Source organism: Eschscholzia californica, unplaced genomic scaffold, assembly GCF_041429995.1.
Source record: "Eschscholzia californica isolate CP2 unplaced genomic scaffold, dmEscCali1.0.p SCAF_6, whole genome shotgun sequence".
In the NCBI taxonomy this organism is placed as follows: Eukaryota; Viridiplantae; Streptophyta; class Magnoliopsida; order Ranunculales; family Papaveraceae; genus Eschscholzia; species Eschscholzia californica.
In genome coordinates this window covers 28,795,928-28,940,106 of record NW_028238483.1, presented here as the reverse complement: position 1 = coordinate 28,940,106, position 144,179 = coordinate 28,795,928, and the positions used below count along the sequence as shown (strand labels likewise).

Below are 144,179 nucleotides of genomic sequence, written 5' to 3'. Positions count from 1 at the left end.
CATCAAAGAGAGATTAATGTTAATCTACACATGCTTGACTTCTAGAAATTTATTATATTGTGTTTGTGGATGTGATGGGTCACATTTTAAGTTATAAAATTTGACTTGACTGGATATGGATACTTGGTAAACAAATTTGTCGTTAGACCTAAATATGTGATTAAATTTAAATTACCACATATTTTATTTGTGGAAAAGTCTAAATGGTTGACTCAATTTAAGCTAGAATTATAGATAATCAAATGTAATACAAGTATATTTAAGAAAGGAAGTTGGGACGAAGACCAAATTTTAAACTTTTATTAGTTAAAAGGAGTTATACTTTCTTTTTTGTTAAAATTCGAAATTTATTTTATTTTTGTTAAAAATTTAAATAATTTACATATTGTTTGGTTAAAAACCCAATATTTTTTTCAAATATGTTGCAAGGTGTTGCAAAGCTGTTGCAAGGCGGTTGCAAAGTTGTTGCAAGGCGTTACAAAGTTGTCGCAAGTATTTACAAATTAAAAAAGTACTTTCTTGTCAGATAAACTGCATTGCTGATGCAGAGTTTGTTGATTCAAGTTTGAGCTCTAAGATGATAGGAGTCCTGAAAAGCTTTCAGGGAGCTGAAGACTAAAAAAAATTGACTAATCTCTTTTCACCAAATCAAAATATTTATAGGGAGTTTTGCCAAATTTCCTGTCTAAAACTTGTTTCGAATAAATACTTTGAACAGTTTTCTTGTCGTAACAAAAGTATATTAAGACAAAATGATGTTATAAATCATTGTTGATGAATGTCTTTTTTTTGCTGCCACACTCATTTTGTTCCTTCCCTATAATCTCCAAATGGACAAAAATGTGCATTCTTGATGAATGTACAAAATTGTAACTTCAAATAGATCCAAGTGATAGTTTTTTTTTTTTTTGATGAAAGAAGTGATAGTTGTAGTGGAAAGAAAATTTAACTTTGTCTTACTTATAAGTTTGTAGTAAGTAAGAAATGAAAATGGTAGTACAAGTTTCCTAGGTCGGTTAAACAAGTTGAATATTATTATATGATGAGGGAGAGAAAAAGGAAGACAGTTGGGTTGGGTGGGTAACTACTGTATATTCTTTTGAGAATTTAGTTACTTGTCTCCTTGTTTCTTTTTTTTTATCTCTCTACTGTTTGAACTTGGCGCGTGCGTGGGTGGAAAAGATAAGAGAGTGAGAGAATCTTTCTACTTTTTCAGGTAAAAATTTGCACGCCTGATTAACCAACACCACCACCCCTCTTCTTCCCAACACGTGATACGATCATTTTACCCTTTTTCCCCAAGGGTCTATTGGTTCTAACCCAAAATCTAGTTGGAATGAGAAGAACAAACCAACCCGAAATCCGGGATATAAACTGTCGGATTTCACTCAATTTTTCTCGATCGAGTGGCAAAACTAGACGACCGTGTAGGATCGTGGTACAGTGGTGGACTATTGGCCTATAGCCCTATAGGTTTAACTTCTCCCAAAGGACACTCTCACGAGGCATTTTTTGAAGGTGTACGGGGAAAACGGGAGAGCGGCCCATCCGGTCCAGCCCTACCTATATATTTCAATTGAATCTTCCCCTGCTGGTTCGATGGCGTCGTGTGGGATCGAGGTGCAGTTGTTTATGTGATGGGTACAGTGGACTCTCTTGTAGTGGTGGCGGAAAGAGAACAGAAGTGGAATTAGAGGCGGTGGCGGTGATTGTGATGGACGGTGGACCTGAAGGCATTGGTAGTGGATTTGAAAACTGTATTGGTGGAAGGTGGTGTTGATGATGCGGTATTTGGGCAGTAATGACACTTCGGGTAGGGCTAGGAAAAAAATCTGATACCCGAAAACCGTCATAGACATTTATGTTCCTTAGAGTCTATAGAAACTCAAAACTCAGAGACAGAGTTGAACCCAGCCTGCCCAATGAAATAAACGAATTGAGGTGAAGACGAGTCCACCTAAACCACCCCGATAAAATAAACGTGCCGGGCATAGATTTGAAGTGCTATTCAGTATTCCTCACAAACCCAAATCGTCAATATTTGCCAGACATAACACGCTTAATAATGACTTTCATTTGCCCGATAATACTTATGTATATTGTATGTAAGTATGTATAACATATAAAAATTATTCGTATATAATACATAATAGTACACTTATTACATATAGGTGTGGTGGTGGTAGATTGTAGATGTGATGATGGTCGTACAATGACGAGTGACGGTATTCAACTTGTATGTGCCATTTGACTCCAATGTGGTTTATTGATATATTTTGTGCTACTATTTGGTGAAGTTTCATGGGTTACTATAGTCTTCCTATGAGGTCAATTTTGCAGCTCCTGCAAGACTACCATGATTTCATCAGATTTTGAAATGGTACCCGGCAGCTTGGTTCTGACCCATTAGTCTCGACCCCCACACACACACACCGACCCTTTCCTTCGCTCGACTTTCCTTGTTGTTGTCAATTTGAGAAGTTAAAAACTCTCTTTCACTCTTTCTCTGAAAAATGATATTGGATGGATGGAAAGATCGATGTAGAGAACATTTTTTAGGACTTTCATCTGTTGTAACGGTCATGTCAAAAAAAGCCGTTACACAGACATACATGTAACGGCAAGTCGGTCGTTATAAGTGCAACAGGTGTTGTTACGGCTTCTACTTCACAAAGGCTTTACAAAAACTCAAATGTAGGCGTCAAAAGCGGCAGGAAGCTGTTTGTGGGTTATTTATAACAGCTTTTGTATGAAAGACTGCTACAAATAGTTTGTTTGTAACGGTCTTCTGACAACCGTTACAAATAGACCATTAAAAAAAGCTCCCCATTTTTCTAGTTACCCCTACTTTAAAGGGGTGGAAATATAGGGTAATCCAATTGTCTTTCTTGTGTTCGGTTCTTTGTTATGTTGTTATATTGATCTACTGGGACCTTAGATATTTTGAAATCTATCAGTTGGATTTCGACCCCACTTACTAATTTTAGGTGAGAGAACGAGTGTTGCCACATGTTTGATCTTCGTCGTCAGTTGAGAGTTTCGTTCGTAGCATTAACTTTCCAGATATTTAGTTAGTTTGAGTTTCGTTTCCTTGATTGGTAGTAATTACGTCAAGTTTCTTCACTAAATGATTAAATTAGATACCTCAAAATTAATTGAAATTAATTCATTGTTAGTTTGATTTATTATTTTATATGAGTTCCATGATGTATTTATGTGCATGTCTTTGACTTTCATTTCTATTGTGTATGATTCAGTGGCAGAATGCTCTTATTCTCTCATCATTCTAATAATTCAATTAAAGATCCATAAAGTAACGTAATCATTTTAGAATTTCATGATTTTCCAACCAGATGATACAATAATTTTTCTTGACAAGGAAAATCATGTGCTAATCAAAACATTTTCTCAAATCATGTCATCAATAAATGTTGGATTCCTTACCAATCAGTCACAGAAAAACATTTTACCTGACCCTTTAAATAATAAGTTCAATCAATGACTTTTCAAATAAGTTGTTGTCTGTTGTTAGTATCATTTTCTCTTTTCTTTTATAAGTGATATAAAATAAAGAGTTGATAGTACAACAAAAACTTATCTATAACTTCAATAATATCATCTTTGCATTTATTCTTGCTTTCTATAAAGTCAAAAAAGAAAAACAAACAAATATAAGAAACACAGAGACAAGTTCATTCACTACAAGTAAATTAACAATCCTAAAAAGACAAATAAAAAAAAAAATTCAAGATTTGATAACCTACCCATTACTGACTTTTCATTTTCTTTAGCACCAACTCTTTTGTATTCTTTATAGACTAAACCTAATGGATGAGACACTAAGCCAGTGAAGAATACAATTATAAGAGAATAACAATTTTAAGTTTTTCTTTCAATGAAAATAGTGTTATTCCTGTAAACAATTTTTTTCATAAAGGTACCTATCGGAGGTACCCGTCCGACAAATCGCGTTATTAAACGACACGTAGTTATTGATATGTAATGCAACATATCGGTTTTATCTTCCCGAGAAAACTTCAAGTGGTTTGACTTCTTATTTGAAGTTAAACAAATGAGTTTAAGATCATCTTCTTTTAGAGTGACGCTTACATAATGGGCACTCATGGGCACAAATTCAAATAGAAAACATAATGGGCCCAATAATTGTTAATCGACCCAATGATCCAATAGATTCACTTTATGAAAGTATTTATGGGTTGTAGAAAGATCCAAACTGAGAAGTTAGGCAGCAGTCCAATACTTCACACTCTCAAACAAGCCCTGATTACTGTAAGGGCCGCCCGCCTTACCTTCTAATGGGCCTAGAGTGAACTTCGAAAGAGGCCCTTTTATTACTGTAAAAAAGGTCACCTGATACTGTTATTTAGCAATCACTAATCAATTCATATTTTTAAGGTTAATTTTATCGGAAATGGCTGAAAAAACAATGCCAATGGAAAACTCTGCCTACAAATCTCTTCTTCACCCATAATTTGGGGAAGTATTGTTCAACGAACTCCTTGTTGAAGGCATTTAACATCTCTCTTCTTATTTTCTTTATACTTGATGGTGCATAAAATGTTCAACCGTTGACTGACGTCAAGAAGTCAAGAAAAGACCCAGAAGTTCAACGGGTCAACTCGTCTCAAGATAACAGAACCGCTAGGCCCGAATAGATCGCCACCTAAGCCCATAACTGGGAGGTCGGTCAAACTCGTAAAGAGCTCCAGCTCTGTTTTACCCTAAGCACAACCAGGTCTTCCCTAGGATTCTCAAGAAGTATAGGGGGTCCACGTAAGCTAAGCCGATGTCTTACACCCTAAACATGGGAAGGCACAAGCGCGTCGTATGCTTACCGACTTAATTCCGAATCTTCCTAAAGATCTCAATCGGCTAAAGATCTTAAGTGTTCAAGTAACTTGGACTTCAAGAGTCTCAAAGGAGGAAACATCTCCTTGAAGATTTATCAACTCGGCAGAATATCTACGAAGAATTCTTGAACATAGGAACTTCTAATTATCCTAGATACGAGATAAACTCAAAATGAAAACCCTAAACGGTGGATTACAACCGCCTCATCTACACCGCCCATCACAGTCGGTCTAATTCAGCCTATAAAAGGTAATCACATCACCTTCATCAAGGAAAGCTAAGTAAGTTGAATAAACTTAATCGTTCTACAAGGATCACTTAATACTCAATAGTTTAACTGCAAAGAGCAATCTGACTGTTTTGAGGGTTGGAGAGGTTTCCGAACCCTTTGCAGCCCCCAAGTTGCTAGGAGCAAGGAGCAGTAATCGAAGGAAGGAGTATCGATCACCCAGACGAAATAGCCATCATAACAAACGCTGTCATGCATCAAGTCTCGATTCTTTGACTGATAAACGGAAAACCATTTTTTGACATCAACAAAACTCATTTTGCTTTCTTTTCTTTTTTACTTTTGCTTGTGTAGAACAATATTTTCACGTCCATATGTACAGGGTGTGACCAGTGGTACTAATAGGACTAGGCCGGGACGGTTCGGGCCGAGAAAAAACGGATTGGATCGGGCAGGCCGAGCCCAACCACCCTGGCTTGGAATAACCTTGGGTCAGACTTAGCCAAGTCACGAGATTTGATTCGGACTGGACCAGGTCAGTTCGTACATAATTTATATCAAACTTACCTAAAAAATGACAATATAAAGAAAAAGATCTTATAGAATATTATTTATAGGGTTATTTCCCTAATGGCCCCCTACTTTGTGACCAGCTTCCTGCCTAGCCCCCTACTTTACGAGAAATGCCCATATGGCCCCCTCCCGTTATAACACCGTTACTATCTCTCTTCCATTTCTTTTCTCTCTCCTCCAACATGTTTTCTCTCTCTGCCACCTCGTTAAAACCTGCCAACTCATCATCTTCTCCGGGAAGGTCGCCGGCCGACCAATTTTCCGGCCGGCGACCTTTAAACCTAAAAAAAAAAAAAAAAAAAAAAAATTCATCTCTCCTCTCTCTCTCTCTCTAAAGAAAAATAAAAAATATTTTTTTTTCACCTCCCTCTCTCTCTCTAAACTCCGGCGAAGGGGGTTACCCTTCGCCGGAGGACCTTTAAGGTCTGTTCCGGCAGACCTTCCAGGTCTGTTCCGGCAGACCTTCCAGGTCTGTTCCGGCAGACCTTCCAGGTCTGTTCCGGCAGACCTTCCAGGTCTGTTCCGGCAGACCTTCCAGGTCTGCTCGAGCAGATCAAGGTCTGTTCCGGCAGACCTTCATGGTCTGTTCCGGCAGACCTTCATGGTCTGTTCCGGCAGACCTTCATGGTCTGTTCCGGCAGACCTTCATGGTCTGTTCCGGCAGAACTTCATGGTCTGTTCCGGCAGACCTTCATGGTCTGTTCCGGCGAAGGGTAACCCCCTTCGCCGGAGTTTAGAGAGAGAGAGAGAGGGAGGTGAAAAAAAATTTTTTTTTTTTTTTTTTTAAGGTTTAAAGGTCGTCGGCCGGCGACCTTCCCGGAGAAGATGATGAGTTGGCAGGTTTTAACGATGTGGCAGAGAGAGAAAACATGTTGGAGGAGAGAGAAAAGAAATGGAAGAGAGAGAGTAACGGTGTTATAACGGGAGGGGGCCATATGGGCATTTCTCGTAAAGTAGGGGGCCAGGCAAGAAGCTGGTCACAAAGTAGGGGGCCATTAGGGAAATAACCCTTATTTATACCATATCAAACTTACTTAAAAGTAAAAGATAGCAAATATAAAAAAAAAGATGTTATGATATACTATTTATGTCATATCGAACTTATCTGAAAAATTAAAAGTAAAACATAAAAAATATAAAAGAAAGATTTTATAAAATATGATTTATATTGTATGAAGCTTAACTAAAAGGTGAGAAATATAAAGGAAAAGATTTTATGGAATATTGTTTATACCATATGGAACTTACCTCAAAGTAATAGATAACAAATATAAAGAAAAAGAACTCATGAAGTATTTAGTTATATTCTTTGGAACTTATCTAAAAGTAAAAGATAACAAACATAAATGAAAAGGTCTAAAGGAATATTATTTATATTATATAGAATAGTATAATTTATGGGATATAAATCTTTAATAGGAATTTCTATAAAAAGTAAAAAAAAAAAAAGGTTGGGACGTGCCCACTCCACGGAGTTGAAAATAAAGGTCTGACATGAGAATAAAACTCGAGTCGACCTAACCCATTTTTGGGCCGAGTCTGTACAGAACTGGCCGGACCCGGACCGAACCTAGATCGGATCAGACTTATAAGCACCAATAGGTGTGACTCTACAAGTCCTATAATAAACTACAGGAAATTGGGTCGGAGGCTCAATTTGTTGTTTCTTTTTTGTAAAAAGGACAAACTATCTTTTTCTCCGACCCAACTTCTTGTTTTTTTTTTGTAAAAAAGACAAATTATCTTTTTCTTCTTCTAGGCACCTTGAAAACTTTAGAAAAAGGCTTCAAGGACAATTTTAAAAGCCCCTTCATTTTTTATACCTTAAATAACCTTTGTATCTAGGGCAATTTTCAAAAATCCTAAGATTTAGAATTCCAAACTTTCTAAACTCAGGAAAAAAAAAAACGAGTGAAAGTGGTAGCTAGCCTATTTCTGTATCTAGGGTTTCTCTTGATTTTTGTCTATCAAATCATCAATTTAGTTTAGGTTTAGATTTTTGAATCTCTTTCTTTGTGTTTGAAGTTGATTTTTATGATTTTCAATTAGTTTTTGGGAAAGAATTCTAAGAGAGAAATTACAAATTGATCAATTATGGGTCGATTTTGCTAGGATTTATATATTATTTTCTCCATGATTGGACTCATAGCTTTGCAAACTGGTTTGTACTGCTTTGCAATCTTGTTTGTCTTGCAAAACTTTGCAATGACTTTACAATATGATTTGCAGAGCTTTGCAATCTGGTTTGTAGAACTTTGCAATCCCGTTTGCACTGCTTTGCAATCTGGTTTACCTGGCAATGATTTTGCGAAGCTTTGCACACACTTTGCACCCTGGTTTGCACTGCTTTGCAATCTGGTTTGCACTACTTTGCAATAAGGTCAGTTTTGTCTTTTCCCTATATTAGATAATTTACAAAAATGTCATAGAGATCTGAAACCTATAAAAAGTTAATAAATCTTTTTTAATTAAAGGTCAAATTTTTTTTTTCAGAGAGTTTTGGTCAAATTTCTCAATTAACTAACTCAAGAGACTTTACATAATTCATCCACTTAATTAGGACTCTTGAGCATCTAATAAAGCATAACTCTCTAACTTACCACTAAAACATAACCTTTGAAATTACACAATATATTGATATATTTAACAAGTGATAATTGAGTGGAATTCTACAACTTGGGTAGATTTAACAAATCCTTATAAGAACAAGAAGTAAAACCCAAATTACCTTCTGGGTTTCTTTTTAGGGTTGTTGGGTAAACAAAAGCCTTTCTCTTTCCCTTGTTTGAATTTAGGGTTGATCATGGTTGGCCTTCAAATTTGATCAATTGGCCATTTTTGCCAACCAAAGTTGGTTGATTCGTCCTCCAATTAGTGTAACAAAATGACCAATAAACCATTTGACCCTCTCTCACGAAGAAAAGCTTCGCTAAATTTCTTTCATTTTTAGTTTCTCTTTTCCTTTCCCTTTTTCATCTCCACCTTCCTAATATGCCTTCGTGTCTACGAACTAGTGTCTTTTTTTGCTTTGGAGATGTGGGCTACATGTGGTTGTTGAGTGCCTACTAAGCCGGCCTAAATTTGTTACCATATTAAGACGGTGAGGTGAACTTCCAACTCGAGGGGGAACATGGGAATCCAACTGGTAGGCCAGTCCATTTACGTCATCGGATTGAGGAGACATGACACTTAGCCTCTTGATCATTAGGGTAGTTTGGTAGACTCTAGTATGCACTTCACAAATTGCAAGTGTGTTCATTCAAATCTGTCTAAAACGCCCGGCGCTCCGCGTGCTGGGTCACTCAGACTCACAAAACAAGAATTTTTCTTGTACGAGAGCCCACAAGAAATTAATTGGGGGTATTCCGCAGATGTGCTGCAAGGAAGCCCACGTCTAAGACCCAACATGAGTATTTTCATTATTTATGTTACTGGTTTGACTATAGTTCCGTTAACTCTTTTATAGAAAGTTTCAGCCTTTTCTCTTTCACTGATGACGTGGAACTAAAACGGGAGAATAAAGTTATTTTTGTTACAGTGCTATAGTCCAACATTGGACAATGATGAAAGAGATCCAACGCTTTATCAATACGGTTATTTTCCAATTGTGAGCAACTTCTCGCGTGGTCCCCCTAAGTTAGGAGAAATGCCAAGGTTGGCAGTCTCCATTCTCTAGAGATGAACATAAATTCGGTAACCGAGTTTTTTAGTCTATCTATAGTCGGGTCCAAAGGGTTCGGGTATTGTAAATTTGAATATGAACCAATCCGTTCATGGTTTGGATCTTTAACCGAACCAAACTAATAATTAACGTTTCAGTTTGGTTTAGTTTGGTTGGATAACCGAGCCAAAAGTTAAATTTGATCAAGAACCAAATTCCGAGTTTTCGACTCTAAAATCTGCTACAATTATACTTAGAACCTACTGAAAATTAGTATTGTCTCATAAACCATTATTAAGTCTACATGTACATAATTAATCCGACATAGTTTATCAACATTCGAGGAAGGTAAAAAGACGAAACAATTGAATTTCCACTATCCATCATGCCAAATCATGTATTTTTATATATATATAATATAATATATAAAAGATAATAATAAATGGTTTCGTTTGGTTAGATTTTTTAGTTATCCGTCGAGCAAATCCATGGACCGAACCAAACCCCTTGTTTTGACCTTCTAGTACCCAGATAAATCATTGGGTCGGTTCCCAAACCGCCCAAATCCTTTTGGATTCGATTGGTTTGGTCGGTTTAAATGCTAAATGTACACCCTTACCAATTTTCGCTCAAAAATCAAAATAAATCTTTACGAAATCGCCGCTTAGTCTTTTTATTCCTTTATTTATGCTTTAGTCTCTTATATTTGCATGTCACCTTTGGTTCTTTCATCTCCCTTTCTCATTACCTCCATCAAAGATCTTCAAAAAGAAATCTCAATTGATTTGAACAAAGGTATTTTATTAATCACAACAATAAGTAGCCCAATTGGCAGTGCATTTACTCTGCAATGCGGATGTCTCAGGTTCGATCCTATAAAAGTGCAAATCCATGATTATTAAATCTGGGAATAAGTAAACGGCCTAAAACCCGACGAATTAAATGACCTAAAGTCCACCAAAACTACTTTATTTATACCCAAATTCAATATTCCTAGATTTGCACTTCTATGGAATCGAACTTGGGGTCTCCGCATTGCGAAGTAGATGCACTCGCCAACTGCACTACCAATTGTTGGTTTTTAATCTTTTTGAAGTTCCTCATCACTACATGGGAGAAACTTTTAGCAATATTTGGAGGCGCCTAACAATTTCCAGTACATGGATATGGATGGTAGCCCAACCTCTGCAGGCATGGCAAAATGTAAAGGATTTTTTAATAGGCACATCCTAATTAGCTACCACTAGTTCGCGCCAACAACCTCTCCCTTCATTTTCACTCTTTATACATTTTCTTTCAAACCGTAATAAGTGTAGTAGTTGTTCTTTGTTTTTTAAGAAAATCAAATAAAGAATTCGTTGCGTTATTCGGGTGATGACACGATGTAGTCAAGAGAAATATTCAGTAAAAGTAACAAACCATCTTAGTCTTTCATGTCATGTATTGACGGTTATATCTATGCGTCTTGAAATTCTGTAGACATCTCATTTGGTTACAGGCACCCTCAGTTTCCTTGTAATCGGATTAAAGGAACCCATGAATGTCATCGTCCTCGGCAGATGTTCTTCGAAAGAGAAAAAACTGTAACTTCTATCTGAACTTTTACTTGAAGAAAATTACACTCACTACAAAAAAAAGGCTTATTTGGGACGGTCAGAAACCGTCCCTAAATGTCCTCAAACCGTCCCGAATAAGTATCAGGGACGGTCCTGCGCGTGTGGTTATTACTGTCGTCACAGATAGTTTTAGGGACGAATCATGGGACGGTTTTTATCCGTCCCAAGTTCTTTTTCGGGACAGAGAGTGTCTGTCCCAATTAATTATTAGGGACACCTTGTGGGGGACATATTAGCTGTCATTAAAAGTCATTGGGGACGAATGGGACCTGTCCCTATTAGTTGTTTTGGGACGAAAATTGTATTGTGACACTTCGAAAAACCGTCGCTAAAATTTTTTACTTACGACTGATAAACCGTCACTAATAAATTTTAAAATTTTGAAAATATGCTTCCCATTTGTTTGGTCCAGGCAGTTCTGCCTATTACTATTTCCTGCTAGATAGAAACAAATAACTCATCCATTCCGCATAAACTCTAAAAACAATAAAAAAAACTTGTATTTTACTAAAATCAATCAATCAAACAATGTTTGAACTAAAATCCAACTTCCTAATATACTAAATAGAAAAGTACTCCCACCACTTCAAGTTTTCATATGCTTAACCATAATATTACTTAGCAAACCATATACTATACACCAATACTAGGTTCGTAGTCGTTTTCGCTTAAAATCTTCATATCCAAATGACAGTTTTTGACATTCTCTTTATACAGCAGCTTGATTCCGCACTGAAAACATAACAACACAATAAATAAAAATGTATGAAAGATTGTATATGAATATTTGTTTAACATATTAATACACTCAACATTAAAGTCAACCAAAAGGTTTAGAGTTTCAAAGTGTATAATATAACCTAACATGCCAGAACCTAACCAACACAAGTATGTACTACGAAGAATTCAAGCAAGAATAACCGAACTTAATTAAGTACTAGTTATCAGGTGAAGTTAAACAAGAAATCAATACCTTATAGAGAAGAGTGTGCGCTAACTACCTAATGAATATTCAATGTATTAGATAACAAACATTCAGTAATCGAAATCGATGAAGTACTAGTTATCAGGTGTAGCTAAACAAGAAATTGATACGTTATAGGGAAGAATGTGGCTAACTCCCTAATGAGCATTCGATGTATAAGATAACAAACGTTTTGTACCTTAACTTACTACAATTGATAAATCATACAAAATAGTAAGAGGTGTTGGTGAATAAGGGAAAAAGTACAACACTAGAATATGTCTTAGTTATCATTCGAGCTCTAAGTTCAAATGCTTATTCGGTGAAACTTGTGAAAAATCATACATAATGCAGCATGTGGAAATAAACTATAACTACATTCAGGGAAAAAGTACAACACTAGGTCTATTGGTTACTATTTTCTTACATATATACTTCATCGAGTCCAACGAAGTACTAGTTGATCAATTCTAACTCAACAAGAAACCAATACGTTATAGCAAAGAAGATCACCTCATATTAATCGCAATGAGTGGTTGAATTTGGACTAGTAGGAGAACTTCCAAACGAGAAGTTAGGTGTAGAAGTGTGTACCTGCAAAAGATGTATATGAATTTTTTACTATGGCATCTTGTAACACTAAATTAAATAAAATAATAAATTTTAAGATAATACCTCTTGGTTGCCAAATCGCCTGAAATAAGCCTTCATTTCTGCAACTTCATTTTCCATTTGTTCGACTTTCCTCTTTAAATTCAAAACCTCTTCGTCGTTCGCATTGGATTTAGTTTTTGGTGATTCACCCCAAATAGATTTTGGAGTTCCTTTTCCATAACAACGGACAAAGCCTCTACTTTCAGGTCCCATGACCTTGGAAAATATGGGATCTGGTTCCGCGGAAAAGCTCGGAAAAACCTCATCAAAGTGTTTCCATGCCTTCCCGTCTGCTGGGTGTCTAAGCACGCCATCTTTTGTGCGACCTTCATCGTGCCATTTCATATCTACAGCAACTTTAGATGACATATACAATCGTTGTAATCTTGGTTTCAGTGGAAAATGACGAAGAATCTTTGCTGGAGTTTTTTTATTTGTAATGCCACTTTGCTTTATATATCTTGAAGCCTTACATACTGTGCAGTTTTGCAATTCAGAATTTTCTTTCCAAAACAACATACAGTCGTTAGGACAAGCGTCAATCTTTTTGTAGTCCAAACCCAAGTCCGTAATAATTTTCTTACTTTGATTAAAATTCTCCGGCAACGTACACCCATCAGGAAATGCTTTTCTTAGCAAAACTAGTATATCGGTGAATATCTTATTGCTAATTCCACCAAGGCATTTAAGTTGCCATATTCTAAGAAGAAACGACAACTTGGTGAAATTTTTACAACCAGGATACAACTCAACTTTAGATTCTTCTAACAGTTTATAGAAGTGTGAAGCATCACTATCAGGAGGTATATAATTGTCTTCTTCAGAGCCAATACCCATATCATTGCTTACATTTGGTATTCCACATGCATCATGCAACATGCCTTCTATGTCATCACCTTCCCCATTATTAGTAGTAAACACTTCATTTTCAACTACAGGTCTCTCGATAAAATCTTCACCATGAAAACACCACACTTTATAATTGGGCATCATTCCACGACAAATCAAATGCTCATAGAGTACACTTCTATTAGCATACTCTACATTAACACAGTCTATGCACGGACACTTCACAATTTCTCTATCATAAACTCTTCCATGAGTGAAGGCGTATTCGATGAACGCCTTTACTCCATCTTGGTACTCTTTACTAGTCCTATTTTTGTGGATCCAACTTTTATCCATTCGAACAAATATCACTGGATATTACTGCGATCATGATAAAACTCAAAAACTACACTATTAAAAATCATTTGAAAAACAATGAAAGTGAGTGCAAGATCAACAAACAGCTACCATGGATATAATAACATAACTTCATAAACAATAGTCGAAAGAAGAGATGTACTAGTCTAATTTTGTCATTTCTGAAACAAATCACTAGATACTACTCGTCAAGAAATTCATAAAATTATAATATTAAATACCATATAAACAATTATCAAGTGGTGCAAGTCCAGCATACGAATAATATGATCAATTTAATAAGATAACTTCACGAACAATAACTAAGTTGAAAGTAAAACTGAATACAATAAAAACTATGAAGAAATTCTGAATAACACATGTTCTGGCTCTAAAAGTCAGTCTGCATAATATATCAAACTTTTCCTTCTCTCCAAAAACATTTTTACCTTACATTTGCTTAAACAACACATGTTTTGGCCTCGAAATGTAGGTGAAGGCTTTTATTTCGTTCAATCCAAACATTGTAAAAGAATGCATATATCCATAATCAGAGTTGATTTCAATTTTAATTGAAAATGGTACTTTGTTTAATAGAGTTGATACTGATTAGTGTATTCATATATTAAACAAAATCAAACTATCTACCTAAACAAATAAAGATCAGTTTAAATATAGAACATAACAAGTAATTCAAATGAGGAAATAAGACGATTTCACTTAAACAAATAACTAAAATATAACTGACCTTTGAGTTTGAAGTTGAAATTTCGGACTCAAGGAAAGATTTCGATGCTTTCCAATCGTCTCTATCTCCCGCTGTTATCAGTGTTCAGGGTTTTGATCCCTAAATATTTCTGCCCCTGTTTTTCCAAAAGATGAAATCAAATAAACAAGATGATTTCAAATATCCAACCCAAGAATAGCAGTTGGGGGGGCTTAGTACTGTTCCAGAATAATATAAAACAACAAGGCTCTAGCGCATCCAGTTATGCTAAACACTTAGCAGAAACCTTCATGAATTGTTTGAGAACCTAACAACCCATTGCAATATACGATAACCGATTTGGTCCATGATTAGTACTATGATTATATGAGTTCACCGAACTACTGCCCTAATGTAAGTAAACGAGTTAAAGTCGTTGCTTCTTTGTCTATCAAAATCTAATTCATTCAGTATAATCCGGAAATTGGAAATATAAAAAGAGAAAGAACATATATTGATCTATCAAAGAGAAAATACTATTTCTTTCTTTTGTTTCAAGATCTAATTGGACAAAAACCCTATTACATCATTAGCATCTATCTTTCTAATAAACACAAAATTTTCAATAAGAAGAAGAATTCCAGCAGTACAAGACCACCTCCCAGAACATAATGAAGATCTATATGGTAAATTTAACAATAAATTCATAAACCAATTTGACTAAGTAAGAACTCCTTATAAAATCAAACAAACAGTTGATGATTTCATATAAACAAAGTGATTTCAAATAAACAAGATGATTTCAAATAAACAAAAACCTAAAATATTACTCACCTTCTATGGTTTTGAAGTTGAAATTTCTGATTGAAGCTATCTCTAGCTCTTATCAATTTTTTAGGGCTTTAATCCCTAAAATTCTTCTCCTTGTTTGAGCAGAACAATGATTCTTTCTCTTCCAAGAAAACTTAGGGTTTTAATACCTAAAAACTTCCTCTCTATTAAGCATTTAATCTCCCTCGTTCCCTCTCGCCTTCCCTCTTCCAGAAAGATAGCAAGAAGTGGCAACTTTCCCTCCCTCTCGGTTTCTCTCTCTCTCTAACGATTTCTCTCTCTAACAGTGGAGGGAATGTTTGGACGTGGGGTACTAGGGTTCTTTGTGGGACATGGATGTAATTTTCACAAATTTTTTTGGCGCAAAACTTTTGCCGCACATCTTCCCGGGTTTTTGTAAAATTATTAACCAATTATCCCTTATATTACTACACTAGGGACTAACAATTCAAAAGAGTCCCTATTGAAGACTTATTAGGGACATACGGAAAAAATTGTGTGTCCCGGATAAGCCTATTTTTTGTAGTGACTCTAGATACCTCACTTTCCAATCTCAACTTTCAAATATTGCTGCCAGAGCAAACCAACTTTATTTGCAATTTGTTCTTCTTATTGTCCGGATTAGATACTATTATATTTAGGCAGATGTGACTATTGACAATGAGGTGGTTTTGTCACGCAACACCACACGACAATGACCATGGTGATAGAGATGGTGGTAGACCTAGCATATATTGTTGAGAGTCGAATAAGAAAGAAAATGGAAAACATAGTGGAAGTTTATAAATAATGCATCACAAGTGTTTTTCAAACAACAAGACAAACTCTTCCACTTATTCTTCGTATGGGAAACACTAGCTTTAATGTTTTCTCTATTCAAACGGGATAATGCATTTCCACCCCTTCAACTATTTTATACTCCATCTTCTTAGCTAAAATAATACTTTGGTCTCTCCATCAGACTATTTTCAGCCATCTCAGCCGAAATTTATTACTATTTTCAGCGGGACCGGTCGAAATTTGTGATCTTTTTCAATCAACCCAACCGAAATTTGTCGTCTTTTTCAGCGTTACGACCGAAATTTGTTGTCTTTTTCAGTCGATCCTACCGAAATTTGTTGTCTTTTTTAGTCGATCCTACCGAAAATTCTTTACGAAAAAAAACAACTAAAACCCTAAAATGTTTGTTCAACCATAGAAGAAGACAAGAAAATAATATTTTTTTACCTGAGACATATTATCTTAATTATAAATGTCTTTGTTTAAGTCGATAACTTCGTTTAAGTCGATGTCCTTGTTTAAGTCGATGGTTTCGTTTAAGTCGATGTCTACGTTTAAGTCAAAGGAATCTTCTTTCTTGATGTAGGTTGTCTCCTTCATTAACGGTGGTTCCTCATCCATGAGATCTTGAGACATCATTAAAAGCTCGAAACTAAGACTATAGTGATAGTAAACTTTGCAAGTTTTTTAATACTAATGGTGATGTTGATAGTAGTGACGATATTAGGGTTTTGGTTGCTATGTCAGAGAAACAACAAGTGAAGAAAATATTAGATTTATTACTAATTTTTATCTAAGTCCTTCTATTTTGGCACTATTTATTAAATGATCCTTATAACGCCCTCCTTACACTAATTTGGTAAAGGAAGAGCAAATACATAAATTGACATTTCTAACGCACTGCCTTTACTAAATAGTGCTCTTCCTATACCAAAAGCCTTTTCATTATATAGATCATTATATCAAAAGATTAACAAGTTCAAAAGTTTACATCACTTCAACCCAATTTATAAATAGGAAACTACCTTAGTTGAGTTTTTTTTATAAGGCTAACCAAGTATCTTAAAATGAGTTAATTTTTAGATAATCTATCTCAATAACAAATAGTTTATTCTCGATGATTCTCAACTCCTCACGTCAAGAACAACTTTGGTATACCTATTTTACTTTGCTGAGCGACTTACTTACCTAAGGGTAAAATGCATTCTTGATAGAATGCTAGTTATTTGATTAGTGCGAGTACAGGAAGATACCAGCCAAAGTGCTATAGAGTTATCTAGGTAACTGTCCTCCAATTAAGAGTCGACTATGGGTGGCCAGATAAGTCTGTTATTGTATGTTAGTCCAGGATTAATATATTTATGTTTGCATAATTAACTATCGAAAAAAATTTACTGTCATTTTATACTTTTAGACCAGTATAACTCGTCCAAATGAGTTACTCGCCCCCTACCAGTTAATAGCACGCAGGTGCCTAATTAGAGGTTCATCTGAAGTGGCAGGTTGGGGATTCAAGACGTTGTGGCGCGGTGCCACTTGGTTGTTATTCTTTATTTTATTTTATTTTTGATTATCTTATCTTTTGTTTACTTTGGTTTACCTTTAAAGTTATGTTTTTATACCCTGAAAATCATATTATATTATATCACATAGGTTGTATGAGGATGCATGGACGTGTGCTGACTGGTTAACAGGGTACTGGTAGTTTGGTTTGGAACTAGACTTTATTAGTTGGTTTACCTTCCGCTTTTAGAATAGAAGTGTATTTGGCTTGCACAATAGGTTTTAAGGGTTGATCGATTCAATTAATATAGGAGATTATGTCTGATTTTGTCTCTTCTATGAATTGTTGGGACGTGCTTAAACATATTCCTTTGGACATGAGGCGATACAAGTGCTATATAAGCAATTAGTTATGTAGACCGTAGAGTCTTGTGTAGTTTACAGTATTGATTGCTCTATACTTAAGGAATGGATAAAAATGACAGACTAGGTGTCTAAACGATTCGATACTTAGAAAACTATCGAGATTAAAAAAAAATTATATGCATATATATATATATATATATATATATATATATATATATATATTTTATTTTCCTTTGTTTTCGTGTTTTATAGAAGACGCGAGGGACAGTTACAGTGATTGTTTGTGTTTAATAGTTACTTTTTCTTTTGATGAAGAAATGTTTAATAGTTACTTAAGAAGACTTAGTGTAACATTTACATTTCTAGAAGACATCACCTATATACGTGTGTGTGTGTGTGTGTGACTAATTGTGTGTGTGTGTGTGTGTGTGACTAATTGTGTGTGTGTGTGTGTGTGTGACTAATTGTGTGTGTGTGTGTGTGTGTGTGACTAATTGTGTGATTTTCATTTAATATGTCCATGGGGTTGGCGGGTACAACAAATATCTCGTGGTGAATCTTTTGTGATCACCAAATTTAACACAAATGTTAGTATTTTGCTTAAATTAATGTTGAATATCTTACTTCTAACTGTGTGCAGAAGATTTATCCATCTATTTGAAACTATTCTTGGTGAAGTTAAATAGTTAGACCTGTGTAACACTTAAATTTCTAGAGGACATTAACTGTAATCTTATATATATGTCCACGGGTTTAGCGCAGAAAAATAATGTCTTATGGTGAATATATATTTTGTTCTAAAGGCCAAGAAAATTGAACTCAAATGTTAATATTCTACGTAAATTGAAGTTAAACACCTTACCTTTAACTGTATATATGAGATTTATTTATCTGTCTGAGACTCTTCTCGACAAACATAAAGAGTTCATTGGAAGAAAACTAGCATAGACAAAAGGTATAAAGGTAATAGACTTGTCCCAAGTAGAAATAAAATGAAAAGAAAATGTTGAGGAGAAAATTCAAGAAATCTTTAACAAATTCTATAGTGCCATCACTTCAATATGATTGTATTTTTAGATAAATAAACTAATACTACTACTGTCATCCACTATAACCAAACATATTAAAAACCCTTTTACCTGCACACTTTGTGACCACTTTTCCCTTACAAGACAAGACAATTTATTCACCACGCGTGTTTACTCCCGTGACCTATTTAATTGTCTTAATGTTTTTAATTTCAAACAAATCAACCAAATTCTCCTTAATCATCCAAAAGTTAACTAGACCCTCTAAACAATAAACCAAAAAAAGTAAAAAAGGAGAAAGGAAATCTTCTTAAGAAGAATATAAATGTCAATGATGTTACAAACACATCACTAGCTAACTTTATTTACTTTCCATAAATTAAGCCATCTCTAACATTTTTCAACTTTAAAATATCCTTCTCCACCCAATTTCCCAAGTATAAAAGAAGGAAAAAAAAAAACAAAGAAAATACTTTACCTATTCCCAAGTTGAAAAGTTACCCATTGACAAATTTTTAAGACAAAATAATAAATTGAGTAAAATACAATGACACTAATTTTGTTGGAGAGCTATGGAGATGGTCTAAAATACAAAATCATTGGAGGCTCTTAAGTGGGGGCTTATTGCATAAAATTAGTTGTGCATGGTTTAGAATGATAGTTGGAGTCAGTTTACGTATTAGAATAACTAGTATAAACTGGTGATGCGTTATAGAAAATTTTTGTTGTTGTTCTAAATAATTTAGTTAATTATCAGTGAAGATGTTTTTCCTATCATACAGATTTAACAATACCAAGTTTAGATAAATTTATTAAAGAAGGATTACATGTATAAGAATAATGTATAATGTATATGATTAGATTATAGTACATCCCTGTCATCTATTTTGTGATTCTTACCCTAATTCATCCCTTGTGGATTACAATTAATAAAATGAAATTTTATGTTGCACTGATAATGACCAAAAAGTCAATGATATATCATATATTTCATAACGTCGATGTTATACTCGATAAAAGCATTTTAGCTTTCTACATGGCAATAGTTTATACTTTATATGCAAGTAAAGTACGTGTATACTCTTAGCCCACGACAATCAGACGTCATAGAGCAAATACAACTTCATGTATTTTTAATACACACGAAGGGAAACTATAAAGTGAAAGAGCATTAAAATATTAAATCATATTTGTATAATTATTTTCTTCACAAAAGAAGAGAATGAAAGTGTAGTGCATGCAAATCAGATACATCTTTCTTTTTTCAATAATTTTTATTTATTTCTCTAATCTCTTTCTCTAAATGAAATCTCCCCAAATCTGTCCCAAGTATAAAACTAGATATAAAAGAATGGGTATATAAGAATATGAAAAGTGAAACAATACTAGATATGATATGAGCTACCTCTAGGGTTGTTTTCTATTATCCAAAAAAGAAAAGAACGACACAGTTTGTTTGGTTGCTTTAGTGTTTCATGAATCTACTTTTGTTGTTTGTTGATTGGGATTTCTACTTTATTTATTTTTTCTCTTTGTCTTTTAAGAAGTTGTGTGGTGCATAAACATGTGCAAATGATGACATTGTCTTCTTCATTCTAATGATGGTTTCCCACCGTTTCTTCCACTGTCTGGGTTCCACCAATTTTTATACCTCTTCCATTATCTCCTTCTCCTCTTTATCTTTGACCCACAAATTAATTTCAATTTTATATACCTTTCAACTGTTTATATAGTTAATTAGATTCTTAATCAATAGACTTTTCATGATCAACTAATGAACTATAACTTATTATATTTGGATCCCAACTCAACTCATTCTAATATCAAATGCTTGGAAGAATAGTAGGTTTATTTTTACCCTTGTATTTATCAAAAACTTTATCTGATAGAAATTGTCGGTTGTATTCATATTTAAAGCGGTAGTAATAAAAATGAGCTTTAGATATCCGTTAGATGAGGTCCTCTCAATTTTACCGACCTATATTAAAGAGAGCTTGATCTTAATGGTTAATCTTGTAGGACCTATTAAGAAAGTTTCACCAGATATATTAAGTCTTTTTCTACATATAATTTGGTCGTATAACATTTGTTAGTACTGTAATAGTATGAATTTTGACAAAACGTCACGTAGTAATTATACGATAACTACTGAACCACATAATCATGTCCCATCAACTGAGCTATTAATTTTTTTTATTTTTTTCTATTTAGGGAACTGAGCTATTAGTTGTTCTTATAATAGTTACAAGTATCAAACTTAATAGTAATCTACACAACTATTCACTTTTAATAAAACAATTTTAGCTTTAAAAATATTTGCAAGTTAAGGTTTGCAGAGAAATAAGATGCACCAAAGAAAATGATTGAAATGGGCAACAAGGCAAATAGGGAAATGATGAATTCAGATAGATGGATAGGGGGAATTGCTTTTTTTTTTTTCTGTGATTGTGAAGATTGAAATTTGATCTTTGTGGGGAACAAGAAGATTGTGTTCATAATCAAGAGTGGTACGTGCGGCAGTCAACATTTTGGTCTGATTAATTTCCTATTTGTTCATGCCCTTTCCCTAACAGAAATGCACAGATCTTGTGTTGGTCTGATTAATTTCCTATTTTAGTGTGATGAAGAGTGTACGTGCAGCAGTCAACATTTTGGAATGATTAATTTCCTCCTAATAAGTTTTGCAGGCCAGACCATTCCTATAGTGAGTTACATTTTTGTCTAAGTTGCTGTTTTTTTTTTTTTTATCTTTTCAGATCTGAAATTTGGATGCGGTTTCAATTCAGATTTCGGATCTGAAAATTTGGTTGAATTGGATCAAGGTCTGAATTGGCTGAAAAATATCTCACATATTTCAAACTTCTAAACAAGTCTGAAAAATTGGTCCAATTAGTGAAATTCGATAAATGATATATTTTGTCCTTGTACTTCAGAATTTTTTGTCCCAACAGTGAACACCACCACCGGCAAAACAATCAGCACCACCACAACAAAACCATACCACCACCACCGATAAAACCACCACAAACCACCGACAAAACCACCACACTGTCATGACAACCCAGACCACAAGACCAACACAACATCGACACCACCACACACCAGGCCACCACCGTGCACTACGTCCACCACCGCACACTACGACCACCACCGCACACTACGATCACCACCACACAACACACACAACCAACATCAAGAGATCTGTGAATCCTTGCCGGATCTGGCAAGTGTTATCTTGTTTGAACCCTCGTCAGATATGACGAGGATCATTTACCCGTTTTCTTCGAAACCCTCGTCGGATCTGGCAAGGGTTAAGCTTTCAAACCTTCATTTAAAGAGATAGTGAGAGTGAAAGAGATCCGGTGACAGTTCACCTTCGTTTAGAGAGAGACAGCCTACCACAACTTTCGATCAGTTAGAGAAAGAGAGAGAGAGCCGACGAGACTTACCCATCAGTTACATTAGTCTTTTACCCCTATAATGATAGGGTAAAAGACTAATGTAATTGTAGGTCCAATTTTATATCAGCTTCTATATTCCTAATCTTTAATTGGAAAAAAATTTCAATCATAAGCCAAATACTTGAAAGATCACTGATTTGAAAGAACCTACAATTCCATCCTCTTTAGCCTTAAATTCAAAAAATTGAATATTTAATTAAATGATTCTTCTTTTAAGTTGATCTTATTTTGAAAATGATATAATAGATTCGAAATCAAACTGTAATGCTTTGATTCCGAATTAATAAATATACATCTTCACATGATATGATTGTCATGCCATTGTAAATCTGCAATCGAATTCCTTTTGTACTTGTCGATTTAGATTTTTGTTTCTGAACAATCCCTTGGTTGCCCATAGGCTCTAATAAAGGTGGGAATCGGTCCGGGCTGGTCGGCTTCATGTCATTCATCGGATTGGGCCGGTCGGGATTTGAAACTCTCTATCCATTCGGACTTTCGGGTTTAATCGGGTGGGTTATTTAAAAAATTCGAGTGTCCAAAACCCGTCAAATTTTTCGGGTTTCTCGGGTATCAGGTGGTCGAGTATCGGGTTTCCACCAAAGTTTCAAAATATTTCGGCCGAAATGACTGAAATATTTCTATTCCGATGGTATCAAAATTTCTATTGAAACTAAAATTTAATTTAGTTTCTCTTAACAATGTTGTGTCAAAGACACTCCGCACTTGGACAACAATATATGTATGTATGTATTATGCACTTCAATACTTTAAAAATATTCTATATATATGTTATACATGCATACATAAATACATACAAGCAAGCATACATATAATGTGCATAGGTATTACCGTATAAATGGATGACATTATTAAGCGGGTTATGTCGGGTAAAGAATATCGGGTGGGTTCGGGCGGGATGCCGGGTAGCAGTTCAAAACCCGTACCCGACCCGTTGATTTCATCAGATCAGTCGGGCTAAACTCGCCTTGGAATTTTGGGTACTCGCGGGCTGTAACAGACTCGAATATCCGTGACGGGTTTTGGATTGGCGGATTTTTTTCCCCAGCCCTAAGCTCCATCTCTAACTCTCTTCTCTTATTACTTCTTGTGAGAAGTTGTCGTTTCTGTCGAACCATTTTGAGTGGGATATACCTAATAAATTTATAACAATATATAAAAGCACAAAGTCGTGAATGGATATTTTATGTAATCATGACCTCCTATTCACAACATAATCATTCTCTCATTAGAAAATATGAAAAATCGGACTACACACCTACGTGCATGTATGAACACGGGCAATTTTTTTAGAATTTTTTTAACTTCCCTTGATATAAAAAAAGGTGTGGAAGAAATAAGAGAGAAATTATGTATTTCAGAAATCTTATATAAAACTACAAGATCTTGAATACTGGATATTTTAGTGAATGCTTGGGTTAAAGCACAAATACCTTATTCAATTTACGGAGTCCACTCTTCATAAAAAAAAAAAAAAAATTTACCGAGTCCACAAATACTATGTATATATTTTTGGAAAAATGACTTTTTAGGTTGGAAAAAATATCATAATAACAAAAAAAGCCAAGATCTTTTTCTATTAGTTGGAAGTTACCAAAATATTATGTATTATAATGGGTAAAGTTTATAATAATATTGATAATTAACAATCAGGTCATTTCTTTCTTTTTTCATTCCCAGAATACCCCTACCCACTAAAACACTCTCTTCTCTCTCAAACGACACCAATACTTTTAGGTTTTGGTTCTTCTTCTTCCTGATTCTCCTTCTTCGAAATTTCTTCACGAAATCTTCCATTCTTCTTCTGATCTTCCATTTCTAATTCGTTGCAGAATCTGGTTTTGTTGTTATTTTCAGTCTGTATGAACTTGATTTTATCATTTCTTTGAGCCTCTGGTATGCAGTCAATGAACACCATATTAGGGTTTCTGGCGACGGTGTGAGAGTGAGGTAGAGAGGGTCGTAGTTTCTTCTTCTTCGTCGTTGGTAGAGGTAATATCTATCTATTTTGCTGTTTTTTTCATTCAATTCATAGTTCTTACTCAAATATATTGAAGCATGGATCTTGTTCTTTCTGTTGATTTTTGTTACTTTGACTGTTGATTTTTGTTACTTTGATCAAATATGATGGTGGTTATTATACATTATTGATTGATAGGGTATTTGATCTTTTTTCCCATGTTACAATTGCAATTTAAGTTTTTGCACATAATCTGTTTGTGAAAATGTCTGAGAGGATTTCCTTGACAAAATGTTGATTTCCTTCTCTGTTATGTACTTCCTAATATGTTGATTGGCCAACAACCCAATGTTTTCACTTGAAGTATGAGTTTGAAGCTAACAATTGAGAATGATGTATCCCATGTAGATGGATATGATACTTTTTTTTCTTCTTCTTATCCTTCTTCTTTCATAAATGAATGAATCGAGTTCAGATCCCCTAGAGATGTCGACGATTATGGAACTCATACAACTTCAAACATTGATGGTCGATACACATTCAAAGCGAGTATTGCTGGTTCAGTATGTAGGAAATTATTCATTTGAATTACATTTAACTATATATCTCAAATTGAAATTAATAGTTTATTGTTGGTTGTGGTGGCAGGGAACCCTGTATGCAGCAAGGAGGAATAAGATTCACCATTAATGGCCACTCTTACTTCAAATTGGTATTGGTAATAAACGTTGCAGGTGCCGGAGACGTTCATTCTGTGTCGATCAAAGTGTCTATTATAGGATGGCAAGCCTAGGGTCAAGAATTGACAGAGTAGCTCTTACCTTAATGGGAAGAGCCTCTCTTTCCAAGTTATCACCAGTGATGGCAGAACTACTGTTAGCTACGATGCTGCTCCTGTGGGTTGGCAGTTAGGTCAAACATTCGAAGGGAGCCAGTTTTAGACCTACTACTTCAGATCTATCAACACATTGATGTTCCACTACTGCTAAAAAGATCGAACATATTACTTGTATACTACCTATTAAGGAATTTATTCTTATTTTTCAAAACGTGATGTTTGCCCGGTTGTATCTGTTGCACCCATAGATAGTGAATGAGGTGTCTAATTTGCACCAGCAAAATACATATGGCCATATGGGTTAATTATGCGATCGTATCTCAAAGTGTTATGTGAAATTTTGAAGTGGGGATGAATAAGATTTAGTATTTACAAGTAGAGAAATGATCTTTTATTTTTGCATTGACATGATCAAGATAGGAATACAGCAACAAAGATGTGACTGAAGTAGCACTTGGGTTTGATCATTGAATATATGTAGAACAATTATGAGGGGGGAACTTGATATTGTTATTTGACCCTTGTACCTTGTAAATGTATATATGAGTGGGTTAGTTGATGAAAAGTTGATCATTGTTGTAGGCAAGCCTAAGAGAATCATGCCCAACAAAGGCGAGTCTTGCAAACTCGCAAATCATGCTCTACAAAGGCGAGTCTTGCAAATCGAGTTTGCAAGATACGCAACTCAAGATTGTATTTTGCAAACACAGTTTGCAGTTTACATTATGCAAACACACGTTTGCATAACAGATTGTTGCAAACACGTTTGCAGAACAGGTTCTTGCAAACACGTTTGCATAACAGATATTTGCAAACACGTTTGCATAACAGATATTTGCAAACACGTTTGCATAACAGATTTTTGCAAACACGTTTGCATAACAGATTTTTGCAAACACGTTTGCATAAAAACGTAAAGGAAAAAAAACGTCGTTATTTTTCTGGGTTTTTTTTTTGAAAAAAAGGTATTGAAAGTGGATCTTGTTAGAAAGCTAATGAAAAATCATTTCTAAATATATAATTTTTATAGAAATCCGACATCTCAAACAAAAGTTATATCGATTTAAAGTTTAAAGAAAAATAAAAGAAATTAGTTACACAAAATGACAAAAGGGGTATTTTAGTATTTGCACACTTTTTGACCTGAATAATAATTTTCAAATGTTTTGTGCTTTTCTACTCATTTTCAATATTATTTTGACCTTTTTAGAAATTACCTCTATATTTTTCAATAGTTAAAAATGAATTAATCTAGCAGAAGTCTTTTTTTTTTTTTTTGAGAACCGATTACATTATCGTTACAATTGGTATTGAATACATCAAAGATGTGATAAGCCTGCTACCCACCCACTCAAACTCTAACATGACTGGCCTATAGCCCGCTCAAACTTCAACATAACCTGGCCTATAGCCTAACTAGATAATGGCCTAAAGCCCAACTACACTACATTATTTATACCCTAATAATCCTAATTCAAATAACCAAAGATGTCTCCTTCTCTGAGATTTGAACCTGGAACCTCCAAGGATTTATGGAGTTTATGTCAACACCTTGGAACTACTTGGGCTACCAACTGTTGACTATCTAGTATAAGTTAACGTGACATCGGTCAACAGTTGGTAGCCCAAGTGGTTCCAAGGTGTTGACATAAACTCCAGAAATTCCTGGAAGTCCCAAGTTCGAATCCCAGAGAAAGTAGAATCTTTGGTTATTTGAATTGGGGTTATTAGGGTGTAAATAATATTGTTGGGCTTTAGGCCATGCCTTGTTGAGCTATAGGTCCGGTTCTGTAAGTGTTTGAGTGGGCGGTGGGCTTTAGGCCATGTCTTGTTGGGCTATAGGCCCGGTTCTGTAAGTGTTTGAGTGGGCGGTTATCGAGCTTATCACATCTATGATGTATCAAGTGCCAAATGTAACGACATACGTAGATCGTAGTCGACTTCCAAAAAAAAAAAAAAAAAAAGTTAGTCTGACATCATTCAGACACTGTGGCACTAATGCTTGTGTTGCTCATGAATCGTGATGATCTGATGTAATTCAATTATACATTTTGCTAGCAATTATTATAGTCGTTGATTACCTGAAACAAAAGATTGTTATTTAATATCAAAAGGGATTTTAAAGAGAAGTTGTTTTCCAGGATGAATGATTAAGTCACAATAGCTTTTTATAAATTTCTTTAGATGAACTTCATAGTCAATATGTATTTTGGTAGATGCTAAGTGGTAAACACAAAATGGTCGAGAGATAATAGAGAAAGATAATAGAGAGAGAGGTATATATATATATATATATATATATATATATATATATAGAATCATAGATTGATTATGTTTGAGATAGGTAGAAGGTGTTTGTGTGTTTGTATAGATGGATGGTATTCCAACATTCTCTGCCACTAAAGACGGCATTCATCATCATCCGTATCTTGAAAAGCAAAGGCTGTTCCATTTTCATGTTTTGGGATTGGAGGAATTTGGAATCTATCTATCACTGCTTTTTCATTTTTTTTCCCCCCAAATTCAATTCAGTACTCTCTCTACTCTTACTTCTCTCTCTCTCTCTCTCTCTCTCTCTCTCTCTCTCTCTCTTATTTAGTCCTCCTTCCACTCATTACTTTTATAACCTTTACCAAAAAAGTGAAGATGAGAGCCATTAAGAGGCCACCGAAAAGCAACTACACCTTATCATCAACACCCACCCGATCATTCGATATGACAGGCCAACTATCTCCCACAATTACTTCACAGGTGCGTCTTTAGGCGCCATTTCATTTTATTCTTGGGCCTTCTTCTATCTTCGCCACCCACAGACTAGACAGTCTGACGACACTTAGCCTGGGTCTAATCTAGTTACACTTGAATAACACGGATTACGCACAATCCAAGTGTCTTCGAACTGCTCTGGTCCGTGGGTCGCAAACTACTCAGTTCGAGACCCAGGAGAAGTGCTAAGAGATGGATGGATTAATTTGGGAATGATCTTACCAAGATTACTTGGGATATTTGTGGATGAATCATTCATCTGCATATTAAGTTATTAGGGTTTTAGTACTTGTTACATATCAGTTTGTGTAGTTCTTATCATTTTGTTCGGTACAGATTTCTTTAACTAGCCAATTTTTTTTTTCAAAAATAAAGAAAAAATAACTACAACTATAATGATAATATACGCAATATTTTCAAACCTACTTTGTTAGAAAGAAATGTCTAGTGGTCTACAGCTATATCCGTACTATTGCGTTAACCATGTCTATAGATAAGTATATTTTGGGGAAAAAAAATGTCTACTCATTTTTCAACACATTTGTCTATTTAACTGTCGAACAATATTGTAAAAGATGATTTTGCCAACTTCAAATTGGCAACCCACTCAAATTTCTCATCACATCTTTAGGGTTTGTCTTCCTTCTATTTCTTTCTTTTCCTTTTTCCATTCAAACAACACATTTCTCCTCATCAAGGACCCCAACTCTCTATAAGTCAACCTCCCCTAATCATTTGGTCTTTGCTTTCTCCTTCAATAAACTCCACCTCATTTCCCACACCCCACCCATTAATTCTCTCTCACTTTCTCAAACTCTCCCTATCTCTCTCTCTCTCTCTCTCTCTCTCTAGATATCTCTATCTCCATCTCCCTTTCTATATATATTCATCTAAAACCATCCCAATCAAAGAGGTATCTTGATCATCTAACCCCATATGGGAAGCAGCAGCATGAAGGTTCATCAATTCACACGTGGTTTATGGGAGCATGAACCATCACTCTCTTTGAATGGTTGCAAGAGACTTCGACCCCTTGCTCCTAAACTACAACTTAGTCAGACCACCACCACTACTACTACTAATACTAGTAATGAAACTAGTAGTGTCACTTCTTCTCTTGATCTTAAGAGCTTCATTAGAGCTGATAGTGGCCCTAGAAAGCCTATTACTTCTCTTGATCAAGATCCCAAAAGACAATCCCTTCAGGTATATATATATATATAATCACCTTCTTTTTCTTTTTCTTTTTCTCTTCGAATGGTATACGTATGACACAAATGGGTTTGAAGCTTACTTTAGTTGAGTAGTAACATATATGTCTTTTTAACTGAGGAGACCAGGGTTTGAATTTTACCGTTTCTAGGAAACATAGACGGAGATTGAACCAATCACGTCCCAACTCCAATTAATATTAAGTTCATTATGTTTAGATCTAAATTATTTAAGTTCTAGTCGCCCCAACTAGAGTGTTCCATATACAAACCAGTTCTCGGTATAGAAATTCCTCGTACCACCGTCTGTTTACCAAGTTGGTATTGACCTAGCTACCTACTCTAGTCTGCGGTTGTATGTAAATCTAGTTCTATGAAAAAAAATTACAATGAGTGTTTGTAATATATCAATCATAATGCCAATTATTAACTCACAATTGACTTATTAATAATTAGAATTATGCATTATTAATGATATTTAACTCAAGCTCCTTCTAATACCTAGGAAAAATTATGTTAATTATTTGATTAATCTTACTTATCATGCATGTCTCAGGTGGAAGCTCAATCAGGTGGGACAAGGTGGAATCCAACTCAAGAACAAATAGGGATACTAGAAATGCTTTACAAAGGTGGAATGAGAACTCCAAATGCCAACCAAATAGAACAAATTACTGCTCAACTTAGCAAGTATGGAAAGATTGAAGGCAAGAATGTATTCTATTGGTTTCAAAACCATAAGGCTAGAGAGAGACAAAAGCAGAAGAGAAGTAGCCTTGGTCTTTCCCATTCTCCAAGAACTCCACCACCTTTCACCCCTATAACTCTTGATGCTAATGTAAGTACTAAATATTCAGATCTACTATCTGAATTTTTCAAATATCTGACTTAGGTACTAGTGCATTGGTTTTTGTTATGTTCCCGTCTAACTCGTCAGAATGTTTGAATAATCAAACTGTGATTAATTTTAGAATATTTATTTTCCCCTGAGTGTCTGAATGACTGATTCAGGTTGATTTTGTGTCCATTTAAGTCTATTATCTGAAATAACAAAAGTAACCCTGGTCAAATAAATCAAACTTAGACGTGTGAAATTCAGACAAATAGAAACACGGGAGATGCTAGAGTGCCCACGGTGCCCAAAAGGGTACACAGATGACGTGGAATTCACTAAAAGACAAGGTTTTTTCAAAGTTTGACTACGGTGGGGACCGCCTCACTTAGATTACTTTTTAAGTCTGAGTTTTGTGATAAACATCAAGCTATGTTATTCTGAATAGACGAGTCAGATTCAAACACGAAGAAAAAAAAACACTACTATAGTGATATTAGTAAATTAATTATTTAAATGTATGAATCAGGTGGGAAGAACAGAAAGAGAAATTCATGAACAAGACGACAATGAACAGTATTACAAGCGAAAGAATCGAAGTTGGCGAGCGAACGAGTATTACAATAATTTCGAACCCTCTAACGACAAAAACATCTTGTGCAGATTAACAGAAATGGAGGAGGAAGAATCTAATAAAACTCTAGAACTCTTCCCTTTACATCCTGAAAGAAGATGAATAATGGGTTTGATATCTAATATTAATAATATTTCTTTTTCTCTCTGTATCTCTCTCTCTCTTTAGATAAAACTCTGTTGTTTCTGTCTCTAGATGATCAATTGAACTCTTTTGTTTTCTGTCTTTTAGAGATCGATCTTTGCTTTTTAATATGCTTTTCTTTACTTTCTTGTCTTTGGTTTCGGGAAAGAAGAAAGCTTAAGTTGTTCTTTGTACCTTCTGGTCTGGTCTGGTGTAATATTATTCCCGACTACTACTTGGAAATTAAAAAATATTAATTAAAAAGCATCCATCTATCTATAATTTCAATACCATTTATATTATATTAGGTCATCTTTATTCGATTTTGTCACTATGGTGGATTTGGATCAGATCCTTTTTGACTAAAAATTAACCTTTTCTTTTGTATAGGTCTATTCATTGTTAAGATCTTTATGTATTAATCACTCAAGTCCACCCACTAACTTTGGATCATGATCTTCTTTTGTTTCCTACTTAGAGGAATGTTTGTATATAATAAAGGCTAAGGGTGGGTGATCCAACTTCATTTTTGTTTGAAAAGAAAAATGTTTTTTAATGGAAAGATTGATATTGATCTCTCCTGTTAGGGGAGGGGATTGGGCCAGGTCGAGTGACCGCGGGTGTTACTCTCACTCATTAGATCAAGCCCGTCAGGCTCTCGATTAGGGTAAGTAAGATTATCGAGGGGATTCGAACGGGTAATTTATCAAAAGTGGTGTTCAAACCCCGTCCAATTACTCTTTTGGGTTTTTTGGGATTCTGAGTCTCTAACGGTGATGTAATGCTAAAACACTACATTTTCGTCGTTCAGGATACGTGAGTTAGTCCATTTTTATGTTTGTTTCATAATAAAATGCGTAAGTCATCACTATTGGTGACACACGAAGTCATGCAAGTATTGCAGAATACAACGGAGTGTAATGTCATTTTCTATATTGTTGCATATCGGGCCGGACTTCGAGCTGGCTCCAACCAACCCGGGTTGAATAGTGTCGTCGCGCTAGACTCTAATTTAGAAAAAGAAAAAATAATTTAAAAGATACAAATAACCAACATAAAAGACAGCAAATAAATTACAAACATACCTAGTGAAATAAATTAGAAATTTACCTACTACCGAAAAATATATTAAGAACCTACCCAAATAATTTGTGGGTATAAATTATAATTTACCCGAAAAAAAATTACAAACTTACTAAAAAGTTAAGGGATATAAATTAAAAACTTATTTTAAAAATAAATTACAAACTTACCAAAAGATTAATGGTTTACAAATTACTAACTTGACCAATAAATTACATTCTTTAATCCCTTAGAATTTTATGGGAGAGAAAAGATTTCACGGGATATAATTTAAAATTTAAATCATACAAGTTGTATTACTTAGAGCATCTCCAATGCAAAACTTAAAAAAAACTCTATTTGGCTTATGTGTTGAGTCTTGCATTGGAGATGCTCTTAGTCCTTAACAGGAATCAAGGAAAAACAGGCCGGCCTTTGTCCAACCCAGGCCCGTGTTTGACCCAGTGCGGGCGCCCCATAAAATTTTATGGGAGAGAAAAGATATAATTTTATGGGCGCCCCAGTCCTTAACAGGGATAAAAAAACACACAGGTCGGACTTTGTCCAACCCAGGCCCGTGTTTGATCCAGTGCGAGTTGGGCGCCCACACTGACCCCCACATCAAGGGGCCTACTTCATACAGAGGTCTGGGTTTGCGTTAATAATGTATGTCAACTTAATTATGTCACATAACATGCAGCAGATTAACTGGTTAGGGACGTGAGTTTCCATCCAAGAGATATAAGTTCGATTTCTGTAGTCAACATAGTTTTTATTGTTTTTGGGTTTATTGTTCTCGGGAGGGATCTATAGGCGCCACTAACTATTGTTTCTGGCGGGCCTCTTTAACTTCAAAGTGTTAGACATAAACTCAAAAAACCTAGAGGTCTTAAGTTCGATTCCATGTGGAATACATGTTATTGAATTTGAGTTATTAAAGGGCCCCCAAATTCTCAGCCACGGTTGGACTCCAACCCAAGCTCATTTCTGGGTCGGGCCCGATAACATATGAAACAATCGATACATTTTCTTAGGTGTTGTTTGACAAAACTAGAATAAACTACTTTTTTTGCTTATTTAAGTAGGAAAGTAAAAAAAAATTAGTTCGGTAACCCAAAAATTACTAACTTCACTTAAGTTAAAATTTGACTTTCTTTTAAAGTTAAGATTTTTAACTTTTGACATTAAAGTAAAGTAACTTATGTTCAACATGTGCATGAACTTTACTTGACGACTTTTTTTCTTTGGTCTATCACGACAACCATTTTAATTCTACCACCACCATACCTCAATTACCACCACCACACCTTAATCACCACCTTCGTGCCTCCACCACCATCACTAACACCACCACCACTACCGTACCTTCACGATTTCACCACCACCATACCTCCATCACTACCACCCTTATACCTTATCCTGGTCCACAACCACTATACCACCGCCACCACTATACCACCGCCACCACTATACCACTATATCACCGCCACCACCACCACTATACCATCGCCATCATACCTCTACCACCACCCACATACCTTATCCACCACCACCACTATACCACCACCATACTTCTATTACTACCACTCACGTACCTTATCCACCATCACCACCATTACCGTATCTCAACCACCACCAATGTACTTCCACCAACACCACCACCATCATCACACCTCTACCACCACCATCTCCATACCCCCACCACTACTGCCACCATCATACAACCACAACCAACAAACCCCATAATTATACCTTCAAGGCACCGCCACAACCACCAATATCACCACCACTCCTTACACAAGTGTAATCATAGAAGTCATAAATAAATTCAATTGAAAACAAGTATCTCTGGGTAAAGAAAAAAAAGTAAATTAGATTACCAAATTATTTTTTTGACGTTTTTTTACTTATAAGTAACATTTTTGCCAAACATACTTATGATGTTTTTTTTTTTGAAGCAAAAGAACTTCTACTACAAGCAAAATTACTTATACTTTTGGTTGCCAAACGAGACCTTAATAGGAGTTAAGATTTTCGTTGGGCTCATGTCGAAACCCCGACCCGGGACGATAAAAATCAAAACATTTCCTTCTTAACTCGGGTTGGGTCAGGTTAGTCTGTCACTCTAGACTCTAATTTTATAAAAGAAAAATAAATTTTCAAAAGATACAAATTACAAACATAAGACAAAAAATAAATTACAAACTTACCAAATAATTTATGTAAATTATAATTTACATATAACTAAATTACACACTCAGCATTTCAACAAAAAAAAAAAAAAAAAATTACACACTCAGCAAAAATTTTATGGGATACAATTAGAAATTTATTCAAAATTAATTACAAACTTACCCAAAAAAATTAATGTCATATTTTTACAAACTTTCCCAAATATAAATAAAATATTTACCTAAAATATTTATGGGTTATAAATTACAAGTTTGTCCAATAAATTAAATTCCTTAATCCCTTATAATTTATGGGAGAAAAAAGATTGTATGGAGTATAATTTGAATCATATAAATTATATTACTTAATCTTTAATAGGAATTAAAAAAATACAGGTCGGACTTTGTCTAACCCGAGCTCACTGCTAGGTCAAACCAGACGAGCCACCAAGCTCAAATCGAATCTCTGCCCAGACCCGGACCGATAAGCAACACTACATTTCCCTCTTAACTCGGGTCTGACCAGGCCAATTTATTTCGAGGTCTTGTTCAACAGATCCGAACCAGATCTCGAAGGTCTGGTTCTCTGTTGGACCACACCTTCAAGGTGAACCAAAACTCCGGCAAAGGGGAATTCCTTCTCTGGAGTGTTTAGAGAGAGAGAGAGAAATTTTTTTTTAAAAGGTCGCACGTCGGAGAAGAGAGAGGTGGGGTGGAGAGATGTTTTTATTTTATTTTTTATTTTGAAAATATGTTTAGTGGAAGGGTAGTTATGGTATTTACCTTAAACAAGGGAGTCATATTTGAATTTATGAAAAATAGGAGGCCAAGAAGGAAGCTAGTCACAAAGTAGGGGCAAAATAGGAAATAACTCTTTGTTATATGGCACAGATTGGATTTTTATTTTTTAGAGAGAAAGATAGGTTTTAGAGAAAAAGGATAAAGAGAAGAAAACAAAAATTGTATAATTTGAATTTTTTCTAAAAGATCTCCATTAATAAAGGTTTCTCTTAGAGAGAGAGAGAGACGGGAAAAAGATGATAAAAATATATAGTGAAGAGAGATAAGTATCAGGGACTAAAACAGTTTTTAAGTGAACAAAAAGACAATCTTGAAAAGTACAAATCTAACTTTTTAGTCAATGCATAGAAAAACATAAAAGCGGGTCATCTCGAGCATTTCTCATAAGTTCGGGAGCCACGCGAAAATCTAATCTAACTTTAGGGGGCCAATTAGCAAATAACCCATTTTTAGAATAACTAGATATTTTTTTTTACAAAAATTATCATGCCACGTAACTAAACAAAACAATTTTAATGACTTGCATTGGAGACACACAAGAATTGGAAGATCTCTGTTTTACCACATAAGATTGCAAATCTCAATTGAGACTTGACACATATGACTGAATGAGTTTTTTTTGCATTGGAAATTTTGTTTAGTTAGTAAAGTTCTTTAAGAGAATTTATATCAAAACCCTAAATCCAACCGCTACTATACATGTCTAAGGGCTTTTATGAACCGAACCACGCAAGAAAGGATTACATATGGCCCTTACCTTTTGGGTATGATTTTTCTATAGGCAGCCCAAACCGCCCCACTAAAAACAACCAGGCTGGACAGGTAGTGAACACCTCGGGCATCGGGCATTATCCCATCGGAGTCGGGCGCCCCGAGTTGAATTACAGACTCCGATGCTCAATTCCCACCCTTGTACGACCTCATGTCGAGAGGGAACACCTATAGTAAAGATTGGTCTGCTTAATATCTCTATTATTGGACTTTTTAGGCACTAGAGGGTGGGAAGAACTTGAGGTTTAAAGGCAGACAAATAGATTTACTCAGTTCATTAGTGATCTTTATTTGCTTTCAATTAATATTCAATAGATTCCATATTATAACAAGAGGGGAGGGAAGCAGAAAACCCTAACAAAAAAATCAATCAAGTTCTTTTTTAAAAGAAAATCGACTACGATCTACGTTAGTCGTTACAAGGCATTGGTACATCATGAAGATGTGATAAACACGGTAACCGCCTAAATTAAACTTATAATGAAAGAAGCCTAAAAATATGAAAGAGGCCTACAACCAGACATACTTATTACATTATTTATACCATTTAATAACCCGAATTCAATAACTAAGGATTCTAATATTGGGCTTTTTAGGTACAAGAGGGTGTGGAGTACTTGAGGTTTAAAGGCAGGCAAATAGATTTACTCAGTTCATTAGGACCTCTAAGTCTTTAGAGTTTATGTCAACACTTTCAACAACTTCCACAACTGTGTTAACAAAATCAAAAGTTTGAAGAGAAGGAAAAAGAGGAAAATGCGGCTATATGAGTATTTTCATTAAACAAGTGCCCGGGCAGAAATCTGGTCTCATTTGAGAAATAACCCTTATGATTTCAAGTGATATTCAATAACAAGGGTTTGATTGGATAATATAACAAGAGGGGGGCAGGGAAGCAAAAACAGCCTCAAGAACAAAATTAGAGTAAAAGGGAAGGTTTTTGGTTGATTTATTTAGTGTTCTACAAAAAGGTATTTGTGAGATGGGCGAGTTCAAGTTCAGCAAATCCAAACCTCCACTGTTGGAAACAAGTTTTAATCTTTTGGGTTCGAATTTGGAAGGATTTGGGGTACCAGACGATCCCTTGAAACTGGCTAGATGCTGATTATATAGTAATTTACAAGATGGTCAGTTAGCTTAACTTTAGTTTCTTCATTCTTTACTTGATACATATTTCAATTCACAATCACTATATAATTACACCTTTTTTAGTTAATGAATAAATGCTAGTTTTGACAAAGATTGAGTTACTACTTTTTGAATGGAGTCTAAGTTTATTTGTGAGTTTTTTCTTTTCTTTTTTGATTATAGGTTAGTTGATGTATGTAGAAATTTTGATTTTCTAGTAAGGGTAAGTAATGTACTTGATCATAACATAGCCTAATTTTTGTAACTTGGTGTTGTTGTTTTCATATTTACATGATTGAATCTGTAGTTTAGCAAATTAAGTATGGATTGTAATTTTAGTGGCAGGGTATTTTCGATGTGTTTGTCTTTTATCAATGTTATCAGATACTCCACCCATGCTTATCGCGCACTAGTTCTTGTCACCGTTTTTGGGTGGGTTTCACCATCTAATATCCCAATTTGGTGTAGTGAAATCTGCAGTCTAAATTAACCCAATTTTTTTTTTCGTTTTTGTGAAATCTGGAATCTCAGTTGGTAGTAGTTAATCACTAGAGGCTCGATTACAATCAAAACAGGATTATACAGGAAATGCGGCAAATATTTGAGAACTAGTTATACGAATAAGTTTAGTAAAATATGGCGTGCTCAAGATTGACCTATTGCAACTCCCCGCCACATCAACAGACCTGCATCTTATTTTTCGAGAAATGAGTAACTTATTAGCCTAGTGTCGAGGAGACACCAAGAGAGCAATAAGAAACAAGGCAAAGAAAAGAAAATAAAGAGGAACAAATACAACGAAAAACGAGGAAAATGACATTTCACAGCAATAGGTACTCAATTACAAATTAAAGAAGCAACATTCTGATGGTTGAAAACATTAGTGGTTGCCACTCGATGAGGTTAGTATCCGAAGAAGTGGAACTGCTGATATAGTTGTAAAGGTTCTATTGCAATGTACCTTCTAGCTTCTATTGTGGCTTCAGTGAATGTAAAGGTTGTCGTGGCACCGGGTTTTAAGTTTTGCATAATATCAATGATGCAATCAACAAAAAAACCCCACATGAAACGTTTTATAAATTCCAAAGTCCTTTCTTGTAAGATAGCTGTTGATGCTTCTGGAATGTCAAGAAGTTGTGGATTTTTTAAACAATGAAAATGTGCAAAATGCAAACGATAAGCTGAATGCTAATGATCGCCCTCTTACTAGATGAGAAACAAGCTTTTTGGACCTTTCCTTCGATTCAGCTATTGATGAAGAGCTGAAAAACATTCTGGTGAATATGGAACAAGTTGCACTGATGAAGGACGGGAAAGAAAAAAAAACCAAATGCTTTGGATTTGTTAATATTGATAATCCATAGCATGCTGGTGAACATGTTGAGGTCCGTACTCGGGGAAAAGTTAATGATAAGAAGTGTTTTGTTGGGAAAGCACAGAATAAAGCTGAAAGGGATAAGAAACTGAAAGACCATTTCAGAGCGTTAAGGACGCAACAGTTAAGTTCCAAGGACTGTAACTTGAACGTGAAGAATTTATATAATAGTTTCCTCTAATGATAAAGCTGATCGATTTATTCTTGGGAGATTGGAAATATTACTTCATGCAAGGTGTGTGATTTATCGGTAAGCAGTTCTAGTTTATATGTAGTCGGGGCCTCAGGGGTTCTCTAATATATCTTTGATATTGAACACGTTATGAGATCAAAGAGTGTCAGGATTTGTGGTTTTTCGACACTTGTTAATTTGCTCTTGTACGGTTTTACAGTTTATGCTTGAAGTAAAGTGCTTCGTCCTTAATCCAGTTTTTGCTTCTCTTTCCTTTGTATCCCACAGAGATAAACGGAAAAAATTGTCAGCAAACCGCTTTATGTTGCAGTTGCACAGCAGAAAGAAGATAGAAGAACAAGACTACCGGTAAGGCTTTTAATGTGATTTACTTGAACTGAAATTTCTGCGTGTTTGACACAATGTGATTTATCCATGACTTATAGGTATATATGCATAAATCTTTTGTCTATTCCCCTTTAGCAGGTAGCTTGTGCTTACTTTAACACTATTTTTCGTTATTAGGTGTCTTTCATATAAATTTGCCAAAACACCCTAAACCAATTTTTTTTTTTTGTTAAAAAGGATCCGTTAATTGTTGATAGGCTTCGGCTCCCTATGTAAGGTTTGCACCGAGTAAGGTTTGCACCGAGTTCGCAAATGCTATTGAAGATCTGCACATAGTTGGACAGGTTGCATAAGTTTGCACAGGGAGCCGTAGCCTAAAGGTATTGACATGTTTTTTTAACCAAAACCAACAGGAAACTTAGTTTTTGTCCCAATTTCATGTTCATAAATTATGTTAAAGCACCATATTGGTTATGACTTCCATGTTCCTATTAATATTAATTAATTAGTATACATGGGAAGTCGGAGTATGATTTCTATGTCTTAAATGCCTAGATTTCTTCGGTCTTCAACTTTACATCCCATATTTGTGCTAGTTTCTGCTAAGAGAAATAAAGATGGAAAATAAAGAAACACATGTGGAAAGAGAGAATATGTAATTGTTAAGAATGTGGCAGTCCCAATAGAGCATTTTCTATGATTCCATGTAAGCAAAAGATTCGTCTACGTTACACATACGACATATAAAAGAATCTAAAACTTTTAGTTGGCCCGGGATAGGCCTGGAAGCCGGGAAAACTGGATGGGTCAGGCATAAATTCTCACGCCCTCTTTGATATTCCCGGTAGTATATACATTGGTTTTCTCACTCTTCATTGCTGAACTATCTCATATCTTGCTCGTACTCCTCTTCCTTTGTCAGCCTTCTCAGTATCCCACTCTTGGTTGTTTCAGTGATGGAGTCACTTGCCCTTGCGTTCTTTTCTCTCTCTTTGCTACTACTCCTTTTGATTGTCTTGCTTCTCTTGCTAATACTTATCAAGGGACAATCGTCGCCAAGATCTGAACCCAATCACTCTATGAGCGAAGATGGGTATCATGAACAGGACATTGAGGTATTGGAAATCTTGAATCAAGACCTTATTTATCCTGCACAAAAATGACACTTTACCCTTCCATTTTTTTCATAGATTATTTATTTCTTCCCAATCTGTAAATGGTTTGATTTAAACAGTATCTTGTTTCCATCAATTTGCCGATTTCAACCTCTGATTTTGTATTAGTGATACTCTAATAAATGGAATGACGGTGCTTTCTCTTTTGGTTGCTGGTTCTTAAACTAGGATCCGATTCGGCATTCGAGATATTTATTCTTCACTCTTTGTCAAGATTTCCCTTTCTAATGGTTAGGGGTTTCCTTGAACGTACCTTGGATAGACTCGCTTTCGACTCTGCTAGGGCCAAGGATCGAGTTAGCCCTAGTCTTGAGTAAATTGCTGAGCAAAATCTTTGGTTCTATCCTTAAATGCTATTCTTTGAGACTTTGTTTCTAGACTTTGAGATATCAGTACTTAGTTCATAATTTATTGAGATTTTGTGATGCTTATGTAGGAACAATATCCCAGTGAGGAACCAGTTGAGATGGCAACTTATGCTGATCTACACGATCAGGTGTATCAACTTCGTGATCCTGGTTTTGGTACACATCCAACTATCCCCCAGGTATAATCTGCTTTTCTACTACTTCATTTGCATGACTTTTTTCTGTTATTAACAGTTTGTACTTTTATTCTTAGTATTGTAGGAATTTTCGTTTTATTCTTCAGTGTCCCTCGTTTTCATGTTACCTCATGAATAGGATTTTCGATATTCCTTCATGTGCCATAAGCACCTCTTAATTTGATTGACGGATAACTTTAAACCCTCTTCCTTTGACTTCTCTATGGTATATTTTTTTTTCTATTTTGTCGTATTACTAAACAATGAATTTGACTCTGAAATGAAAAAAATATTTGTTTACATTTACGATGCCTTAATGTACTTTGTTTCTCTTGATACAGCTGGGATATGGATACCAGCAGCGGTTGGTCCCACCGAGGATACCTGCCGAGGTTCAGATGGGTGAGGCATATGGGATCCCTCCTTATAGCACAATCCTAGAGGTTTCTAGACACAGACCAATTCCTGAAGATGGTAGACCCGACCCATTTCCCGACCTATATCCCGCCCCATATCCAACTCCTGAAGCGGCCAGATCCCGCCCAATTGCTGGAGTGGCTAGATCCCGCCCAATTGCTGAAGTGGCTAGATCCTGGCCAATTCCTGAAGTGGCTAGATCCTGGCCAGTTCCTGAAGTTGATGGAACCGTTCATTCTGTTTCCAGTGACCATTTCGTTGCCGACGACCATTCTGTTTCCGATGACCATTTTGTTTCCGATGACCATTCTGTTTCCGGTGACATGTCCATCCCATCAATAGATAGTTCCGCACCCACCCCTGCCAGACATATCGTCCGTGCTCTTGCACAATCATCACTGGAGGAGCACAGAAATGTATGTCCTAACCTGCATTTTAACTCCCCCTCATGATACATATAAATGAAAGTTAAAACATTAATCGACGTCAATTTTTGTGTTTATTTTGGTTATGTAGTTGTTGGGCGAGTATCTCTATCCGCTGGTTTATGCCCTCGTGGGTGAGACAGCAGGAAAAATTACAGGAATGTTAGTTGAACTAGGACTTGATGTAGTTTTGGATTTGCTGAGCTCTCCAGTAGCTTTGAAAGAGATGGTATCAGAAAGAATTGAAACACTCAGAAAGCTTGCTCTTGACCTGGAGAGGAACCCGAACGAACTCGCTTCTCTTTCAACAGATGAAAATGCTCTATCTCGACCTGGCGAGGTCATTCACAATCAATTAGAGGGGGAGTCCAAAGAAATTGAGGCTTAGAGAGAGTGAGAGCGAGAGAGTAATAATAACGGAACTTCATTTTCTCCCTGGTACTGTTTGAATTTTGTTTATCATCATATTTGGCATTGATTGAGGTATGAAAGTTCTATGAAATCTGTAGCTACCCATGATTCCATGAAATCTCCTAAGGCCCATCTATTGGGAAACTTAGGAAAGTTTATGGCCACACAAGGCTTTTCTGCTTGGCCTAAATTTAGAGAAGTGTTAAACACCTCAATAAATTTAGACTTTTACAAAAATCCACACAATCTTCCATCTGCAACTAGGGGTGGCAATTTGGCCCGAACCAGCGGTTTTTTTCCCAAACCCGCCCCTAATGGGACGGGTTTTACCGCCCCGTTAATTAAACGGTTCGGGTTTTGTATGAAATTAAAAAAACTAATCGGGTTCGGGGCGGGTTTGGTATTAGATAGTAAACTCCGCCCCGAACCGATTAGTATGTTATATTTTAAATATTTGTTTTATTTAAGGTTATGTTTCTAAAACTTTAATCTTATATTATCAATTTAATTATTTTATGTTTTATATTATTAAGTAGTTGTAGTGTTTATGATTGATAAACTCAAAGTCTTACAAAGTTGTGTTAACAATTGTTATGTTACTTCAAACTAAAATAACTTTTGTGAAACAAAATACATTGAACCCGACCCGACTCGTTTTATTTTAAACGGGGCGGGGCGGGTCGGTAATGGTTTAGCAATTTTTAATTGGGACGGTTATGGTAATTGAATATCCACCCCGATTAATTATTGGGACGGTAATGGTAAAACTCGTTTACTCACGGGACGGAATTGGGAAGGGGTCCCAAACCCGCCCCGTTGACATCCCTATCTGCAACACAGATTAAGGCGTGATACGGAAAAAAAAAAAAAAAAAATTTAAATGCCGAACTTTTTTTTCTCTCAATTGTTGTTCTCTATCTGGCGGTGAAGATCGTTCCAAAAAGAGTGAAAAAAGAAAGTACACAGAGTAAGAAATGTAGATTGGAAAAAAAAAAGTTTGAAGGAAATTGTAGAGAAAAAGTGTCATTTTCAAAAATGAAAATCACAAGCTTTTAAATGGATGTGTCTAAGACAACCCTGAAAACCAAAACGTGTCAGTGTCTACTGTTATTGTATAATCGTTGCAATATAGTCCTATAGGAGTAGTTGTCTTTTAGGGAAGATGGAATCTCCATAAAATTACCAAGAGTAACCAGCCAAAATTATATTATTGTTGATAGTATTTTGGACTAAATCTTCACATGATGAGCTTTTAGTGATACTTTTCGTTAGGGTGATCAACGGTCGTTTGCCGATTATTTAAGGTCAAGCTGAAGCCGAATCAATGAATAACGGTTTAGTTAAATCATCGAACGAAGCCGAACAGATCAAATTATCAACTGACTTCTTTTAACTCGGTTCGGTTCGACCCGACTGAGTTCGGTTGATCGGTATGACCGAACTCACATAACCAAATAAACACATGAAGAAAAAAAGTGAGCTTAAGCAGTAAGCACGAAGAATGAAAGTTCAAACTCAGTGTCACTCTTTAAACTATTAACAATTTGAATACCTGAAAATCTATTTCTTAGTTTACGATCCACATTAAATAATGGTAATTCTCTTACAGTTGTATTATACAATGCATATATAATAAATCATATATACATGTATATGTTTTAGCGGTTTTCAACAATTCAAGTCGAAGTCTAACCATATAATAATGATCGGTTGATCGTTTTTTCAGCCAAGTATTGTTCGCTTCGACCTAAGAATCATTCGGTTGGGTTCGGTTGAATTCGGTACGGTCGGTTTGGCTGAAAGACAATTTCCCTTTTACTTTGAGTTCATGTCTTCCTTATGAAGTGATTTGGGTGATATTATCCATTCTTTGAGATGTTATATTTGTAAGGATTCGATGTTTAAATAAAACCACATATTTGTGGGGAAATATAATGCATGTTCTATCATATTTCAATTCCTTATTATTACAGATTTGGCATAGTATGATGTATCTTTCCTTCCTCATAGACCTCAATTTTTCCCCACCAAAAATCATCCCCAAAAAAAAGGTTGAAGAAAATTTCCAAAAGAGGCCAAACACAGAGATTTTACCAGTGATTTCTCTTCGATTTAAATTTATCAATTGGTTAGACCCAGTTCTTCTGTGTGATTTGATATCTATGGAACAAGAAGAGAGGGATGCAAAAAAAAAAACACAAGAAAAATCAATTAGGTTAGAACTTACAAGAGAAGGAAAATTACAACTGAAAGGAAGGTTTTTTGATAAATTTAAAGATCTAAATTAGGTTAGAAAACGAGGGAATACGTTTTGGGGGCGGCCAAGGAGAGCAGCAGAGGCCTGATATTGGTCAGCACTCTGCGTAAAGAGCAACTCTTATCTCCTAATATTTGGTTGTTCCTCTTGATCCAAGTAACCCACCAAGTGGCGGAAAGGAAGTCAAAAACGAAGAGATAGATCTGTCAAAGGTCCCTTTTTTTTTTTTTTTTTTTTTTTAATTCTTTCTCAAAACATATATTTTTTTTTCGGTTTGAATCTTATTTTGTTTAATATATATCATATGATATGATGTTCTATATCTAAGTAGATCTGGTATTTTATGGTTTTCAAGTTTTTCTTTTTTTGACTTTTGTAAAGATATAGGTTTTGAACTTTGATTAGTTTTTTTTTTTTCTTTCATACAAATTTTTTTTTGGCTTAGATCCTCGATGTAAATGATGTCTTATTTCTTGTTTCAGGTTAGATCTTCTATGCCCAACGTTTTCTATTTTTAATAAAATCGTAGTTTGATTCAAAACACATGTGTTTTAATGTTTTGATTGGTAAAACCCTTTAATATTTAATCTAATGGATGTTTAGATCTGTATTTCCTGACCAAGTTATTCTTCACTGTAATGGATGTTTACATCTGTAATTGCGGGGGTTCCTAACCATGATGTTCTTGTAAATTTTTTGAAAATACATATTCTTTTTGCTAAAAAGATCTATTTGTTGGGTTTACCTTTTCTGTTTGTTAACGATCTTTTGTATTTTGTAAGTTGTCAGCTCTTAGGTTCTGATTTATCGAACCTTTGAACTTTTACTCCCCTTTTGTGTTGAATTTTTAATTTTAATGGCTTGAAATTTTTTACCACTTACTCTATGTTACTAGATTTGCTTTTTGAAGAAAATTTGTCTTCCTTTTCTATGGTTTTTTTTTGAATAAACACTTTCAATGACTTTTCAAAGTTATCTCAAGAGCAAGTTCGTGGTTTTACTTCTGTGCTGAGCAAGTTCACGGTTGTTCTGCTTTCATAGACATAAGTGAGTTGTTGTTGTTGTTGTTGTTATATTAAGAAAGATGCTGGAACTGATCTTCTTTCTAGACGGCAGCTTCAGCTTCTTATATTATATCAGGTTATGCCATGGTGTTATGCCACCCAACTGAATACTGTCCAAGTAAGTGTCCTTTAAATCTTCGTAGTCATTACTAGTTGTTAGATAATACACTGAAAATTATGTTTTAGTTGGTTTGTATGACACAATTATTGATATTCTTACACAGGAAAGATATCCATTACAATGAGAAAGATTCTGCAGTATTAGTGCGGCAGATTCTCAGAGTTGCAGCTGAGTGCCATTTACATGGTTTAGTACATCTTGACATGAAACCGGAGGTCATGCCTGACCTATCTTATACCTAGGATATCTTTAGGTCGTTCTGCTTAAAGTAATGTGGTTTTACACTATCGTTTCTTATTGGGCTGTATTGTTGGTTTGCAGAATTTTCTTTTCGAGTCAGCTGAATCAGATTCGTCTCTGAAGCCAACATATTTTGGGTTATCAGACTTCATAAAGCCAGGTGAGTGGATTTTCTTGTAAACGATGAATCTTTATGATTTACTGAAAAATTAGGATTAAGCAAAATATTTTGTTTAAGAAAGAGTTCTTGGGATTAGATTTATTACCATGAGTTTTCTCATATTTTATCTCGTTCTTGATGGTAAACAGCAGAGGTGTTAAATGTAGGTCCAGACGTGAATCTGATGCATGGAGTATCGGCCTGCTTACCTGTACTCTGTTGGAGGCGGCCATTTTGGGTTAGGACAGAAGATGGTATATGCGAAGAGGTAGGAATTAACTTTGAACTTATCAGTGAGGTAATTGCTTGGGCACTAAAAAAAAGTACATAAATAGATGCAATATGTCTTTTCTTATCAATCTGTGTTACTGGAGATTCCACTTGCCGACTGCTTCCATGATCTTGCATACATTTTGTTGATAGTAGCAATTTTATACTCGAATTTTAAATTTGACATTTACTCGGCATTATTCCTCGGTATATCATGGAATGTGTCAACCTCTATACGAACGATGAGGCAAAGAATTTAAAGTCTAATTTACTGTCTAATCTGCTTGTACTTGTGATATTTTTCTGCTTGAAAGCATAGTTTGTCTGGAGTGCTGCCCAAGGTTTTAAAAAACTACCGTATCATACGCCTCGAGGCGCGCATCGAGGCGAGGCGGTACCGAGGCGCCTCAAGGCGTACGTTTTTTAGGTCAGAAAAAAAAATTATTTTTAGTCGTCTTCTTCTACTTCTCTTGTTGGTTGATGGCTTCCTGCTACAAGTCAGACTCTCTCTACTTCTTTAGTCTATCTCTTCTACTTTTTGGCAAATGTTTCTCTCTACAATTTTGAGTCCCTGACTTCTACTGCTGGCTGCTGCTAGCCTGCTACTCCTGCTAGCCTGCTACTAGCATGCTACTCCTGCTAGCCTGCTACATGTACTGATAAATTGCATGACACAATTGTTTTGAAATGGGCCCGATTATGTTAAATTCTGGTTGGTTGTTTTGTTGGTCTTTTTACTGCTTCGGAGTGTCATTACGTACGTTAAAAGTATTGCACCATGACAACCATGATCACAGGTCCTTGAGAATAAGCCTGACTTTTCGTAGCAATCCATGGCCAAGCATTAGTAACAGTGCTAAATATTTCATTACTAAGTTACTGGTGAAGTATCCTTGTGCGAGGTTAACTACAGCTCAAGCCCTGTATATGTATATCTTCTTCTTTTTTTCTCTTGAAAGGATTACATATTATGGACACCACTAATGAATATTAGGTTGTATAAGTATTTGTTGATGCTGAATTTAAACTGGGTGTGGTTCCTCTAGATAAGGAGGAAGTGCCGCAGTGGTTCCTCTTGATATAAGTAAAGTCGTCTAAAGCAGTTTTCGCTAGGGTACGAAGTTTTCTTCACCAACGAGTCTGTAACTTGAGTTATTGTTTCTTTCTGTTTCACTGCTTCTCGTGGGTTATAATTTTGAACTTTCATTATCTTTTGTAGGCATTCACAAGCATGCTTATTGAAGATGAACTAGCTGATTTGCGTGACCAGTTTGATGCCATTGTCTAGTCTTTGAAGAACTGAGACATGTATGCCTCTATCTCATTTTCTTTAGAATTTATCAATTATAATTGACTTTTAACATTGAAATCTGCATTTCGTATCAGTAGCTTAAGCTTAATGCGAGAACAAAGTACAAAGAAAAAAAAGTCCCACATCTATTGAATAGTCAAATGGATAGTCAAATGTATAGTCAATTTACTTAAGGCCAGCACAGAGTAAAAAATAAAGTCCCACATAGCTTGGGTATATTAGGTGAAGTCTTTTTTTACTGGTATAAATGTTGTTCCCTTGTTTTAATTGGCTTTAAGCTCTCTTTTCCTAGTTTTTAAGGTACGAATGTCTCACTTTTTTTTTGTTAAATTTAGGGTTAACTTTCTTAAATTATGTCATAAATTGATTATCCTGAATTGTTTAGGTTAATTTCATGTTTTAGGGTTAACTAGATCAAATTATGATTATCGATTCAGGATGAATTCATGAGTATTTGTATTAGATCGATTATCCAACACTCAATTTTGTAGAATGATTTCTTGAGTATCTAAATCAAATTATGATTATCGATTCAGGATGATTTAATGAGTATTTGTGTTAGATCGAGTATCCACCACTACATTCTGTATAATGATTTCTTGAGTATCTAGATCAAATTATGATTATCCATTCAGGATGATTTATCTAAATCAAATTATGATTATCCATTCAGGATGATTTATCTAAATCAAATTATGATTATCGATTCAGGATGATTTAATGAGTATTTGTGTTAGATCGAGTATCCACCACTACATTCTGTAGAATGATTTCTTGAGTATCTAGATCAAATTATGATTATCCATTCAGGATGATTTCATGAGTATTTGTGTTAGATCGATTATCCACCACTAAATTCTGTAGAACGATTTCTTGAGTATGTTTTTAATTTTAGTGTTAATTCATGAGTATATGTGTTAGATCGCCTAAGCACTAAATTGTGTAGGATGATTTCATGAGTATGTGTTAGATCGACTAAGCACTAAGTTGTGTAGGATGATTTCATGAGTATATGTGTTAGATCGACTATGCACTAAGTTGTGTAGGATGATTTCATGAGTATGTATTTAAATTTAAGGGTTAACTAGTGTAAATTATGTGGTAGATTGATTTTCAACTGAATTTTAGGGTTAACTAGTGTAAATGCTAGGGTTAATTTGTTTAAGTTATGTGATATATTGATTATCTCCACTGAATTGGGTAGGATTTCAGAAGTATGGATACTGACCATGCTGTGCCGAATATTGACCATGTTGTGCCGAATACTGACCATGCTGTGCCGATTACTGTTCATGCTGCACCCACTGCTGTTCATGCTGCGCCCACTGCTGTTCATGCTCTCCCCATTGCCTGAAATTCTACAAAGCCAGCAAGATGCAGTAGATCATTCTCCAGTCTGGCGAGATAGACCTCTCTTTCATCTGTTTCCCCGTTCTGGATAAAATACACATCTGAGAAAACCTACAAGAAACAAGAACGGTTAGTCTTGCTGCTGCGGCTAGCCAGTGGGATGATATTGACTGCAACCATATTATAAAGAAGAAAAAAAGGCACAAAAAATAATACCTGGTCTTCGGCTTCAATGCACAAAAGCAGATTGTAGTTTTTAACCATTTGTCTCCGGATATCTCTAACATCTTCGAGGTTAAGTCCCACCATAGGTATCCAGAGACAAATGGTTAAGAACTACAATCTGCTTTTGTGCATTGAAGTCGAAGACCAAGTATTATTTTTTTGTGTCTTTTTTCTTTTTTATAATATGGTTGCAGTCAATATCATCCCACTGGCTAGCCGTAGCAGCAAGACTAACCGTTCTTGTTTCTTGCAGGTTTTCTTAGATGTGTATTTTATCTAGAACTGGGAAGCAGATGAAAGAGAGGCCTATCTCGCGGAGAATGATCTACTGCATCTTGCTGGCTTTGTAGAATTTCAGAGGGCGACTCACATGAAGTACACAAATAAGAGGGTCATCGCTGAAGTTCTTGAAGAGATTTCTCAACTGGGAATTAGGTATAATAACATCACGAATTCTGTTTTAGCAATTGTTTCTTTGAACTTTTAACTTCCTTTCATGTGTTTGGTTTTATGCTTAACTGTTTTGGAAATTTGGGGTGTTTAGTTAGGCCTTCTTTGGAAAGGACAAAGAAATACTCTTTTTAAGGGTCTCACAAACAGACTTCCCACTTTTTTTTTTTTTTTTTTTTTTTTTTTTTTTTTTTTTTTTTTTTTTTTTTTTTGTTGAGGGTACAGACTTCCCCACTTGAACAGCTTTCCTCCCTCTTTGGTTTACTTTTCCCTTTTTTTTCCTATTCTAAAAGCTTCATTACCCTAACTTTTTCAAAATTTCTTCTCTCTATATTTGGACCTATTGAGACAAATGTTCTTTTTAAGAATTAACTTGAATCATTCTTGGTTGTTTTCTTACTATAGAGTCTGTAGTATGAACCTATTATTTCGACAGATACTCCCCAAGTCTTGTAATAAAGATTCAGTGTCTTCACTATGGCACTAGTTATACACTTCATTATATAAATTTGTAATATCTAATATTATTTGTGTCACAAAAATATGTAATATTACTAAAGAAAATCGTGGACGTTTTATACCAAACGGAGTTGCATAATTGCTGAAGAAAATCACAACACTTTCTACTTTCTTTTTATTTGTTGAAGGGGGAATTACTGAAACCCCCACCTTTTCCATATGCACATTACTGAAACCCCCACCTTTCAATTATAATTACAAAAACCCCCACCTTTTTTGAATTTTCCGTCAATTGAACGGCACCACGCCGTTAGTAATGTGCATTGACCAAAATGGCCATTGTTTAAACAAGCCCCCACCTTTCTGAAATAAAAAAAACTGGGCGCCTTCGAACAAAAAAGGCGGGCGCAAATAACCCACCTATCTTCTCCATCCCACCCAGCAAAAAACGAGTTTCAAAGGTGGGAGTTCCAGGGTTTAGGAATAGGAGATCACCGAGCAACTATCCTCTTCAATCACCGACTATCACCGACGGAAACTCCTCTTCAATCACCGACGCCAATCGACGGTAACTCTCCTCTTCAACTATCACCTTGGTAAGTTCATTCCTGAGAATTGTTTTGCTTATCTTCCCAAATAAACTGAAACCCTAAGTCTTCCCAAATAAATTGAAACCCTAAGTCCAATAGTTAGAATATGAATTGGTTTCAATTCAGAATAACGACGTGAAACCCTAGTTTAATCAATGAACATTTGGATTTGGTATTAATTCATATATGAGGATGTGAAACCCTAGTTACGTACTTAAGTAGTTCAATTTTCAGACTTGTCAAGCTTGAATGTGAAACCCTAGTTAATTACTTAAGTAGTTCAATTTTGAAACCCAAGATGCATTAAAATGCTTGTTCACAAAGTATACTACCAGTGACAATGCAGATACTAATACAATAATGAATCGTGCTAGTTGTGAATATAGGACTACAACACATACTTCGTTCAGACTCCAATGATCGTTCGAGCTTTAAGTATTTCCATGATTACATTAGTTTTGAATTTAATAAGAAAGGCATCTATTGAAAAGGAAAATAGTCAAACTATTAATTAACGTTAATGGAGTAAAGTTCATTGATGAAGTAGTACCTTTGCTGCTCGAGTACTCCATTCTCGTAATATAGCTCTGAGTCTCTCATTTTCTTCAACATATTGTTACACATTTTAACATAAAGATTAGTAACTTAATTGGTGTAGTACCCAAACTGGTTAACATAAAGATCAGTATCTTCTTTCAGGAAATCAGGATAGTATGTATATAGGGTCATAAAGTCAGACATAAAATGGATATGCACATAATTAATTACCATAGCTTAGATGTGATGAATAGATCCTTCCTGATTATTACTACCTGATTATTACTACCAACACATTTAGATATACTAATATTATCAAGGGACGAGAGATGGATGTTTCATACTTATGAGCTATGCAGATTTTGTCTTTTGGATTTTCTCTCTTTTCAGAATACTGATTTTTTCTTTCATATGTTGATTGGATTTTCTCTCTTTTCAGAATACTGATTTTTTCTGTTAGCTTCTTCACATGGATCCACTAATGTACGAATGATATGTTAATTCATTGAATGCCATGAAGTTGTTGAATCTTGAGACTGGTAGTTCTTACCAATTATCTCTATTAAGCTGTTTGACTTCCATTTATCTGCTATGGTGTTCTTTTATTATCTCGTAGAGGGTCTATTAGCAGAACATGTTAATGAATAGGATTTTGGAAGAATGAGTTATATGTGCTAGTTATATGTGCTAGTTACATGTTATTGTTTATTTTAAATGACATTGATAGTACGGTACTATCTCTGACAAAGTTCACTTGTCCAGGAACATATTGTCTACCGTCAACTTAGATTGCAAGTTGGATTAAATTTTGGGAGCAAAAACCGAGCAGAGGTAAGACTTCTTGTGCTTGATCAAGTTTTGAAGTACAACAAAAACTACGAAGTCGTGGGGCTCTGTATATGTAATCTGAAGAGATGTTATTATTATGTTTACAGGTAGCACCATACAAGAGAGTTAGAAGAGTGGCATTTGTTTCTGCAATCCCCAAAAATCCATCAGGAAAGATACTAAGGAAGGATCTCATTAAACTTGCAACTTCTAAGCTCTAAACAAACTTCGTCTTATAAAGATCTGAGGATGTTAAATCTTATCAGCTTTTGGCAGTTCAATCTAAGGTTTCTTTGTATTGGAATATTTAAGTTATAATGTAAATGAAGATGTTGAATAATGTTTGCGGTAATATAATGCTATAAAATATATATGATTTTATATGTATAGCTCTAGCTAAATGTAACTACTTTTCGTTGCTACTCCATAATCAGCTTTGTATATCTCCCTGCTTTTGTCATCCCGAGTCCAATCGTTACATTTTTTTTGTGTCAGACAATCGGGTAGACCAAAGACATAAAATGAAAAGGTGGGGGTTTCAGTAAGAGGCCAAGTCTGTTTAGAAAAGGTGGGGGTTTCAGTAAGTGTATTAGAAAAGGTGGGGGTTTTAGTAAGTTTATTATGAAAAGGTGGGGGTTTTAGTAAGAGGGGTAACAAAGTAATATTTAAAATTATAAAGTTAAATCTAACAGAATTTTCAAAAAGGTGGGGGTTTTTGTAATTATAAATGAAAGGTGGGGGTTTCAGTAATCTGCATTATGAAAAGGTGGGGGTTTCAGTAATTGCCCCTTTGTTGAAATGAACACTTTCTACTTTTGATGAAAAAGTTCGAAAACTCACTTGACACTTCACTTTCGAAATCCTATTTTTGCAATGCCGACCCTTGGATACAAATCACTCTATTTGTCAAAAATAGAACTTGAGATGAGAAAAAATTCGTCTTACTTAGGGAATGTCGAAAACATATAATTTCTTCTTTACAACGTTTTACATTTTTATATTTTGGTGTTTCTTTATAAGTGTTGTTTTGCAATTTAGGAAATATTCTAGTTAGTTATTTTGATCCTGTAATTTTCTCGCAATAAAAATGAAGTCTTCTGCAGTAACAACTTAATATTTTGCCATGGGGTACATGCCTTCTGCAATTTATTGTTTTTTGAAATTTAATACAGGTAGAAACATTATATCGAAAAAGATACACAGTTAAACCTTTTTAAAACGTCGACAAAATTTTCAGTGCAGATTCACATAGATACGACTGAAATTGAGTAATCGAACGTGGAAAATCACCAATTTCGATTGATTGTGTTCAAATTCAAATGACTTCGCACTTTTTTTTGAAGTATCGTGGAAAATCGCCAATCACATAGATATATGCTCATAAAGGTAATTGACCATTTTGACCATACTTAAATGCTATGCAAACAAAAAAAACGTCTACCCTCTCTCTTTCCATAACCGCTTTGTAGAGTAAATCTTCGAGAGATCTTCGTTGTTTCTTTGGCGAAGGGTCTTCCCTTCGCCGGATTCCTTTTTTTTATTCTAATAAAAGGTTATTACCTATCCGTTAGCAAGTTTCTAGAGTTTCACATATCCAGTTTCTGTTGTGTATGGTGGTAGCGGTTTGACTTGCTGTGTATGGTGGCGACGATGGTGGGCCGTGTTCGTGGTTTTGGTGGTTCTCTAGTGGTTTTCAATGGTGACGGTGGTGGTCTGTTTCATGGCCTGAGATGGTTGTAGCTTCGTGGTTGGCCATTGTGGCTTCCGGGTAATGACGATGGCTCATAATGGCAGAGGTCTTTCAGGGGTGGTGGGGATCTTTCAGTGATGGCTGCAGTGGAACACTGGTTTGGTGGGATTTATATTCTAGTATAATAAATTTGTTAATTTTTGTATTGACAGTCTTTAGAGGCTTTTTATTCTCGATCTTAAGGATCTCTGTTTTTGCCCATTAGGGCATTTTTTTTGAGTCAGTGTCTTGTCCATTTTTTTCCCTTCATGAGGCACTTTAAATAAGACAACAAATAAATTACTAACTTATCTAAAATAAATTAAAAATTTACCAATTAATTAAGGTAAAGTATAATTTACCCAAAAATAAATATCACACTAAATTTTTATAGGATACAATAAGATTATTGTCATATTTTACAAACATACCCCAAAAAAATTAATGTAATATTTTTACAGACTTAGGCAAATAAAATTAAATATTTACCTGAAAAAGTGTATGGGTTATAAGTTCTAAACTTGCCGGATGTTGCTTCTTTCTTTTCTGATTTCTAGTCTGGCTTGTAGACGCTTTTATTAATGTTATGTCTGTTCATCGAAAAAAAAAAAAAAAAAGTTCTAAACTTGCCCCATAAATTAAATTCCTCCATCCCTTTAAATTTTGTGGGTAAAAAAAAAAAAGATCTTTTGAGATATAATTTAAACCATATAAATTATATCACTTGATCTTTAACAAAATTAGAAAAAATAAAGGTCGGTCTTTGTCCAACACGTGCTCACTGTCAGGTCAGATCATACTCGGCCCGATAAGCGACACTAGGTTTCCCTCTCAACTCGGGTCTGGCCAGGTCAACTTGTCACGCTGCACTCTAATTTTGAAAAAAAAATTATTTAAAATAATACATATAACAAATTAAAAGACAAGAAATAAATTACAAACTTGCGTACTATCCAAAAATAAATTAACAACTTAAAATATCCTTAATGCGAAACTCAAAATAATTTTTACTCGTCATATGTGTCAAGTTCTAATTGATGTTCTTTCCTAAGTGACGAAAATAGAGATCCTCGGTATTTTTTGTGTCTCTAATACAAAACTTTAAACTTATCTTATTTACTTATGTGCCGTTTTTTTTTTGTGTAAATAAATAATTAGTTATTTAGAAAATAAAGAAGATTCGATTTCTATTAGTGATGGGTGCTTCTAAAGACATCGGGGCAAAAGGCTGTTAGCATCCATCTCTATTAGCACCAAGCCCAACTGCTCCTTTCTCTATTAGCACCATACAACTATGTAGGCACCGGTAGCCAACTTAACCCTAACCCCTCCATCAAATTCTCACAAACTCTGAACCAAATTGGAAATTTCAAACTTTCGGATGGGATTCATGAATTGTGAATATTAGGGTTTCAAACTTCGTTTTAAAATCTCTCATTTCTTAAAGATTGGGTTGCTCTTAAATGCTTTTTGAGGGGGTTTCCAAATTCAGTAGATGATCCATGGAGTTAATAGCATAATCTCCGATTTCAATATTTGGATTCAAATATTCAAAATTTAATTTTGAGGTTTGAACAAAGGAGATTTGTTTTGGTAGATTTGAAGGGATTTCAGCAATTGGAAAAGATTCAGAACTAAACAAAAGAGGATTAATGGGGTTTAGAGATCCAAATTAAAGGGTAGGTTGTGATTGCAAAGAATTCTGAAGAAGTAAAGAAGTAATGTTTTACAGGGCAATTCTTAATGTACATTGTTTCTCTTGATACAGCTGGGATATGGATACCAGCAGCGGTTGGTCCCACTGAGGATACCTGTCGAGGTTCAGACGGGTCAGGCATATGGGACCCCTCCTTATAGCACAATTGTAGAGGTTTCTAGACCTAGACCAATTCCTGAAGATGGTAGACCCGACCCATTTCCCGACCTATATCCCGCCCCATATCCAATTCCTGAAGTGGCTAGATCCCGCACAATTGCTGAAGTGGCTAGACTAGGGTGGGAATCGGTTCGGACGGACGGGAAAAGGACACTAAGTCAACCGGTCCGGGCGGAACGGGCATAAGTCTTAAGTGTCCATTCGGACAAAACGGACGGGCATTTCGGATGTTTGGCCAGGGGCTAGACTATTAGTTATTATTTTATTGACTGTCAGTTCACTTAAGTAATGGTAATTCATTTATAGAGATTTTTATCAGTTATTATTTTTTTGTATTATTTTTTTTTGTTTCTTTTCTCTTAAATTAGTTATTATTTTATTGAGAGAGAGATTTTAATTTCTTTTTTTTAACTCTTGAAATTTATTTTGTTTCTTTTTTCTTAAATTAATTATTTTATTTCTAAGAAGGAAATGATTATTGTTTTTTAAATAAGTAACTTTATTTCTACGAAGGACTATATTTTTAATTTTGAGAAGGGCTTTTAGACAATATGCTTTATTAAAAAAGGATGTTTGTCCCAGTCATCGTTTTCCCTTCTGTTTTATTATATAGATATTTTATTGAGAGAGAAAACTTTTTAATAGTTATTATATTTTTGTATTATCTTTTTTGTTTTTTTCTCTTAAATTAGTTATTATTTTATTGAAAGAGAGAGAGAGAGATTTTTAGGGGTGTGCAAAAATAGACCGAACCAATCAAACCAAACCAATCCAAACCGGTCCAGTCGGTTTTCAAACCAAACAAAAAAACGAGTGGTTTGGTACGGTTGTAGATTTCCAAAAACCAACTGGTTTGGTTCGGTAAGTGGATGCATTTTTTAGAAACCATTAAAACCAGACCAAACCAGTCAAGTTCAATTAATATATATAATTATATATTTACATATGTTTTTCTAAAATACATCTATCATATCTCTATAATTTCATACAAATAGATATCTTTCATCAAGTTGCTCTAAATAAGAATAATTACTACCCATACAAATCAACAACACAACTGCAATATAACGTTACTAGCTAGTATTAGATTAAAACAATTCATGTATCATCAATGTTACTAGCTACTATATAATATATCGGCGGGGAACCTGCATATGTCTTTCATGTTTCAAATGTTTTTTCGATGCATTATGTTAGTTTGATTGTTTCTCCAGGTTTTTCAGGAGTGTTGTCTTGATTTTATACGTCAATGTATGAAGAAAGTAACTCGATTCGCCGATTTTCATGAAGAACAAATTGCGTTTTATGGATGGTTTGGTATCCAGTAGTATCCAAACCGTTTATGATGGTTTGGTTAGTAACCGAACCAAACTCTGACCGGTTTGGTAACGATTTGAAAAATCACTAACCAAACCGTGAGTGGTTTGGTAACGGATGACACCAAAATACCGGATACCGAACCAACGAATACCCCTAGAGATTTTTTTTTAATTAGTTGTTTTATTTCTAAGAAGGAAACGATTATTGTTTTTTAAATAGGTAATTTTATTTCTACGAAAGACTATATTTTAAATTTGAAAAGGGCTTCTAGACAATATCCTTTATTAAAAAAGGATGTTTGTCCCAATCATCATTTTCCCTTCTGTTTTATTATATAGATTATATAATGTACATATAATATATCAATTATATATATAAATGTATAGTTTGATCGGTTTGATTTAGCGTTTTTTTAAAAATTCAAGCCGAAGTAACAATGATCGGTTGATCGTTTTTCCAGTCGAAATATTGTTCGGTTCAGTCTATAAATCATTCGCTTCGGGTTCGGTCGAATTGGGTATGGTCGGTTTGGTTGAAGGACAATTTCCCTTTACTTTTATTGGTTCATGTCTTCCTTCTGAAGTGATTTGGGTGATATTATCCATTCTTTCAGATGTTATATTTCTAAGGACTCAATGCATGTTCTATCATTTCAATTTCCTTATTATTACAGATTTGGCATGTATGATGTAACTATCCTTCCTCATATCTCCTCAAATACCCCACCAAAAATTATCCCCAAGTTGAAGAAAATTTCCAAAAGAGTCCAAACACAGGAAATTTACTAGTGATTTCTAAAAAAGATCAATTAGGTTAGAACTTACAAGAGAAGGAAAATTACAACTGAAAGGAAGGTTTATTGATAGATTTAAAGATCTAAAAAGGGTATCTATGAGATGGGGAAGCAAGTTCAGATTCAACCTCAATTTTCCGGGACAAATACAGGCAGAAAACAAGTTTCAAACATCTTTTTTAGGTCGGTGACCTGAATATTGCTGATTATGGCACCAGATGATCCTTTAGATATGGTTATGTTGATAGTATATAATAGCCCCCAAAATGGTTAGTTAGTTCAACTTTGTTTTCTTGATTCTTTACTTTAACAAATACTTTAATTCATCACTATATAACTACACATTCTTGACTGAATCAAGAAATGTTAGTGATTGACAAGCATGTACTAATTTAATAAAAAGGGCTCTATCCTATTTGTGTGAAATTCATGTTTTGTGTATATTGATTAGTTGATATATGTACAAGTTTCTTTCCATAAGGATAAATAATGTAATTGATCATCGCTTAGCTTTACTATAAGTAAGTTTGTTTGTGTTAGTAATTTTGATACTTGTATCTTTGAATTGGTAAATTTATAAGCAATATATGTAAGAAATGATATAGTTTTAGTGAAGTGTGAAGGGTAGTTTTCGAAGTGTTTGGTCTCGGTATACACTAGAAGGTTTGGTCCTTTTGTCACCTCTATTAGTATCCGATAATAATGTGAACACGATTATACAGGAACTGGGGTAAATACCGGAGTAGTAGTTTGATGACTAAGTTATTATCATGTGGTGTGCTCAAGACTGATCTATAGCAACTGCTGACCACATAAAAAGATCAGTCCTTTTAAAAGGGTTATTGCAAAGAATAGACGAGAGAAAACGAGGGAATACATTTTGGGGCGGCCAAGGAGAGCAGCAGAGCCCTGATATTGGTCAGCACTCTGCGTAAACAGCAACTCTTATCTCTTAGTATTTGGTTGTTCCTCTTGATCCAAGTAACCCACCAAGTGGCGAAAGGAAGACACTGAGATAGGAAGCCCTCCGATGTATTTGCCTCATCGAATAGTCCACAAGTTGCAGAAATCTTGCAAGCGTCTTGGCTTTCTGGTTGTGCCATAGCCGATGAGCCATTATAGTTATATCCTAAAAGTTTGTTGAGAAGCTACACGATAGCAGTATTTGATCGAGTAATTCTTTCATCTGTTCTCAAAAGGGCACTTGAAACACCGTCACTGAATCATGTTGGAGGTTGGGATTTAATTCAGCATGGCACCTAAACAAAGAATGCTACTTTGGTGGAATTATCCCGTTCCAAATCTTCTCGTGAGGAAGTGTATTGTGGCCTCGCTCTGGTTCAATTGAATGCTATCATGCAACCTTTCACTTTTGAATCCTCCTACTCTCTAATGCCTGGTCCGTCATCCACAGAGAGTGGCGACTGATCGGATCAAATAAACTCTACGCCATATATGCCTCCGAATTGGTGATTTCCATTTCGAAAAGAACTTCTCTTCTGGCCCTGATCAACCCTCGGACTAATCAACCATTGCAGACGCCGTAGCCTTCTTGTTTTCCAAGGGCTTCTAGAAGATAGGTAAGATGCTTTTAGGCTAACTGATCACGTCAAATATCATTTCAAAAGGAAATACCAGATGTAACTTTTATGTCAATCTAGGTTTTGTTCTTGCAGATGGAGAGGTTGGAAATAATGCTTCTTCAGCCTCCACACCATATGTCTGTTTTATATCTACAGGGAATAGGTAAGCGCTTATTCCACCGAGTATATGACTGATGTCACTCCAAGTTATGAGATCTTCATCCTTATAGTGCCTCAGCCATTTGGTCACTAAAGCTTGATTCCTTCTCTTGCTATGCCTAATGTCAGCCACCCCTGTTTTTAGATATGGTTGCAGAACACCTTTAAACATCTGGTGACCGTGAAAAACAAGATTATTCAGCATGCTTATATCCGATGCATACTTTGTTCATTTATCTTTCTTATTGGCTTTCCTTCTTATTAGCCAGAGCATTAGACATGCTAAACTTTAACATACTGATGGCAGGTCGATTAGGATAATGTATTCTAATAATGACCCTAGCACCAGGAGAAATAGGAGGACTGCTAATATATTGTCAAGGAATTCTTCTAATATCCCTTATAGCTTCTATATTTCTTGGGAAAGTTATTAGTTCTGTTGACAATAGTTGTTATGCCACTGATTATAATATTCTTACAGAATCTTGACAAAGCAAGTGACAAGGAAGTCTAACATGAGAAATTTCTGCATTTTTAAACATGCTTGTAAGATAGCTGTTGCTGCTTCTGGCCTCTCAAAAGGTTATGGATTTGTTTTATGACAATGAAGAATCTACTAAATGCAATAAGCTGAACGGTAAGTTATTAGACTACAAACCAGTATTTGTTGGACTTTCCTCCATAAGCTGGATTGAGACATTGCTGCAAACAACTTGAAGTTCAGTGATGTATTTCTAAAATCTCTCTGAGACGACAACTAATGAAGAGTTGAAGAAAAGTTTTGGTGGATATGCAACTATTACAAGTGGTATTGATAAAGGACGGGAAAGGAAAATTTTAATGCTTTGAATTTGTTAGTTTTGAGAGTCCAGATGATGTTGGTGAAGCTGTCAGGCCTTTAACGGGAAGAAAGTTAGCGACAAGAACTGGTATGTTGGAAAAGCACGGAAAAACACTGAAAGCCCAATTTCAGAGTATGAACGAGACATCATATAAATTTGAAGTGAGCTTGTGCATGAGAACATCGGTAATAGTTTAGCTGATGATAAGCTGAGTGATCAGCTCTCAGACATTTGGAACAATTTCTTCGTTCAAGGTGTGTGTATGTGTAAGCTGTTCTAAGTTTAAAATATTCAGGGGTTCCCTAATATATTTTTTATGTTGAACAGGTGATGCGATCCTAGTGGAGCTAGCAGGATTTGTTGCCTTCATGACACTTGAAGACCAATCTTAACATTCTCAAGTTGTAAGTTAAAATTGCTTTTGTACCACCCTAGAAGTTTGTGCATTATGTGAGAATGCTTAGTTTTTTTTTTTTTAATCTTTTTGTGGCTTTTCCACTTCTCCTATAGCATGCGGAGACAAATAGCAAAATGATTGCTAACAAACCGCTTTATGTTGCACTTGCACAGCGGTAAACGAAGAAGGAAGAGCGAGGTTGCAGGTAAGGATTTTAAAATAATGTAGTTGATATATGTATATATATATTTATATATATATGTATAGAAGGGAAGTTGGAAATGGTTTCTATTCCTTAAATGTCTAATTCTTTTTGGTCTTCAAGTTTAATGCCATATTCGTGCAAGTGTCTGCGAAGAGCCGTCTAATAGAAATGGAAATATTTAGAAATACATGTGAAAAGAAGGAAACTGTAATTGTTGATAGCGGGGCACTCAGGAAGTCCTTTCTATGATATTAGTAAGATTTGTCTATCGTTACATATCCGTCATACAAGACAATCTCAACGTATAGACGGAGATGCGTAGAAAACCTAAATTTTTATGTTGACTCTCGAACATAACGCTCTCTTTGATAGGGCTAATTGGTTTTCTCCCTATATATATATTGCTGAACTATCTCAATCTCTTGCTCATTCTCTTCTCCCTCTCTCTGCCTTCTCAGTAGCTCACTCTTGATTTCCTAATTCTATTGGATCTAATGGAATCTGCAATTCTGTTCTTTTATCTGTCTCTCGTTCTTCTGCTACTGCTCGTCTTGCTTCTGTTGCTGATATTTATCAAGACACAGTCGTCTGTATCCAAATCTTTATGTCATCTATCTACGGTTGAAGTTAGAAATGGATCTCTTGAACAGGAAGTTGAGGTATTGGAAATCTCGATTTAAAACCTTATTTATCCCTATATGAGTTATGATTACCCGTCCGTTTTTTTCTTATTAAGCATTTACTCTATCCCACTTGATTACTAAAGGTTATTTGTTCCCGATCTGTCAATATTTTAATTTCTACAGTATCTTGTTTGCCCCAATTTGCCGATTTCAGTGTCGATGTGATTTTGTTGATAAATGGTCTGATGGTGTTTTCTTTTTTCTGTTACTGGTTTACAACATGGATCGGATTAGACATGCGAGATATTCTTTCTCCTTTGTTTGTCAAGATTCTCTGCTGTAATAATTGGGAGTTTCTTTGCCCCGTACCTTGGGATTGAGACTCGCTTTTGACTTGGCTAGGGCTGAGGACCAAGTTAGCCTTACTCTTGAGTAAATTGGCAGAGCAAAGCCTTACAGATGATTCATTTTTATTATATACATAATACTACGTATATCATCCTATATAGAATATTTATATACCGAAAAGAACAAATCTTGTTGTTTTGCTGGCCTACTTTTGTATTTAATTCTTATCCTTGAGCGTTTTTATTTTTGCCGCGTTGCTTCCTATGCCTCGAGATATTAGTTCATGGTTTATTTAGATCTTGCAATGCTTATGTAGGCACAATCTCGGCGTTCGCAACGTGTTGTGGTGGCCCCTTACCTTGATCAACGGGTGCAGACGTATTATGCTCCTCGAGATCCTGGTTTTGGTCAAGGCCCCCAGGCGATTATCCCACAGGTATAATCTTCTTTTCTACTAATTTATTTGCATTATTTCTTCCGTTGTTAAAACTTTGTACTTCTCATTTCACACTTGAATTTCATTATTTTTCTTCACTTCCCCTCTTATTCATTTTACAACATTTATATCTTTCAAGGAATTGAAAATAGATAATACTGTGAAAAATATTTTGGTATTTGCTTTGAGGTAAGATATGGTATTAGTTACATTTCTTTTTTTTTGTTGTTAAGAATTAGTTACATTTCAGTCTCATGAGTATGTTACATAGGCTTTCTTGATTTATGTCGGGAGGCTGATACTAGATGATTGTGTTGCTTCGTTTGCCATAAGCACTTCATGACATTCGTTTAAATCTAAAATGTCCTAATGTGCTCTGTTTCTCCTTGACATGTAATTCTCAGCCGCAACACGGTTTGTTCCTAGTGAGGAGACGTGCCAGGGGTGCAAACCCAAGCTCCTCTGGCGCTACAGTTCACCAGGCCCGGCCAGGTGGAAACCCTGTTAGCAGACGGTGTGGACAAGGACCTGTGCCATCTGCGCAGCAACAAGTACATCATTTCTATAGCCTTCCCATATTTTTATTTATTCTCTAAACTTATGTTGTCTCTTACCGATCTTCAAAATGACAGACGAATTCAACCAGTTGGGTAAACCGTTACTTCCCTGGCCGTAACATGACAAATGGCTCATTTTCCGGAGTTGGTGGACCTATGAGTGCTGGTCCCACTTTAACGGTTGGCCCATTGAGAATTGGTGGAACGGGTCAGTTATACAATTTTTTCCCTGGCTACACACAGAATGGCCCAGCTTCTGGAGTTGCTGGACCTATGCGTTCTGTTCCCAATAATATGGCTCACCTGTCAAGAGATGGTGCAACGGGTCAGTTAAACCATAACCTCCCTGGCTACACACAGAATGGCCCAGCTTCTGGAGTTGCTGGACCTATGCGTTCTGTTCCCAATAATATGGCTCACCCGTCAAGAGATGGTGCAACGGGTCAGTTAAACCATAACCTCCCTGGCAGTAACATTTCGAGTGTCCCAACTCCTGAAGTTGCTGCACCTATGTCTTCTGTTCCCAATGACATTGCTGCTCCAGCAAGAGATGGTGGTGCTAATTCTCAGCCAAACCCAGTGAACGAACTTGTAGCTGCTCTTGCAAACTCGACACCAGATCAGCGGAGAAATGTATGTGCTAACTTGCATTTTAGATTTCTCTTGATACTTACAAAATGAAAGTTAAAACCCTAACCAACGCCAATTTTTTGTTTCTTTTGGTTATTTAGATGTTACGTAATAATCTATTTCCGCTGGTTTATGAGATGGAGGGCGAGCTGGCGGGTCAGATTACGGCCATGCTCCTTAACCTGGATCACAATGAAGTTCTACATCTGCTGGAATCCCCTGAAGCTTTGAAAGTCAAAGTATTGGAAGCTCTGATGATACTTAAGAGCGTTCCTCAGAACCAGGTGGCTGGTAACCCGGGAGCTTCAGAAGCCCTTTTCTATTAAGACAATTGGCATTATTGGCAACTAGATTTTTCACATGTTCACTTGATTTTAATAAGCAGATGTTGAAATGATTTTGTGTTTTGGTTGCTCTAATTCTTAGCTTCTCAATTTCTTGGAGATTGTATTGACTGATATTGGTTAATCTTATGGCTGGTTTGGTTATGGTTTATGAATTGTTGGAGTCTGCTACTTAATTCTATTTTATTTGTCCAACTTCTGGTCTAGAGTTGTTACTGTCTTTTAATGGTGCATGTCCCTGTTTCTTAGTGGTTATCCTGTTTTTCCTGCACAAGTGAGATATCTTTAAGAACTAACCACAACCATGGTAGTAAAAGTGGTCACGAGTATGGTGCTTTCGAAAAATCCCCGAGAATAAAGACTTGGCCAATTAGATTTGACATAGGTGCAACTTTGTTTTAAGTGTAAAAATCGACTTGTTTGTTTTTTGCCTCCTAATCTTCATCTTCTACCTTACTTGTGACTACTATTACTAGTTCCACCACCACTTCCTACCACCATTACCACTTCTTTTTTCTTTCTCTATATGTTCTGATGAAGGAGAGCCTTTGCCAAAAGCAATCTTGTTTAAGGATACCCCATTAGGGGTAATCCCTCAAGCCAGGGTGTGTAACCTGGTTTAAGTGATTATCCCCAAAACAAGCGGCAACTTAGGGTCAACCGATTTGGTTGGGGTTTTCCCCAACGAGATTGATTGTTCCAGCGAAGGCACTCCTTTGCTGGAACAGTGAGAGTGGACGTAGAGGGAGAGAAGGTGGGAGAGATAAAGGGAGAGGGAAAGAGAGGAGGGGAGAAGGAAAGAGAAAGGAGAGAGAAATAGATAGAGAGAGAGAGAGAGGATAAGGAGAGATAAATGGTTGTGGTGGTGGTGGTCGAAAATGGTGGTGATCAGAAGTGGTGGTTAGAAATAGGCGATAAAGATTGGGGCCAAAAAGCAAACCAACTGTTTTTTAGACTCAAAAGAAAATTGTCTCTCAAGTCAAATCTAATTGACCAGAATAATTCTCAAGGATTTTTCTGGATGGAAAATTTAGAAGATTAATGAACGGGGCCATGGAAGAAAATATGAAGTAAATCAAGTAGGATCTGAGATTGATTGGAATATTGAAATTTAGTAATCATCTGTATAATAAAACAAAAGGAAAAATGCTCACTGGAACAAACATCTTTTTTTAATAAGAGACTAGGGTATATCCCGTGCCCCAAGGCACGGACACAAATATGACGAAATTTTTACCCTAATTTCACCTTACTTTCCATATTTTATGTGGCTATATATTCTGGATATCCTAACTTTTTTGTATTATTTTCTTTTATTTACTTTTCTTAAATTAGTAACAATTTTATTGAGAGAGATTTTAGTTTCTTTTTTAACCCTTGAAATATCTTTTGTTTCCTTTTCTCTTAAATGAATGATTTTTTTTTCTAAGGACACGGTTAGTTTTTTATTCAAATTGATTATTTTATTTCTAAGAAAGACTATATTTTAAATTTATTTCTAAAAAAAACTATATTTTAAATTTTGAGAAGGGATTTTAGACAACTTATTTAAAGAAAAAAAATCATGTCCTTCTTAGAAATAAAGCAACTTATTTAAAGAAAAAAAAATCATGTCCTTCTTAGAAATAACATAACTAATTTAAGAAAAAAAAGTGAAACAAAATAAATTGTAAAGGTTAAAAAAAGAAATAAAATAATCAACTTATTCCAAAGATTTTTCGGATATGATCTTAGGAATGATTTTTCTGGAATACTTAATAATGATTAACTTAAATAAATTTAGGAATTTTCTTGAAAAGAAATCTTAATATAACTGATTTCTACACATATTTGGATTTTTAAGAATTTCTTAAATCAATTTTCCTAAACTACAAGATTTTTTTTAAGTGATTCAAATTTTAAACTTAAATGAATGATTTCTTTTGGAAAGAAACCTTTGTCGTGTCTCGCCCGTAGGGCTCAAAAAAGAAGTCTTGTCTGCAACTGTGAAGGAACCCTGGTCAACGTAGCTCGTTTTTCGTACGGACCAGACCGAGTCGATCCCGAGCCCAACCTGAACCGACCCAGCCTTTTAAACCCCACTATAACCAAGCAAGTCCGAGGTATATAATATCAAAAGACACCTAAACAATATGATTTTGGTTTTTTGAAAAGAAAAGGTAGAGATAGAAATTGTGGAGTCAAGTGAAGTGGGTTAACCAATAGCCGCGACTTTGCGGAATAAAGAAAAATCTCCGAGGCAAAAAGAATTAGTGAATAAAAATTGATTTAGAGGACATATTCTTCTCCTTGGCGTTCTCACTCTAGATTTATCTCTCATTCATTATAGATCACTTTCATCTCTCTCGTTGTAGGCATATCTCTCTGTAAATTAGTTTCTTTTTTCTCTCTCGCAGTCTTTATCTCTCTTTCTCTCACTCTCTCTTGTGGTATGTATGTATCTCTGTGGAGATCACAGAGTTCGTGGCCGCGAAACTTTTTGTGGCCACGAATGGTCAGGGTCACAAAATGGTTTGTGACCACGAAATCCTCGAAGGGTTTCACCAAGAACCATCCTCGAGGTTCAGTTTTGGCTAAGGGAATGTTTCCCTTTGTCGGAACAGTGTCTGTGTGTGAGAGAGAGAGGAAAAAAACAATGAGAGGTCGATCAAGAAACAATGAAAGCTTGAGAAAGAAACAGTGAGAGATCAAGAGACATAGATAGTGAGAGCAATAATGAGAGAGAGAGAGAGAGAGAGAGAGAGAGAGAGAGAGAGAGAGAGAGAGAGGGTAATAGTAAGTGAAAGAGGAAAAGAGAGAAGAGGAGGCAATGGTAGTGGTAGAAAGTTGTGGTGGTAATGGTGATAGTGAAGATGGAGGGCAATGTTTGATCAAGTTAATATTTAGATTAAAAATAATATTCTTCGGAGAATGTACAGAAAAAACATTAATTCCCTTGAGAATTTATTCTACGGATATTATTTTTTATGCTCCCAAGCCGCGACCTAACTAATTTGGTTCACAATTTGTGGTTAATTTGATAATTTGACATCCTAATTTGTCTAACATTCTAATTTGACCTCTGATTAAACTCAGATGGATTCTTATCCAAACCAACGCTAGACAAACAAGAATCAAACTTATTTTACCACTGGGGTTTTTGATGAATTCACAATCTTTAGATGATTACTAATTTTTAGATAACTGCTAATGATGTATTTAATTAAAATAAAAGAAGCTAGAAGTAGTTCAATTGTATCATGCGTCCACCAGTTTCTGGTGCAGTGGCTGGGCACTCCTCTTAAGTTCATGAGGTCATGAGATCGAGTCTCGGTGGAAGCAGTTTGCCATCAAGATTTATTCCATGTAATTTAGGCTATAAATAATGTAATAATTTTATCGGACTTTAGGCCTCTTTGTTGTTCGGCTTTTAAACTTCTTTGTTGTTGGCTTTAGGCCTCTTTCACTCTTGGTTTAAATTAAGCAGTTATCGTGTTTATTCCATCTTCACGATGTATAAATGTCTTGTAAAGACTAAACGTAGTCGAATTTTCCGAAAAAAGAAATTGTATCATGTTATATCTTTGGTAGTTTGATCTCAACCTATCATGGATATTCCGGCCCCACCAAAGTCTGACTGAGATTCATTTTTTTATCACTCTTCTCTTTGACCAGATTCATGCCCTCACGGATCATACCTAAAGTTGCAAATTTATGTTGCATCTATTTTTTTTTTGGTGCAATCTACTTCAACAATAGGTAATTGTTTCTGAATAAGTATACCCTACCAAAGTGCCCTTTCTAAATAAGTAAATATGATACATGATATACTGGGTTAATCTTTGTCTCGGCCGACATTTGTAACTGATAGGCCACCTTACCGACTCAATTTATTACCTGATAAGGTCCAAAGTACTAAAAATTAATTTTTATTTTCCCTTTGAACAGTGGACATTTGCCTGTAAGGTTGTAACCTGGGATAAACAAGATCATCCTCTCCCTCAAACCGCGTTGTGTGTTGCAAAACTTCATCAATTGATGTCACCCTTATTTTGTACTCCTTGCTTATATTTTAGGTACGCCCTCCACTTTGTAATGACGTGGACGATCGCTAATAAGAAATCCTCACATGTCGATGGTTTATGCTCCTCGGAATCTGAAGATTGAGAAAGAAAGAGAAATGGTGGTGGCGGAGGGAGAAAAAGAGGCATTAGAAAACAAAATCAGTAGCTAGCAGATAGTTGGTCATCTCATTTGCAAATGATTTTTTTGGGGAAGACGAAAGAGAGAACACATGGAGTAAAACCTTTTCCAATGAAGGGTAAAAGGAATGATTTATTGATAGCTAAATTTGACCAACAGAACCATGGTATTGGATGCAAAAATAGAATGATGACAATTATTGATAGTGTAGGTGATTTGTGGTGATTCACACATGTACGATAATCACTACAGTGATATTGATATATCAAAGATGTGATAAGCATGATAACTGTTTAATCCAAACTCTTACAAAAACGGGCATACAATCCTTCTAAACTATGGTTAAAGTCCAACAACATTATTTATAGCTTAATAACTCAACTTCAATAAACTATGGAATTCACATCCTGTGAGAATCGAAACCTCGGACCTCCAGAGATTTTGTAATTTATGTCAAAATTATCCACCCTCAGGCTACTAAATGTTGACATTCACCCATGTTACTAGACCCCTAACAATGTGACAAAAATGAATGGCTCTCTGTAATGTGAAAGATCAAAAGGAAAGAAAGAGCCAATATTGGGGACGCCAAAATGGTGATCAGTCAACTCAATCAACTGGAATATCTGACTGTTAGATACTTGGAGCAGTTGGCTTGTCCTGAGTTGGAAATAATTCTAGGGCTATTTGACTCAATGGTTCCGGAATCTTTGTGTTTATCTATGAACTTGTTAATATGTGAAGTTCCTCTTACAGTCTTACTAGGCCTCAAAAAACATGATTGATAGATTACCCAAAAAAAACTAAAATTGAGACTGTTTTATTATTTGTATGGCTTGTATGAGTAATAAGACCATGTATATATATGGCTTGACAAACCATAGAGAAGAGAGAGTAGAAACCAAATTTTGAACTAATCTCTAGTTTAGGATGATAAGCCATTCAGGTAAAGTTGATTTTTGTCTAGATAAGACAATTTTTGTTTATGTAATCTTAATGAAAGGAATTTGTAGCTTTTGATGGTCAGGCACGTAGTAGAATCAGATTCCGTACTTCATACTTCGGTATTTGTATCTTGTAGAATAGTCGGTCTTATTTGAGACTAACCATTGTAAGAGTTTGTTGAACTTTGAAATGATTTATCACTTTAATTGGCCAGAATTATAATACTTATGGCCTACGCACATTATTATTCAGAAAAAAAATCTTTATTTAGATATAATTGTTATCATTTTCTTCCCAACCAACTTATATCAATCAAATCAGAATTTTGTTGTTGATGAAGACATATGAGCATTTCTTTTCCTAACAAAAATTATAACTTAACAAATGGGGCCAAATCATTTCATTCCCCATCACACATTGTTGTTTAGATCTTCCATTCCTACCCACACAAACAAATTCACTCATTAGTTTATGCACCCATCAATTTATATGTTGTCTGAGTATATATATATATATATATATATATATATGTATATGAGGTGTTGTCTCTCTCCTTTTTCTCTCTCTACCTAATACTAAGCAAAACTATTAGGTATCAAATTATAAGTTATGTGATTGATATTCATTATGGAAAAGCAAATAGAAACTTTTCTCCACAAACCCATGACCGTCATAAAGAGACCCATCGGATCCTTTTACTGTTTTCTTATTTAAAACGTTTCAAAGAATTTTGTTCCCACCCTACAACCACTATTTTTAGGAGGGACACATGAATATATTACAAATAATTATCCCTTATTAAGTTTATCTATTCACAATACCTTATTGCACACCTAACTCATGGTATCTCCCTTTTCTCAATTTCATTTCCTGACCTAGGATTCACTTAACATCTGTATAAATGACATTGAAAAAAAAAAATGTATTTGTTTAGTGATACTCAAAGAACATACAAAAACTACATGTTACTGTCAACGGAGACCGACTACTCCCGACAACCTAATACAAAGTTGTCTGATGGCCCGTGCGGTGGGAGGGGCAGGGCCAGTGCCCACGTAGGGCCCCACCACAAGGGGCCTTCTTTATCCGTCACGAATCTCCCTAATTAATCTTTATCTCTATCTAAGTTGTCACAGTTTTTTTTTTTGACAAAGAAACTTTAATTTCATTAATGATGGAGTACATCCAAACATTTTACATGGCTTTGATAACATCATGTGTTTACAAATGCAAATTACAACATGATGATTAGAGAGAGCACTATTACTGCCAAAATTACACATACAAAGACCTCTAAAAGGCCATTACTAAACCCTAAAAGGCTATTCTAAGACCCTTAAAGGCCATTACAAGATCAAGATCTTTACATTATTTATACCATATAATCACAAATTTTTTACATATGGGTTATGAAGACCACCCATATGAATCGAATCCACGATCTCTTGGATTTCAGAGTACTATACCTCTAACACAGTGATTAGTGGAGAACTTTGAGATTTGAAGAGTATGTGGAATAAGATTGTTGATCAAATACAACATTTCTTCTTGATTCTTCTCTTTATAGTTTGTTGCCGATTCATCTCTCCTTGATGTCGATTTTGCTTTTATTTATGTCGTAACCCTAGAAGAGATACAGGAAAACAAATACTACCTTCATGAGAGAATAAACCTTGTATTCCTCCCAACATCATCTTTCATATTTTCTTCAACCTTTTGTTACTCCAAAACTATGGTTAGATCTAACAAAAAGAAAACAATAAACTTCAACATAAAAAGTAAAGAGATCTCACCCGGTGAAGGGATAACCCTTCACCGGTAAAGAGATCTCACCCGGTGAAGGGATAACCCTTCACCGAGAAAGCTTTGATTTTTTTTGGGATTCTCTGGGATGCAGTTATGGAGAGGAAACGACTTTCTTGAGTGGGGTAATTACAAATTTATCCTCCCAACAACTTCTAAGTTGTCACAGTTAAATCATAATTTAAAATGGAGAGAGAAAGCTAAAGTAAAAAGCATAATTTTAGATATTGCACAGGGAGTGTGAGAGAGTTTAATGTTCTGACTGTCTACAGACATTTAGTTTATCTCATAAAATATTTTCTTCTTTTTTCACAGAAACATAGTTATTTTTTCATGTGTGTCTGCGCAGATGTGACCGATATTACATGACTTCTCTGTTTTACTATCTCAATGTCAAAAGAAATAAGAGGAACATGTATGCAAGTAATTCAGGCAATGCATTGTTGTAATTGGTCAGAAATGGTGGTGGTGGTGAAGACAAAGTCGTGGCTGACAATTTGAGGGCCCTGGACAAAATTTGATTTTGGGGTTTTTGTACAATAAAAAATTACGAGCAAAGTGATAAAAATAATATATAATTTCTTTATAGAACGTGTATTGTAGAGTCTAAGTGATTTTTTGAATGCGGTATCTTTTGCATCATGATTTTCACATATTTATTTATGTATTGTTGATTTTTCTTTTTAAACACTTAGATTTCTTAAAAACACCTCAAAAGATGAAAGAAATGCACCCGAAATAACAAAATTGTTGAGAAAAAGTACAATGAGCAGAAATAAATTAGATTCATTTAGCAATTAACATCTCATTTTAAAGAAAGAGGGAAAAATAAAACCAGTAGAGCTAACTGGCTTTTCACATCATTTCTTATGTTGTTACCTATATATTACTTAAAAATATTTAGAGAAAATGGGCCTCTTGGAGGTGGGGGCCCATGGCGGATGTCCTGCCCACCCCCTCAGCCACGGTTCTGGGTGAAGATGACGAGAAAACAACAAATATTTTGACTTTTGATCTTGAAAATTGCAGTTTTTGTTGATTTGAACAAATTATATTTGAAATGGACCCAATAAACATTTAACCAAATTTCTTAGAAGTTTTGGAACATTAAAATTTTAGAACTCCAAAATTCTAGGACTTTAAAGTTTAAGAAGTTCGAAGTTCTAGGACTTTAAAGTTCTAGAACTTATAAAATCTTTTTGAAAGTTCAAATTTCTAGTAAAAAAGTTTGTACCCAATAGCATGTCCTTTTTTTCTTCTATTGATTATGGGGAAAATGGTTAGTGAGATTTAGTTCATATAGAACCTACTTAGATGTTGTATGCAAAATAACATATCAATTTAGGCATAATTGGGTCGATTATGAGTGAGCTAACAGTCGAAGCTTGGTATTGGATATAATGATAGACTTAGAATTGAATTGCGATCTTCTTCATTTTGGATCTTCTTCAGTAAAAGCGACCTCCAGCAGGGACATATCTAGCTAAGAGCAAGTCCTACGATGGGCAGTCTCAGGCCCTAAAAATCACTTTTCACCCAAATTTTAGGGCTTCAGTTCAGTCCCTGAAATTCAGCTTCAACCACAACCTCTCTTGGGCCCTAAATATGTGCATGTGGGAAACGCGTGTGTGAGTTTTTTGTGAGTGTGCGAAGAACTTGTGTATGTACGAAACACTTGTTCTAACTATTCTCGAAATAGTCTCAACAAAAAAAAAATTTATTTTCGAAAAAATATTTTTTTTCGAAGGTTGAAAAATTATTCGGGAACCGACACATTAGATTTTAAAAAATGTGTAGGTTTTTATTAAATTTAAAAAAAAATAATAATGGGTGAGTTTTTGTTAGATTTAAAAAAAAGTTAATCAACATAACTATTTTTTAATTTTATTTTATTTTAGAAAAAAATGACCATTGATCCAACATATGACCGTTGGGAACCTCCCCAACAGTCATATGGGGTTGTTCAGCCGGCCCTTAATAAGAGTCGGTTGTGGTTGGACCGGTGGGGGGGCCTTAATTTGAATTAAGGGCTCCGCCCCCACCGGTTGGACTTGCTCTAAGGGTCAGGAAGGGTCATGGACCTTAACCTTTCTCCACTTCTTCCTTATTAAAAGATTAAAATTTTCTCTTTCAATCTTTATTGGCACACCCTAACCCAACCCAAAATTTAACTCAAATCCATTTAAATTCCTACTCCACAGAGACCTAATCTATTTCACCAGCTTCTACCGGCTGAAATTTTTACATAACACTGACTTAAAGTTGAATGATCTTAATTTCCACCACCCATTTATTTCTAGTTGTAAGTTCCTCTTATTTCAAGTTTCTATTGTTAACCTACTTCAACTTCTTTTCTATTTGTTAATTTATATCGATTCGAATTGTAAAGAGAAATCAATTCGAGTCATCTTAATTTTGATCTCTTATTAACCAAAATCAACGGATAAATTTATTGGAAAAAGAGTTTCTTGTTGTGAAAAATAAAGGAGGGAAGAAGAAAGACAATGGAAATATATTAACCAAGAGATTGGAGACAAGAAGAACTAGATTTATATTCATATGTTTGTAGAGAATTTCTCTACTTTGGTACATTGGTATATTGAGTACTATGATACATTGGTTTGATCCATCTTTTTCATTAGCAAGTAACCTCTTTATATAAGCATTTAACTAGATGAGTTACACATCCAATAGGCACACAATAACGAAGCTTAAATACAAAGTAATGGTGGAAAACCTATGGTGGTGGGAGTTACAATTGGTGGTGGTCATCCACCATAAATCTAATATTTATAACACTCCTCCTGGATGTCCACCACATCAGAAATTGTCTCATTAAAACCTTACTAGGAAAACCCAATGGGACAAAACCATAGTGAAGGAAAAAGAGTACAAATTCTTTGTTCATGTGCATCTTTTATGTACACATAATCTGCCTCATTAAAACCTTGTTAAGAAAAACCCCGTGGGAAAAAAAATCTTAACGAAGGAAAAAAAAAGTACAGTATGAAAATATAGTATGCAGTGTCTTCATAAACTTGTTTCCCCTCATGAAAGTTGAGGACATTGTTCAACTTGTTATGGTCAGCTTCCTTTTGGTATATAAACACATAAATATAATAAGTAGCATTTGACGTTTCAAGTTGCATTCATATAATGCTTTAAAGTTTAAGCATACTTCACATTGAAGCTTGTTAAATCCTCCAGGGATTTCAGTTGAACTCACTTTCTAGTGATTCATATTTGTCATATACATCGATAAGATAATTATAATATTTTGTGAAATCAATGTACTAATCACATTTCAATGTGCATTATAAATTTTATGCACAATCCACCTCACACACATAATAGGTGTTAAACTCATCATTCGATGACTAGTTGTCTCGCCAAAACCTTGTCAGGAAAATCCAACGGGACAAAACCTGAACAAAGGAAAAAAGACTACAACTTTTAAACAAATTATAACGATTTTCAATACGCATAATTGCCTCGTTAAAACCTTGACAAGGAAAACCCGATGGGACAAAACCTTGACGAAGGAAAAAGAGTACAACGCGATTGACATTTTATATATGAATGATGGTTGTTTTCTAAAACTACATTACAACACACATAATGTATTGTCTGTAATATATTAGGTACTTCAAGACCTGAATTTCCATGACATATGATAAGTTAAAGACAATATGAATTGCTTTGAAGCTTATAGCCTTTTAGTATTTCAAAATATGTTCATTTTCAAGATTTCTTTACTCGAATAATCTTTTTCAATACTCTACTGTCAAACTTTGATAAACTCTTCAAGAGTCACAATAGGATTTATAAATACTTCATAATATAATTTGGAGATTTGTAATTCATATTGAAAGTTTTTTTTTTTTTGCATAAACTTTCATATTGAAAGTTTATAAGTGGACGTCAAATCCTTTTTAGACTAAAGGACATTTCTTACACATGTCTACTTTATTACCTTCGGGGTAATTCTTAATTGGTGCTTCGACTTCATGTCTGCAGACTTAATTATTTTGTAAGAAAATCCACAAGTAATGAAGTATCTCGTCAAAAGTTGACCAATATTACTTAGAGTAATTCCGGATCAATATGTTCCCAGTAGCTACTATATTCAGAAATACATCATCTGAGATGATTTATTTGATTTTTCAAATTTTCACAGCATACATAGTTCAGTGATCTCATATATGTGCCTTTGTAAAAGGTCGGTGCCTCTTTTTACACATATCCTCTTCAGGGAATTTTATTAGGAATATGAATCACATTCATTTCTAATTTGATAGCCTCTTCAGAAGGAAAAATTATTCCTTCAGTGTCAAGGAGTATATGTCACTTTGATAAACTCTGGTCATTTTTCATGACCTTTATCCGTATACGAGCATATTACGCTCCAAAAGATATTGATATTTGGAGGTAATAAATTCTCCGTTTATCGATTCTAAATGAGGGAAACTGGACAATTTTCAAGTATTTTATGACATTAAATATAGGACTTCCTCCCCCTAATGTCGATAGATTTTCATCTTATTTGATAATAAAAATCATACGTCATGTGCGCACATACTTCAAGGTTGTGACAAAGATGGAAAGAGAGTCAATTGCTTCAGGCAAATTTTGATTTCTATTTTCATATCATATGATCTGTTGGACCAAAATTGTTATCTGATCACAACTTCAGGTGTGAGCAATTTGTTTTAATAACAACTTCAGGTGTGTTTGATTACATTTGAGATGTCATCTTCATGCGATTTTTTCTATTAAAATCCATCGTCACTTTCCTTGTGTATTACAACTTCAGGTGTAATATGAAATCAAATATTCAACCATTTTTATTTTCCAAGAATTTAGAACTCATCGTCGTCCAAAGACGCGGAAGAAAATATTATCACCACTTGATGAAAATTTTATTGAAATACAAGTACAACCAAAATTGTGATATTATATTCTCGTTAAAAGAATTTCACAAAAAGTGGTTGTCTTTCACCATGAAGAACTTTTTCAAATTTAATCAGAGTATATGTTGGTATAGTAAAATGATATTCTCAATTTTGTCACTCTATTTCCAATATGAACTCGGTGTAGGATTTTTCTTACCACCGTTTAGTTATAATCCTTTAATAATCAATGGAAAATAATTTCAATACTGAAATATCAATTCTTTTCATTATTCAGGAATGAGTAAACAAATTTTGTTTTGCAAGGATTCACCGTTTTGGTGATAATTAACTTACTCATATTGCTTACCAAACTTCAGGTTTGGTAATATCATATAGAAATAGATGATTCAATTTCATTGTAACAAAAATCAGATGGTTAAATTTTCTCCTGAAAGAATCTTTATTAATAAATCTAATAAGATGGGAGAATTGAAGTATTTATATGAGATAATTTTATCATCCTTAAGATATATCTAAAAAATTATTGATTGTCATATATCTGTAATTTTTGTTTTTTATCAAATATGCACTTAGAATATATTCATAAAACACCAAATATTAGTTATGAGAGTAATACTAATTTATTTTTGAAGATATAACTTACATTAACCTTACCATGGAATGAATTGCATTAACATTCATATTAGATTGGAATCACTACAAAAAAAAGGGCTATCAGGGACGGCAAAAAACTGTCCCAAAACTGGCAAAACCGTCCCCAATAGAGTATTGGGGACGGCTGATGTCTGTCCCCAAAAGAGGCGTCCCAAATAGTATTTGGGACAGATATAGGGACAGATAGCAACTGTCCCAATACTGTTTTTGGGACGGTAAGTAACTGTCCCTATATCAACGATGATTAGGGACAATATATATTTGTCCCTAAAAATTTGGCGGGAATTTCTTCTCGTTAGCATTTGGGACAATTAATTTATGTCCCTAAAAGTGGCAAGAATTTCTATAGCTTCTTTTCGGGACAGTTAATTGTCGTCCCTACAAGATCAACAGTGATTTCTATTGGTTGTATCTGATATAGTTAAAATTTTTGTCCCTACAATTTGGTTGGGGGTTTTGTAATCATTAATTAGTGTTATACAAAAGATAAAATTTTACTTCAAACAATTTAAAACGCATAAATTCTTATTAACATTTTTAGAGAGGTCTCTTGACAAAATTCACAAGCCTGGACAAATAAAGTTCAACCAAGAAAGGATTATAGACTAATAAATCTTCGAAGATGAAATTCAATTAAAACTAAACGACTGTAACTTCACCCTCCCATCTTCTTTCATGTTGTAGTGGAAAACGTAGAAACACCATTAGCATATCATCATATCAGCAGAATATATCCCTGTGTCAAGGAAACAAAACACAGAAGACAACGAAAGCTGTTAGTTTATTATCTTTTTCGAAATTTAGGACACAACAAATATACAAACATGTCAAAACTTGTATAAAATTGTTAAAAAAACAAACATTCACATATAAAATCTTCTTAAAAGTTGTAGCTTCATAATAAGTTTGTGTGTACTGCTTTAGTAATCTAACGAGCATACCCTCACCGGTCCTTGTTTTGCATTTAGAAGAGAGTTCTTATACATAATAACGGTAACTTATTCAACTATAAACAATTCATCGTTGAGCTCCAGGAACATGATAGTCAAAAACATAAGTTACATTGATGTCCTATATATCGCCTACAGATATGATTATGGCCTCTAGATGACGCGATAGTTCTTCTGAGATCAACTACTTAGACAGGTTCAACAATTTTAAATCACATAAGAATTTTTTAGAAGACTAGATCAAATAATATAACATAGTAAAAGAATGGTATTATATAGTAGCAAATTTGTACTGATGCTTGCAGAAGGCAAAGGAGACACAAACAGGAATTTAGAGTTAGCAAAAGCACAGGAAAAATGAAGGGTAAAATCCTCGTACAATCATAATTTATATAGACAAAATAAACAGAAAATAAAAAAGAGATTCTCATTTAGAGCATGAAATGAGAAATTATGATCATTTTCCTTTCTAACCTTGTGCTGTATCAACAACATTGGGCTTTCTAACCTTGTGCTCTGTCAACTTCCTTGCAGCTGCTTCAGGTTTTTTTGATCTTGCAAGAGACAAATGTTCAACCATCAAAAATCAAAACAATGGTGCTATATAAGTAGCAAATCAGCACTAATGCTTGCAGAAGGCAAAGGAGACACAAACGGGAATTTAGACTTAGCAAAAGCACAAGAAAAAAGAAGGGTAAAAGCCTCCTACAATCATAATTTATATAGACAAACTAAACAGAAAATAAAAAAAGAAATTCCCACTTAGAGCATGAAATGAGAACTTATGATCATTTCCTTTCTAACCTTGTGTTGTATCAACAACATTCGACTTCTCGTTATGGAACTTCACCACAATGCAGGTTATGTTACAGACACTTCCACGAGAAAATGCAGTCTCTGCTAACTTCCTTGCAGCCTCTTCAGGTTCTTCTTCTGATCTTGCAAGAGGAAAATGTTCAACCATAAAAAATGAAACCATGTTATTCGGTAACAAAAAGATATTGTTCGGTGCACTTGTAACATTCATTAAGAAATGGGTAATCATATTAAGTTCTTGAAAGTTAAGAAATGTGTCTTTAGATAAGCAATAGATGAGAACTTAAAGTAACCTCATCTGGTACTACATCCAAAGACCATTATTAGGTAGCACCAGGACTTCAAAAACATCATCAATCTCTGTTTGCTGAAATATACAAAGGGAAATTAAACACTTGTGAATTTTCCGTTACTAGACAAAGCTTAAGTTATTGTTGTCCGGAATACGGACAAGAAGTCCCCAAATTTCCTTGGTATCTGCTGCTAGCTTGAGTTATGAATCCAAGCACCTGAATGTCAGGGTCCGCCCAACAAACTGTTTAAGCAAACTATTACCTGCCCACATAACGACTCCTCCAACATTCTCGATTCTCCTTCGCTCAACACTTTTATTTGGCTTATGATCTTCAGACAGAGGTATGCATGCCTGTCAATACTAGAAGCGTAAAGGATTTTAGTTGCAGGTTGTGAGCACATTTTTAGGTGTATTCCAACAACTAATTTGTATTAGATTAATAACCAACATCTTTGCAAAATAAAGTAATAGAACGGTTCTTGTAATTGCACATAATAATATAGAGAGATACTTTATCTGGTGATTCTTTTTTATTGAGGATCGTGTCTATATAGTAGATACCAACACCTGAACACAGACACGAAAATAAAAGGTGTTACGTGCTCGTAAAAACCTACACGTGAAGATTCTCGATCTGGTGTGAGGCTCACTTTGGTTGCGTGGTAACAAGTGTATCTCTCCACTTGGGAGACCAGGATTCGAATCTTACTATCCAAAACAAAAAGATCCTCTATCTTGTGGTCTTTTATAAATCGTATATAATATATATAAGCATGCAAACACTTCAAGCAAAAGATAGGGGAAAAATTTAATTTTCTCGAGTTCCATCTACAATACGGAGAAAGTCTCTGCATTTAGACCACGCATCACGTTTTATCTTTACGAAATTACCTAACAATTAGACAAACCGATAGAGAGAATGGAATGAGGAACTACCTTTGCCTGCCTTTGAGGTTACTGCTTTTGAATCTCTGACATTAGCTACATATAGATGGGTTCCAACTAAAACTGCTGCGGAGGCGATAGATCCATTGTCCGGGTAAGTATTGCTTTCAGAATCTAAGAGATCCATATCAATCTATTTATATTGTACAACCCGGACACAACTCAGTTTTATGTTTTCTAACTCCAACATTAATTCGGCTTCTTACGTTTTCACTAACCCTCATTTTTCAATTCTAGAATGAGTTTACTTTGGTGCTTGTTTCATAAAAATGAATCCAAATATTTTCCTAAACTTGATCTTCGAATCCCTAACCCCTCAATAACTAAATCAAACATATGCTCAAATCTTTCTTAAATCTTCACAACGACCTCATCAACTAAGTCAAAAACTTTCTGATTTCGGTTCTATTAAACAAGCAAGTCCTATTTTTTCGTCGTTTCCTGAACCTGAACATTTCCTTTTCAATGTATTAATTCGTAGTTACTCTCACAACAACTCACATTCTTCTTCGTTCTCTCACTAGATAACTTTGCCTATGCCTTTGCTATCTAAACTCTTCTAAAATTTGTCTTCTTCTTCATCATCACTCTATCATTGATGGTTTCAATCAGATCCCTTTGTGGGTTCTGTGTTGTTGATTTTTATCTCAAATTTTCACAAGTTCATAATGCTTGAAGAGCATTTGATAAAATTTCCAATCCATATACTGTTTCTTGGAAAACTATGATGTCTGGGCTGGTTAGTAATAGGTGTTCTATCAAATCAATTCGATTTTTGAAGATATGGTTTTGAGTGGAACTCAATTTGATTGGACTACTCCGACTTTTGTTCTTCCAGCAACAACTTAACTATAAGAATTGAATATTGGGATGAAATTACATTGTTTAGCACAAAATACTTGAATTGATTTTCATGTTCAATTCAAATACCCCAAGAATTGAATATTGGGATTTTATTTCATTCTAATGTTCTTAAAATAACACAAAATACCCAAGAATGGAACAGTTGTTCAATTAAAATAACACAAAATACTTTTATATCACCCAACGATCTCTTAATTTGAAGAATAAGAAGTGGAAGAAGAACAACCAACCTGGATGTGAAGCCTCTTCGCAGCAGAAACCCTAGAAGATACTCCACGCAAAGCCTAGACTCAACAGAAACCTTAAGCCTGCAACAGGAAAGAAGAAGATCACCAACAAAACCCTCGAATGACTAACCCTAAAACGAAAACAAGATCAATCGTGCTTACGAAGAGAATATCGTGAGAAAAATTCGTAGAGGAGAGTCGTGGAGAGAGAAATAAAAGGGGAAGAACAGAAAATAAAAATAAAAGTGGAGGGAAGAAAAGATTTTGGTTTTGACTTAGCGCGTCTTTTTTTGGGTCGGAAATTTCCCAATTTTTTTTTTCAATTGCTTTAAAAATAACAAGCCCGTCATTTATTTGTCCCTATTGTTATTCTAGTAGGGACAGATGTAATAAAATTGTCCCAATTACTGATTTATTAGGGACAGACGTAAAAACGTGCGTCCCTATTGAGCGTTTTTTTTTTAGTGAATGTTAATCCTTTCATCTATGCACTTCTCATATCTTTCTGATATGATTTAATATGTCTCAACAACAATAAAATAAATTGTTAGCAATAAATAAGAATAATAAGTTTGTTTCAACAAAGAAAGGTCCAAATACCTTTTAACTTACCAATAACAATTGACCAAACTTACCTATCCTTCATGTGCTTATATCTTGATCAAGGAGTTGATCATTTCTTCTTCTCTTTAATCATAGAGCAATTCGTGTTGATAACGTGTTGATAACGTGTTGTGAAAAATAAAGGAGGAAAAAAGAAAGACAATGGAAATATATTAACCAAGAGATTGGAGACAAGAAGAACTAGATTTATATTCATATGTTTGTAGAGAATTTCTCTACTTTGGTACATTGGTATATTGAGTACTATGATACATTGGTTTGATCCATCTTCTTCATTAGCAAGTAACCTCTTTATATAGGCATTTAACTAGATGAGTTACACATCCAATAGGCACACAATAATGAAGCTTGAATACAAAGTAATGGTGGAAAACCTATGGTGGTGGGAGTTACAATTGGTGGTGGTCATCCACCATAAATCTAATATTTATGACATTTCTCTCTTTCTTTCTCACTCTCTTTCTCTTTATCTAACTCGCTCTCCGTTTTTATCTTTCTCTCTTTCTGCAGTTACAAGTTAATTACGTAATTTTATATATATTTTTGTAAGTAGACATTTAATTAATTTTAATAAAACGTATTTAAAGTAGGTACTATTCGAAACTATTAGGCGTAGCAGTAAATTTTTTTTTTTCCTTATTTGTATTCAATTTTATGACATAATTGATATTTTAAGTGGTAATTTTGAATGGAATTGCTAGAATCAATTTCGTTAAGACAAGAATGGTTTGGCCCCCCTCTAACAAAATTCTTGGTTCCTTCCCTGACTTCTAGCAACGAACCTAAATCACCAGAGTCTATGCCTTCAGATGTATGTATTTGAAGGTATTAGCTTTTTGACTTTACGGCCCAAGCCCATTCGTACATGGTCACACAATTGTTGTCTCGGCAATAGATGTGGTCGTTCTCCGATATCAAAAGCAATATTTTGCAAATCCAAAAGGCGTACGCAAAAGCATTGAGACTTCTCAGAGGTATTTTCAGTGGGGTAAATTCGAAGGTTAGATACCAAAGCTTGGGTCCAAATTTGTCTGCCCAAAAAGCAAGGAGGTATAAAAATTTGAAACCCATAACAACCAAGCTTTCCTGAGTAAATTGGTTTGGCGCCTAAAAATGAAACCAAATGCCATTTGGGAGAAACTACTCAAAGACAAAGACATCTATAATACCAGCGGCTTAGAACTTGTGAAACAAGTACACTCGTAGACCTGGAAATCCATTGGTAAACATATGAATAAATTAAAGACTTCACCATTTAGGAAATTTACAGAGGGAGTAATATCAACTTACAGAACGACTACTAGATTCCTGATCATCCTCTACCTCTTGTCAATTAGTACAACTCTGACTTAACTTTGGTCTCACAAGATGGAGCAAATTTTCTTGTCGGTTCTATGTACCATCAAGTGGCTATTAACCTTAACCATACTGAATATGTTGAAGCCGGGTCGAATTTCATTTGGAACCATCCTCTTATTAGTCCATTCCCATGGAAATGTTGTTAGAACAATTTCAACATATTCTCCATTGTGCTTTCAACAAACAATAGTCTCGCCAAAACAAATCATGTCTTTAATTATGGCCTTACCTACGTTTGAAGACACGAACAACGACCCTCGTAAAATAACCAATAAACTTACATGGTCACCTCCAATGGTTCCCAATGTCGAATAAATGTGGATGCTTTCTTTATGAATATTAATGAGATTATTGGCACTAGTTGTATAGTTTATGATCATTATGAGACACTTTATTGCAGCAAAACAACCACATTCAGAGCTAGAAAGGCCGAAGAGAACGAAGCAAAAGTAATTCCAAATAGCATTCAATGCAGGACCAAAACTAATTATAAGTACATCCAATTAGAAAGTGTCAATAAAACTCTAATAAAACCATCTTCAAGATACAAGAATGACAATTCAGTGGCAGTCTACAATACTATCAGAAGAAATATGAAACTAATGCATCAATTTCTCAACATCAAATTTTCTCACATTTCAAGATAAAACAATGTTCTAGCAGACACACTAGCAAAACAGACACGAAATAACAATAACTAGCACTATGATATTTAAATTCAGTGTTCATATTTTATTACATATGTATTGTAATAATACTCTTATTTATTACTATATTAATACTTTGCAACAAACAAAAATAGTAGCCCAAGTGGTTCCAAGGTGTTGACATAAACTCCAGAAAACCCTGGAGGTCTCTGGTTCTCACCCAGAGAAGGTGGAATCTTTGGTTATTTGAATTGGGATTATTAGGGTGTAAATAATGTTGTTGGGCTTTAGGCCATGTCTTGTTGGGCTATAGGCCCGGTTCTGTTAGTGTTTAAGTGGGCGGTTATCGAGCTTATCACATCTATGATGTATCAAGTGCCAAATGTAACGACATACGTATATCGTAGTCGACTTCCAAAAAAAAAAAAAAATAGTACCTATACCCAATATTAATCTTTAATCCATACAAGCCCTATTTACTCTTTAATCAATATGATAACCTTAAGCTACCCTGATTGATGAGATCTCTCATATATTCCAGACAACTTTAGGCCTAGGATAACCATACCAAGCATCCACCATTCTTGTCAGCCATATGATGTGGTCTACCTAAATTCCAACCTTTACCAAATATTTTAGTCTAATTAAAAGTATTTTACCACTTGGGGAATAGTAGATCATGAGAAATCACATCTTGTCCTCCTATAATTGGAATATATAAATTTCTTCATCTTTTTTTATGCGTCTTTGTGGCAACACTCATATGAGGATTCCCACGGTCCAAGTGCGGTATGACGTGGTGGGTTTTGTTTAAATACCACTTGGTGGGTCCCACTCCCTTATTGTGATAGGTTGCTTTGGCTTGTCTGTCTCCCTCTTCTCCAATTGTTACACTTTCCCAATCCTTAATTCTGGTAGGTCCCACCACAATTTTCCCGAAAATTAGGTCAACTTTACTCCTTGAGATGTGAAAATCAAATGAACTTCGTTATGATCAAACGGTTGACATCCAGTTGGAGAGCTTTTTCTTGAGGATAACATAATATAATTTTCTATTTGATTTAAGGTGGTTAGATTCTTGTCTAGAGAGAGAGAGAGAGAGAGAGAGAGAGAGAGAGAGAGTTGATTTTGGTTGATGGAGGACTCAAAGAGGCAACTTGCCCATGCCTCCTGTACTCTCGGATTGGACATTTTTGGAAGTAAATTCCTTTTATTTCATTATCTTGAATTCCTATTTTGACACTTTCTTCCTATTGACATTTAAATTTCTTGTTTATTCAAATACCATTTGATTTCTTTCATATTAGTTCATTTTTCAATTGACAATGTTATAGTAACTGATAAAAAAATGGAACCAAGTTAGCCACATTTACTTATCAAAAGAAACTACGTCGGCATCTAATTGAGAACTTGTTTCTTAGCTGGCCTTTTGCAATAAAATAACCGGAAATTAATAGCTATTAAAGTGAAAAGGTGACTACAAAGATTCTTCGGTTGTTTGGCTACCTAATGAGTAATGTAAATGTTTTATAAAATTAAGTTACAGCTTTAACGTTTGTACAAAATGACTACCTGATGTAAATGTTTTATAAAACTATTGGCCCAAAAACAATAAGACTATTGGATTGAATTTTGGTGCACTTGAGTCACTAAACAATGTCCAAACTATCGTTGTGTTCACTACTATTTTATTCGGCTCCATTGGAAGACTTTTTATTAATAAGTCAACCATTGTCCAGAAGTATTGAACGCAGTGCCGCTATTATTTTGAACTAGAAATTATGGATGTTGATCAAAAACCTAATTTTCATGAGCGATGGAAATTAACACAATTATGACATCGAAAACAACAATTTCTCCACTTCTAGTCGTGTCTTTCTCCATTTCTCTTTGCGGGAGAAACTTTTTTAGTCATTTTTTTTGTTGTAATGACTTGTGTTCGTTGAGCTAAGATTAGGTCTTGATGAATGAATTAGCTTAAGAGAGTCCATTCAATCAAGAGAGTGGCTTCGGCCTTCTTTACTCCAAAAGCTAACTCAAGTAGTAAGATCATCACAATGCAATCTTTCTTTTATTGTTGTTTGTCATCATGTAAAATTGTATTATTGGTTTTACTAATGATATTTAGGCTAGATCACATCCCCAGATCTTCAACAATATAAAAGTTATTCTTAATAAAGTCATTGCTTAATGAAAACAAAACGTTCCAATGATGATTTTTCATACCGAAAAATAGGGCACATAAGTGACCCAACCTCTGGCCCCTTGAGGGATTGTCTTCTTCTGTTTCCTGCTTGAGATTTCTCCTACAAACACCCATTCTCATTATTTAATGCTCTCTTTATATCTCTGGAATTATTAATATGGATACCAAACCCAAAAAGTATGCTCCAATCGTTATTAGATCCAAATAATTTAATTAACCAAATAGTAGTTTGCCTAGTAAAATCCCTCCTCTCGAATGTTCTCTCTCATCTTCTTCAACATTTGATCATGGTAAGCCAAGTTTTGCTCTTTCCTTCTTCTGGTTTGGTTACAGTTTTTTTATCAAAATCAATCAACCAATAGTAAGCCGTTTTTAATATGGTTTCGTTCTACCATTAATAATTTTGATATTCAATCTGTTAGAAGATGTTTAATTTTGGTTCCATGTGAGTTTTGTTCCACCAATTGCTAAAGCGGTTTCATGAACTACTTTTTTTGGGTTTGTGTTAGTTTAAAGGTCGGTAACTTTTTATTTTAAAGATCTAATTAATTAGATTTGTGAAGAGGCTTAAACCTCTTTGTTTATGGTTGAGTAACCGAGAGAGATGAACGAGAGGGAGAGGGAGAAACCGAAAGCTTTAAGCAATATAGAGTTTACAAATTAACACTTTCAGTTGTATTGATAATTGTTACATGGGTTGCCTATTTATAATAGTACATGAAGTTTGATAAATACAAAACTAACTAATGCTTATCTGATAGATATAAGATCTCCTAATATATTGAAATACAATCGGATCCACTCGGTCCATGTGGTATGACCGAGTGGTGGTGGGACCGTGTCCTCTAACACTCCCCCTCAAGTTAGAGCGGGAATGGAAATAACGCCTAACTTGCCAATGATGTTGTTGAACGGCTCTGCTCCAAGGGGCTTTGTAAAAATGTCCGCCAACTGATTGTCTGTAGAAGTGAAGCGTGTAGCAATAACGTTGTCTTTGATCTTTTCACGGACGATATGGCAATCAATCTCTATGTGTTTAGTACGTTCGTGGAAGACAGGATTTTCGGCGATGTGAAGCGCTGCCCGATTGTCACAGTATACTGTCATCGGGTTCTTGTGATCTATACCAAAATCGAGTAGAAGGTATTTGAGCCACTGAAGCTCACATGTAAGAATAGCAAGAGCCCGATATTCTGCCTCTGCTGATGATTTAGCATACTGTAGGTTGCTTTTTTGATTTCCAGGATAGTGGGCTTGAACCCAACATTGTGAAATATCCGGTTGTAGACCGACGAGTGGAAGGGCACCCAGCCCAGTCCGAGTCACAGTAACCTGTGATTTCGAGTGAGCTGTGTGCTGATAGAAATATTCCCTTATCTAGGGATCCTTTTAGATATCGAAGGACTCGATGTGCTGCTTCTAAGTGAAGCGAACTGGGTGTTTGCATAAACTGACTCAAATTGTTTACTGCAAATGTGATATCTGGTCGTGTGACAGTTAAGTAAAGGAGACGACCGATTAGACGACGATAGACGGATGGGTCAGCTAAAGGCTCTCCATCAGTTGGACTTAGGCGAAGTTTCTGCTCCATTGGGAAGTCAGAGGGTCGAGAAGCTGTGAGGCCCGAGTCTTTGAGAATGTCAAGGGCGTACTTGCGTTGGCACAAAAATATTCCTTGTTTTGAACGGGAGACTTCTATGCCGAGAAAATATTGTAGGCGGCCTAGGTCCTTGAGAGAAAAGGTGTTGTCGAGGAATATTTTTAGTTTAGAAATTGCAATCTCATTGTTACCTGTGATTACAATGTCATCAACGTATACTAGGACAAAAATTTGAGTAGACTGTGAATTGTAAGTGAAGAGGGAGTAATCACTTTTAGATTGAGTGAAGCCTTTAGTGAGAAGGACAGATGAGAATTTTGAAAACCATTGTCTAGATGCCTGTTTAAGGCCATATAGCGATTTTTGGAGACGACAGACTTTTGACTCCCCCTCAGGTGAAAAACCGGGTGGAAGTTTCATATATACTTCCTCATTAAGGTCGCCTTGAAGAAAGGCGTTGTTGACGTCAAGTTGATGAAGTGACCAATTCTTAATGGCTGCAATGGAAAGAAGAACTCTTACAGTAACCAACTTGGCTACCGGAGCGAATGTATCGGTGTAATCCAATCCCTCAATTTGAGTGTAGCCTTTAGCTACTAGACGGGCTTTGTAACTCTCAACAGACCCGTCAGATTTGAATTTCACTTTATATACCCATTTGCATCCAATTGGGCGTTTTCCCGGTGGGAGTGGAGTGATAGACCAAGTGTTATTGGTTTCCAAAGCCAAGATCTCTTGTTTCATTGCCTCCCTTCAGTGGGGGGATTTCATAGCTTGTTTAAAAGATGTGGGTTCGGTTGTTGTGAGAACCGAAGAAAGGAAGGATTGATGAGAGGAAGAGAATGAATTAATTGAAAAATATCTCTCAAGAGGGTAAGCAACCGGTTTGGTTGTGGAACAGACATAGTCTTTTAAATGGGCCGGGGGTTTTCGATCCCTAGTGGGACGGCCTTGTACAGGACTGGTGGGAACAACCAGAGGGTCAGACGAAGATGATTCGGGTTCTGGGTGTTCTAAAGGCACCCCAGCAGAGTCTGTGACTAAGGGGGTTGCTGGAAGCGCGCCCGAGGAATGGTCGGAAGACGAAGTGGGTTCTGTAATGGGATTTTCTGAAGGCACCCCAGACGGATTTGCACCTGAACAGTTTGCTGGAGGCGCCCCCGGTATAGGCCCACTAGTGGACTGGGTCGTAAGACCATTATCTGGAGGCGCTCCCTCTGTCGGAACCAACAGTGGAGTATCGCGACCAGCCGAGCCGGGATCAGTCGATCGGGACTGATGAGAAGACAATGGGTAATCGAAAGTCGGATTATCCGAGATAGAAAGGAATGGTCGTGGGACGTCACTTGGTAACGACTGTACCGAGCTTTTCGTCGCCATTGGAAAACGATCCTCATGAAAGGTCACGTCTCGTGAAGTGAATATACGTCGAGTGGTGAGATCATAAATACGGTAACCTTTTTGATCTTTAGGATAACCGACGAAGATACCAGCCGAAGCTCGTGGGTCCATCTTGGTTTTGACTAGAGGTATTCTAGCATAGCATAGGCAACCGAAAACCCGAAGATGAGAGAGATCCGGAGGAGATCCTAACAATACTTCATGGGGAGATAAGCCGCGGAGAATTGGCGTAGGCAATTTATTAATAAGATAAATTGCAGTCAAAACACACTCTCCCCAAAAAGAGAGTGGAAGGTGAGCTTGTAAACGTAAGGAACGTGCTACTTCGAGGATATGGCGATGCTTACGTTCAACTACACCGTTTTGTTGCGGTGTATACGTACAACTACGTTGATGAAGGATACCTTTTTCGTTGAACCATTGTTGTAGTTTGTGATTTGTGAATTCCAATCCATTGTCAGAACGAATGGTTTGGATTGTCGATTGAAAGTGATTAGAGACGTAATGAAAAAAATTTATAATTAATTGAGGTGCTTCTGATTTAGAACTCATAAGGTATAACCATGTACAACGAGAGAAATCGTCAACTATGGTTAGAAAAAAACGACATCCAGATTTGGAAGGAACGGGAAAAGGTCCCCATATGTCCATATGAACTAATTCAAATAATTTAGAAGAAGTAGAAATACGAGAAGGAAATGGCAAACGACATTGTTTAGATAAAGGGCAAATATCGCACGGTACTTTATTCAAAATAAAATTAAAATTCATACAAGAAAGTTTGGAATTGAAATACTTAAAACGAGACAGAGAAGGGTGACCAAGACGCCAATGCCAAATCTCATAAGAATTACTACTAGGACTCTTTGTAACTAGACTAGAAACGGAAAAAATAGGACGCTCCGTGCGAAGGAAGTAGAGATCTTCGTGAAGACTACCATGCCCAATCTTCTTCTTCGTTGCTTTGTCCTGAAAAAGACACAAATCAAGATCAAACAAGATTGTACAACTAAGAGATTTTGAGATTTGAGAAATAGAAAGAAGATTAAATTTGAAGGATGGTATATGAAGGACATCATGTAAATAAAAGGTGTCGGAAAAATATACGGAACCAATGTGAAGTACGCGAACCCGAGTACCATCGGGGAGTCGAACATAATAATCCGGCGGAGCAACCGAGTAATTAGAGAAACGGGAGAGAGATGAACATATGTGTTTCGCGGCTCCCGAATCTATAACCCAAGGGGTAGGACCGAAAGATAGAAAGGGCTTACCTGTAAGGTTAATGTGGTGAGTGGTGGTGCCTGTAGAAGCCGACTTAGAAGATTGCTTGGACTGGTCCAATAGAGCTAAAACAGATTGGTACTGTTCAGCTGTAAGTGATGTCGCTGTAGGCACTCCTTGTGGGTTTGAATCACCAACCGAGGCTGCCATGGGATCCGAACGAGTACGTGGTCGACTTCGTTGATTGTAATGAGGAGGAAAGCCATGGATTTGATAGCATGTTGATATATGATGACCATGTGTTTTGCAATTCTCACAGAATGGTCGAGGTCGTTTAGAACGAGAACGATCGGGTCGATCAAAACGGTTGGATTGATTCTCGGTTGAACCAATAGCTAGGGCAGCAGCTTCGTTCATTGTTTGCACAGGATTGAGAAGGTTTTGCTGAACCTCCTCTTGCTTAATGAGTGAGTGAATGCGAAGGAGTGATGGAAGCGGTTCCATGAGTAAAATTTGGCTACGAATAGCCGAAAACCGGTCATGAAGACCTTGAAGGAATTCCATCACTCTATCTTGATTGGTACGATCAATCAAAGAGCGTCCATGTCCACAAATACATGGTTCAGTAATCATCAAGGAGTTGAGTTCGTCCTGGAGTGCTTTAAGATCAGTGAAGTAGGTTGAAACATCACAACCTTCTTGTTTGAGATTCGAAATTGCTCTCTTAAGTTGAAACACTTTTGGAGCGTTGGTTTGATGAAACCTATCATAAAGGTTCTTCCATACATCCGAAGCATTGTCATCGTAAAGGATAGAAGAACGTAAAGATGGGTCAACTGAATTGACAAGCCAACTAGAAACCAAGTCATTACATCGTTCCCAAAGATGTAATTCGTTAGGATCGGTGGGTTTAGAAATCGTCCCATTAACGAATCCTAACTTATCTTTAGCTCGTAGAGCTTTGATCATTCCTCGAGACCATGAGGAGTAATTATCGCCTGTGAGGAGAGGCGTGATAACAATGGTGGTAGGTGAATCCGAGTGATGAACATTAAACGGGCCACCAGAGATATGAGTAGAAGTTTGAACTGTTTCAGAAGTTTCAGCGGAAGTCATTGTTCTTAAAAAAAAACGGCTCTTATACCATGTGAAGAGGCTTGAACCTCTTTGTTTATGGTTGAGTAACCGAGAGAGATGAACGAGAGGGAGAGGGAGAAACCGAAAGCTTTAAGCAATATAGAGTTTACAAATTAACACTTTCAGTTGTATTGATAATTGTTACATGGGTTGCCTATTTATAATAGTACATGAAGTTTGATAAATACAAAACTAACTAATGCTTATGTGATAGATATAAGAACTCCTAATATATTGAAATACAATCGGATCCACTCGGTCCATGTGGTATGACCGAGTGGTGGTGGGACCGTGTCCTCTAACAAGATTTTTGAAGAAACGATACTATGATTGTTTCTCTCTAGATATTCTTTGGATCTGACAAGTTTTTGATTGAAGATTTTGTTGGAATTGGTCCTCCTCAGCTGGGAATGTTTTCTCACATTTGAGTGGGTTCCACTCATCAAAATCACTCGAAAAGCATATGGTTGTGTTTATGTCATCGAGGGCTTAAATTTCAAGCTAAAGGTCGCATAAATTCGATTTCATATGAATGAGATATTAACCTTCAAAGATTGGGTTATATAGTGAGAAATATTTGATCTAGCAATAGCCCCACATCTAATATAAAAAAGAATACGTAAGGGCTTATATTAATTAATTCTTACATACTTATGTATTAAGTAATAAATGATAGTGTCTTGTGTGGTGCAAACCACGCGCGGTCGTGAGTGAATGGGCATTTAGGGCGCACTGAGCTCTCTATAGGCGCTCACATGCACGAGATTACATCAAATCTGGTCTTTCGAAAAATAATTTAGAAATTATCAAATTTTTTCAGAGAGAATCGGAAGGGTAAAACTGTTACATCTTAAGAGACACTTCACCTACATTTGTATACTAACAGATAATAGTGCAAATTGAATCTTTTGTGTTTGTTTCAAAACCAATTCTTCCATTTAGAGCATAACAAAAAAAAGTCCACCGTCTGTGTTGTTACGAAATTTTTTACAAAACTGTCAAAAATGAGTTCGTCTCATACTCTTCAATGGGGAATAAATTGTCTTTTAAAAGAAAAAACCGAAATGCTCAGTGAAATATATTATGTACATTAGAAAAATAGAGATGCGTAACACAATTATGTAAATTCTCTTAGAAAAACAATAAAACATTACTTAAATTACAAAAATTGGGACGTGCATCACACTCTTTATTGGAAGGATTGGTTATTAGCTGCTTCCCCTATCAGTTTATGATGTGCCCATCACACTCCTCATTCATCATTAGCAAATCGATTTCTATCAGTTTATGTTGTACATATACGTGATTACACAAGACAGTTCAAGTAAAGCTCTAGCAAATACAGGTTCGCGTTACAAATTACGTGACTGTTTTAACTAATTACCTCAATAACTTGAAGGTTTTACCAAATAAACAGAAATACAAAAAAGAAAATTTACTTTCCATCTCCTTCTTTACAAAAGTAAAATGCTGGAAGTTCTTCCGAAGTCATGGAACCTTTAAACAACAAAAGGGTTTGTGTACCATTCATGCCGATCAAAACAAAGAAATATCATAAATTTATTCGGAAGTGTTAGAGTCACAAAAAAAATTGACAAAAGAAGTTACCTTACTGATGTGGCGATTGTGATATTTATCTTTTAATGGGCTAGATTTAGTCTTTACAAAATGTTCGATTTCTAGAGGAAATAGAATAGGGTTTGGTACATGTTTTTCGGCTAGGACTGGACGCGAAACGTCGGATCCGGAGAGAGAGGAAGAGCTAAGAATACTTTCTTGAAAACCTTTTTGTGGAAAATGTTTTGGCAGTTTACAGAGAGATGGAGCGGTTTACAAATAGAGGGACGAAAACTATCTTTTGCCGATAGAGGTAAGGGAATGTAGGGGCGTTATACGGTTTGGTGTAACTGAAGAGAAACAATGTCGGTCAACCTTAATAAGAAATGTGAGGACTGGTAGTAGTTTGAAATTGATATCTTCTTAAAAGTTGTAGGACCGACATCTGATTTGGGGACTACATAACTATTTCGAAATTGCAATGACTTTTTTCTGTCATTTCTAAAATGCTTTTGGACTAAATTGTAATCTACCCATCACTAAATCATATGTCAAAGTAAGCCAAAAAAGCCTTATTATTAGAGGGGTTGGGCAAAAGGCCCAAAATCAGCCCAACAATATGTATCAGGCCCACTGCAGATAAAGAATGAGGGGAAGGTCCAAAAAAGTCAGGCTAGGGGTGGAATTTCCGAAACACCCTTCTTCTTTTCGAAATTTACGAAACAACCATCGAAAAATTCCCGGGAAACTCGAAAATTTCTGACAAGTAATCTGACACGCCTCCCATCAGACTGTGTACTTTCCATAAATTCACAAAATTGCCATCGAAAAATTCCCGGGAAATTCGAATTTTTTTGGAAAATAGTCTGACGCACCTGACATTAAACCTTGTACTTTCCATGAATTTACAGAATTGCCATTACAAAATTTACCAACTTGCCATTTTCGTTCTTTTTTCCAGATTTATTTGTTATTTCTTTTTTATTTTCTCCCACACATATTTCTCTCTCCAATCTCAACAAATTTCGTTCTTTTTTTCCAGATTTATTTCTGATCTCTTTCCAATCTCAACAAATTTCTTCATTTTTGGTAGTATTTCATTGATTTGTATAAAGAAATTTTCTTGTGTACCGGGAACTATTTAGTGTACTGGTCATTTTTTAGATATGTACTACACATTTTTGTACTGGGAATTTTCTTGTGTACCGGGAATTGTTCTGTGTACAAGCCATTTGGTTATGTACTAGAAATTTTTGTAGTGGGAATTTTCTTGTGTACCGTGAATTGTTCTGTGTACTCGTCATTTGGTTATGCACTAGACATTTTTGTACTGGGGAATTTTCTTGTGCACCGGGAATTGTTCTATGTACTGGTCATTTGGTTTAGTACTGGACACTTTTGAACTGGGAATTTTCTCCTATACCGGAAATGGTTCTGTGCACTGGACATTTGGTTATGTACTTTGATGTTTTTAGAGATGAAGAAGATAAAATGTGAAACAAATAAGAGTGATGAAGAAGAAAAATAAGAACATAAAACTTTTAGAGAGAGAGACAGAAAACTTTGATGTTTATAGAGATTGAAAGAGATGAAGAAGATAAAATGTGAAACAAAATAAGAATGATGAACACCCAAAAATGAGAACATAAAACTTTTAGAGAGAGTAAGAACAGAAAATTGATGTTTTTAGAGATTGAAAGAGATGAAGAAAATAAAATGTGAAACAAAAAAGAATGATGGACATCCAAAAATAAGAAAATAAAACTTTTAGAGAGAGAAAGAAAAGAAAATTTATGTTTTTAGAGATTGAAAGAGATGAAGAAGATAAAATGTGAAAAACAAAATAAGAATGATGAAAAGAAGATTTTTGGATGTATAAATAAGAAGAAAGAAGGAGTTGAAACAAAATATAATGGGAGGGATCCAAAAAAATTGGCTGAAATTTCGTCAAAAAATGGCGCCATTTTTGAATTTTCAGAAAATCTGAATGTTTCTCTGACATGACGTCATGTACGGGGAATTAATTGATTCGCTGTCGTCCGTCAGATTGTCAGAAAACACAGAAATTTCCCGTGGAGGGGTAAAAGAGGGATAAATAAAATAAAAACCAGGAAACTGTGAGCTGTCCTGACAATTTGGACTGGGTTCTAATTTTTTTTTTGGGCTGGGGGTAATGCTTATTTACCCTCCATTTTTTGGGCCTCTCCCTCAAAAATCCTTATTATTATTGTGTGGAAGAGTAAGATGAAGTTGAAGTGGGGAAGAAAAAGGTAAAAATGGGAAATTAGACTAGATAGTAAGTAATTAAGCTTTCCTGATTTGGATAAGAGGGAATGGATGAAAGGCCCAAAGTTAAGCCCAAAATAAGGGCCCGATCCAAAGTTGGGAAAAAAAATGTAAAAGAGGTCCTCTGTGTCAGATCTGAATTTGGAGAAACCAAATACCCTTACTTTATTAACAAAATTACGATTCGTGCCACTCAAAAATTACGATTCGTGCCACTCAATATTTACGATACTTGCCACTCAAATTGCTCGGGAAACGCGAAAAAATCTGAAAAATTCGGCCCGATGTGACAGTTGCAGGTGGAGGCGTCCCATCTCCATCACTCTCTCTCTCCCACGCCTTTACTCCAGCAAAACGTTCACTCTTCTTCTATTAACTTCTCCATCACTCAGAAACCGTTCCCTCTCTCAAAAACCACCAGCCATTAAAGAACCAGAAGCCATAAAATCCCTCTAAAATCAGACCTCTTTCACCTGATTTCAGTTCATAAACAGAAGCCAAGAAGGAACGGTTTTCTCTCTCTCGTCTCAACCCTCTTTCACCCGATTTAAGTTCAGCCCTCTTTCACCTGATTTTATTTCAAAGGTAAGTTTTCTCTCTCTCTCTCTCTCTCTCTCTCTGTCTCTCTCACTCTATATCATGAACATACGTTATTGTTATTTTCTCTGGTAATTTTTCATTCAAAAAAGCCCTAATGTTCTCTCTCTCTATCTATCTATCTCTATATCATGAACAACTAAGAGATTTCGTTACTGTGTGATATTACTTTGTTTTGGACAGATGGTAAAGCCTACTTCATCAAAACAATCAAGTAAGAAAGTATCCATTGATGAACCTCGGTCTAGCAGATCGAAGACAGTTATTGAAGAACAAGTAAGTAGAAGAATGAGCCTTAGAAAAAAGGTATGTAACTGAAAACTTTAACAATTTTCTGTTTCATAAACTTATTCCGAGTACATAATAATGTTTCCTGTAGATTGATCTGTTTCATAAAGTTGTGTACTGGTACAACCAAATAGTTCCAGTAAACCAGTTGATTTCTTGTACACTGGATAGTTTCAAAAAAATTCAACTCTTTCTTACGTAACTATGTAAGACACAGATAAATTTTTCAAAAAATTCAACTCTTTCTTATGTGAGTGGTTTGTAGTTTTCTTTTTTATAAAGCTGTATATTTTACATAGAGGAATTCGCAAAAAATTTTACTACGTACTAGTACAACAAAATAGTTGCAGTAAACCAGTTGATTTCTGGTAGAACAAAATAGTTGCAGTAAACCAGTTGATTTCCTGTACACTGAATGGTTACCATAGTTAAGTTTTATTTATGAAACACACAGATGATTGCCCGAAATTTAATTCTTTCTAATGTCAATGGTTTGTAATTTTATCAGGTCTCACAAGATGATACCTTAACAGTGGTGCCACAAACAAAAGGAAAGAGAAAAATGGCAAATGTAAAACCTGAAGGTAACTGAAGATGATACCTTAACAGTGGTGCCACAAACAAATATGAAACACACAGATGATTGCCCGAAATTCAATTCTTTCTAATGTCAATGGTTTGTAAAACCTGAAACTGTTTGGTTTACTGGAAATTTATTGGTTTACTGCTATGGTTATTACTGAAATGTTTTTCATTTTCTTTCAGGTAACTGAAGATTTTGTTTTCCCCCTCAACGAAGAAGAAACCAAGTTGGTGCAAACAATAGAGACCAAGTCCAACGTAAGTGACTTGATTCTTGAGATTGACCAACTTAAGCTAAGAAATGACCAGCTGGAGAAAGAGAATGAAAAGCTTAGGAAAGAAAATGAAGAACTTCAGGCAGAACTGGCAGAAGCTATTGAAGAGAGGGACGATGCATTCAAAGGTTATTCAGATCTACTGGCAGAGGGAATGATTCCAGTAGCCACTTATGTTCGATCAACGGATGGCATTTTAGTGCCGGTAATGGAAATGAATACAGAGAATGCACCAGAACAACAACAGGAGGCTCAGGAGAAAGAGGAAAAAGAGGAAAAAGTAAAGGAAAAGGGTAAAGAGAGAAAAGAAGTAAAGGAAGTAAAGGAAAAGGAAAAAAAGGAGAAAGTAAAGGAAGATAAGGGAAAAGGTAAAGAAGTTGCAGGAAAAGGTAAGGAAGAAGGTAAAGAAGTTGCAGGAAAAGGTAAGGAGAAAGCAAAAGGTAAAGAAGTTGAAGGAAAGGAAGATAAGGGAAAAGGTAAAGAAGTTGCAGGAAAGGAAGTAAAGAAAATTGCAGGAAAGGAAGATAAGAAAAAAGGTAAAGTGAGTAAGGAGGAAGATTCCGAAAGTGGAGAAGAAGATACGGATGATGAAGAAGGTGAGGAAGAAGGTGAGGAAGAAGAAGCTGAAGAAGATGATGCTGAAGAAGATGATGGTGAAGAAGATGATGATGAGAACAGTGAGGAAGATGATTCAGAAGGCAGTAAAGAAGAAAAAGAAGAAGATGAAGCGAGTGAGGAAGAACAGGATGAAGATGAGGAGACAAAGGATGAAAAAAAGGAAAAAAGCAAGGGTGCAACCAAAGCTGCGAAAAAAGGCAAACTCTAATTTCAGATTAAGAATTTATTTTGGTTTAATCTAATATTGTTCTCTACATTTCGTATTCAGTTAGTTTCAAGTGTTTTTATTCTTATTCCAAAAATAGTAAACATCTGGCTGGTTTTAAGTATTGAAATTCTAATTACGCTCATTAGATCCTCTATAGGAAACTTTTTGATTCACAGTAAATTATTATATGTCTCGGAAATGACTTAGTGTTGTTTTCACTGAACTTATATCAGACAATAGCGAGGAAAGCGATGAAAGCAAGGAAAGAGATGCTGAGAGTAAACAAGGCAAACAATTATCATAACCCACAATTTTGTACGTAACTTTACTAAATGGTCCTCAAAATCAAGTTTAAAATTCTTCTTTTATATCCATTTATAACAGAAATAAGTAACGAGGATTCTGATGAAGAGGAGATCCAAATTAATTTGTCAAGTGAGGAGGGGGGCTGGGTTAAAGATACAATGGAAAAGGAGTTACCAAAAGAAAGAGGTAACGTTCTGATATTAAGTTGTCCCCACCATTAAGTTTTGTTCGGAATTTAGAAATTTAATACTCCACATGTAATTTATTTACAGATTATAATGTAAAGAGGATGGTGGATCCGAACAATGATTATCCTAGTTTTGATCTCAACATGGAACTCCAGACTCAACTAATTGAGTGGACTCCACCAAAAAAGTCTCCCGTGCAGATTGAAGAAGATGAAGAGTGTACACCAAAGGCCCAAAATTTCGACTATATCGCTGAAATGGGAAGACAATCAGTGGAAGAAGTGTCCGCAAACATGAGACAATTTCAATCACCCCATGTAAGCCCTCCCAAAAGAGTAGCATCCAAAAAAGGGAAAGGGTCTTCGCCAGTACCAACATCACTTGTGAAGAGGATTAAGAATAATCCAAGGGTGAGGAGGAGAACGGAAAAAGGGACAAGTGAAGTCCCGGTTATTGATTTGGAGATGATTAAACTGAAGAAAGAACCCCGTGTGAAATTGAGTAACTGGAGAATAGGGGGATATGGCCATATGTGAAAGAGAATGAAAAACCATTGATGGAAGAGTTCATGAAAAGTGGATGGACAAGGTATTATCTATTCCTTCATAATTTTTTTGGTTCATAATTTTTTTTTCAGACAGAAAATTAGTGTGTGTCTGGTACACAGGAAGGTTCCGGGTAAACTGGTTTGTGGTTAGTAAACAAGCCAGTTTCTAGTTAATTATTCTGAGTGACTAATGAATTGTACTTTGTCTTGTACAGCCTCGATGTCTGGAGCAAGGAACAGCATCACTGCCTAACAGCAAAAGATTTAGACGAGCTGATGATGAATAGAGGCTGTGAAATTCCGGGATAGATCATTCTTAAGGAATTTATAATTGTATCCATGTTTTATGGAATATCGACTAAGAGCTTGTCGAAACGCAGGAGCACCCCCGGGAAATTCCTGCCCAATGGATGTAAAAATTTCTGGCCAACTATCTGATCGTAGAGGTTCACTCCTAACGAGCGCAGTAGATGCCTCAGCATGAGTTGTTGAAGAGGGAGATATAAAATCTTGTGGGAAACTGCATGAAACATAACAATTGTCAATAGCCAGAAAATCTAGTTCACATAAAATCTTTCTGGTTTCCAGAAACCTGTTAGTGCACCGGAAACCAATGAGTTTATTGTAAACAAGACTACGAACATATATGAATAGGGTAATTCTTATTTTACAGGAAACTGAGTTTATTGTAAAAAACCATTAGGTGTCCAGTGAAAAGTGGATAAGTTCTAATCTAATGGGAAATAATATGAATAGAAACTATCAAGTTTACTAGAAACCAGGTAGTTTACTCGAAACAGACTAGTTTTACGGGAAACATCGACTTTACTAAAACAAAAACAGCTTACACAGGTATATGGTTAGAGAACTATGTAGTTGACAGAAAATCATCTTGTTTACTAGAAACCAGTTGGTTTACTGAAAATGAAAGAGTTAACTGTAAATAAGACAATTTACGCACTTATCTAAATAGGGTAATTACTACTTTATTGGAAACCAAATTGTACAATGGAAATCAATGAGTTTACTATGAATTATTATGAAATATGAGGAGTATTAAAGTAGACTACTGCTGTCGTTCCTGTTGAGCATATCCAGCGTGTGCTACAGCTACAGGAGGAGGGGTAGAACAAAAAAAGTCGCGCTCCACCCTGAGTAGTTCAAGTAAACATTCATTCAAGTAATCGACGTAAAAGCAAAAGAGAAGTATTAAAGAAAGTAACATAAACATCCATTCACCAGAGAGGACCGGTTGATCCAACGTTCAAAAGCATTTGACTGAAAGGAAAACAGAAAAGAAAATGAGAATACGAATCTTGTTATCGACAAGGATTCAGTTTTTACATAACAATATCAATTTACTTCCATACGTGAATGAAACTTTGTTTGACAGGTTGGTTATTTCTTCAAGGCCATCCATTATGTAACGCCAACAAATTAACCTGGAATATAAGAAAGTTTGAAAAAAAATCAGAAACATTCAGGGTGAAACCTTGAAGGTAATGGTTTAGGAGAGCATTAAAGTTTAGTTAAGAAAGTCAGAAATATTCAGGTGAAATATTTAGGATAGCATTGAAGACAAAGAAGATAATGGTCTCATGGTTTCGGGTAAGCATTGAAGACAAAGGAATAACAAATCAGAAAGTTTCACCTGAAAGAAGAAAACAAAGTCAGAGGAAGATCAGAGGTTGGGAAGATAATGACCAATGTAGTTAACTTCCCAAAATCTCGGTATAAATAAGCTTCTCAGACTCAATCTTTCTAACTTATGGGCGGGCTTTCAAATTTTAGCTGAAAATTTGAACTTTGAATGAAATAGAGAGAGATGAAACTGTTTTGAGAAGGATTTAGAGAGAGAAAGAAGCAGAAAATAAGGAGATTTGGAGATATTTAGGTGTGATTGCCAGAGTTTAGAGAGATTTTTGGAGAAATTAACGTCAAATCTCCATCCCTCATTAAATGGTATTAATTGCTCCCTCTCCATCAGCTGACAAAGGCGTCAGGAAGTAAGAGTGTTTTCAATGGAAGGGTAAAAGAGAGATTTTTAAAAATCTGTCACAAAAAAGTGTGAGCTGTCACAGAAAAGTGTGAGTTGTCTTCCCTCTTTGGACTGGCAATGCATATTTGGGTGAGAAGGGACAAAACGCCAATTTCCCCCCAAAAATTTGGACCAAACGCTCATTTTTTGTTTGGATAATTTATTACGTTTAAAAGATGCAATTTTAGTACGGACATGAAAACAATTGGGAGTTAGCTGTCGCACAGAAACATCACATGATGTTGTCGCAAAGGGCAAAATAAGGAGTCTGCCTTGCGGGTACTTTAGGTGGGACTTTGTAAAATACTCATACCAAAAGAGTATAGATGCAACTTCCATTATTGTTATGTACTTTCTTATCATGACCCATTTGAGCTTTTTTGTTAGGGGTTTTAACTAAATAGGTCGAAAGAAAACACATATTTATGGTCCTCGGACAATTAGATCAAAAGAGAAGTTCAAAGCTTTAGAAATTGTTCATTTATATTCGGCCCGAGAACGACAAACCAGGTCGCTCACTCTATTTTTTGTTGATAGGATCAGGTCGCTCACTTGTTAACAAAACATGTTTATAATTTGAACTTAATTAAAACTGAGGAGATCACTACGACTCCTAACTGCATTTTAAGCTAATTGGCGGCAGATTTAGCCAATATTCCTTTGAGCTCTAATGGTGAATAAATAAAGGCAATTGCCTACTTTCATTAAAAAAAACTTAATAGGTCGAAATATTTGTAAATAAGTAAAAAGACAACAAACATTTCATAATTATTATTCAAGTCGGAAAATATACAAAGACTAAAATATTATTTTGTGTAACTAATTTCTTAATTTTTTTTTCTTCAAACTTTAACTACATATAACTTTTTTTTATTAAATGTCGAACTTCAATAAAATTTATATATTTAGAAATGATTTTTCATTAGGTTTTGCTTGGGCTATTTAGGCTTACGTTTGGTTTATTGCGGGTTATAGTTTGGGCTACCCAGGCTTACGTTTGTTGTCGAGTTACTGTTTGGGCTATCGGGGCTTATATTTGATTATTGTCGGGCTATCTGGACTTATGCTTGATTTATTGTCGGGCTATAGCTTGGGACTTTATTTGAGCTTTTGAGTTAGGGGTGTTAACTGAATATGTCAAAATAATATTGAAAATAAGTAAAAAGATAACAAACATTTCACAATTATTGTCGGGTTATCATTTGGGTTATCCAGGCTTACTTTTGATTTATTGCATGTCCAACAAAACTTAACAAATCATCTGGTTTACCAGCACTTGCATCGTTGAATTTGCATTTCATGCTTTGAGGCAACTTCATATTTTGCTTGATCATTACATCGATGATGGTTAATGTGGAAAATGAATGTACAAGAGGTGTAAAGATACTTTTGTTGCTCAAACATGAGGTGGCGATATTAGGGGATAAGGTGGCATCATATGGGTGTGGTAGGGGTGGGAATCCGTCCGGACAGACGGTCCATGGACGACTACCCATCCGGTCCAGGCAGAACGGAAGCAACTTAAATTTGTCTGTTCGGACAACCGGACAAAACAGACGAGCATTTCGGTTTTTCTCTGAAAAAATGTTTGTCTGTATCCGTTTTTGTAGCCAGACACCGTCGACCGGGCACTAAGAATACACTGTAATTTGTCACAACGAAATAGTCACCAAGTTTAACTTAGTGAACAATTAAAACAAAATTAAAAACACCGAGATAAAAAATCGACAATTACAAAGAAGCTTCTCAGAGAACAATCAAAAGAGAGGGAAGTATCAATTATGATTAAGGGTTAGGATTTCGCCGTTGAGAATTGGGAGAGACGTGGGTGCAAGAGAGTTGAAGAGAAGAGGAGAGAATAGGAAAGAAATGGTTGGCCTTTTCTCATTTCGAGGATTATATGTCATTAAATGGTTCATATTTATTATGGGTGGGGGTATTACGGGCGGGTAAAGAGACAACCTAAACGGACGAATTTGGGTGGTACACCGGTTAGGCCCTTTGCCCGCGTTCGTCCGCCAAACATCTATCGGGCGGGCGGGTTTTGACTGACGTGGTCACCGAGAGTCCACAAACCCTTCAGGCGCAGGCGGACGTGGACGGGTACCAGGCCACGGGCCAAAATCCTATCCCTCCGGTGTGGTGACATCCATATAGGTATAGGTGGCAACATATGAGAGCAATAAGTTTGAGGTAGCTTCCTCTCATGTGAGTACTCATTTGAATGAGACGCCTCATCATGTTGGGGTGTCCATTTCATTTGAGGTGTCCTCTATTTGACAGAATGCCAATCCCATAAAGAGACATCCTAAATGTACAATGACACCTCAATGGTAAGTTATCAATATAATCTTCATTTTTTACACTATAAAATGAGAGAAATGGTGATGTTCAAACTATCTCATCACATTCCATCTTCATAAACTAACAAGAGAAAGTGAGTTAGTATTAGAGAAAATATAGTTTTACCTAAATTTTATGTCTTTCCTTTTGTAAGAGAGAGTTCATAAAATTTCTCCTAGTATAAGAGAGAGGTTGTTAATAATTGTTCTCTCCTTATTTAGAGAGAAAAGTTGTAACTAGTTCATCTCTTAAGTTTAAATTATCTACAGAGTTGTTTATCTTCGTGTAGTTTGATATTTGGGTTTAGTTGCAATTGAGTGTCTAAGGCTCACAACCTATTCTGGCAATTGATACAATGACTTTGGTAAATAACTAGTTTATTTGTGACTTAGAATACACTAATGGTGCGTTTGGATGTAGGATTTTCAAGTAGGATTCTTACCAAAAATGAGATTTGGTAGAAATCAAGATTCTACGAACTGTTTGGCTACCAAGAATCCTAGGACTCTTGAATCCTAAGTCCAAAATTTGTATTAGACCAAAATCTCACCCTACCCTCTAAGATTTGATACAATTTTACATTATTAAGCCCAAATTTCAAATTAAAAATCAAACAACAGAAATACTTCTTTAAAAACAAAATTTCTTTCTCCGAAAAAAGTTTATTTTCGAAAAAAAAAAATTCACGAAAACCATTTTTTTGAACGCGTTTGTTTCAGAAACCTTTTCCTTTTTCTCTCAAATCGTATTTTTTTTCGAGGAATAGTTTTACTTTGGAAACCTTTTCTTTTCAGAATTCTTTTTTTCGAAAAGTCATTTTGCCCCAAAACTGTTTTTCCTTATTTTTCAGAAACCATTTTTTCACGGAAACTATATTTTTCGGAAGCCGTTTATTTTTTTTCGAGTAAAACGTTTTTTTAGAAACCATTTTTTTCAGAAACTGTTTTCAAGAACCGCTTTTTCAGAAATAATTTTGCAGGAAAAACAGCTATCGTGAAAAAATAGTTTCCTTGGGAAAAAATTATGTGAAAAAAAATTGTTTTCGTGATAAAAAAAAGGTCCGAGAAAAACCGTCGCTGGAAAAAGTTTTCGGAAAAACGGGTTTAAAAAAAATTAAAGATGCGTTTAAAAGTAAATAAATCATATAATTGTAAATCCTAGGTTTCTTACTAGTTGCCAAACAAACCAAAAGAATAATTTGGATTCATGAGTCCTTATCCAAACAAACCATAAAATGATCTTTTTAAAATATATGAAACCTTCAAAAAAATGTCAATGGTAAAGTGTTTGGCATATGTACGTATGTCGTGCCCCTCCCTTTTGTTTTGAAAAAGAAATCGTAAGTGTACGGATTACCTTACGCTGCTTTCTTCAGGTCTTTTAGTGAACGCTATTTTGAGGTACTCTGCATTTCATCGTCGTGGTAAGAAAAATGCCAAGAGGATGAATGAATGTTCTTGGGCACATGACTTTTATTATCTTATTGGAGTCTTCTCACGTCGGGAAGAGTTCGGCCCCTGAAGGTTCTTGATGAATTTGGAGTTTCTCCAAACTGTATCTCCCAGCTTGAATTTTCTTTTTCTGATATGAGTTTGGTGTTGTTTCACCGTAATATCTTTAATTAAAGGCTAAATTCCTTGCCTCGGTCTGATGTATTACTTCATCGATGGGGTCCAGATGTTCTCTAATGAGTTCTTCGTTATTCTCAAGATCAAAGTATTTTATCCTTAAAATGAGTTTTCCTATTTCTACTGGCGGCACTGGCTCAGTTCCGCACTCCAATTTATAAGGTGTTTCTCTAATGTCTATTCGGGGTAGATGTGATATGCCCGAAGCATGTTAGGGAGTTCGTCTACCCAATTTTTCATGTTCACTGCACATTTAGTTTTGACGTCATGAAGAAGGGCTTTGTTAGTTAGTTGTACATGTCCATTGTTCCTGGGGTGATTGGCGTTGACATACGCAGGTTAGACTGCGTATTCTGCCACGAGCTCTTTTATTTCATTGTTATTGAACGGTGACCCCTTGTCCGTTACAAGGATTCTTGGGGTTCTGAACCAAGCCAGATTTTCTTTCCAAAGTTACCCTTCTTTTAATTCTCTGATATAATCAATTCTCTTTCCCCCACTCTCATTATTTCTTTTTCTTTCTAAAAACTTCCTCTCTGTAAAATCTTTTCACGGAGAGAAGAAAAGAAAAAATTATATAAAAAAGATAACTACTTGGATGATGACGATGTTTTTGCTGTTGATGAAATGAATTAACCTAACAAGATTTGAAAAAATAAAAAGAAAGTAAAACTGAAAATTACCAAATTGATCTGGAGAGAAAGATAGATTCAGTGAGTGAGAAAGTAAACGAACCTTTTAGATATGGAGTTGTTAGGCCAATTCATGAATGGTCATTCTTTTGGTGTTCTCTACTTTCTCGGAGAAGTATTGCATGAAGGAAGTCCTAGAGAGAAAGAGAGAGGGTGAAATTATATAGAGAGAAAGTTGCATAATAATTACGTGAGATTTCTTACTTTTTGGTTGCATTATAAAGCCATGTGTGAAACTAAGGTTCAGTAGAAGAAGAGAATGAGGAATTAGGGCAACTTTTTTCCTTTTATACCTAGGTCATATCGACTGGTTAATAACTTAGTCAGGGTCGTGCCTGAGAATTCGGGGGCCCTGTGCGAATTTTTTTTGTGACCCTTTTGTGTAATAAAAAATTACAAACGAAAATTGAAAAAATACAAAGTAATATGTTAGTACATAGTATCACGGTCGTGGCTGAGAATCTAGGGGCCTCGTGCGAGATTTGAATTTGACTTTTTTGAAAAATTAAAAAAATTACACATGAAAATTGAACAAGGTATAATTTCTTCCTAAAAGTATTGTATAGATACTTAAGACGAGCTTTTGAATTTTGTATCATGATTTCTACATATGTAATTACATATTTTTGAATTGTTTTTACAGTTTCAAGAATTTTATTTCTGAAAAACATTTCAAAAGAGTATAAAAATTAACCCAAAATAATAAAATGGGCAAGAAAAAGTGTAGCGGAGCAGAAATAGGAATTTATTTAGCAATGGTACCAACAACATCACCCAAAACCAGAGGAAAAAAATATGTTGGCGAAGTGACTCGAACCTGTGCCACAAAGTTGGAATCCCGAGTTCCTTGCCATCTAAGCTAAGGAACATCTAATGTTTACTCATGTTTCTATGCTTACATATTAGCTTCAGCCTTCAGACCACTACTAAAAATGGGCCCTTAGCGGCAGGGGGCCCTGTGCGGCCGCCCTGTCCGCACGGGCCCAAACACGGGCCTGAACTTAGTCAACTGATTCTTTAGTCTAAGCCCACAACAGTCCAACCCAGTTGAAGTAGCAAGATACGAGTCAAGCCCAGCCTTGAATAAAGTCCATCTTATAAAGGCAACCCCAAAGCTCCAACAGCTTTCAACAACATGTAACAAGAAAGTTAGTTTCATAACTAACTTTGCAATTCAGATTTTTCATAACAAACTTTTCCTGTTATTTCTGTTATCCTTCTCTCTCACTCTCAATAAATCTCATTACTTGTATAAATATTAAACAATGTATTGAGAAAGGTTTGATTGAAAAAAAATAAAGCTCATGAGAGATTTCTTACATGGTATAAGTCTAGGTTTTTGAAGATTAAAAACTAGGGTTTTCTCTCCAAGGAGCTCAATAGCAATCATTATCTCGCAAAGATAAACAAGAAGAACATTAAAATTCAGAATATTTAACATTCATCATCAAAATTAAGAAGATTAAGATCAAAATGATAAGTATTAGAAGAATACTTACTGTTTTTCGGACTTTCTTCCAAGCTTTCATCAAATGGCTTCAAATCAAGGTAATCTACCTCCAATTTCATCTGTTACTAGTTTCATTACTGAGAAGTTAGATGATTCTAACTATTTCTTGTGGAAAGACCAAGTAGAAACCCTTCTTAGTACTTATGAGTTACTAGGGTTTGTCACTGGTACTAGTGAGGAACCACCACAACTCAAGATTATTCATGGGATGGAGCAAGTCAATCCAGACTTTCAACAGTGGAGAAGTAAAGAGAGTTTTGTAAGATCATATTTAAAAAGCACTTTGTCTAAATCTATGTATTATGATACATATGGTCTAAGAACATCCAAAGAGATTTGGGACTATCTCTATCTTACAAATAATGAGGGTCTTGAGTCACAAAAAGATCAATTAAGAAGAAAACTATAAACTCTCAAGAAAGGGAATTCTACAATCTCTGAATATCTTAGAGAATTGAAACAACTTTCAGAATTTTTAATGTCTGTTCATGATAGAGTAAATAAGCCAGAGTTAGTCAGAATTGCAATCCAAGGTTTAAGTGCAGATTATGATCAATTTACTATTGCCACAAGTTCAGGCCATCAACTTCATATTATAAGAATCAAGGATATATCAAGAAAGATGGTGCACTACCACAAGTTCAGGCCACTTCTACTCAAAATAATCAATACAAAATGGGTCTTAGGACTGATGATTTTGATTTTACCAGTGTTCCTTGTGGAATCTGTAAAAGATGGGGACATTCTGTTGGAGTTTGCTATTTTAGGTATAAACCAAACAAACCTCATATGGGTTATCATTCAGAATCTCAAAATCAGCAAGATCCTTCAACAGAAACTATTCAAGAAGTTGTAACAGAACCACAATCTTATATGTATGAAGATGAATCTTTACGTGAATGCAATAATGCTATACTATATGAATTTGAGCATAGTAATGATGATGATGTTTTTCAATAGTGCCACACAACTATTGTACTTGATACAGAAGATGATATTTTCCCAGATTGTGAATCAACTATATCAGAATGTGATGAATGTCATGTAGCCACATAAGCTAAAACAGTGAAGGATAAGGCATGACTGGCTGATACAGGTGCTGGCAGCCATATGACACACACTGCTTCTAATCTTACATCCAGTCAATCTTATCAAGGAACATAAGCTGTCATGGTGGGTAGTGGTAAATTCTTACCTATAACTAGTTCTGGTTCTTCACAATTATCTACATCTACTCATACTATTTAACTTAACAAAGTGTTATGTGTTCCAAATCGTAAGAGAAATCTGCTATCTATCTCAAAATTCACCAAAGATAACTCATGCTCAGTTAAGTTTCCACCTCGGGGATATAGCATTAGAGACATGTGGTCAAACAAACTATTGTCTGAAGGTCCTATGAAACACAACCTCTATCCCATTGAGGTTCATACTAGCATATTGTCAAATAGGTCACATTTAGCTCACACCACTACAAATTATGATATATGGCATGCAAGATTAGGTCATTCTCATAATGGTGTACTTCAGCAATTGCATAAGGAAGATAAAATTCATTTATCTACTTCAAATGAAAAGTCATTTTGTCACTCTTGTGAATTGGGCAAAAGTAAATGTCTGCCTTTTCAGGATTCATCTACAACTACTAATACTCCATTATACTTGGTACATTGTGATGTTTGGGGACCAGCTCCTATCATAACACCAAATGGAGCAAAGTACTACATATTATTTTTTAATGAGTTCTGTAAATATAGCTGGATTAATGCCATGAAGGTAAGGTTAGACAGCATCAAGTGTTTTACACATTTCAAAGCTACATCTAAAAATCTCCTTAAGGAGAAAATTGTCAATTTCCACTCTGATGGTGCTCCAAAAGTCATGAAGGGGGGATTCAGGAGCTTTGTAAACAAAACTGGCATTATTTTCAGAAGTTCATGCCCATACACACCACAGCAGAATGGGAAAGCAGAAAGAAAGCACAAACACATTACTAAACTAGGTAATACACTCTCTCTTCACTGGTCATTACCAAAAATTTTATTGTTTGATGCCTTTAATACGGTAGTATATATCATAAACAAAATACCCACCAAAACTCTTGAAGGCATGTCACCATATGAAATGTTATTTCATGTTTCTCCTTATTACTCCCAATTTAAAAAATTTGGTTGTGTTTGTTACCCACATCTAGGTGTACTTAGACAAGATAAACTCAGTCCAAAAAGTCAATGTGTGTTTTTGGGTTATAGCTGAAGGATATATCCGTTCGGTTTGAAGGAGATGTCCTTCCGAAGGAGTGTCCTTCGACCAAGATGGCAATGCGATAAATTTGTCAGTTAGGATAAAGATGAAGATTATCCAGTCCGGTCCAATTAGGGGTCGTAGTGCTTTGCTAGAAGCCAACTACGATAGTCGAATCAATTCGGTGATTCGCAGCTAACATAGATCGGATCCTACAACGGGTTACACATAAGAGTGGTAACTTGATCGGAGAGAGTTGACTAGATAAAGAGTGGCAAATTAGTGGATTGGATCCATTATTTGAGGCCAAATAGAGTTCGGAGAAGTCCGGACAAGTGTACATAACCCCGGGCTAAAAAGGGAGCCTGGGTGCCCATAAAGGGGTCGACCTTGTGATGGCTGCCCTTAAGGATGGGCCGGCTAGCACATGGCCGGTTGGAACCCCTAAGTGGGCCGGCCATAAAGCCCATAAAGGCTTTATGTGGCCGACCACACATAAACCCCTTTTAGGGTTTCATATGGGGACACTATTAGATATGTCTTGAAGGAGATATTTTAGGAATCCTAGTTTGGGTCAAATACCTTCTCTATGATCCCTATAAATAGACCTCCTTAGACATAATTATACACAAGTCAAGAGACAAAACTCATAAGTTTGTGAGAGCTTTTTAAGAGAGAAAAAACAAGAAAGAGAAAAGTGAGTTTTCACTAGAATCTAGTCAAGAAGAAAGGTTCTTCTCAACCTTCCATTGAAGTCCTAGCAGACATTAAATAAGGAAGATCAAGTTAACCATCTCGGTGTCTCAAGTAGAGGAACGACAATTGGAGCTCTCGATCTTCACACGCGAATTGGAATGGTTCGATGGAAAAAAGCGAAAAGGTATTTATCTCTATTATAGTTCATTGTTTAGTTCATGTATATAACGATCCTGGAAACTAGTGTTAACATATTAGATGTTGAGATTCTGCTTAGAACACTAGATAGTGTATTGGATACACCCATAACCCTACAATAGCAGTGAACACAAAGGTTATAGATGATATGAACCAATCACCAAGAGATTATATATATCTAGACATGTTACTTTTGATGAAGGAAATTTTCCTTATACCAACATCTGGCAGAAATAGTCTAGTGGTTATCAGAATAAGTAGCCACACATTTCACCACCTCTGCTATCTTTGCAAAATAGACCACCTCCACTGAATTAGGGACACCTAATATTGGTATTAGTTCACTAACTAATTCAGTTTCTAGAGGTCTGGATTCAAGAGATTTGGACATTTCTAATGGTAGTATTAGTACACCAACAACATCTCTTGTTCCATTGCTTATTCAACAGATTGGTCAGATTACAACTAGAGGCAGAAATGTGATTATCAAGGGGTAGCAATTACCATCTAATTTTGTGCCTCACTATTCATCCCCTCACACATTAAATGTTGCATGTTTGTCCATTCTACAATTACCCGCTGAACCACAGTCTTATAAAGAGCCAGCTAAACATAGTGAATGGATAAAGGCTAGGCAAGATGAATACCAAGCACTATTAGACAATGAAACATGGTCTTTAGTTCCATATAATAAAAATATGAATGTATTTGGCTGCAAATGAGTTTTCAAGCTCAAACTGAAAAGTGATGGTATCATTGAAAGGTATAAAGCATGACATGTGGCTAAGGGCTTTCACCAGCAAGAAAGAATTGATTATGATAAAACATTCAGCCTAGTGGTTAAAGCTAACACTATCAGAATAGTACTCACAAATGCAGTCACATAATTATGGCATATCAAACAACTATATGTCTCTAATGCCTTCTTACATGGCACACTTGCTGAGAATGTATATATGATTGCTCTAGGGTTTGTTCATTCAGGCAAAGAGAATCATGTTTGTCATCTCCACAAGGCATTATGTGGGTTAAAATAGGCTCTTAGGGCCTGGTTTAATAAATTTGCAGTATTTCTATATCAATATGGATCTCTCAAAAGCAAGACATACCATTCCATGTTTGTCTATCATTCTATATTGGGGACATTGGTCTTATTATTATATCTGATATTTTCCTCACAGGTAGCTCTGTATCCCACATCAACTCTTTAATCAAAGAGTTGAGTGTAGTTTTCAAAATGAAGGATTTGGGCTCATTAACCTATTTTCAGGGAATATATGTTGTTCATGATCCAATTCAGAAGCATATGTACTCACACATAACAAATATGCATTACAACTACTACAGAGAGTAAATTTATTGAATTCTAAACCTTCCAAATTACATGTATCATCTGGACAAGGGGTTTCACTTACAGATGGTGATGAGCTATCCAACCCAACAGAGTATAGAAGTTTGGTATGGGCATTACAGTACCTCATTTTAACTCGTCCAGACATATCATTTGGTGTCAATTATGCAGCTCAGTACATGCACAAACCAAAAACAACTCATTTAGTTCTGGTTAAGGAACTATAAGTTCTGGTATTAAGTTGGCTCAGGGTGATTTATCAACCCTTATAGCATACTCAGACTCAGATTGGGCTGGTTGTCCAGACTTGAGGAAGTCAACAAGGGGTTATTGTGTTTTCCTTGGTTTGAGTCTCATCTCTTGGAGATCGAAGAAATAAGCTACATTCGCAAAATCTTCTACAGAGGCAGAGTATAAATCTCTGCCAAATACAGCAACAGAGATAGTTTGGGTTTCTTACCTCATAAATGAACTCGGTTGCTCCTTGAAGAACCTCTTCTACTTTACTGTGATAACATCAGTGCTAAGTATCTCACCTCTAATCCCATCTTCCATGCGAGAACAAAACACATCGAAGTAGATTTTCACTATGTAAGAAATTTGGTTTCAAGTGGTAATATCGTTGTTCATCATATTCCAACCAAGGAACAACTAGCAGATATCTTTACTAAGGGAGTAACAGTTGATCTCTTCGAATTCTTTCACAGCAAACTGATGATTCACAAAACTTCTTCAGCATCAGTTTGAGGGGGGTTGTGAAACTAGGGTTTCATAGAAGAAGAGAATGAGGAATTAGGGCAACTTTCTCCCTTTTATACCTAGGTCATATTGACTGGTTAATAACTTAGTCAACTGGTTCATTAGTCAAAGCCCACAATAGTCCGGCCCAGTTGAAGTAGCAAGATACGAGTCAAGCCCAGCCTTGAATAAAGTCCATATTATAAAGGCAACCCCAAAACTCCAACATCTTTCAACGACCTGTAACAAGAAAGTTAGTTTCATAACTAACTTTGCAATTCAGTTTTTTCATAACAGACTTTTGCTATTATTTCTGTTATCCTCTCTCACTCTCAACAAAATCTCATTACTTGTATAAATATTAAACAACGTCTTTGAGAAAGGTTTGATTAAAATAAAGCTCATAAGAGATTTCTTACACCATGGAATTCAAAAACCTAAAGTACTAACTATGATTGGATCACAAAGGCCATAATCTAATATTAATCGTCAATTTCTAAGATTGGACCACATAAGCCATAATCTAATATATATCATCAATTTCTTTTTAAAATGGACTCTTAAGAAGCTTGGATGATTTTGAAGCAATTTAAGGGCACCAAACCAGCTTCATATTTTTTTTTATCTTTTCACCTTCTTATTACTTCGGAGATGCTAGAGTTACAAAAGATTTTGACAAAAAAAAATTCCCAGCTAATGTGGCGGTTGTGATATTCATCGGCCTAGATTTGGTCAAAGTTTCAAACTACAACCGCCACATCAACTGGGAACTCTCTTTTGTCAAAATCTTTTGTAACTTTAGCATTTCCCATATTACTTACTCTTTCTAGTGGGTTTTTTCTTGGTTCACAAGTAATTAAGAATAGTTTGGAAATAGAGAGAGAAACTAGGGCACCATTCATTATCTTCTTGTTCTATTTCTCAAAGAGAGAAAAAGAGAGGATGAAGATTAGTTTGAAAATAGTGTGAATTTAGATTTGAGAAAGATGATGGAAAAAGAGTTTTTAGAGAGATAAAAAAAATAAGAAAGAGAGAGAGAGAAAAAAAAAAGAGTTGATCTCAAATAAATAAAATAAAGGTAACTTTGGTAACTTTCACATTTATCTCATCCACGTGTTTTCGATAAACTAGAGGGTTAAGCAGGAAGTTGGTCATAAATGAGGGGGTTCTTTAAAAATGACTTAAAAATATATCCCATTTTAGTCATTTTTCTTTTGTGGGGGAAGGAATTTTTTTCTCTTTTTTTTTTGTTGAAGGAAAAACCAAAAAGAACACAAGCAACCCACACCACTTACAGCGCTAACTCCCTCGTTAGCTCCTCCCAGGAGTTCCACACCCTATTACACTTATTGTGCTTACCCCACTTAGCTAATTTATCCGCCCAATTGTTAAGATCTCTGGGAATGTGGACGAATCTGATAGAGACGAAGTGGCCTGATATCTCACGGATGTTGTCCATTAATTTCTCTGTCTACCATTCAATAGCCGAGCTACAATTGTTCAGGTACCGAATGATATTAAGATTATCACTTTCCAAAATAAGATGAGTAATCTGTAGCTGATGCGCCCACTGTAAAGTCTTGAGAATGCCTAGACCTTCACATTCTTCTGCCGATTGGCCTCTGATGACACCTGCTAAAGCGATAATAAAATCCGCCTTATCATTGTGAATGATGCCGCCATATCCTGCCGCCTCTATAAGAGTCTTAAATGAAGCATCCACGTTGCATTTCAGGTAAGGGGATTCAGGAGGTCGCCAGACGGCGAGTCCTTTCTGTTGTTTGCTGGTTTGGTTTTCTTAAGGGCAAAAGCCGACCCTTTAATGTTATTGATAACCTGTACCGGAGTTTGTTCCTTCGAAGAAAAACATTGTTCACATCTAGCTTAATTTCCATATGAACCACAAAATATTAGCGTAAAGGGACTGCAATTCTGGTTCCAAAGATTTCCACTTCAAGATCCAGTCCTGCAAATTGTCAATACTTTCCACCCTGATATTAAAGAAGAACCAGATAGTACGGGTAAAAACACAATGGAGCATGATATGAGATAACGATTCAATCTTGTCGCAAAAACCACAATTAAACACATTGCCTATATACTGACCAATTTGTCCACGAACTGGAAGACTGTTGGTACAACATTTCCACAAGAACAGTTTAATACGAGGTATCGTTTGTATTTCCCATATATAGTTCCACTCTGGATAATGGTAGTCCATATTTTTAGTTCTCAAGTGAAAGTACATGGATTTGATAGTGAAGTTACCTGATTTGGTGAGAGACCATTTCATAGCGTCATCTCTATCATGTCGTAAATTGATACTGCAGATCGCCTTGCCGACCTCGCTGTCAAAAAGTTGATGAATCAGGATCACGTTCCACTGGTTATTATTGATGAGTTGATCAACCGTTTGTAAACTGCAATTGTTCAAGTTCGGTATCGGAGGTTTGTGATTCGGAATCCAGTAGTCCTCCCAAATGTTAATATTAGTGCCCTTATTCACATCCCAAAAGATGAGCTCCTGGACTTGTTTAAAACGCTGCATCATGGATTTCCAAAACCAGGATTGGTTAGATTTAGCCATAGAAGGCTTGGTATCTTTCGGGTAGTATTTAGCTTTAAGAATCTTCGTCCAAAGAGAATCAGGGTTTTTGAGAGCATCCAAAGGAGTTTACTAAGGAAAGCTTCATTATCCAGAGAAGGTAATCTAATACCCAGCCCCCCAAGTCTGCGAGGCTTACATATCTGTTGCCAGTTGATGGTGTGAATGGTTTTCGATTTTCCCCACCAGAAAGACCTCTGGATGGTCTCAATGCGATTGCTTATGCCTTTAGGAATGGCAAAGCATTGCATTTGGTATAGGGGAACGGCCGCTGCTATAGTGGAGATCACTACAGAGCGGCCAGCTAGGAATTTTTTCTCTATAGAGCATTTTTTATTTTCTTTTCTTTTGTTATTCTCTCTTATAGGTAACTTTCACATTTATCTCTATAATGTTTCTAGTTCAAAAATAATCTTTTAATATGTTTTCAATTTTGGAATTATGAAATTTTTCTACATGTTACTTGAGTGGATCTTTTTAATAAAAAAACCTTTGTCGATTAAATTAGTAGGTAGCACCTAAATTTTAAAGAAAAACAAGCAAACAATTTAAAGATTAAAAAAAATCTACCCAGTAACTGCAATAATCCTTGATCACTTTGCAAAGAGCCTAGAACCTAGGCGATACCTGCGTGCTCATACTTCGTAAGTGTGAGGCCTTTTAGGTGGACTTGTTGAGTTTTCGCCATAAACAAAACTTTTGTACACGTAGACTTGGTCTAGATCTGAAACTATGATAATATCAAGAATTTCTAAGCCTTGGGGTGTTACAGATGGTGCCAGAGTCGAGAATGACTCGTTTCTGAAGGTGGAGGACTATCACAGTCTCACATCGCTCTAGAGTTTAGTTTAGAGATCAGGTGTATGCTCAAACTTAATAACAAGTATTTACGCCTTTTGGACGGGCCCATTGCGCCTCTGTCGAGAACAAACTTCCATACCCATGGATTTAGGTTTGAGTGTCAAAAGTAGGGGTATATTCCAGTCGAACTTTTAACGAGCTGCTCGAGTTTGGCTCGACTATTGCTCGTGTTCGACTCGAAAATTAACGAGTACGAGTTTACACACGAGTCCAAAATCAAGCTCGTTTATGTAAACGAGCCGAGTTTGATAGTGTAGTACATAATTACGTGTATCCCGAGCTACTCGTGACAGTTCGTTTAACATAGTATTTTAATAGTGTAGTACATAATTACGAATTAGTTGTGAAACTTGTATATGGAATATCAACCATTAAAAGATTATCGGAATATAAATCATTAAGCACTATTATTGTATATGACAAATGATCATTGAAGTATTGTGATGATTTAGGAAGTTGTTTTAATTTGAAGTATTTTAATAAACGAGCTTAAAACAATGCGAGCTCGAGCTCTTTCAAACATATACGAGTCAAGCTCGAGAAAGTGGATAATTACTCGAACGAGCTCGAACAAATAGTCAAATACACTAACCGAACTTGAACACCTTACTACTCGGCTCGGCTCGACTAGACTCGACTGGACTCGAGTACACCCCTAATCAAAAGGATAGACAATATGGACAAGTGCTATAACTTGAGGAATTACATTAACAAGTATAACAAAGCAAAAGCACAGTTTTGTTTAGCAATTCAAATGTCTTTATCACTCCTCGTTTTCATAGTTTTCCTCTTTTGTCAAAGGAGAGAAAGGAATCAATATGGAAGCCAAAGAAAGAAAGAGGGGTAAATACTTAAATGGAGAAAAAAGAGAAGAGAGGAACAGAAAGAGAGTGACTTGAAACTCTGAATGATTGAGAAAAGAAAGGAAAGAAATGAAGTAGGAGTAGAGAAGAGAAGAGAAGAGAGAGAGAAAGTAAAAGAGAGTTTGAGGTATTAAAGAGTTTTCTTCTTTTTGCTAAGCTTTCTACCTTTGCCTCCCTCCCCTAGTCTATTACTGTATAAGGGGGGCAGTTGGGTAATAGATGTTTATTGGATATCTTCCCTGCCCTTTTTTTTACAAAACCCCAAGCTCTCTCAAATCCTAGGTTTTCTTTCTCAAAGAGACATTAGATAGATAAATACTTACAAAGATAGACAGAGAGAGAGAAACCTAACATAAAGTAGAGAGAGAGAGAGAGGAAGAAGAGAAGGATTCATCTCTGAAGAATCAAAAAATTTCATGTCTTGATTATGGGTAAGAAAATACACTAGATGACTTTTGATCATTGACCCATTTTAATTCATTTACTTATTTTTTTTCTTGAAGAAACAATTTTCATCTGAGAAAACACAAAAACAGTATGTGGGATCTTAACGATTCACCTGATCAAAGAAGTAAAAAAGAAGATTGTTCATCACAAAAGAACTCTGGTAATAAAACAGATGAAAAAGGAAAAAGGGTAGGTTCAAATATTTCAAACGAAAATTCAACTTCTTCAGCTGCTATGTTTGTCGATGAAGGTTCTGATTTTGATCAAGAAGGAACCCTAAGAGAAGAACCAGAAGAAGGAAGAGAAAGAAAGAAGAGAACTAATAGTACTAGCAGTAGTAATAAGATTTTTGGTTTCTCAGTATCTTCTGATCAAACTCTAGAAGAATTAGATTGTTCAACAGAGACTGAAACTGTAACTACCCGGCAATTTTTTCCGGTAGGAGATAGGTCGGAGATGGAAACGGCGGCAACGGAGGAAGAAATTAGTACTCCGTTTCCACCACGAGCTCACTGGGTAGGTGTTAGATTTTGTCAATCAGAACCATCTTCAGTTGGAACAGCAAAAACTACGACAGCCGAATCATCAATTAATACTAGTTCGGTGCCGCCGCCGATGAATATTAATAAGAAAAGTAGAAGAGGACCTAGGTCACGAAGTTCTCAATATCGTGGTGTTACATTTTACCGCCGGACCGGCCGCTGGGAATCTCATATCTGGTTAGATTTTAAAATCCTAGTATTTGTGTCTCTTAATCTTTTTCTCTCTCTAGTCCTAATCTCTCTTTCTGTTTGGCTATCTTTTTTATATAGGGATTGTGGGAAACAAGTGTATTTGGGTATGTATGTTTGTATGTATGATTTTGATTTCCCATCACAAAAATCCCAAGAAAAATAAATTAGATTTTTTTTTTTTTATTTGATGATACAGGTGGATTTGATACTGCACATGCTGCAGCTCGGTAAGCCCTTTTTAGTTTAATCCCTTCTTTCTATTTCTAGTTCTACAAATTTTCTAGAGAGAGAAAGTCTAGATGGAGAAAGTTTAGAGAGAGAGAGAGAGTTGGAAGTAGTAATGTGAATTTGGTTAGTGCAGTGCATATGATAGAGCAGCTATAAAATTCAGAGGAGTTGAAGCAGATATAAATTTCAGTCTTGATGATTATCAAGATGACTTGAAACAGGTTAGTTTACTGTCTCTCTCTCTCTCTATATCTCTCATCATCCACTTGTGTTCTACAGTTGTAACCCATAATTTTAGAGAGAGAAAGAAAATGGTTGTCATATGTATTTGTGTGGTGGTGGTGTTCTCTTGTGTTTGTTGTTGATCAGATGAGCAATCTAACAAAGGAGGAGTTTGTTCATGTACTTCGTAGACAAAGTACTGGCTTTCCAAGAGGAAGCTCTAAATATAGAGGTGTTACCTTACACAAATGTGGAAGATGGGAAGCTCGTATGGGCCAGTTCTTAGGCAAAAAGTAACCAATCTCTCTCTCTCTTTTTACCTCTTTATTACCTTTTTACCCTTCATATTAATTAGCACTAATTAAACTCATATTAATTTGAATCTATTTTCATTCAAACAGATACATTTATCTTGGTTTATTTGACACCGAAGTTGAAGCGGCTAGGTATTATGTCTTGGTTTATTCGATATATCGAAATTGTATATAAATGATGATAGTGTTTATGCTTACTAGTTTGAAGTGAAATTTTAACTATCTATAGTTTCGTTATTAGGGCTTACGATAAAGCTGCAATTAAGTATAATGGAAAGGAAGCGGTGACTAATTTTGATCCTAGTATATACGAAAGCGAGCTTAATCCTTCCGGTAATTTATTAGTTTTGAATTTGAATAGAGATATGATTCTAAAAAGTCTCAAAGTTATAGATCAAATTTCTTCGAATTAGTCCTTTAAAATGCATGTTTCTAATTAACTTTATAAGACATTGTCTTAGGTAAGGATAATCATAATCTTGATTTGAGTTTGGGGAGTTCATCTTCAAATAATAATAGTCTTGAATCAAGAAACAAGGATAATGGATCAAGTTCTACCGCTTCACCATTGTCGTTCGAGCTAGATTGGAGAAACAATAGATCAATGGTAAGTTATTCGTATTCGACATTCTCTTCTTTTCTCTTGTTGAATAACATTAATACCCATCCTTCAAAATTGCCACAAAATGTATTTGCAGGTTGAAGAACAATCGATAAGTCGTGATGGTAATTGTGATGAGAGGGAAACTGTAAGAATGCTAAACAACACACATATTCATCAAAGTCCAATCTCTCTCAAACTCAATGACCATCATCAGCAGACACAAAGATATGATAATCAGTTTAAAAGAAGTATTGGAAATCATCAACCCCCAATGCTTCCAATCCTTCAATCTCAATTAAGGCCTCCAATTTATCAAGTGGGTAACCCTAATTTTCAACTAAGCACTCTACTAATACTTGTATAAAAAGTTATTCTAACTGATCTACCATTTGTTTTTGTCAACTAGTTCTCAAGCAACAACAATAGCAGTAATGGAAACCGGCTTGGCTTAGGCGGTGGTATCGGCCTTTCTCTCTCTCCAGCTGAACAACAACAAGAACAACAAGCTGGTTGGATTAGAGGGAGTAATAGTAGTACTGCTAATTGGCCTTCTAGTTTAGGGCAAGGACAAGTTTTCTCCACAACTGCAGCATCATCAGGATTCTCATCTCAGTTACTAAAACCTCAAAATTGGATGCTCAAGAATGGTTTTCACTCACCCATGAAACCACCATGATCACCACCAACAACAATAACTTAATAAATAACTTTTTGTTTCTAACCTCTCTATCTCTATCTCTTAGATGTTTTATTTGTTGTGCAATCATTTTTGTTTGCATGTAAACATGATTGTAGTCATCTTAAAACTATCTCTAACCTAAGTTTAAAACCCTCCCCCACTAAACTACCACCATTTGTAACAAGAAGAAAACAAAAGAAAATGAAATTTTTTGAAAGATATCTCTTGTGAGAGATAATCTAAGATTTCAAACTATTGTTAGGTTTGCTTGTCAATTTGTGGGTTATGGGTTTAGTCATTAAAAACCAAAGAAATCAATGAGAAAAGAAGTACTCCAAAGGGGATATTATATATATAATTTTATCTTATCATGATTTGGTAATTGAGCTATTATAATACTAATCTATTGATAAAAACAGCAATTATGATAATCAACTTTCTTTTTCCATATTAAGAATGGTTTCTTTGTTTGTTGATTGCCTAGGACTCAAATTGTTTAAGTTACAACTTAATGAAGAAATATATACTTTTATTTTTCTCTTTTTTTTAAAGGTATACTTGGCCGATGTGATGGCATCCTCTATGTTTCCACCTCTCATAGATAGTGTTTGACTTAGTTCATTCTATATTATAATAATATCGTAATTAACTAGACTAGTTCTAAAGAAAGCTCAAAACTGATAAGAAAAACTAGTTCGAGCTATTCTAACACCAATATCTTAAGGGAAATTTTCAACAAAAGTAGAAAGACTAGCTAATTACAAATTGTATAAATTGTTGCCACGACTAGGTCGGAAAAAATAGGCTTTTGATTTTTGTTTTAATTTTAGTAGTAATCTTCCTACATAAAATATGTGATTTACATTTTACAAAAGAAGTAAGAAACTAAAGGGTCAAGTAAATAGTAGTAAAATTGTTATATTTTTCCACATGTGCCCAATCTAGACTCACTAAAAAACGAATGAATAAAATGAAGTCACCATTAGGGCACATTCATGATAATCAGAGGTCCAGAGAGGAGGCAGTGATTTTGATTAGAGAGAAAGAGAGAGATGAATAAGAAGTTAGATGCTGTGTCATTATCTAGGATGTCCTTTGAATCAGTATAAGGCAAATGGAGTCAGATATGTAGCTATTATGATGATAAAGACTCTACCTAAAGTTTAGTAGTACAAGGACACCCCACACCGACACTCATCCCCACCACCACCACCTCCACCACCTTCCTCAACCCTAACTTGCTCAGCTACTTCTGTTCTTTTGATTTGATTTAATAAAGAAAAGAGGAATCCATTTTAGGCCTCAAAAAGGGCTACTTCAATGTTCCATCCCATCCAATTGCTTTATGGTTTTACTTGGAACTTACCTATATACTATTTTTATTTTTAAAGTCAATTAAAGCACTATATACTCATTCGAGTTAAATTCTCATAAATTTTATTTAACAAAGTAAAATAGGCAAGAGAATTATACTCAAAGCCTCAGAGGCCAGAGCATATAGGTGGTGTAATGTTTGTTTTTTTTTTGATGAAATAGTGTGATGTTTGTTTACATCTAACTTACAACTAATTGGCAATTAATCCAGAAAACACTAAATAATATATTTTCGTACAAGAGTACCCTTTGCGTTACGACTATTTTCAAATTGAACCTCACAAGTGACTTTATTTTAGTCTAAATGCATTATTTTGAGGGTTTGTAATCCTCTATTGGAGTTTTGAATTAGTTAACTACGTGGAGTGTGTGTTTTTCATGACTTCGGTACTTTTCTTTTACATCGACTCAAAACCTATTGGTTACTAGGACCTGCACATTTTATATTTATTTATGAGAGTATCCTTTGGCCGGACAATTTGCTTATTTCACTCACTAAATAAAATTACTTATTAAAGTGACATTTGTGAACTATAAATCAAAATTACTGAGATTCAACATGGAAAAATAAACGCTAGAATGTTAATCGCTTAGAAGAGTCGCTTCTAATTGTACTGATGAAGCAATATAATAACAATACTAACATTTAAAAGGTAGTATCTTCGTGAATTATTCTAGATTACAAATGAAAAGATAGAATGACTGAATGACATACTAAAAAATTGAAAATCTTAAAATATAATTCATTGTGGTACACAACATGTGGAACAAGTTAGTCATTGTCAATTTTGCATTATTTTACTACCTTGTAAAATGTTAAAACTGTGCTTTGAACAATAACTATATATTTAGACAAAAATAAAACAAACTTGTTTCCTTTTTTTTTTTTGTTGAAAAAACTTGTTTCCTAGTTGTTCTAACATAGTTATAACATATCATTTATGTACCACAAAAAGAGAAAGAATCCTCATAATTGATTACTAGATCTAAATCTAATAGCTAGCTGTGTTGTGGGCCAGTTTGGCTTGTTCTTCATTTTTTAAGGTAAAATCACATATATATATATATATATATATATATATATATGTGTGTGTGTGTGTTGTAATTTTCCAATTACTGTTGTTGTTTTCTACTTTTTGACCAATAGTGTGTACTCCAAAATCAGTGGGTTTTATTGTTGAGTCCTCATCGGCTAAGTAGCCAATGTGGTCCTCTTTTACTCTCTCTCTCTCTCTCTCTCTCTCTCTCTCTCTCTCTCTCTCTCTCTCTCTCTCTCTCTCTCTCTCTCTCTCTCTCTCTCTCTCTCTCTCTCTCTCTCTCTCTCTCTCTCTCTCTCTCTCTCTCTCTCTCTCTCTCTCTCTCTCTCTCTCTCTCTCTCTCTCTCTCTCTGGTAATAATATCTAACACAAACAATAAAGAGTACTACAACTACTAATTTAAGGAGATGATAGAAAGGGACCATTTCCTTTGGATTTTCCATTAGATCTCTGCTAAATCCTATTGCTTACCTAAGACAGTCGATCTACCTAGCTAGCTAGCATTTACTATATCTTCCTTTCTCTCTCTCTCTCTCTCTCTCTCTCTCTCTCTCTCTCTACTCTCTAGACTTGATATTTTTCTTTCTCTCTCTATATCCTTGTTTCCTATTTACTACCCAAACTATTTCAGCTTTTTTGTTTCACTTTTTTGGTTTCACTTTGTTTTTGAAATTTTTGCCAAATTTTTCCAAGGACGGAATGATTAGAAAGACAAACAAGATATAATGACGGGAGAGGATAGAATTACACAGTAACAATCACAACTAAGTGGGAAGCGAAGGTCTATAAGCCCACTTGTCTAGTGATAGTAGGGAACCACAAAAACTAAGCAAATTCTGTATAAAAATTCTACATGGTTTGTCGTGATTCGAAGTTCAGTAGATCAAAATTGTTGGAAGAACGAGTCACAACAAATCACATGAGAATTCTGTCTAGCGTCTATCTAGTTTTTCTTGTTCCCTTACGTTTTTTTTATTTGTCGTTGGTGCTCTTGCACAAAAAAAAAAAAAAAATCAAAGGGTCTTTACGTGTAATGGAGCGCCAATAGCATTATACAAAACGATTTAAGAATTGGAGATTTGGTCAAAATTCCATGTAAATTTTTGTTTGGCAAAATATGATCAGATAATTTGTTTTAAGTTTTCAGCTCTCTAGGTACTTTTTTTAATTTGCAATTCCTTGCGACAGCTTTCCAACACTTTGCGACAACTTTGTAACACTTTGCGGCAACTTTGCAACACCTTTACTTCGCTCTGCATCACTTTGCAACTCTTTGCGACAAGTTTGCAAAAAATATTGAGTTTTTAACCAAAGAAAATACAAAAATTTGGATTTTTGATCAAAAGAGATGAAGTTTGGGATTTTGCCCAAAGAAAATATAACTTCTCTTTTTTAACTTACGAAAGTTTAAATTGAGTCCTTGGCCAATTTCTTGTTAAGAATTTCCCAATAATAAACAATTTGATAAGTCTTTTTTGTCTGCGTGAAACTATTTTGACAGATTTCTTAACCTGTCGAGTTATTTAAAACTACGTTTGCAGTTATTTAGTTTGATTACTTAAAACACGTGCAATTTGTGTCTAAATCTTTCAGGCCTAACTCTGGCACCGCTTTATTTTATAGACAACTAATGCTCGTCTTTGTCAATCTAGGTGTATCTTGATCGGTTCTTCCACATATATAAAGTTCATGATCATCCTACTCAGAACTTGTTGATAATGAGTAAGGAAGACCTATACCTTACATGTCAATTGTCATGACTAGGGGTGTCAATGGGTAGCTGTATACCTGGCACGAGAGTGTTTGAGGAGAAGCGACCGATGATGTTGCACCAGAACACCTCAAACTGCAAGGCTTCTTCAAAAACCAGAGGCACCTAAATACGGATTTAAAAGTAATACTTAGACTGTTTAATAAGTAATTCTTCCTCGTCAATATTTTTAGTTATTTCTCCTACTTATTATTATCCAAACTATTAAGCACTTGGTGCTCGTAAATGTCGTATGAAAGGTAATCATTTAACAGGGGCCCTCAAGGGCGAGGCTTCTTTAACTTAACTTTTCCAACACCCATTTTAGTATGTAACGTTCTTTTTTATAACCAAGTTATTTTGGACTTTTGCCGACTACATTGTGTGTAAATAAAAGAAGTTGCAGTTTATGTGATTGGAGAAACTCTCCCAAATAAAATATGGCACCAAACCCCTAAATTATTAGCCACACATCACAGGTATCTGAAAATGTACAAAACCCAGTTGAAGTGGTTCTATATCCTCATTTTATAACTTTTTTTTTTTTGTTGAAATGTCCTCATTTTATAACTAACAAAGATTTTGTATTTGGCGGATATTACCAAATTGGATGTGATAAAAGTCTAATATCCGACAGGTGTTATATATTCGAAATAAAATGTATAACGACTTCTAATATGTAACAATAAGAATTTTTTTTTTTTTTTTTAATTTAATAACCCAAACATATGTCTCTAACCAATACGGTTTTAAGAACGTAGTTAGGTTTTGAATAAAATGTTTCCTTTTTAATTAGTGGGAAAACGATAAAATGTGATTGGAGAAACTCTCCCAAATAAAATCTGGTTATCTAATTGATACCCACTTTGTTGTAAGTGTCTATTCAAGATTCATTTGGAACCCTATGAAGCAAAATTTAAACTCATGGTGTAAAGTAGGTCTAATCAAGATTTATAGCTTTGTCATTTACTTTTCACTCTAAGGTGCTGTTTGGTTTTTTAAATTTTCAGATCTGAAATCTGAATTGGACTCCAATTCAGATTTCAGATGTTTGTTTTTTGTATTTAGTTAAACCTGAAAATTTTATCTGAATTATTAAATGTCTGAATTGGCTGAATAAAGACACCTTCATTTCAGACTCCAAAACAAGTCTGAAAAGTGAGACCAAAATCTGAAAAATGCAAAAGACGTTTTTACCCCTGCTTAACTTTAAAATACCTAATTAAATCCATCTTCTTCTCTCTTCTACCCAGGAACACAACCCCACCACCACCACCATCACCACCACAGCCACCACCGTTAACACCCCCACCACCACCGTTAACACCACCACCACCACCACCGCCGTTAACACCACCGGACCAGCACAGCCAACACCACCACTACACAATCACCATACACCACCACTACAAAATCACCATAGACCAACGCCACCACAGAATCACCATAGACCAGCACCACCATAACAATAACCACTACCACATCAAAACACCACAACAGATCTGAAAAGGACCACCACCAGATTTATTCTTTTGGAAGGAAAGGTAGAGAGAGAAATCGAATTAGGAATCCACAGGAATTTCATGGAATCGATTTCTGAAACATCACTCGTCCATTTTACTATGCATTGAATCGATTTGGGTTGGGATCATGATAGGATTACTAACCGGAAAACCCGTTGGTGGTCTTTGGTCATTAGGAAAACCCTTAAAAAGTTACAAAAAGAAACTGAAGAACCAAAACACCATTAAAAGGAAAACCCTCAACTTATTAATGTCTGCTCATCCCCTAAAAGTGATCAGTTCCTTTCCAAGTTCAAGATTTTTGTGCTTATGCTTGGAGAGAGAGAGTGAGAGATTGAGGGTAAAGAGAGACAGAGAAAAGGAGAAAGAGAGAGGTGAGGGAGGGATCTAGGGTTTCTTGCTTTTAGGAATGTTTAGCATGGGAGAAAATAGAAATTAGGTTTTTTGTTTTTTTAAGGGTATGAATGTCATTATTTTAATTCAGACTCATTGGTTCAGATTTAAAAAACAAACACCAAAATTATAAAATAATTCAGCTATTTCAGATTCATCCAATTCAGATTCATCAAATTCAGATTCAGCAAATTCAGATTCAGACATATAAAAAAACAAACAGCACCTAAGTCCAATTCCATTTGCTTAAACTATCAAAACGATATTTTATAAGATTATTTTATTTTTTGATAAACTTTATTTTCCCTCTCTCCCACTCTCTCTCTCTCTCTCTTTCTGAAATCATCCCTTCATCGTAACAAAAAAAAATTGAGAGTTCAAGGAGAGAGAGAAAAAAGTGTGGATGGAAGTGGTAATGATGAAGAATTGAAGATAAATATTAAGGGTGAAAACAAATATGTCAACTTTTTTGTGGACTAAATTTAAATTACTTTTCAACTAAATTACTGGAGTCACCTTGGGTCAAATTAGATACACCGACCCAACCAAAACTAGATGCCCTAGGTCACCAATCATATTAATGTGTATCCAATGAATAGGCTACAAGATCCGACCAACTCATCTAAATCGAGTATGATTTTAAAAGAATTTCATTGTTTATAGAGGTCACAAAAAGGAGATGCTATAAGAAAAAGGTACAAAATAAATTGAATTAAAAAAATAAAATAATTAATTAAAGAAAACAATAATTTTTATGATGAGGTTGTGTGTACTAGGGCAGTGTTAGATCGCTTTCTATAATTTGATGGAAGGAGACTACCAATGTGAGAATTCTGTTGGTTTCCCTTTTGGGAACGGTCCAACCATTCATATCTAACACCAACTCTTCCGGTTTTCTCACCTTCCGAGCTTTCCTTTTTTGGTATTCAATTATTGCTCACCTCTCTCTCTCTCTCTCTCTCTCTCTCTCTCTCTCTCTCTCTCTCTCTCTCTCTCTCTCTCTCTCTCTCTCTCTCCCCTTACTTTCACAACAACATATCTTTCCATTCCTCTCTCTCTCTCTCTGTAGATCTCTCATCTCACTACATGAGCTGTAAAGAGTAAGAAATAAGCCAATAGGGATATCATGAATTAGCCGACCAAGAGTGTCATATTAATGACCCCCCATTATTGGACTAATGTGGTCCAACTTTGTTTGATTATATAATATTGAACAAACAACTAATTGTTCCAAAACAACAAGCTCTTATTTAGTTGTATAATTTCATATATCACTATGATGTATAAGTTTGACCTGTTATATTATTAGAATAACATCAAAAGAATTTACTCCTAAGTTAAGGTTTGTTCATATTTATTAGAGACACAATCTAAATTTATCGTGTGTAGATATGTTTTATATGAACATACGTACATGAAAGCATATTGTGCCTAAAATTACTTAACCAGTTGAATTTTTGTGACATTATTAACGGGTGTGGAGATAACACGATTTATGTAGACATCTAATTTTGTCAAGCCGTGGGCAATGAACCACACCTAGTGTTGTTTTATTAATACATTTCAACTACACATCAACTGCAATTGTTTAATTCTTCATTATGTATTAGAATTGACATGGTGGAACTTGTTGGAAACAAACTTGTTTGAAAGCGAGACATAATTTATGAGTTGAAAGCCTCATTTTAAAGAAGTGTCAGCTTTAAAATATGACTTTGTAGAGACCTCACTAAACCATTCAATGATCATATCGGACAAGATATAATATGTCAAATACGTTCTTATATTTAGATTTCACATTCATGAAATATTAGAACCCTCAAATATATTATATCAGGGGGTTCTCTTTTATTACACAGGCCCTGCCCAATAGCCACTTCCCCGTTGCAACAGAGAGGCTAACGAAGTGGCCCACCAGACAGCCCAATGTTACGTGACCCATTGAAGACTATTACATTTCTGTCCTGTTAATTGGAACAATAATCTTTAGTCCTTCTTTTAACTTTTTGTATATGTCCATCAGTTGCTGTTTTTTCAGCCCTATCAATGAAGTTAATTTAAAAAAAAAAGGGCTGGTGGGTGTATAGAATGTTAGTAATGGATCTTAAACTTACTTTTCCCCATAACCCAAAAATTGTTTGAACTAACACGACTAGGAAGGGAACTATACTTTTCCTTTTGAAAGATACGAAAAATATAAATTTAACTTTAAATAGAAAATATTACTCAAAAAAAAAAAAAACTTTAAGTAGAAACTAAGTACTTACCTATCAAAGTATTAAATTTGTTTACGAGTTTCCCTTTTTTGAGTGAACAGTTTCGATTCTTGAATTCAAAGCAAAGTCCCCACACTCACAAACGTGACATAATTAATAACATATAAGGTCTAACCACCTATTTGATGATGAGTACTGGCTAAATTCTATAGCTTTACCTACTAAGTTGATTTTCTCTCATATCCATAGAAAACAAAAGCCCAAAACATACCATTGAGTAATTTACTCAACCTTCAAGTCTCCAAATAAACCATCATACGACTAAAAGAATTTTATAGGAATCTCGTTGTTGATGAAAGTTAAAGAGAAATGATAGGGAACAAGAAAGTTCAGACATACTCTAGACATACATCCTATGTGGTTTGTCGTGATTCGTTGTCTAGTGAATTAGAATCATCAAAAAACACGAATCACGGCAAGCCACATAGGATGTATGTCTAGAGTATGTCTGGATTTTCTTGTTATCTATCGTTGTTGAATCTCGTTTGAAATGAAGTTCTTTTAATATACTTTTTTTTTACTTTGAGAACCACGCAATATGCGAAATGTTTCCAGTAGTGCATTTCAATTTCATATAACTATACTCAATAAAAAACATCATATAACTATATTTATGGTAGTTAGCACGAGAGGTGGATGTTGACCAAAGCAACCACAAGTTTTGAATTTGTTTTGAGCTTTGATGATTCATTCATGGTATGAGCTCGAGCTCCTGGCAGTTGATTTCCAAGATAAGCCAAGTCGTACAAGAGTGAGAGCTGCTTGCCTGGTTCCAGTTTGAATTCACATTAATGAAACGAGAATACTAGAAATAACCCATATAAAACCTACTTATCAAAGGGTAAACTTTGAGAGTGTCATTTTATACTGTAAGTATAGATATGTTTATAGGATCAAAATTCTGTAGGCGCCTAGACTACTATAGGCACCTCATTAAGCCACATTTTGTGGGCGATGCATATAATGGCTCAGTTAGTTCGAGGGTGCCTTCCAAGATTTTTCTACAGAGACCAGTAAAGTTAGGACAAGTTTCCACCGACTAGGTCACTAGGACCCGGAAGGGAGATCCTATAAGCACCTTCTTAGTTTCTTGGGCCAACCCCACCAAGCGTAAGCAAGTCACTCGGAAGTTAAGAAAGCTCTACAGGCGCCCATTCTTGCTATTAGCCCTCCTACAACAAAGTTTGTGAGTGTTCTTGCAACCTTTATATGGGTTTTGGGCTATCATTTTCATACCCAATAAAGATTTAATACCGACCCTTCTTGATTGGAATCAATAAGATTTGAATGTCCACTGGATGTACTTGAATGGTGTTCGGTAGGGGTACCTGATATCCGACTTAATACGTTATTAAACCTTTTTGCAAATTTTAAAGTCTCAAGTATTTATTTTATCTTAATTATGCTCCAATTATGTCATTTGGATATCTCACTGATTTAGTCTATGTTTTTTTTATGGGTGTACTTTTTTTTTTTTCGAATTTTATGGGTGTACTTGATATGGGACTTTAATTGTTCAAGACATGACATCATACTCTTTAAAGTATGCATGACAATTACAAAAAGATAAGTTCTAATAAAATAAATATATTTTTAATGACCATAGCCTTTTTAATAGTGATAAAAATAATTAAGTAACAACTCTTAAACAGAAATGATAAAGCACCTAATACCCCGACAAATACTCGAATTTTGTATAGGTTCTTATTCTTGATCTTTATGCTATTGAACCAGAATTGTTATAAACTCGAACGGGTAAAAACTAAACTTCTAACAACTATGGGACATGGGTAGTGAAATACCCAAATCAGAACCCACCCGTTGACACTCCTAAGTTCATGCACACCTTTAGAAATAATGGAAGGCACCCATATAACTTTCCAAAGTTCTCTATTAGCTTTCATTTTGCTATTGGCAAGCCTAGTATCATGGCACACCTAGAAAATGAATGAAATCTTTTTTGACAATCAATTCAACAGTATTTTTTTTTTTAAAATCTCAATTCAATAGTACTTGAGATTTTTTTTTTGATGAAGACAATAGTACTTGAGATTAGTTCAACAAAAAAAATAGTACTTGAGATTCTTTCATTACCCAAAAAAGTACCCAAGTGCAAATTCTTTTTGTAATCCATATCAGATCCAAAAAAAAACAATTTTCTAGGTAACAACTCCATGATGTTCAACAAAAAAAAAAAAAACAACCCCATGATATTTTATTTTTTTATATCATTTTAATTTTTGGGACTGTTTCCAAATTTGTGGTAATACAAGTATTTATCTCTCCTCCCTTAGTGTTTCTCTCACCTCTCTCTATCCCTCTAATCATTTTTTCCCCTTTCTCTTTCAATTATCAACCACTAAAGAGAGACTAGTTTCCTCATAGGATCAGATATGAATCATTATCACGCAGCTGCAGAATCATCACTACCCAAAACTCAAACTGTTCGTCAAATCTCAAAGTGCACAATAAAACCACATCGAAATCCAGATGAAGATTTATACAAACAAGCACAATTTTTGACCCCATGGGACATTGCCATGCTTTCTGTTCACCACATTCAAAAGGGTCTTCTCTTCTCTTCATCACCAAACTCGACATCACTAGCCACCATTATTGACCAACTCAAGAACTCCCTTTCTCTCACTTTAACTCATTTCTTCCCTCTCTCTGGTCGTCTCTCAACCCAAAAACAAGAAAACCCACCTTTCTACTCTGTTTCTATTGACTGCAGTAACCCTCAAGGAGCTGAATTCATCCACTCAATCGCCAAAAACGTAACGATAAACGATGTTCTATCGCCTACCGATATTCCGGCGATTTTCAATTCATTTTTTCCCATTATGGGTCCTGCCGTCAACCATGATGGTCACACAATTCCTTTACTAACCATTCAGGTAACAGAGCTTGTTAATGGTTACTTTCTTGGTTGTACATTTAATCATGTTTTAGGTGATGGAACTTCATATTGGCATTTCTTTAACTCTTGGGCTGAAATTTATAGATCAAAAGGTAAAAGTGAATCAATTTCAAATCCACCCATTAATAAACGTTGGTTTTTAAATGACAAACAAGATCCAACTATCAATCTTCCTTTTACTCATTCTAATCAATTCATCGATAGATTCGAACCCCCTCTTTTAAGAGAAAGAATGTTTCATTTTTCGAAAGAATCACTAGCTAAACTCAAAGCGAGAGCGAATCAAGAATCGAAATGTGACAACACGATATCGTCTTTTCAAGCTTTGAGTGCTTTAATGTGGAGAAGTATAACAAGAGCTAGATGTTTATCTAATGAAGAGAAGACAAGTTGCAGATTAGCCGCAAATAATAGATTGAGATTAAACCCACCATTGTCTTTAGATTATTTTGGAAATTGTATTCAGATAGTGTTTGGGACAGCCACGGCAGGGGAGTTATTAAGTAACAGCCTTGGATGGGCGGCGCAGCTACTAAATGAAGCTGTAAATGGTCATAGTGATGAGAAAATTCGTGGGTTTTTAGAGAAATGGATGAATGAACCAATGGTTTATAAGATTGGTGAATCATTTGATCCGAATAGTGTGATGATGGGAAGTTCACCTAGGTTTGATATGTATGGATGTGAATTTGGGTGGGGAAAAGCTGTGGCGGCTAGAAGTGGATTTGGGAATAAATTTAGTGGGAAGGTTTCTTCTTACCCTGGTCGTGAGGGGGGTGGTAGTGTTGATTTGGAGGTTTGTCTTCCACCTGAGTCTATGAGTAGACTTGAATTGGATGTTGAGTTTATGGATGTTGTTTCTTTTTCTCCTGTCATGAATTAATGACAGTTTTTGGCAATAAAAGGAATAGGGGAGGTGGTAGTGGGGGAGGGGGGGGGGGGGGGGGGGGGGGTGGTGGTGGTGGCGGTGGTGATAGGTGGAATCTTGGACAAGTCCAAAGCCAAATGTATGACAAAAGACCTCAATTGGCAAGGGTAGGTGGTTATAGACTGCAATGTTGTTTGATCATTTCTTTCGAGTTCTTTTGTTTGATTCTCTCCTCGATCAACCCAATAAATCTTTATTGTTATCATTTTTATTGTATTTTTACTACTTGAAGATCTCTAAATAACCGAAGTTAATGACCATGATTTAGTGCAACATGCTTATAGATCTCCAAACAATGAAACAAGGGTATGGTTCAGGAATAAAACTATGACCCTGATTTGGATTCAATTATCCAGCAACCAAACCCTTTGGTTCAGTCTATGAATAGGGATCAAGTGTGGATTACCTAACCATTGCACAACCCTTATCTATTGAAACCACCATCATTGTGGAGACATATTTAGCCTGGATGGGCTAGTTTAATAAGGAAACAAATTTACATAAAAAGGACAATCACATAAAGACCCAGCCTTTATCTACCAATTTTTTTAATGCTTTCACATGTAACTGAATCACATAAAGTCAACTGTTATCTCATAATCAAATATCATAATTTAAATTAAGACTAGTTTTTCTTTCTTTTATACAATATCTCTGAACATACCTCTACGAAAAATCTTCTTCACCTATTCCACAGGATAAATCAAAGTCAAAGATAATGAAGGTCCCCGGAAATCGACTAAATATTTCAAATAAATTCACTTAAAGAACTAATAAGAAAAAAAAAATCATGTTTTATCTTTACATTTCCCCACCCACCCACCCGACCAAAACCAACACCTTCAGTGTTCAAGTTTGATTTTCCACCAACTCTGATTCGACCAATCAAATGCCATACGTTTGAATCGTTCCATCTACTTCGACCATAAGCTCGTCATTTTCCTTTCGGACTCAATTTCGATCTCTCACCCTTAGACATAAATCGTCAAAGTCGAATTTTCACATCTTTGATAGAATCAATACTACAATTTCAAACAGATACCAGAGGAATGAACTTACTTTCAGCCCTCTAATTTTGGGGAATTTGCAAATTTGGATGTCTTAACCTCATTCCGATATCAACCCGATCTTGATCTTGTTCAATTAAGGCAGCATCATCTTGCAGATTTTGGTCCTGAGATTCCACAATTGTATTAGCTTCATTTCTCCTTGCCACAGCTTGTTCGCCAAAATTATGTAACCTTCGACCAATCAAATATCGGTCATCTCGAATGGAATTGTGGAGGTTGGTGAACCATGTGTGGAATCTTTTGGCACAGAAACATAGTAGAGTAACGGTGAGAGATCCAATCCAGGCGAACCTATATACAGCTGAGTTTACTATTAGAGAATATCCAAGTGCAGGAAACATTCCCCGGGCAATAACGTATGGAACACAGAGAGCTGTTAGAAGCTTCATGATGATTGGTATTACTATTTCCTGTAGTACCCAAAGTCCACGCAAACGAGAGAAACCATCTTCTCTAACTCTCTCGAACTTGATTCGCCAACTCTCGTCCACTAGAGGCGTCATCTGGTCAAGCATAACCTGTTTTCCCACATAGGATTATAAAATCAATACGACTATAAAATGATTACTACTAACTCCCTCAAATGATTTTCAAATATATAATCAACAGCCAACGGTGAGTTGTTTTCTTCAATATTTCCTTATTTCCTAGACAAACCTAAGAATGACATAGAACTATAGATATGATAAAGATATACCAGTCTAGTCCAGATCTTGAGAAAGATGAGACCCAATGCCCAGTCCTGATACAAGAGGAAAACAGGGCTTTCATCCACGGGCACTCTCATTGGTACAATGATCAACAGCTCGAATAGCAGACCAATCAATACTGGAATAACAAGGATCTGGAGAAAACAGTGAAGAACCGAAATCAGATCGAGAACTGAACACATATGAGTTAGTTAATCATATGAAAGATCTTAACGAAATGACATACCCAGATTGACAATAGTGCCGAACTTTTGAGAACAATGCCGAACCACTTCCAGATTTGGCACAACAGAATTTTGGTTCTCCCTGCTTTGACATGCTCGACGAAGTATCTTGCTCCAGCCAATAACGTCCAGATGGCATAGCTTCCAATAGTGAAGGCGTACAGATCTACAGAAGCAGTGATAAACTAGTTACTTGTTCACCTCAAAAGAAAGGTAATGCAGAATAAAGAAAGGTTGCTACAAGAATATTACCGTTGCACTTGATGCCGTGACTTATTGGTAGAAGAGGAATGGAATTGAATAGCGCACGACCTAATGAAATGGGTATCACAATCAAGGACGAGTTGAAGAGAAGCAGGGTCATCCATGCTAGGACCAGCAGCAACACAATGCGGAGTACAAAGCCGTACCTGCTAAGAGTTGTGAACAATTGCCACCAATAAGAAATAGGAGAGATTAATTATGATGATTAGCAAAATATAGAGTAAGGCAAAAATATTAGCATCTAAAATTAGTGACATGGTGTGGCCGTAAGGGCCTTCAAACCCAAATGTAAGTGTTTCAATAGTAGTACTGCTTATTTTCTCTATGATCCAGTGATGACTATAACTCGAAAATTCCATATCTCCAAATATACTGGCAAAGACTTGCTAAGTTCTCCCGCAGACCCCATTTAAATGGCATACTTACTCCACTTTAGAATGAGCTCTTCTATCTCTATTCAGTTCTATTCCCCTTTTAACTCCTTCAGCAAGCAAGGGATAGTAGAAAAACAATGTAATAGTTTCTACTATTTTAACTGCTTAAGTTCGGACACGCAATTATCTATCCTTATGTTTCTCTATGACTGAACCTCCTCAAAATGAAAATAAAAGGTATCCTATTGATCGCCAAGTCATTACAAAAAGCCACAGCAACTAGTAGGATTCAGAACAAGGTTACCTGGTACGCGGATCGCTCCGGTACGTGGTACGGGTACCGGTACGCGGAACGCTACCATGCGAGTATCGGGTACGCTAGGGGTATACTTCTCCGGTACGCCATTTTCTAGTTCGGTACGTTTTGGACTATTTTTCATAGACAATAAATACTCACTAGGATGCATTTATAATAGATACACCTACTCTTAGACATCATTTCTCCATCAAACTTACAATCTAACAAGCCAATTAAAAAAGTTCTTGTGGTTTAACTACCCAATTAGTCGAATTTATAGTTTTCTACAAAGATTTTAGGTTAATTAAGACTAAAAATTCAGGTACACTAATTGTGGGGTACTAGATCGCGAACCCACCCAAAAAGGGTACGAAATTCGGGTACGGTGAATCGGGTACGCGGTACGTAGGGTAGAGGAGAGTATCTGGTAACCTTGATTCAGAATTATTAAAATCGATAGCCTTTGAACAAATAATCCCATCAACTAATAGAAATTATGGTAGTCGATTGGGAGGCTTGGATGATTTAACAAGTTCCTCCTATTCTCTTGCCTATCCTTGTAAATAGTTCTATAAATATACTCATTCAAATCTTTTTTTTTTTCCCTCGAAAGAAAAAAAAAACTATGTTTCATATGAAACAAATTTTTGTGTTTGCAATTCATATGAACGTAAGACTAGAACTAGAAGTACAAAGTTAATACTTACTCGGTATCAGGCTCGTCGCCGTCGTAGTCTTCTGCAACATCAGAATTGCCTGTATGTCGGTTCATATCGTCTTCAACAATGCGTGGTCTTGGGTCCTGATCTTGCTGGTGTGCCCCACCTCGTTGCCCATCATGTAGTCTGTCCTGTCGCCTTTCCACATTCCCATTTTCCTGACCACCATCCTCAGCTCTGGGTAGCAAGAATTCAGTTAAGCCGAGAGCCCAACCAACTGCAATAAACCACTGACGTAGAACAGATTTAATTGTTGCCCGCAGCTTAAAATGCTCAATGACAAATGGTATACAGATCTGGAAGAGAAGCATGTCCGCAGGAATCTCGGTGAATGGATCAGACACACTGTAACATTAAAATACACCGATTAATATTACCACCCAAAGTAGACTAAACTGGAAGAGTGCAAAGTTGGTGTTTGACTAAGCTTCTGGTGAAAACTTACGATATATCAAGTGGGAAGACTGACGGTGCTAATCTCATGGCAAGTTTAACTGGTAAAAACACAAGCAACACGATCAAACTCCCATAAACCGCAACTGACAGCAGAACGCGGCGAGCATGCTTATGCACAGGGTCATCGATAAGGTCTCGGAAAGGATTGTAGTTTGGATCAGCTGGATCTCGAAGAAAGTATAGCACTCCATTACGCAAAACCTACAAAGTGGTGAAAACATAAAACATTATCATTCAAGGAACAGAGAAAAGGCTAGTTATCAGAAATTTAAATGTGACCATCTCATCAGAGGTTAGAGTATATACCCCTCGAAGAAGGCTGACGAAAATACTTATTTGTAACATGTATAAAATTCCTACTACCCAATGTATCAAGGAACTTGCTAAGGGGGAGACTGAAAAGAATTCTACTCTTTGAGAAATTGTCTTCCCCAGCATCTTAATAGTACAAACATCCAACCACCATCCACACATCAAAGGAAAAACCCCAAGCTCAATTACCAGAAGGAATGCAACCTTAAACATCGTCACCAAGTGTCTCATTGCTGTCACGAATTGTATGATAAGGGAAGGAATGGCTTCTGCTAAAGATGCAATACCATAAAGTCTCCCAACAATTAAAGTTTCACCCTTGATGTAACGAATTAAAGCAACAACACCAAGGTAGAAGCATATCAGCGAAATAATGACCATATATCCAGTGGCAAGAGTAGCAACGTCAGATAGGCGTGAGCTTGGGTCTAGTGGAAGTGCGTTAGCAACATTTTTTGATACTTCTAGGCTTGTGGTCGCATTCAAGGTTTCTGATAATACTTCCACAGCATGAGAAACCAGACCATCCTGTTGAAGTTCAGATGACATATTTGTAGCAACAGACAGTGCATTTTGCACTGATATATTTGCTGAAGAAACAGCGGACTCTGTAACTGACATGAATGTTGATAATACTGGACTTGTAGCTGTGGAGAAAAACCAAGAGATATAATGAAGAATAACTCGGCCCAACGAGAACGGCACAAAAACAACAACCCCAAGAAATATCATATTGCTTGCTAGAACCTGTCCAGAGAAGTGAGAGCACCATTTTAGCATTAATTATTTATTGATAATCTTTCTGCAGAAAAAGGAAGTATTAAATAGAATTATAAACTAGGAAAGCTATTTCATCAGGTTTTCCTTCATGAACAATTATAGTGAATTGAGAAGCAATGACAAACTTCTCCTACAACTACTTGCTTATGTTTCATAATTGCTTATATTTTATAAGTGGAACAAGGATACTTGACTCGTCGAAAATGATGCAAGCCTTCACCTTATGGGACCTCTGGTTCAGTGACGACAATGGAATTTAAGATGTTAGGTCAGTGAAAGCTTTAGATTATACAACTCTTGCTTATCTAATTCTCATGGAGATGTCTAAGTCCTAAGGTATTTGTTGATCTACAAAAACAGATATCAAATATCCCAACATGAATCCATATGCAAACTTTTCTGTGGAGAAAATTATCCTGATCTTTTGTAAGGAAATTCTCATGAACACCTTCAGGAGCACAGTATGTCCCATTTGAGTTTGCACATCTGGATTCACAATATTCAAAGGAGTGAACAACTGGCTTCGAACTCTAATGGTGAAAAATTAGGCAGGCATTTTGTCTATAAAACCTTTACATATTCGAAGAAAAATATTAGCCTACATCAGTTGAAAAGGCTGAGATGGATGATGATACAACATTTTGATTGCAGAGAAGAATGGGACTCACAGTGAAAGCATTTTCAACTAGATGAAAAATAGGCCCTTGCATGCCAACAAGCTCATCAAAAGGTACATCTTCCGCACCGTCAGCGTCATCTAGACCATCAAACATCTGTTCAACTTGTGCTTCAAGACGCGCAGCCTGCATTTCCAATCTAGCAGCAACATTCTCTGCATTTCTTCTGATCACTTGACCAGCACCTGCAATACCTTGCCCTGCAGCAACATCTTCACCGTTTCCATCAACAGCATTTACCCTATTATCAGGTGCAAGGGGTCCTCTTGCAGCGCGAGCCCCATTATCACCTCCTTCTTCTCTTCCAGCATCTTGACCTCCTAATTCTCGCAAATGCCTAAAATAATCCCTCAAAGAAGTGGCTCCTAAAAAGATAAAAACAATGCTAGCAGAGAGTAAAAACCCGTGAAAGCAATCCGTAAGAATTGCAGTAGCAGATATATGATTAAGAAATAATCCCTGAGCTTCACCAAAACTCCTCACAAAAGCCAGTCGCCATATCCAAAATGTGATGAAGGGTATTGTTAAAAGCCAGACGGAAAGTACAAAAGCAAGGCGTGTGAAAAACTGCATAACATGGCAGGCTTTCGTTGCAATTCCAACCACAAACTCAGCGAATGGAAGTCTAGTTGGTGCGTTTTCAGCATAAACAGGGGAGAAAGAAAATGGATGTTTGCAGACCTGAAAAGTAAGTCAAGAGCATTAACTGCGGCTGCTACTAAAATAGCTAAAGAGAAAGGGGCAGAACACAACAAACCATAGAAAAAGTGAGATCACAAGGAATATCAGTCTTGAGAGCATCGAGGGTTAAAGACAGGGGTAACAATACTTCTGCGTAAAGAAAATTTCCTATATAGTAATGTACCCTCGATCTGTATAAACTAAGCTATTAATGTCGGGTTTCAGTCTATATTTCGGTAGGGTCGGAAACGGAATTATCTCGTGGGAACATTTCAACCAGTGTGGAAATTTTGACAAATCTATAAAAATGATGTAAAAGTTGTACAAATGATAAAAATGGGATATAATGCTTTGTCACAAGATCATTAGACAATAAATAGGCATAAACAATATGTTACCATTACTCTAGCACCAATTAATTATGGTAGAAATAACAATAACACAAACTTCTTAACTAGACAAAAACTTAAAATAATGAGGCTTCATCCATTACAAGTTCACCCATCTTTCTAACACATTCAAATAATGGGTTTGCATCACCCATCTGAAAAGTGAGTATCCGTAGAAGGGTATTCGGATTTCGGGTCATACAGATAAAGGTGAATTTTGCAAAAAATAAAAATAAAAATACAGAACACTAACAGAAGTTGGTTAAATCATGGGGTACTTTGTAATAAATTAGCTGAACACTAACACAAGTCTACGAAGTTAGGGGGTATTTACAAAACTCTGAAGACTAAGACAAGCCTGCTAAGTCAAGGAGTACTTTTGAAGAATATAACGGAAAAATAACCAAGGCAGGTTAAGTTAGAGGTATTTTGTCAAAATTAAGTGCAAATTAACAGAAGTCTGCAAGTCAGGGGGTATTTTGTAAGAATATAAGGAACACTCAAGAATTTTGGTTTAGTGAGGAGGTATTTTTGTAAAAAACTTAGAATACTAACTAAATAAGGGCTTCTCCTTTAAGGCTTCTTCAGTCAAATACTTGTCTCCAAAGCCTGAAACTCCATTACATTTAGGCTTTAGCAAGGTGTTATCCCCCTTCTCTCTCTAAAGCTTTCTGATGCTTTAGGGTTTCATTCCTCTATCTACATCTCTTAGTTTTCTGCAAGTTGGAGGCCAAATGAAACGTGTCGAAATATTTCGCCAAATTTCTTATGAAAACCTGCAAAAAGATCATGTAACCTCCATTCCTGTCTATAGCGGGTCGAAAGCAAAATGTGTCAATCGCTTCCACTGACAAATTTTGGTTTTAATACTTTGGCATAAACTAAAATGAGCAAATAATTGTTTTATCTAACATTCTAACCTCAAAACAAAAGAACTTTATTTCTCTACTCTTTCAATTCTTCTTCTAAAACTCCATTTACAGTCCGCTTTCAACAAACCAACTAACTTCGATTGCCAGGTACATAAGAGGGTTTATTAAGTTGTATTGAACTCTGGGAGCTTGGTAGAAGTACATAACATAATTGAAGAGTGTAAGCTCCTGACAATGTTTACATCAAAGAAACATGCTATAAGACTAATAATATGGCCCACGAGGGTGGAGAAGAGAACAGTGTTAACCAAATGATTGGTAGTGATTGGATTTGCTGCATTTTCTATGGAGAGAAAAGAACAGTGACAACTTGGCCATGCCAACAAACACACTACTTCAAACTTCTTTTTGAAACTTTGAACTAATATTGAACGAGAAAGATTTACAAGGCAAAGAAACTACAGATAGTATGTGCCTAGGTTTCTGAGCATAGTACTCATGAACTCCTAATAATTCAATACACTTGGTATAATTTTTTGGACATGTGTTATTTATATAAGTCCAGGAGTAGCTTTGTTCTTTTTTTCATCTTCAACTCACAATCCATAAATGTTTTCATAATTAAGATAAGTATGTATCGTCATCTACCCATTATTCCTCTTGACCTCTAAATGAGTTTTCACATCAAGCGTGCAGTAAGCAAACATGCCAAACTTCAAAAGTGTATGGTATTGCCAAACCGTTCACGACCAATTGCAATACTCTTGTTTTTTTTCCTTCTTAATCATTTGTTGTTTTCGGTTTTGATTCATATACTAGTTTCAACCTTAACCTTATTAGCAAGCTAGGGACATACCTAGTACCAAAAAAATACTAGGAAATACCTAATATGCCTTGGCAGCACAAAACTAACTAATCACGTCTCCAATCTGAATAGACCAACTTAACCATTATCTTGTTTTATATAACTAGGTAAACTATCTCATATATGAACCCTAAGTTAAGTTTTAAGCAGAACAAGAAGCTCCAAAAAGCACTAAACAAAAACCCTAAAAATCATTCCTCCCTTAATTGTCCACTCATCTTAATCTTTCCATAAGTATGATGCCATAAGTTATAAATAATCACAGGCAAAACGATGCAAAGAACCTTCAATTTAATTTTACCACTTCGTCAAGAAATTATTTCTTTTCAATTTTAAGAAGGAAGGGAGAAAAAGGGTTTTACCTCGCACTGACGAGCATTACTGTGATTAAGCCACTGAAGAAGACAATCCTGATGAACAAATTTAATACTACCACTACAAGCACAAGGATATCGAAGAGGATTATCAGGATCGCCTGGATTTCGACAAATCCTACAAACATCTTCGTCATCGTCGTCATCGTAACTAGAAGAAACTACGTTGTTAGATGGATTAATAATTGATACCATTCCCACTCTTTCCACCTGAACGTCGGTGTCGTCATCGTCGTTGTTGTTATTTCGATCCCTAAAATCTTCGACCAGATTAGCTCGTGCGTCCCCCATCTCCATGGCTGCCAAAATCGCAGTCTTGGATCTCTCTCTGTTTCTTTCTCTCTCTAGAATTGATTCCCAAAAGTGAAATCTGTTTAGAAGAGGAAAGGTAACCGGAGGGAAGAATGTTCTTTTTTGACGCGGAAAAGTTGAAGGGAGAAAAAGGGCAGGGAGGGTAAAAGGAAGGCGATAGGAAGAATCGAAGAAGGGAGCGGCTAAAAGCACACGAAAATTGCTATTAGCACTCTGGGATGAGGTTTATCTCTTTTGACCCCAAACATCTATTGGCACTCGGACACGGATCGACCCGTTTGAAATCCAAAGCAACGCTTTGGACTCGGATTAGTCTGAAACGGGTCCGACCCGTTTGAAATCCAAAGTAACACTTCAGACTCGGATCAGTCTGAAAGTTTGCTTAAAGTCTCAGACTAGTATGGGACCTGCCCGCGAGTAGAGTTCTCGAGAGCATTTTAATGGTGGTTTTGGGTCCAGATTTTTTCTCTCTTTAACTCCTCATCATAGATCCAGGTTGTTTTGGAATCAAAGTTCTTCCTATGATGATTTTACTCTCCTTGTGTCTCTAAAACAAAGTGTTGATGATCCGAAGAAGGAGAAAGAAGAATGAGAAGGAGAAGAAGAAGATAAGGAAAAAAAGGGCTTAGACGGACGGACTGGACTGGGTGCCTCCCTAGTACGCACCCAGTCTGTACTGGGTGCTAACAAGCACCCGGCAAAAAACAATTTCGTTGGGTGCCTTAGGTACTCCCTAGAGAGAAATCCAACTTGGTTGTGTTTAACTTGCCATGATGTTCAAAGAGTGTGATCCTTTCAGAGTGTCTACTGGTACAACTAGATTCAAGATGACACATTCTCCTGCTTCGTTTGATATCTCATTATTGAGTGTGACTCTTGATATTTGTATTCTATTTTTGAGTGTCAAATATGGCGAAGTATGGTTCTATAACCAGGGATGTTGTTCCTCTTTCAACAAAAAAGAAGATGTTATTCGTGAAACTTACTCGATCTAGAATGAAATTAGAACTTGTGTGAAGGTGCCTTTAAAATTGTAGCCTTCAACAAAACAAAAAGGAGGCGCCTCTAAAACGCTTTCTGCCATTCTCTGGAATTCTTTGGAGCCAGCCAATGCAATAAACATTTTATATGCACTCGCCATTTTTGCTATGCACACTCACATCTGTAGTATTTTTATTCAAGTCAAAGGAGATCCATTCTTCTCAATCAAGAAACAGAGAGACTCCGCCATGGAGATCATCAGAGATGTTTGGGGGAACTGGATCTTCTTTGCCTCTGTCGCTAACCACGAAACAAAGGGAACGCAAGATCGGAAATAAAGATCAAGAACGAGAATCTTGATAAAAAAAAAAAGACGACGGTATTGTAGCATCGCGATCAAGAACGAGAATCTGAACATCGGAAAACGAAGGTCCTTTTACTCCTTACCCAATGCTTTTGCTTGCAATATCTCTTGAAAACCCTAAATCAATGGCAGTTTTCCGGCGGAAACGAAGGGGATGTAAATTTAGTATTTTCTTAATTTGTATTTTCAATTATTATTGTTGTAATATGCTTTTAGTCAGACCTTTAGGGTCTCCTTTCACGGATCTTTAGGATCCTTTTGTCAGACCTTTATGGTCTTTTTTCTCGGATCTTTAGGATCCCAATAGTGTCTGTGTCTAGTCCAATTTCTTTCTCTTCATGAGGCACTTTGCATTTAAAAGTATGTAACTCTCATGAAGTTTTCAGAGAAGAAAAATAAGAATTCATCCATGTAAACATTGTGATTCAATCACTTATTAATTAATGGAATTTGTTCCCTTGGTTTCAAAAAAAAAAGGAGATGCGAGTGTGGCAGGTAAAAAAGGTAAGTGATATATATCAATGGTGGCCGTCGGATATTGGTGGTGGTAGAAATAAAGAAGATGACGTAAAAACAACCTTTTTGAGATCTTGGATTTTTGAATAAATTAGGTAGTTAAACTGATTTTCTCAACTAAATTATTGTATTTTACTCAGCCAAAAAATCTGTACTTCCCAAAATACTCCTTTATCCAAGTGCTTAAATCTACTTACTACATGCTTCATTTTTAGCTACAAGACTGTGCTTTAATGAGTCAGTAGTTTTTGTGAATGACACATTTTTTGTTATGATTTTATGAAAAAAGCTCAAAAATAATTACATTCTTTACATGACATTGATACTTCATGAAAATACGATGTGAATTAAAGACATACGCTAACCGTACAGAAACGACACTTAGACCCTTAAACGTAATGTAAAGACTTCTAAAGATCATCCCAAAGAACTGAAAGGCCATCAACACTACTTTTACTTTTTCTTTTGTTGCAAGTAGTACCAATTATTCTAATAAATAAAAATATTATTACAATACGGTTGCGACAATATATGGGGAACAACTTTGAAAATTCAAGTACAACAAGAGCACTATTTCATGATATAAATTTTTTGGGACAAAGATTTCTACCTAGACTCGAGCTTGTGACTTCTGAAACTTTAAGAGAGAGATGTGTGGATCAAAGACACAGTTGCATGTCCAAAGAAATCCAAAATCATCATCTAAACGTTGTTTAATTGAGCACATATAATACTATCAACTTCCGTTCTCACCAGAATAGGAGAAGTTCACCAAATTACAAATCATATAATATCTGCAACATTACCAACAATGCGCGAATCATAACTTATTTGGATTTATTTACTCAATAAAGAATATATTCTACTAAAGTAAAAAAGAAAAAGAACAAAATTAGCCTAAATGACACTTCAATTAAAGTTAAATAGCCAAAAAGAAGGTTAGCTAAGTATTTAAGTAACATTGCTTGTAATAATTGAGAAAAATGTGGATAGAACTATAAAAGGAGAAAGTAAACATGAAAAAGGTGATAAAGTGAATAAATTACATGAAATGGACTTTTAACAACATACTCCACTTCAAGAGCAAATAATGCCCCACTGTTACATCATTACCAGAAAGTCTCTCTCACTGAATTCTACTCACCATTTATTCCAAACTCAAATTCTTGAATCAATTTGTTTAACAAAGTTTGTTTGATAAGAATAGTATTGAAATAAAGTATTACATTATTACTCACCAATAACTCCCTTAATTTGTCTATTTGCATAACTTTTAGTTTGTAGGTGACATCCACCAGAAAAGGAGAAGGATCCAAGAAGAGAGATAAAAAAAAAAAAAGTTTAAATGAACTTAATCATCACTTAAAGAGGTCTTACACAAAAAGTACTTTATAAAATAATCAAAATACTAACAATATTATAGTCGAAAATCAAGCTAAAAAAGAGAAGCATGTATATATATAGATATTGGGCAATAATCCCGACCTACCTAATAATTCAATAAGTTACATTAAGGGCATCTCCGATGTCAAATTTAGTTCTAGAAAATTGAGTTTTGCTCCGAAAGAAATTTTTCAGAAAAAGTTTTAATAAGTATTGCATTTCAGATGCTATAAGTTTAGTGTTCATCTTGATCAACTCTCCGTCATATTTTTTTTGGTTGGGTGACGACCACTTTCTTAGTGCCCATTTTTCCAATGATGAAGCATAGCTAAGGATCCAACTCACGTTGGACCCAGGAGAGGTGGTTGGGCCATTCTTTCTTTGTTAGAATGAGCAAACTGGCATGCACCATAAATGACAAAAACTAGATATCTTAAAACTAATTGAATAGTGGTCCCTAAACTTTACAACAAATGAATTAAAAAATTTCACTAAATTTTATGTTTTGCAAACCCTAAACCTAGAAAAAGGTGGTGCAATTCTCTACAAAAAATGGAGACTCTGCTCTCAGTTCTATATCCCCCTTCACTCAATAACCCCTTTCACTCCATCTCCTTCCATTAAGAGTATCTCCAATAGGACACTCTAACAAAAACTCTAAAATCTAGTTGTCAAGTGTTAAATAAAGATTCTCTTTATAATATCATCTGAGCCCTTTCAACTCATGAAATTCAGATGGAAAACTCTTGATTAATCATTTGAACCAAATATTAACAATCATATGAGTAGTGGGTATTTA

The 144,179-nt window shown here is 35.6% G+C and overlaps 8 protein-coding genes, 3 long non-coding RNA genes and 1 pseudogene across 40 annotated transcripts; 8 read left to right on the top strand and 4 right to left on the bottom strand.

The window, feature by feature from the left end:
* Positions 1–11,491: 11,491 nt before the first annotated feature.
* LOC147533250 (uncharacterized) lies at positions 11,492–12,794 on the bottom strand. Its single transcript, XR_015228413.1, has 3 exons — positions 12,591–12,794; positions 12,429–12,509; positions 11,492–11,683 (listed from the first exon to the last, which is right to left on the bottom strand). It is a non-coding gene; the product is annotated as an uncharacterized LOC147533250 (long non-coding RNA).
* A 15,797-nt stretch (positions 12,795–28,591) lies between these two features.
* Positions 28,592–31,078, top strand: WOX4 (WUSCHEL related homeobox 4). Its single transcript, XM_086645802.1, has 3 exons — positions 28,592–29,220; positions 29,782–30,063; positions 30,587–31,078. Exons 1-3 carry the CDS (start codon positions 28,951–28,953, stop codon positions 30,791–30,793), a joined length of 759 nt encoding a protein of 252 aa, XP_086501928.1. The 5' UTR covers positions 28,592–28,950; the 3' UTR covers positions 30,794–31,078.
* Positions 31,079–36,213: 5,135 nt separating this feature from the next.
* On the top strand, positions 36,214–41,705 carry LOC147533248 (uncharacterized). Of its 13 annotated transcripts, XM_086645796.1 has the most exons (8): positions 36,486–36,746; positions 37,333–38,357; positions 38,583–38,663; positions 38,741–38,780; positions 38,880–39,022; positions 40,254–40,364; positions 40,703–41,194; positions 41,295–41,705. In XM_086645796.1, the coding sequence occupies exons 6-8, from the start codon at positions 40,284–40,286 to the stop codon at positions 41,589–41,591; spliced, it is 870 nt and encodes a 289-aa protein (XP_086501922.1). In that variant the 5' UTR covers positions 36,486–36,746; positions 37,333–38,357; positions 38,583–38,663; positions 38,741–38,780; positions 38,880–39,022; positions 40,254–40,283; the 3' UTR covers positions 41,592–41,705. The 13 variants fall into 13 exon arrangements, with proteins under 13 accessions (XP_086501925.1, XP_086501921.1, XP_086501919.1 ...); XM_086645790.1 differs by having other exon boundaries at positions 36,413–38,372; XM_086645797.1 differs by lacking the exon at positions 38,741–38,780 and having other exon boundaries at positions 36,476–36,746; positions 37,333–38,372; positions 38,900–39,022.
* Positions 41,706–43,436: 1,731 nt separating this feature from the next.
* Positions 43,437–49,160, top strand: LOC147533247 (calcium-dependent protein kinase 28-like). 13 transcript variants are annotated; one of them, XR_015227284.1, is made up of 8 exons: positions 43,437–45,053; positions 45,160–45,271; positions 45,378–45,456; positions 45,624–45,724; positions 46,773–46,840; positions 46,946–47,034; positions 48,243–48,417; positions 48,972–49,160. XR_015227284.1 is itself a non-coding variant. In XM_086645803.1 (5 exons), the coding sequence occupies exons 2-5, from the start codon at positions 45,260–45,262 to the stop codon at positions 47,012–47,014; spliced, it is 276 nt and encodes a 91-aa protein (XP_086501929.1). In that variant the 5' UTR covers positions 43,437–45,053; positions 45,160–45,259; the 3' UTR covers positions 47,015–47,235. The 13 variants fall into 13 exon arrangements, 3 of the variants coding, with proteins under 3 accessions (XP_086501929.1, XP_086501931.1, XP_086501930.1); XR_015227283.1 differs by having other exon boundaries at positions 45,609–45,724; positions 48,251–48,417; XR_015227282.1 differs by having other exon boundaries at positions 45,606–45,724; positions 48,251–48,417.
* An 815-nt stretch (positions 49,161–49,975) lies between these two features.
* LOC147533246 (uncharacterized) lies at positions 49,976–51,860 on the top strand. Its single transcript, XR_015227286.1, has 3 exons — positions 49,976–50,118; positions 51,412–51,480; positions 51,585–51,860. It is a non-coding gene; the product is annotated as an uncharacterized LOC147533246 (long non-coding RNA).
* A 5,131-nt stretch (positions 51,861–56,991) lies between these two features.
* On the top strand, positions 56,992–59,401 carry LOC147533245 (uncharacterized). The gene is made up of 4 exons (XR_015227274.1): positions 56,992–57,464; positions 57,918–58,775; positions 58,872–58,941; positions 59,245–59,401. It is a non-coding gene; the product is annotated as an uncharacterized LOC147533245 (long non-coding RNA).
* A 792-nt stretch (positions 59,402–60,193) lies between these two features.
* Positions 60,194–63,463, top strand: LOC147533244 (uncharacterized). Its single transcript, XM_086645787.1, has 7 exons — positions 60,194–60,229; positions 60,350–60,381; positions 60,966–61,040; positions 61,669–61,788; positions 62,193–62,339; positions 62,421–62,978; positions 63,077–63,463. Exons 6-7 carry the CDS (start codon positions 62,466–62,468, stop codon positions 63,299–63,301), a joined length of 738 nt encoding a protein of 245 aa, XP_086501913.1. The 5' UTR covers positions 60,194–60,229; positions 60,350–60,381; positions 60,966–61,040; positions 61,669–61,788; positions 62,193–62,339; positions 62,421–62,465; the 3' UTR covers positions 63,302–63,463.
* A 12,883-nt stretch (positions 63,464–76,346) lies between these two features.
* LOC147533243 (putative protein phosphatase 2C 52) lies at positions 76,347–79,036 on the bottom strand (annotated as a pseudogene). Its single transcript, XR_015227776.1, has 6 exons — positions 78,816–79,036; positions 78,092–78,226; positions 77,888–77,949; positions 77,571–77,779; positions 77,241–77,320; positions 76,347–76,552 (listed from the first exon to the last, which is right to left on the bottom strand). The product of XR_015227776.1 is annotated as a putative protein phosphatase 2C 52 (transcript).
* Positions 79,037–88,464: 9,428 nt separating this feature from the next.
* LOC147533242 (uncharacterized) lies at positions 88,465–90,279 on the bottom strand. The gene is made up of 2 exons (XM_086648519.1): positions 89,025–90,279; positions 88,465–88,719 (listed from the first exon to the last, which is right to left on the bottom strand). Exons 1-2 carry the CDS (start codon positions 90,088–90,090, stop codon positions 88,685–88,687), a joined length of 1,101 nt encoding a protein of 366 aa, XP_086504645.1. The 5' UTR covers positions 90,091–90,279; the 3' UTR covers positions 88,465–88,684.
* A 24,892-nt stretch (positions 90,280–115,171) lies between these two features.
* Positions 115,172–118,810, top strand: LOC147533241 (uncharacterized). Of its 2 annotated transcripts, XM_086646243.1 has the most exons (11): positions 115,288–115,761; positions 115,834–116,496; positions 116,590–116,615; positions 116,708–116,738; positions 116,873–116,960; positions 117,109–117,254; positions 117,363–117,407; positions 117,517–117,608; positions 117,737–117,882; positions 117,974–118,195; positions 118,286–118,810. In XM_086646243.1, the coding sequence occupies exons 2-11, from the start codon at positions 115,868–115,870 to the stop codon at positions 118,553–118,555; spliced, it is 1,695 nt and encodes a 564-aa protein (XP_086502369.1). In that variant the 5' UTR covers positions 115,288–115,761; positions 115,834–115,867; the 3' UTR covers positions 118,556–118,810. The 2 variants fall into 2 exon arrangements, with proteins under 2 accessions (XP_086502368.1, XP_086502369.1); XM_086646242.1 differs by having other exon boundaries at positions 115,172–116,496.
* Positions 118,811–129,177: 10,367 nt separating this feature from the next.
* On the top strand, positions 129,178–130,964 carry LOC147533240 (uncharacterized). Its single transcript, XM_086646512.1, has one exon. The coding sequence runs from the start codon at positions 129,305–129,307 to the stop codon at positions 130,712–130,714; it is 1,410 nt and encodes a 469-aa protein (XP_086502638.1). The 5' UTR covers positions 129,178–129,304; the 3' UTR covers positions 130,715–130,964.
* Positions 130,965–131,348: 384 nt separating this feature from the next.
* On the bottom strand, positions 131,349–140,322 carry LOC147533239 (putative E3 ubiquitin ligase SUD1). 4 transcript variants are annotated; one of them, XM_086651054.1, is made up of 10 exons: positions 139,813–140,288; positions 136,635–137,324; positions 135,181–135,933; positions 134,864–135,075; positions 134,407–134,763; positions 133,016–133,173; positions 132,766–132,929; positions 132,527–132,673; positions 131,819–132,347; positions 131,349–131,729 (listed from the first exon to the last, which is right to left on the bottom strand). In XM_086651054.1, exons 1-9 carry the CDS (start codon positions 140,119–140,121, stop codon positions 131,829–131,831), a joined length of 3,309 nt encoding a protein of 1,102 aa, XP_086507180.1. In that variant the 5' UTR covers positions 140,122–140,288; the 3' UTR covers positions 131,349–131,729; positions 131,819–131,828. The 4 variants fall into 4 exon arrangements, with proteins under 4 accessions (XP_086507180.1, XP_086507178.1, XP_086507177.1 ...); XM_086651052.1 differs by having other exon boundaries at positions 133,016–133,176; positions 139,813–140,274; XM_086651051.1 differs by having other exon boundaries at positions 131,349–132,347; positions 133,016–133,176; positions 139,813–140,322.
* Between the last annotated feature and the right edge of the window lie 3,857 nt (positions 140,323–144,179).

Bases quoted from the DNA above. Each gene is read 5' to 3' on its own strand.
- LOC147533240 (XM_086646512.1), top strand. From the start codon at position 129,305: ATGAATCATTATCACGCAGCTGCAGAATCATCACTACCCAAAACTCAA.
- LOC147533247 (XM_086645803.1), top strand. The intron at 45,457-45,608 runs GTGAGTGGATTT...GGTAAACAGCAG, and splicing joins ATCAGACTTCATAAAGCCAG to AGGTGTTAAATGTAGGTCCA. The intron at 45,725-46,945 runs GTAGGAATTAAC...TATCTTTTGTAG, and splicing joins AAGATGGTATATGCGAAGAG to GCATTCACAAGCATGCTTAT.
- LOC147533242 (XM_086648519.1), bottom strand. From the start codon at position 90,090: ATGACTTCCGCTGAAACTTCTGAAACAGTTCAAACTTCTACTCATATC. The intron at 88,720-89,024 runs GTAAGCCCTTTC...TGTCTTTTTCAG, and splicing joins TCACCACATTAACCTTACAG to GACAAAGCAACGAAGAAGAA.
- LOC147533248 (XM_086645788.1), top strand. From the start codon at position 39,599: ATGGAGTCACTTGCCCTTGCGTTCTTTTCTCTCTCTTTGCTACTACTC. The intron at 39,758-40,253 runs GTATTGGAAATC...ATGCTTATGTAG, and splicing joins ATCATGAACAGGACATTGAG to GAACAATATCCCAGTGAGGA. The intron at 40,365-40,702 runs GTATAATCTGCT...CTCTTGATACAG, and splicing joins CACATCCAACTATCCCCCAG to CTGGGATATGGATACCAGCA.
- WOX4 (XM_086645802.1), top strand. From the start codon at position 28,951: ATGGGAAGCAGCAGCATGAAGGTTCATCAATTCACACGTGGTTTATGG. The intron at 29,221-29,781 runs GTATATATATAT...TGCATGTCTCAG, and splicing joins CCAAAAGACAATCCCTTCAG to GTGGAAGCTCAATCAGGTGG. The intron at 30,064-30,586 runs GTAAGTACTAAA...TGTATGAATCAG, and splicing joins CTATAACTCTTGATGCTAAT to GTGGGAAGAACAGAAAGAGA.
- LOC147533239 (XM_086651051.1), bottom strand. From the start codon at position 140,121: ATGGAGATGGGGGACGCACGAGCTAATCTGGTCGAAGATTTTAGGGAT. The intron at 135,934-136,634 runs GTGAGTCCCATT...TTCTCTGGACAG, and splicing joins TAGTTGAAAATGCTTTCACT to GTTCTAGCAAGCAATATGAT. The intron at 135,076-135,180 runs GTATATACTCTA...ACCACTTTGTAG, and splicing joins TCGTCAGCCTTCTTCGAGGG to GTTTTGCGTAATGGAGTGCT.
- LOC147533244 (XM_086645787.1), top strand. From the start codon at position 62,466: ATGACAAATGGCTCATTTTCCGGAGTTGGTGGACCTATGAGTGCTGGT. The intron at 62,979-63,076 runs GTATGTGCTAAC...TTGGTTATTTAG, and splicing joins CACCAGATCAGCGGAGAAAT to ATGTTACGTAATAATCTATT.
- LOC147533241 (XM_086646242.1), top strand. From the start codon at position 115,868: ATGTGGGATCTTAACGATTCACCTGATCAAAGAAGTAAAAAAGAAGAT. The intron at 116,961-117,108 runs GTTAGTTTACTG...GTTGTTGATCAG, and splicing joins ATCAAGATGACTTGAAACAG to ATGAGCAATCTAACAAAGGA. The intron at 117,883-117,973 runs GTAAGTTATTCG...ATGTATTTGCAG, and splicing joins GGAGAAACAATAGATCAATG to GTTGAAGAACAATCGATAAG.